Source organism: Petaurus breviceps, unplaced genomic scaffold (assembly GCF_028583685.1).
Source record: "Petaurus breviceps papuanus isolate PSGF00001 unplaced genomic scaffold, PetGlider_PUasm1.0 90919, whole genome shotgun sequence".
In the NCBI taxonomy this organism is placed as follows: Eukaryota; Metazoa; Chordata; class Mammalia; order Diprotodontia; family Petauridae; genus Petaurus; species Petaurus breviceps.
The window spans coordinates 25008011-25130249 of NW_027187378.1; the positions used below are offsets into that span (position 1 = coordinate 25008011).

The following is a 122239-nucleotide window of genomic DNA, read 5'->3' on the forward strand; positions in this document are numbered from 1 at the left end:
GGTGGTATAAAGTAAAAAATGGGCACAGTTTGCCTCGTAATTTGAGCGGGTCAGTCAAATTCTGAGACGTATGTACCATATACCTAGAATAGAGAGAGAGAGAGAGAGAGAGAGAGAGAGAGAGGAGAGATTTGTACAAAGATTTTCTTAACAGTATAGATAATTGCAAGAAACTAGAAACAACCTACGTATCCAACAGCAGGAAATTGTTAAATAAATTGTGGTACATTACTGTAATGGAATACTACAATATAATCAATTCTGACAGGTAGGAGGACTACAGAGAAACTATGAAAGTGTATATGAAATAAGGGAAAACGAAAAGGCAGAACTAGAATAATAGAGTGCACATTAACTATAACACTAACCTAGGAAAAGAGAATGAGAATAAATGGACAAACAATTCTCATGAGGACTGAGAAACAGTGATTTGAAACATCGTTAATTTAAACAAAGTTTAAATTTAAACAAAGTTGCAAAGCAAGTTTAGTTGGTTGTACTAATGTTCAAAGTCAATATTTTAAGAAAGAATTTTTAAAAGTCATGGATTTTATGAATAATATCAGTGATAGCTGCTTGATGGACATGTTTACCAAATATAAAAATAACCAGTGTTTGTATAATGCTTTGTGACACGCATCCTTCTCATTTGATCCTGGTAATAACTGTGAGGTATTATTTCCATTTAACAGATGAAGAAACTTCTGGGAGGGTTACAAAAGATCACATAGCTATTAAATGTTTGAAGCATTTGATATCTCCTGACTATAAACCCAGCCCTCTATCCACAGAGCAGGAGCAACCCCAAATGCCATTCTTGTGAATAGAGCTATGGTGGAAGATTTGGGGCATGTAGCAACAATGATAATAGATGGTGATTTTATAGCACTTTACAGTTTTCAAAACATTTTCAAATATCTCACTTTCTCTTCACAACAACCCTGGGGGCAGGGGGGAAGGTGCTATTATTATCATGTTTATTTCACAAATGAAGAAATTGAGGCAGAGATTGTGACTTGCCCATGGTTACATAGCTAATACATGTTTGAAGCCAGATTTGAACTCAGTCTTCCTGAATCCAAGTCTAGCATTCTACCTTAGCTGAAAGGAAAATAATGACTCAGAACATTAAATTAATCCTTATTTTCTCCTTTGTTACAATACAATGTATCAGTCAGTCAATAGTCATCCTCAAGTATATGAAGGTCTGTCATTTTCTAAAGGGACAGCTAGGTGGCGCAGTGGATAAAGAGCTGGGTCTAAAGGGAAGAAAACCCAAATTCAAATCCTGCCTCAGAAACTTGCTGGGCAAGTCACTTAACCCTGTTTGCCTCAGTTTCCTCATCTATAAAATGGGCTGGAGAAGGTAATGACAAACCACTCCAGTATCTCTGCCAAGTAAATTTCCAAAGAGGTCATGAAGAGTTGGACACGACTGAAAATGACTAAACAACAAAAATGTTCTCTAGAAGGATATAAATGTGAGTGGTTATTAAATTATTAGACTTGTTTTAAAGTCCAACTTCTAAGGCTACCCTTAGGAGCACTGGATGAAAGATGCAGGAATAGATCTCAGCTTAGTATAAAGAAATATTCTAATAATTAGAGTTATCAAAAAGCAGAAAAGGCTGCCTCAGGGTGTATTGAGTTTCACTGTGTTGGAGAGAGAATTCTTTTTTTTTCTTTTGGAGGGGGGAAGGCAGGGCAATTGGGATTAAGTGACTTGCCCAAGGTCAAACAGCTAGTAAGAGAGAAGTCTTGTTCAGGTAAAAATTAATTTAGACCTGATTATGAAATATTTAAGTACCTACCACATTTAAGACACTGTGTTGGGGTTACAAAGGCAAATTCCATGCTCTCAAGGAATTTACAGTTAGTTTAGGGGATTCGCCTGTATTTGAAAATATTTCCAACAATAACATAAGGAAGCATATGATTACCAAATAAGGGGTAAATGCTATAGGATCTCAGGTGAAGGGGAGGCTTGCTTTGGCCTGGGAAGGTTTTTGGAAGATGGGCCTTGAAATTGGCCTTAAAGAATGGGTGGGATTTAGACAGAAAGAAAGAGGAGAAGACAGCTGGTGAGGGAAGGAGGATGGGAAGAAGAGGGTGGTACATAAGTACTTTAGTCCAATTTGGCTGGAATGAGAGAATAAGACTGGGAAAATCGGAAAGGACCAGATGGTGCAAAGATTTGAATGTCAGGCTAAGGTGTTTAGATAGCGTGATATGGTGGAAAGAGCCCAGAGCTGTAGTCAGATGGCCCAGGTTTCATGTCAGCTATCGGTGCAACCACAGGTGAGTCACTTTTCACCTGTCTAGGTCTAAATTCCTCATCTATAAAATACATTTGGACTAGATGCTCTCAGAGACCCATTCCAGCTCAAAATCTGTGATCCTATGAGGTTAAAACAGGCTAAGTAACTTATTCCATGCTACATAGTTCTTAAGAAGGATAGCCAGATTCAAACCTAGCTGACTCTACAGCCACCGCCCAGGGAAGCAAACTTTGTGGAGAAGGGGCTCATCAACCCTCCCACTATCCCCTACCAACTACCAATACCAAGGCAGGAATAGCAGAAGAATCAGGGTACCCTGAAGGAGAGACAGGAGGTAATATGTTCCAAGTGAGTCAAACTGCCTTCACCACCATCTCTCCCCTCAGAGCTTGGCTGGAGACAGCCTAGGCCTTTGAGTGCAAGTCCCAGGAAAAGATATGACTACATCTTCCTCTGGTTCTGCTTCCAACCTATTCCTTGAAGCTATCATCATGGGGAATAGACCTTGTGGAGAAGGGGCCCGCCACCACCAATACCAATCACCAACCAACTGCCATCAATGGGCAGACAAACCCAAGAGCTGGGTCTCCCAGACCACCGGGACTGCTTCCAATCTGGCCTCCTCCAGCTGTAGTCCAGGTAAGAGTAACTACCTCGCAGAGTCACCACCTGGCAAATGTTTTTGCAGGTGCTGTGGACCCCACTTCCTCGGCAGCTGTGTCTGCTGAAGGCTGGGAAAAGAAACTTCTTACCACTCAAGTCCTTGGCACTGTCAAATCGTTCAATATCAGAGGTCATTATGATTTTATTAATGGAAATGATGTTAAAGAAGATGCATTACCACTTACTTTGCTATAGTCATTCCATGTGACTTTCAGAGCTGAAAGAATGAAACCTGTGTGTGTTCTCCTGCTACCAAAATGTGAACTTTGTGGGAGCCAGGTCTGTCTTGCTTTTCTCTTTGTATTCCCAGTGTTTTGCTTGCTTAATAAGTGCTTTTTTCATTCATACAAACATACTCATTCATTCATTCTGATGCCAAATTCAGTGTTCTTTACACTACCTAATATTGTTTCTCATAACAAAATTGACCAACCTGAGTAAGAGGCAGAGCCAGAATTCATCAGGATCAACAGGGCACCATAATCAGCACTTAAAAAATATTAATACCTCATTCAATTACATGCTATATCTACATATATTACCTATAGCCAGGCTAATCGTTCAGCAAAACCAGTGGACAACTGATGGACAGCACACACAGTCCGCCAGTATGCCCATAAAAGAGCTACAAGAAGGCTGTGAGCTCACAGGATAGACCCTCTTTGGTGGTTTTATGAGAAGACAAGAGGTAAAAACCACATAGGAAGTGCATCTTTGGTGACAGTACTCACATGAAGGAGATACCAGGTTCAATTACATCTTAGTAATAAATACCTAATTATCATATCAAACAGAACTGACACATTATCCATTTCATGGATTTAGAACCGGGACATTAGAAGTCATTTAGTCTAACCCCCTCATTTTACATGTGAGGAAACTGAGGCCCAGAGAAGACCCGTGAAATGACTGAGTCAGAATTTGAATACAAGTCCTTCAGCAAACAAATCCACCATTTGTGCCATTGTGGTGTGGGTGTGGGTGCAAGCTAAGTATCTTTTTAAAAAGCCAACCTTCACCTTCCCCTAAGACATCAACACTGTAATGTTGGGTAGGGCTTTTTTGTTTCTTTCTTATACACTTGCTTCAATCACTATACATGTAAAAAGCTATGTGCAGTCCTAGGCCTGATGACCCTTGGGATGAGATGTGAGAAATATACTCCTTAAGTAACTACTGCTACTTATCAAGTTTCCTATTCTTACCCAAACTCATGATTCAATCATTCAACAAAAATTTGTCAAATATTCAAATGTGTGCTTACCTCTTATGTTAAAAAGCCTCCCTAAATTCCCAAATGGCGATTACCATCCCTATTTTTTATGTAATCCAAGTCTGAAAGCCCATTGGTATAGGACTCTTCTCATTGGTGGAGATTAATGCTCCACACTTGCATGGCATGAAGAGCAAAGCAGGGCAGAACTGGTCAGACTGGGAGAGAGGAGAGCTCCAGTTCCTTCAAGTCTCTTCCCTCTGGCACTTCTGGCTTCCTTGGAGAGAGATATACCTGCTGAATCCCATTTCAGGTTGCTGAAGGAAAGGACTCTAGGAAGAAGTCTTTCCTTCAGCAACTTGAAGTGGGATTTGGCATCATCTGTTTCAGAATAGTACCAAGAATGCTTTTCAACCTATGATTCTGCTCTAGTCCCATCCCCTGGTCTCTACCGTTTTAAGAGATCATTTGATTCAGGGGTGGGAGACCTGCAGCCTTGAGGCCATGTGCCCCTCTAGGTCCTCAAGTGCAACCCCTTGACTGAATCCAAACTTTGTGAAGGACCTGAGGACCTAGAGGGCCATATGTGGCCTGGAGGCTGTAGGTCCTCCACCCCTGAATTCATGCCCCTGCCTCCAGTCAGGACTATGCCTAATCTTGCCTCCAAAAGATGTTAACTTTTTTTTTTTAATCACCAGATATGATTTCAAATCTTCCTTGTAATTTGTCTTAAATTTTCCAGTGCTCTGAACACCAACATGAATAAATTTTTGTTGAATTGCTTCAAACATTCCCCTATCTATCCTACCTCTAGTGGAAATGGAGATGAGTGTTATGATCATAGAATCACAGACTGTTTGAGCAGGTTGGGGCCTTTATTTTACAGATGAGGAAAACGAGTCCCAGGAAAGTTGCGATTTGCTCAGGGACACAGCTAGATAGTGGAAATCCAGTTCATTCTTCCTTTATAGACTGAAGGACTTCCATTCCATTCTCATCTTAGGCTTCTGTAAACAAGTACCTTAAGCAGTTGCTCAAAGATCTGGCAAACCCTTACATCATTTTCTGATGTTCTTTTCTATGCCTTAAATTCTCTACATACAATTACCTAAAGAGTACTACTGCAGTGATACTATTTTTAGGTAGATTAAAGTTTCAGTTCCTGAGGCAGAAAAAATTACAAATTTCGTGGAATAATGTACTGGGTGACATTAAATAGTATCAAACTTCATCAGACCCAACTGCCTTCTCAGGTATGACATGTAAGATGGGGCAATTGGAGTTCCTAAATAAATGAGGACCAATGCCTTGTCTTTGGTCTTAGAAAGACCACATACAAAGATCTGGGTTGGAATCCCTGTTCTGCTAATTACCAGCTATGTGACTGGGAAAGTCACTTCACAGCTCTAGGCTTCTTTTTAATCTCTGAAATGGGGCAATTAAACTTGATTTGCCCACCTCAATGGACTGTTATAAGGATCCGGTGGGATAAACTATTATCGTCATTGGCCTCATCAAACTCCATTGTTATATAAAGGCACAGGCTGGGGGACAATCCCCAGATCTTTATTTTCTGGACCCCTCCCCTTTAGATCTACAATTGCCTTTAGTACATCTCTTCCAGGATGTTCCACCCGAATCTCAACCACTTATTTCATTTCCCACTAACGCTCCTCCTAACTATATTATTTCTATACCATTAATATACCACCAGTCACCCAGACTCTCCTACCCACAAAATTGGGATTATTTTGGCTAGTCCTTCTCTCTTATCACCAGCATCCAATCAACTATGAAGAACTTGCAACATCTCCCATATTCATCTACATCTTTATTCCCACTGCCAGCTCCTCAGTGCAGGCCTTCACTGTGCTACTTGCCTAGACTTTTGTGAAGAGCCCACTCTCTTTTTTTTTTTAATTCAATTTTTAATTTATTAATTTGTTTGTTTCCTTTTAGTTTACAGGATTCAATTCCACAATTCGAGCCCACTCTCTCTTGCTTCCTTCTGGAATAATCTTTCTCATGTATATATCTGGTTATGTTACTCCTTTGCTCAAAAACGGTTTGTTCCCTTACCCTCACAAACTGCTATTTAACTGGGAAGGGGTTTGCATTTGCATGACAGCAGGTTAAAGAGGAAGTGGATGTGTGTCTGGACCTGCTGTGGTTGCAAAGAATGTTTGTGGCTGAAAGCTAAAGTGTGAGGCCTATTCCCTGGGGAGAAAGGGATGATGAATGACTTGGACTTCAAAAAACAAAAGTATTATCTGATACTACCAAGTTCCAAATGGTTCAGTTCATTTGTTTACTTTTGATGATAAGATTCCTATCTAACAGCTGTGGGATGATTGTAAGCATAGAAAAAAGAACCCTCTATTGTCTGAAGAATTTAACTTTCCAGAGGCCTCATCAGGTTCGGTCAAGATGTTAAACCAAATGAGATAAGGGCCAGTGGACTTGACTCCCCCAAGTTATTAGTGAGACCAGCTAGGTGGCATGGGGAAGGCTGGGTCTACAGCCAGAAAACCTGACTTTTAGCCCTGCCTCAGCAAGTCATTTAGCCATCTCTTAGCTTGTTTCCTCATCTGCAAAATGGATGTAATAACAGCACTTCCCTCCTAGGGCTGTAGTCAGGATCAAATGAGACAAATCATGTAAAGCGATTTGTAAACCTTAAAGTAAATGCATGCTCTTGCTATGCATGTAGGGTAACAGAATGGATAATTTAGAACTCAAAATGTTGGTGTGAGAAAATTGGCTTGAAAGATATGATTCTGGTGCCCAATTCCATATTAATTCTCTGCCAAAAGTTTTTCTTCCTAATTATAGGTATATATGCAATAAGCAGACATTCCTATGCTCTCCTTCCTCACTTACTGCCAAGTTTCCACACCTTAAACCCAAACCTAAAGCATATAAAGAAGTGGGACATTGAGGCCATAAAGTATATTAAATATCATATTTGTAATATTTCATTTCAGAAACTTATAAAATGCTCTAAACCTATTTCAAGAGTTCATAAATATACATGCATGTAGCCATGGTCCTGGAGACAGTCTGTGGGTAGCATTAGCTGAAAACATTATTATCCCCAACAGTTAGGTACCTTAAGAAAATTGGCCTGCATAGAACTGTATGCCACAAATCTCTGACCTCTCCGCTGTGGTGATATAGTAGGAAAAGAGTTAGAAGACCTGGGTTTGAATACTGACTCCGCCTATTACTGGTCTAATTTTGGCCAAGTCATAAACTCTCTAGGCCTTAGTTTCCTCATCTATAAAATGGGCAGTTTGTATATCTGGGGCTTATCCTGCTTTAAATCCAATGATTTTATGACTCCTCAGGAGAAAAACTGGCACTGGGTGGGACTGCTTCAACAATTCAGAATAGGCTTCTGGCCTAATGTCAAACAGCAAGTATTAGCACTCACGCTCAACTCTTTTCCAGCCAAGGACCACCATGCTAGGCCTGCTCGGTGAGATTACATTCATCTCTGATGTGCACTCAACCCCTCTGCCTCTCCTAGTGGGTGTCCCACCTTGTGATTTCAAAAGAAAATGAGACCCCTTCAACAAAGCACAAGAAAAACGTGCTTCTTTGTCCCATAAGCCTAAAGCTCATTTGTATCCAACTTCATATGGGGCTCTTTCAACTCCTATCAGTGACTTACAGATTCTTCAGAAGTGGGGAACAGACCAAATCTGGAAAACAAATCATGAGAATATGGGGGGTAGCTTTTTACATTCCTGTTTGTATGATTTTTTTTATTTTTCTTTAGAAAAAAAAAAACACCGGGGGAATTTACATGGCAAACCATCAGTATTCAGTATCAGAGTAAGAAGAATGGGAATGCATGGAAAATTAATAAAAAGTGGAACGCAGGGAAGAGTCCAAGAGGTTCATGCCCAGGGTCCTTAGGCATACTGATACTATCTATGCCAAGTTTCCCAGGCTGCCTTCTCTAAAATGGATGGTCACAGAAAGTTGGCCACACTCCAGAAATGTGCCAACAATAATGAAAGTACTTGACAGAAATACAACATTTAATACAGTTCCTCTGTTTTATGCACAGGCTATTTATATTTAACTTTTTCTTTCATAAAAAGAAAAAGTCCAATGGAGTGTGAGAGTCACCACTGCAATTACAATTGAACACTAGAGTAAGGAACTCTAGGCAGCTGGAAAATCTGGATGTCCGACATGATCTTCATCATCAAAAAAGTTCTGATTAGCCTGACCTCAGTTCATTCCAGGCTGAAGGGATGCCCAGTGCTGGAACAGGATGACATTCCTTTTTCAACCAAACACCCAGTAGAGCTAGATGCTCCCCAGAATCCTTTGCTTTGAATTACCCCAAGCCTTGGGCAATAAAGACGCAGGCAAGCAATCTGAATGTTTCCCTTCTAGGTCAGTATCTGGACACTGATTTCAAAGGTGCCCATATATTAAAGATAATAACTTGATAATCCACTCTGAAAGCTGCCTTCATAATCTTCCTGACAAGGTGGGCTGTAAGGAAGAAAATCTTGAGTTTTCCTTACTTCATGCTTTGGATTTCTGGATAAATTCAGCCAGAGCCAAAGACATGTGCATGACCACCAGTGGCCAAAGGTAAGGGGCAGGGCAAGAACAAACCAGTTGTACAATGCAAAACTAGTGGTACATTCAAGAAGGGGTGAAGAGTGGGCATGCAGAAAGCTGTAGTGCCTCCACCCCAAGTTGCAGTTCTGGTAACCATGTCTGACCCTGAAGGATTTAGCTATCAGCTCCTTCATTTACCTGGTTTCCAACAAGGCAGTTCTCAAACCTTGCTTTAAGGTCTCCCATTGGTTTCAGTTCCTATGTGTACAGTGGTGGTGGTGGGGTCTTGTGGCCTTCTGATGTCGCTGTTCCTGATGTGAGGCCAAGTTGAACCTCACTGAGTCACGAGGGGCACCATGATGGCCAGGTCCCTGCAGCAGCTCAGTCCTTGGCACCCCCACGAGGAAGGCAGAGTATCTTGTATCACCTAATGATGACTCAACCTCCTCAAAATAGGTGAAACAATAACAAAGAGGGGAGAAGGATGGGTTTTGATGTGAAAGATTATAGGAAGAAGGGGATCAGGCCTGAAACACTGTTGAGGCCAAAGGGACCAGAATAAAAATCTGAAAAATTACAACTTTCTTGTCCCTACTTAAAAAGACAGTTTCCCCACTCCCCCCTTAAAAATCACCACATTTTAAAAGGTGAAAGGTAGGAGAGACTTGATCCAACTGACTCTCATTCTCCTAAGAGGCAGGCTCCCATCTGTTCCTTCACTGATTCTGTTCTTATCTGCTCAGCTCCTGCCACCTCTGTACCAAGGGGTACAGAAAGAGAAAGACTCCTAGGTTTCCTACCAGTGTCTCACCTTCCCCACCAAATGCAGCCAAAAAGGAGGAAGAAACCCAAAGACTAAAGTGCAAAGATTTCCATCATAGTGTGCATCATAGATTGGGGCAGATAAAAAGAAGGGTTTGGGTGGGTTGACAGATACAGGTGATACCAAAGCTGTGAGGTGGGAAAAAAGTTATCTGTAATGAGCAAGTCTGTAGAATGCATTCACTTTTGCACAGGGGCTATTAAATGTGTTATCTCTTTTCACAGGCACTGCCAACTCTATCCAAGAAGGGCAAATGCTGTGAGCCACTTGAGGAATATCTCAGTCCTAAAAATGTGACCCAAAAGGAGAGAACACTGGCATGATCACCCTAGTGGTAGTGACTATGGCAAGTAGAGAAGACCTGGAGTTGGAGTGGGAGGGGAGAGAAAGAGGACAAGATTTTAAATCAATGAGTTTCCTTTTTCAAGAGAAGAGACAGATGCAAAAGTCTTAGATGTAGTATCTCTCATTTAGAGGAGTTGGTGAAGACTCTTGGGATATCAGAACTAAGTGCTATAAGAAGGGAGCTCCTCTGCTTATAGGGGGAGTAAAGATATGGGGTCAGGGGAATAGGGTGCTGGACAGAGAACCCCAGCCAGCCGCATTATGGCGTGTAGGCAGGGGGTGGCTGGAACTGATTGATGACTTCATACTCGGCCGGATATGGCTCATTCTCTTCCATCTCTGATAGCAGCTCCAGGGCCTGCTCCTCTTCTTCTGTGGGATAATGGCGCAGAAGGTTGGCAGCAGTGGCCAGGATGGAGGCCCCTCCGGCTCCTGCCACCAAGTAGAAGCTGACGGCAAAGGTGACGTAGACCTGGGAGCCATGGTACTTCTTGTGCTGCTGCTGCTGGGCCAGGATGAGCTCTGACGCCCAATAGCAAAAGCCAATCACTGTGGCACACTGAAGGACTAGACAGGAAGAGAGAAGAAAATATGACAGTGAATGCCCATCCTAGAGCTGTTAACACCTGAGATCTGAGCTGCTGACTAACAATAATACACTGTGAAGAGACAGTATAGTATGAGACTCAGGGGCCAGGACTGGCATTCACTCATTAAGATGAGAGATAGTAGGCAAGGAAAGCCCTTGATCTCAGCCAGTCACTCCAGGCACCATTCAGTGTGCAGGAACATTTCTTTGCTCAGCTTCTGTTAGCTCTCTGGTCCTCTGTACTGTTAGGCAAACAGGGTTACCTGTGAGGATGTGGGCAAAGGCATAGCGGCGGGTGATCTTCAGAGCTGGGTGCTTAGGCCCAAAGACATCAAGTAGAAAGGCAGAGAGGCTACACAGGATCCCCAAGAAGCAAAAGGCAGCAATAACACGGAGTAGTAGCACCGTTTGGGGATTCATGCAGAAATCTGTTTGGGAAGAAAAATGATTTAAGAATCAGACTCCTATCTCTAGGCTCCCCCCTCAGCCTCTCTGTGAAGACTTTCAAAACTGTTTTTCTTTATGACATGGCTCTTGTATTTTCTCTGGCTGTCCCCTATGCCTGGCATGCTTACCCTCCTTTTTTCCACCTCCTGGCTTTCTTCAAGTTCTAGCTAAAATCCCACCTTCTACAGGAATTCTTTTCCGATCCTTCTTAATTCTTCCCTTTGTTGATTATTTCCAATTTATCTGATACGTATACACACACACACACACACACACACACACACACACATATCTTGTCTGTACATCACTGTGTGCATGTTGTCTCCCCCATTAGATTGCAAACTTCTGGAGGGCAAGGTCTGTCTTCTGCCTCTCTTTGTATCCCCAGCACTTAGCACACACCATGCCTGGCACAGAGCAGTTGCTTGATACATGTTTACTGACTCACTGAATCTAAATCATTTTCCTGGTTCTGCTTACTTCATCTGTATCAATCCATATAAGTCTTCCCTGGTTTCTCTGGAACTATCCCTTTCGCTATTTCTTACGTTATGATAACCTGATAGGTGTGAGGTAGTTTAGATTTCTTACAGGATCTCCTGTTCATTCTTTGCCCATCAACTCCTCCTTTTACACATGAAGAAACTGAGGCCCAGAGCAGGGCAGTGATTTATCCAAAGTCATGCATATAGGTAGTAAGCAGCAGAGCTGACAGCCAAGTACAAGTATACAATTATGATGTATATGAAGTTAACTTCAAGAGGAAGAGAGTGAAAGCCAGCCAGGTCTTCAGTGCTTTCCAGGCTGTACCCCTGGCTCTCTAGGCTTTCTCTACAATGCCTCTGGACTTGTACCTTCATCTTCTCTTGGAGGGCAGGGGCTCTCCTCTCTGCCTATATTTGTATTCTCAGTGCTCAGTACAGTGCCTGGCACACAGTTAGTGCTTAATAAATCCTTGTTGTTTTAATACACCTGAGCTGGGCTTTGAGCCAGGCATTCCACAGGGAGGAGGTGAGAAGGGAATACACTTCAGACCCAACACGGGGGACACCCTGTGCAAAGATAGAGGTAGGAGATGGAATGGCATCAACAATGGATGATGGCTAGCTAGACAGTTTGGATGGGATGGAGAGAATCCAGAACAGAAAGCAAAGCAAGACCAGACAGAAAAGGTAGACAAAAACCTGGCTTCTAGTGGAGAGTTTTAAATGCCAGCCTGAAGGCTTTTTAATTTTATCCTTGACAACAGTGAGTCAGATTGGTTTGGGAATATCAATTTGAATTGTTCTAATTGTCTCTCATCTCTCCCATAAGATGGCCGTCAGAAGCTCGGAGCCATACTTTTATAGCTCCTAAATCTTCTTTTCTCCAGGCTAAACAGAGAGAACTCTGCTCCTGGCTCTGTTCCAAACAAGAGTCCCTTAGGCTCTGCCCAAGATATACTGAGGGCAAAGGTCAATCAACACCAACCAGAAACCAAAGTTTCTAACAACTACTTGCCTTTCTAATAAGCCTGGTCTAAATATTCCAGTGGAGAATCTTTAAAGTAATAAGCAGTTCAAGTCTGCACAACTGGAAATACATATGATCTTTTCAGGTGGATACCACCAGCAGACTCAGCAATCAGGTATCTAAATACCAAGGTCCTCCCCCAAATCAGCAAATCCTTTCACTCCAATTAAAGACCCAGGTGTGACTTTGCTTTTAGGTAACAGACATATTATTGAAAAGTTGTGTAAAGTTTAAAAAAATTCACATTTGTACACTGAATCCATCTTCTAACTAACTTACTTTATAACTATAAAAATGGACTTTTAAAAATGGCAACAATCCTTATTTGTCAGAAGCTCTTAATGCTTTAGTGAAGTTTTATTGTCCATTCTCTGTCAAATCAGATGGGGGTCACATCTAAGAGTAGTAGTAAAGCATGGGAATCTCTGGATAAAATTCTTATCCTTTTCAGAATGTGACTAGTTACTTCTGAATAAATCTAGTTTGTAAATTCAAATTTTGAATTAACTTTCCTTAAAGCAGGACACCTCCCATGGACCAAATGTGAGGCTGGCCAACTTCCTGTGAGCTAAAAATGTTTTGGGTTTTTTTTTTTTGCATTTTAAATAAAGTTCTACTGTATTTAAAAATGTAAAAAAAAAAAACAAAAGCCCCAAACCATTTTGTTTCAGCTGTACAAAACGGGTAACAGGCCAGACTTGGTCCTCAGGCTGAAGTTTGCTGACCCCCTTTTAGAGCATCATTTCCATATTATGGGCTAGTTCTGAGAGGCTGGTTTAATCTGAAATGGTTGCACTTGAATCCAGCTGGAAGCAGCTAGGTGGTATAATTGATAAGAGCCTGGAGTCAGAAAGACCTAAGTTCAAAACCAGCATCAGATACTTACTAGCTATGTGACCCTGAGCAAGTCATTTAACCTCTGCCTCAGTTTCCTTATCTATAAAATGAGGATAATAATAGCCCCTACCTCCCAGGGTTATTGTGATGATCAAATGAGATCATAATTGTAAAGCTCTTAGCACAGTGTCTGTCACATAGTAAGTGCTATATAAATGTTAGCTATTATTAAAATAATAATTACTATTATCATCCAGGATGGCTGCATGTAATTTATTCTGTTCAGGTTAACATGATGTTCTATCATGGAGACCACATTTCAAATTCAAAAAGGGGAATGACCTTGTTTACAGGGTGATAGGAACATTTTGTGTGGAGCTGACTTCCTTGCTTTATTGAAGCTTCCTCAATCAAGTAAGTTTCCCAACTGGGGAGCTGAAAAGAAAATCTTTAAGAATATATAATGAAGAAGACTTGTTTTCAGGAGGGTTTGGGGAGGCTTAGAAGGGCAAATATGTGTAATTTCTGTTGCTTCTGAAGAGAAAAAATTCATTTCCTAGACCAGATATTTTTAACAAGAGCTCAGAAGGTTTTGGTTTGTCAGTAAGTCAGCAATCTAGCAAGTATGAAATGCTTACTATGTGCTAAGTGCTGTGCTAAAGGCAGAATGCCCCCCCTCCAAAATCAACCCACACCCCCAGTCTCTGCAAGCAACTCTGTACCAATCAGCTCCAGACAGGATAAAACTATAAGTGACCTCAAAGGGAAGACACTAAAATCAAGGAAGACTGGAAAAGGCTTCTCAAAGGAGGAAAGTAAGGAAAGCTAAGGAGGTAGGAAAGGAGAAGGAGATATCCCAGGCATGAGACAGCCAGAGAAAATGCTCAGAATCAAGAGATGATAGAGACCTGTGTCACTGGAATGCAGAGTACATGGAGTAGCATACATGTAAGAAGAGTATAATGAAGTGTTTTAAAAAACCCATCAGAGGATTTTACTATTGATCCTGGAGCTGAAAGGGAGCCAGTGGAGTTGGGGGTGTGTGTGTGTGTGTGTGTGTGTGTGTGTGTGTGTGTGTGTGTGTGTGTGTGTGTGTGTGTGTGTGTGTGTGTGTCTGTGTGTGTGTGTGTGTCTGTGTGTGTGTGTGTGTGTGTCTGTGTCTCACAGAGAGAGAGACAGTGTCAGACCTGTACTTTGCCAGCTGAGTTGGGGGTGGAGTGAAGGGCCAAGACATCTGAGGCATGGGAGAAAAACCAGAAGGTTCTAAGTCCTACTGCAGGTGTGAGGTGATAAAGGCCTACACACCAGGGTTGTACCAGTATTATAGACAAGAAAAGTGTATATATGAGAGATGTTAAGAGATAGAAATGACAGTTGACAACAGACTGGATTGGGGAGGGGAGGCGGAATAGTGAGGGGCCGACGAAAACACTTAGATTTTAAGTCTGAGTAACTGAAAAGATAGTGGTTCCCTTGACAGTAATGGGAAAGCTCAGGAGAAGGGAAATAGCTGGGTGGGAAAGCTCCTGAGTTCTGTTTTGAACATGCTGGGTTTATGACTCCTATGGGACATCTATTTTGAAAAGACTAATGGGCAATTGATGATGCAGGACTGGAGCTCAGGAAAGAGGCTAGGGCTGGATAAACATTGAGCCCCCGGGAGCTGATGAAGTCATCAAATGTGAAGCTAGGGAGAAAAGAGGACCCAGAATACACCATGGGAGACACACAAGGTTACTGGGTGTAACATGAATGAAGACCCAGCATAAGAGAATGAGAATGGGCAGTAAGACTCGTGGGAGAAGAACAGAGACACCAGAGTCCCAACATCTAGAAGGAGAGAGCATTCAGAAGACACTGATGATAGTGCACAGTCCAATGATACAGAGGCCGAGATGAAGGCAGCCTGAACAGAGGGGGCTGGATTTGACATTAAAGATCTCTGGCAACCTTGAAAAGAGCAGTTTCAGTTGAACAATGAGGTTGGAGGCCAAACTTGCAAAGGGTTTTGAAAAAAATAACAAGAAAGGAAGTGGAGGCACCAATTACATAGTTTTCTCAAGTTTAGCCACAAATGGGAAGAGAAAGAGAATTACAGTTGGCAGGCATGGTAGGATCTAGCAAGAATTTTTCTAGGATGGCAGAGACTCGGGCATGTTTTTAGGTGGCAGTTTTTAGGGGAGAGAATGATGATTAGGGAGAAGAGTGGGGATAATGGGAGCTGGGAATACAGTAAGGGATGGAATCAAGGGTGCAGGTAGAGGGATTGGCTTTGGCTAGCAGAAGGGCCATCTCCTCATCAAAGACTAAAGTGAAAGAGAAGATAGTGGGGAACCATCTCAAAGGGATAAGAGGGAAGTGAGAAGAGGGTGATCTCAGTGAATTGCCCTGATTCTTTTGGTCAAGTATGAGGTGAGGACCTCAGCAGAAAGGAGAGAGAAGAGGGAGTGATGTGAGAAGTTTGAGGAGAGAAGAAAAAGTTTGGAATAACCATTGTGGTAAGTAGAACAGGGAAACATCTAAGGAAGAGGGGAAGACTGGCTTCTTGTAACCTGAGGGCCCAATTGAGATTACCAAGCATAAATTTGTAGTGGACCCAGATAGCACAGTTTTTTTTTAATTTCCTCTACCTCCACGCAGTAGTGGGTTTTGTTTTTTTTGGCATTCTTAGAATTTCTCCTCCTCTACATTATATCCCATCCATAAAAAAAGCAAAACACAATCCTTTTGTAAAATAAACATAGACAAATAAAATAAATATACAATTTGCCATATAAAAAATATGTTTACTTCTTCACCCTTAAATCTATCATACCTCTGTCAAGATAAAGTTAAATTTGTTCTGTTAAGGGGTCCAGATTGGGAAGGGAGGACCATGCAGCCAAAGCAGAAGTGACTTGGGATAGAGTGACTGAATGTCATCATAGGAAGCCTGAGGCATAGGAAGAGCTAGAAAAATAAAAGAGGATCAGATTAAGGAAATTTAGAGTTCCCTGACACAGAAGTAGAACTGTTGATGATCAAAGTCAAAGGGATGCTGCTGTGTATAGCTAAGGTGAAGTGGAATAGGAAATAGGACCTGAGTAGTCTCACAGATTGGGAAGTCAGGTTATCTGAGGAAACATTAGCAAGTATGTTGAAGTCCCCTAGAATGGGGGAAGGAGTTGGGGTAGACAGTGAGCCTGGCACTGAACTAATTGAGAAGGAAGGGAAAATGTCCTTGGGACTGGTAGGTAATAGTCACTTGAATCTGGTTTGAGTGATAAATCTGGATTGAATAATCCTCAAAGGAAGAAAAGTTCTGCTTCTTAAAAGCTGTGTGACCTTAGACAAATCACCTAATCTTTCTGAGTTACACTTTCCTCATTCGAATAATCCCTGTCCTACTGTTAGTGATACAACAAACAAAATCAATTTAGTTAAATTTTGAAAGAAAATAGTTAACTGGGAAGAAAATCTTTACTGCAAGTTTCTCTGATAAAGATCTGATATCAAACATCCATAAGCAACTAATTCAAATATATAAGAATGACAGCCATTCCCCCAAAAATACGTGATCAAAGCATATGAACAATCAGTTCTTAAAAGAAAAAATCCAATGTAAAAAATAAAAATATCCATATAAAAATGCTACAACTCCCTAATAGTTAAAGAAATGCAAATTACAACAACTTTGAGGTTCCAGCTCATATGTATCAGATCAGTACTGAAGATGAAAAAGAAAAATGACAATTGTTAGATGGTCTTGGGGGAAACTGATACACTAATGCACTGTTCATCTAACTGTGGACTGCTCCAACCATTCTACTAAGTTATTTAGAACTATGCCCCCAAATGTGTACTATGTACACTCTTTGGTCCAGCTATAACTCTCCTAAGTCTATATTCCAAAGAGATTATAGAGGAAAAAAACTCATATGTTTGAAAATATTTATAGCAGCTCTTTTTGTTATGGTAAAGAACTAGAAACAAAGTAGGTGCCCATCAACTGGAGAATAGTTTACCAAAATATAGTATGTGGATGTAATACAATATTATAGTTTTAGAGAATGCTGGGAAGATTTGTATGAATTGATACAAAATTATTTATACAATAACAACATAATAAAGAAAAACAATTTTGACCAACCAGGATTCTAAAGACTGGTAAAGAAGCATGCTACCCAACTCATGACAGAGGCTGACAGATTTGAGGGTGCAGGGGTGGGTAGGTGGCACAGTGAATAGAGCACCAGCCTTGGAGTCTGGAGGATCTGAGTTCAAATCAGGCTTCAGACACCTGACACATTTACTTACTAGCTGTGTGACCTTGGGCAGTCATTTACCCCCAAATGTCTTGCCTTTTCCCCTCAAAAAATAAAAAAGCTGTACATAATAGATATTTGCATTTTTGTACATAACTCTCTTTTTCTTTCTATTTTGTATATGGAAATATTCTTTCTTGGCATTTGTTAAATTCAGAACAAAAAAATTTTAAAGGGCTGTTGTTTGGGATTAAAGTAAGCTCATGAATATGAAAATATTATGAAAACTTAAAATGTCTATACAAATATAAGATGGTATATTATAAAATCTAGTCCTCTCAGGAAAGGACAAAATTAGAACAAAAGAGTTTGGGGTAGGAGGAAGAAGGGGGGAGAAGAGATAAAAATTTAATTTTTAAAAAGTAAAAGGCAAGAAGTAGGGATTGAAGGAAGCCTCTTTATTTTAATTTAAGCCAATTGTTCTATTCTACTCTACTCTGACATAGAGACAAGTCCCTAGTGGGTGTCTTCAGATTTTGTTCTTGAGTTCTTTAAGCTGGTGGGCATAACCAGACTGCCACCTCTGGCCACACAAAAAGGTCTGCTGTCATCTGTAACAGGATCCTGGGAAATTGACTTTGCCCAAGGTCACCGGTGAGTCACCAATCTGGCCTTGTTTTGAAAGCTCTAGCTCTTCCTGTCTGCCTGCTCATCACTCCAGCCACTGCCTTACTCAGACAGACGGCAAGCTAAATGTCTAACTTTGCTTCAGAGTAGCTTCCTTTTCTTCTTCCCTCTGTGTTATTGGTGCCCCTGTCAACTCCAGGTTACTCCCAGACAGATAGGAAAAATCTCCGACAGACCCAATCCCTCTTAGCACTAGGAAGAACCACCTAGTCTTTTTTTTTTTTCTCCACCTTGATTTGACTGAATCCAAGACAGGGAGCTGACACTTGATCCTAAATAGTCCTCTGAGGGAGTCTGTCACCATAGTAACCAAAAAGTCAAAGGGAAATGTATAAACTGGGTCCTGAATGAACTAAAGGCACCTGGAAGGATTTAGCTACACATATGCCAACCTCAGATGCACTGTCAAATCCCTGGAAGATACTTGAAATTCCAATGGTTGATCAACAATGATTCATCTCAAGTACCAAATCTTAACCTTCCACATTCCTAAAAGATGCTACTCCTGAAGCTGCTATCCAATATGCCACCCATCATATAGACCTGGAAATTTAAAAAAGCTTTTTACATTTGAGAGTTAGAATCACTTTAGTCTTTCTTTAAAGGATATCCTAACCCTTTTGGAGCACAAGAAAGCTGACGATATTCTTTGAACTAGTCCTAACCTTGATTTCTCTATACAAGGCAGGCTTTAGATTAGGGGATTTGAAGCAATTTAGGATGACCTGAATGAGATCAAACTAGCCTGTATTTGCTAAAATCTCCAAAGCTGCCTGAACCATTGCTTAAAGCTGAATATTTCTCCCTCTAAAACACTAAGCCTCAACATCAAAGTATTTAAGAAGATAAGGAATCATAGCCTTGACTGGTTTTGGAAGATATTAACTTGAAAAAGAAAAACCCTGGACAGCTCCAATTTAATGAAGAAGAATCCCCTTCTGACTCAATTCCAGGGCTAACTGTCCATCCTTCCCCAATCATCTACAAATATTTCCCAGGGTTTTTTCCTCCTTCAGGAATCAATTAAATGAAAACAAATTTTCAACCAGAGGCTTTCATAACCTTGCCTTTTGTTGGTATGTTCAGGGATAAGAGAAATCCTGGATCTCTATGATGTACTAGGACAACCTTTCAGAGTTCACAAAAGAACTGGAACCAAGGCTAAGTTATATGTTCATTAATATGGTTCTCCTATTGGCTACACAGCCTCAGAGTAAAAAAGAAAAGGAAAGAAAGTAATGGGTAGATACACTACCAGATATTTGTTCCTTCTGGCTCTCTCCTACTGCCTTTTTTTCTAATGTCTATGAGTGGATAGCTGGATATTATTTCCAACATCAGATTTATTCACCAACACAGGCCTTGCATGATTCTGCAGAAGTGGCCATATTAACCAAGTTATTATATAGAGAAACTATAATAAAGAAAAAGTTCACTTGCATTGGTCATTAATATTGCTATTCAATCTGAACCAATTTTTAAACTGATATGCAATACTGAATTTATCTTCAATATTTCAATAGATTTGTTATGTCAACACTGCAGGAAGCAATACAGTCATATCTTTTATCCTGTGTGACTGGCATTTATGACCTTGTATACATCATCCATAGAAGATCTATATAATGTACTAGAGGCCTTTCTCTTAAAATTCTGTAGGGATCAGTAAAGCCTTGGGGCTCTCCATTATGATTTCTCATTATCAGGACATGAGTGGACCACCTCCTTTTTATGAAATCATACTGTATTATATATTTCTTTTTTGAGGAGACAAAGATGCAAACAAGGGAAGTCATAGGCACCTAATTTATGTAGCAGACCTTCAAAATGCCTGTGACAGGGATCTATAACCATACTGAATTAACATAAAATTGCTGGTAACGGGAAAGCTTTGTTTTTGGCAGGGGACAGTCTTAAAGGGAAACAAGAAATGGATTAAGAAATGTAAAAAAGAGGGTGCAGGATACCATAATAGAATAAATATTGGAGTCAAAAGACCTAGGGGTTCTATTTTTGTCCTAATTAGGAGTGTGACCTTAGGCAAGTTACAATTTTCTCTTGGTCCAAGTTTCCTCATATGTAAAACGAGAAGTTAGGATTACAGTACTCATATCACTTCTACCCAATGCCACTTCCAATTCTAAAATTTTATTCCATAATTTTCCCATGAATGATATTATACAGGGCACAGAAATGAAATTTCCTAATGGACAACCAGATGCTAAACTCTCCCAATTGATGAAATACAAAACAATAAACTACAGGAAAACAGCACAAAGCTAGAAAAATGGCAGATGATTTTTTAATGTGGAACAATTATACAAAACATATATACTTATGTTACATATTAGTTTCTGATCTGAGCTATCAGATATGTACCAGGAAAGAGATATAAGTGCTGTCATAAAACTGTTCCCTGAACAGATCAACCCAATGGGCCAATGCAGTGCTGTGTATCACCAGGAAGAAAAACTGAACCTGTTATGCAGTATATGTAGAAAATCATAGTATGTCTACATTTTGACATAATCAAGTTGAGGAAAGATCTAAAGACAACTAAAGCAATCAAGAGAACTGAAAGGTGGTGAAAAAGGGAAGATTCCTCATTTTGATAAGAAAAAAAAAGGCAAAGGACAGGGCAACATACAGATATGCAAAGGCCAACAAAAACTCATTTAAATATTTCTCAAAATAGAGAAAACAACCTCGAGTTTGAAAGAGTCAGATTCCTAAAGTGTTGCAGGATAAATATAAATACAAGAAAGTTTAAGACAGGTTTAAAAATTCATGGACATTATGTCCATAATGTGTTAAAAGCTGGGGATACTGGGGATCATGAAAAACTTTTTAGATTAAAGTCAAAAGAAGGATGTCCATGCTTCAAAAACAAACAGTCCTTAATGCCACCGTCAGAGACAATGATAATCAAAACAGACCACTAGCATAATCCAATATAACATTTGTTATATTCATATAGTGTATATACTGATTGTCCTGAAAACTGTAGACTGTTACTGTCAATAAATCATTATTACAGATCTGGCTTCTAGCATTTGAGTGAAAAGCAGAATGCTCAAATTCCATTCATGACTCTGCCACAGGAGCACACAAATCACAGACACAAACATCCTCTTGTGGGCCTTGGTTTTTCTTCTATGAACAAAGAGAGGACAGATATCTCATTTCTTCTAACTATCTCACAAGAAAGGTAAAAAGGTGAAGTGAACCAATCAATTGAGCTTGTTAGGCACAATGTTAATATTTCCAACAGCAACGGCTGACTGAATTTATATAGAAAAGAGGAAAATGACATTTCATTCTGAGAAGCAAATAACTGAAGTACAAGGCACCTTAAGCACTACTGAATCTTTTTTTCATAAGATTAAAACTCCTACCTCACTATCAGATTACCATCAGGAAGCCTTCTTGTACCCTGGCAATTTCCTAATTATGCCTAAGAAGGAGCCCACTAATTGGCTCTCTTTTACTTATTATCTTGCTTTTGTGGTACATAAACACCCTTAAGAAGAATCCCAGTCATTCAGAATCTTGGAGCTGGAAGAGTCCTCAGAGGTCACCTAGTCCAAGTCCTATCTTAACGGGAATCCCTTCTACAGAAGCCAGGACAAGTGGTCACCCAGCTTTCTGTGGAGACCTCCAGGGATAGAGAACCCACCAAAGCAGCCCAATTCACTTTTGGACAGTTATAATGACAATTCTTAAATTGTAAGGGCTTCCTTAGACGGAGTCAAAATCCGCATCTTCCAACCTAGCGTGGAGTACGCCATAGAGGTTAGCTAAATAGAATTAAAATTAATGAATTGGGACGTCTCAGACAGAGCCACCTGGTGGGCATGAGCACTGGAAAAAGACAGCTAAATAGGCAGTCCATCCTCAGACCCCAGATGTTCTGGCTCTGTCCGTCTGCCGCTCCCCCCCTCCCCGCCCCCCCTAACCCCAGGCGCAGGGAGGGAGCACTCGGGACATCCCGGAGCATCCTTACCTTTGAGCAGGTCTGGGTCCACATAGCCCAGCACGTCGGCCACTCCCAGCTCCTGGCGAGAGCAAGTGCCCCCGTGAATGTGGAGCCAGGCCGGCTCGGCCAGCGCGGTGCACAGGGCAGTGATGGAGAGGGCCCCCGGCAGCGCCGAGGCCAGGCTCCGCTCCGGCTGTTTGGGCAGGGCGCTGCCCCCTGGGCCTCTCCGCCGGCGCCCACCGGGCAGCCCTGCGCCTCCCGGGGCGTACATGCCGGGGAGCCCGCCGGGCTGGGCCCGATCCTCAGGGACTGCTTGCTCGCTGCTCGCCCGCTGTCTACCCTCGGCTGACCGAAAGCCTGGGTGAGAAGAGAGGAGGGCGCTGAGAGGGGCTGCCCGGTTCTCGCCCCGGCACAGCGGGGGGGGCGGAGACCCGGCGCTCGGCGAAGAAGAAGCCGGACACTGTCACTCTAGCTGGGGGAGGGGGGTACAACCGGCAATCCCAGGGCAGCCTCCACCCCCCAGCCCCTCCATCCATCCCTTCCTCCCTCCGCTCACCTCTGACCGGGGTTCGTGCCACGCAGCTCCGGGCCCGTCACCTCCGCTCCCCGCCCCGGGCCCGCCCGCCAGGTTCCCCGGCCGAGCGATCCCGGAGCCCGAACCCGCAACGCCCGGACTCGGCCAGAGCCCGGTCCACTTCCGGCTTCCTCCCTCCGCTCCCCGCTCCCGCCCCCACCCCTCCTCTCCCTGGCCCATTCGTCACGACGCCGCGTGCGTGTTTCGTAAGCATGCTCCCCTCCCCCCGCCCCGCCTCTGCTGCTCCTGTATTGCATCCAGGGACTATGTCGGGGTCGACCTAATCTCCTTCTGGGAAGGGTCCGCTTAGCTGCGAACTGGGTGCGAGCCGGAGACGACTCCTTAGGCAGCCTGAGAGACGACCTTGCTTCCGAGGTCCCAGGCAACAACTACAACTCCCAGAAGGCAGTGCGGCTGCCGGACCCTGCGGGCACTACAGTTCCCAGGAGATTTCGGGGCCCGAGAGCGGAAGTGGCGAGGACCTGGGGGTCTCCGCGGGAGTCTGGAGCTGAGTTACTGCTAGAATTCTGACCGGACCTCGACTCGGCTTCTAGCGGGGTGGAGGGGCCCTGGAGTCCGGCAGAGCCCTAACGCCGCCATGAAGGACTCCCTGGTGCTCCTGGCCCGCGTGCCGGCCCACCCAGACTCCCGCTGCTGGTTCCTGGCCTGGAACCCTGCCGGGACCCTGCTGGCCTCGTGCGGCGGCGACCGCAGCATTCGCATCTGGGGCAAGGAGGGTAAGGGTCCGGACCCCTGCACCTCTCCCTTCGGGGCCCTTGGTCCTGGACTCTCTCCCCGTCCTCCCCCGCACCTCCTTAGGCGCCACCCCAAGGGAAAGCCGCCAAATCGGGTGCCTTGCAAAATTATAGCAACCAACAACGTTTCAAAGTTTGCGAAGCACTATGCATTCACTGTCTAGGTGAATGAGGGAAGATTACAGGTGTGATCTTCATCTCAGAGAAGTTGTGGTGACTTGCTCTTGATGCCTAGTATCGGCACAATTCGAACCCAGGTCTTCCGGGCCCCAAGTTTTTGCGGTGTCATGTTACCCTCCTCCATTCACCATCCTGGAATTGTTCCTCAGAGGCCACCCCTCCCCTACCGCATCCCACCAGCCTTATCGCTGGAGAGAAGCGTAATCTCCCCCTTCCACCTTCCCCCCCCCCCCAAAAAAAAAAGGAAGGGAGGTATCCCTGGTGCTAATTTAGCATCAGCTGATATTTTCTCTCGGATATCTGGCCTGCCTGCCTTCCGCCTCCTTCCTCCCCACATCAGGCTCCTAGGCGGATGCTGTGAACTGCCTCCTCTTTATCTCTAGGTGATGGCTGGGTGTGTAAGTCTGTTCTGACCGAGGGTCACCAGCGCACCGTGAGGAAGGTGGCCTGGTCCCCTTGTGGGAACTACCTGGCATCTGCAAGTTTTGATGCCACCACCTGCATCTGGAAGAAGAACCAGGATGACTTCGAGGTAACTAGGCTGGAGAGTAGGTGTGTAGGATTTCTTCTAGCTTTCTGGCTGAGGATGGTTAAATCCTGAGCCCACCTGTGCTTTGGTATTTTCGGATCGTTTCAATTAAGCATTTAATATTATCCAGCAAGTATTTATTATTATTACATTTATTCATTAACTGGGTCCTAGGCATTTTGCTGCATGCTGGGGCTGTAAGGCAAAAATGGGGCTCCCCATGAGTCTGGGATGTAAATACAGATAAACCCAAAATGTATACAAATAATTATCTAGAAGGGGAGAAGGTATAGGACAGTGATTGAGGGCATCAGGAGAGGCCTCCCTGGACCCTCTCCTTTTATTGACTTTCACCCACTATGCTTTGCACAGTGCGTAACCACCCTTGAAGGACATGAAAATGAAGTAAAGTCAGTAGCTTGGGCCCCATCTGGTAGCCTTTTGGCTACCTGCAGCCGGGACAAGAGTGTCTGGGTCTGGGAAGGTGAGTAGAATGGTTTGTGGGGAGAGGGTTAAGAAAGGTGGTTGATTTGTATCCTTTGTTAAATGTAGCCTTTATGGGTTTAGCTGTTGGGCTCATAGTGTCCTTACCTCCTACAGTTGATGAAGAGGATGAATATGAATGTGTCAGTGTTTTGAATTCACATACACAGGATGTTAAACATGTGATATGGCACCCTAACCAAGAGGTAAGAGTCTGGGGTAGGGGCATCTCTTGGGACAAAAAATACCTGGATATGGGACTTTGAAAATCTCTGTTAAACAGTCTTGATTCTGTCCCTCCTGAGCTTGGACTCTAAACTGTTGTGTGTTGTAAATTGAATTCTTGAAGCTCCTCTTAGAAACAGCAATAATAAAGCTCCTCCAGGCCATAAGAGCATGTGGGGATAGTGGGAAGAGAGTAAGGTTATTCTATAACTCCTTAACATAGGCTGCTAGGTGGTACAGTGGAGAGACTTGGAATCAGAAGACTTTAGTTCAAAGCTGTCTCACACCTTTACTAGCTATGAGATCTGCCTTAGTTTCCTCATCTGTAAAATAGGGCTGATGATGCTTGTCAAAATCAAGAGATATGTATAAATGTTGACACCTGTGATGCTTGCAAATGTGAAAGCAGTACACAAATGCTAGCTATCATTAACATCCCTAGCAGTGTTGTTATGTTCTGTGTATTACCCTTCTAGCTTTTAGCATCAGCCAGTTATGATGACACAGTAAAGCTATACCGGGAGGAAGAGGATGACTGGGTATGCTGTGCCACCCTGGAAGGCCATGAGTCCACAGTGTGGAGCTTGTCCTTTGACCCCAGTGGCCAGCGCCTGGCATCTTGCAGTGATGACCGAACTGTTCGAATTTGGCGCCAGTACCTACCAGGCAATGAGCAAGGTGAGCTGCCAGAAACTAAGGCAGAGAATGACTTCTCTGAGACTTGGATCAGAGTTCTTTCAAGAACATCTGCTACAAGAAGCGACTCGGATGTTTTTCAAACTAATGAGAGACTTTTTGTAACAGGAGTGGTCTGTACCGGCTCGGACCCTACCTGGAAGTGTATCTGCACTTTATCTGGCTACCATTCTCGAACCGTCTACGATGTTTCTTGGTAAGCCAATCTCATTCATAAAGCTGGGTACATACATATCCTGCACAGATTTCTGCTCATTGGAATTGAGTTGGATTGTTGATTTTGCTGGATCTGGCCAGTATTAGCCTCCTGATGTAACAAGTGCACAGTAGCCTCTGGTCAAGGAGTATTTAGAAAGATGGGTAGGCCTGGAGATCAGCTTGATTTGGGCTATGATGATATGAATGCTTTCTCAGTCATTATTTAGTATCTTACTATCAAGAAATATTTTGAGTGCCTCTATCTGGAGTATATGGAGTTAGTTTCCCCTTATGAAGTATGCATTAAGGAAAACCGGAAAGTAGTTTCAGCACTAATTCTGGCCAAGTACCAGGCCTCTGTATTTAAAATATCTTAGGGAACTTTTTCTTCAATCTCTATCAAGCTCAAGCTACCTCTAAAATTGAATATAAGCAGAGGTTTAGAAAAGTTAGCATTATATGGGTTAGTCTCTATTCTACTCAATGAAGATCTCCAGTAAAACTTGTGGCTGAATTCTAAAGGGAGACTGGACTTTGAGTCCAGGTTGGGAAAACTAGTACCTCCCCCAACATGAGGATTCAGTTCTGGGTGGAATTGACCTATTCATTGAAAAGCAATACCTTTCTTCCTAGGTGTCACCTGACAGGGGCCCTGGCCACAGCTTGTGGTGATGATGCCATCCGGGTCTTTGAAGAAGACCCTAGCTCAGACCCTCAGCAGCCATCTTTTTCCCTAACAGCTCACCTACCCCAGGCCCACTCCCAGGATGTGAACTGTGTAGCTTGGAACCCCAAGGAGCCAGGGCTACTGGCCTCTTGCAGTGATGATGGTGAGATGGCCTTCTGGAAATACCAACAACCAGAGGGTGTCTAAGGCATAATATTGATTTTCCCCAGGGGGGGAAAAATCAGGAGATTGTTTTTCTCAGTGTGAGTAACAAGCCTGAAAGAGCATAGTGCTCACTTCACGATCTTCCCGTCTGAACTTAATCCCCTACTCAGTTTGTCAGAAGCTGGTGGAAAGAACCCAGCTCCAGAATCACTAATAATTTTTCCATCCTTGGGGGACCCCCTAGTTCAACTGTGTAAAATAAATGTTTTAAAAATCTTATTTTCAGCTTTTATTTGCATTAAGGTGGGTATGAAGTGTTATTTAAATAGCTATACTATGTATATATCCAATTCTGTAGGTTTCATTTTGATCTTATCATTTCAGCTCTGTATCTCTGTTTCCCAAACCATTTTTTCAAGTCTTATGACCACTGTAACTATTCATGACCCATAGAAAAATTTCCAGGGACTACACAGAACCTGGGAGTGGACCACTTGGTAGAGGCTAGTCTTGCTCAGATTTAGAAATGAGTGGCTCATGTTCTTATTAGCACTTCCATGTCCATTTATCTCTATGTTCAAACAAGTTAAATAAAGGATAAATTTAGGAGATAATCTCATAGGGAAGGTACTAACATTGAAGACCAGGAAAGGCTTCTTGTACAAGGCAGGCACAGCCAGAACTAAAGTTTGCCTTGCATTCCACAACCTGTTTTAATTGGAACCCAGGAATAACTAACAAAAAACGTTCAAGTCTCCTTCAAATCAAATTTAGCATGTTTTATATAGCTCCACATGCTTTTGAAGTAGCAGAAGATAGCAATTCAAGAAAATCCATAGATTTAGCACAGGCGACTTTGGCTTCTCAAGCCTGCCTGGATCACCTACTTAAAATGATACTGTGAATATGATCTGTAAAGAAGTGAAGAGGGGCAGCCCTGGCGTCAGGAGACCCGGTATCGGTTCCGGCCTCAGATACTTGGCACCCACACAAAATAACTGGCCATGTAACTTTGAGCAAGTTACTTAACCCCAATTGCTTTAAAAAAAAAAGTGAAGAAAGCTGTGTGTAAAGCTCTCTGGAATAACAGCTGACTGACTGTACTGTAAGGCTCACTGGGCAATTTATGCTGCCCCCTGGTGCTTGGAAACTGCAGGACTTCATAATGCTGACCAGCCTGTAGGATGGCTGGTCCAAGGAAGTCTTGGCCAACATGTTACCCTGATTTGAATTAGCCACACCTGTCAATCCCTAAACCACAAACCCAGTTTCTGATGTGACCTCATTTCAATTAATGAAGGTAATAAGTGAGAACTGGAACCTTGACCAAAAATTCTGGAGTGATTACCTGGGAGTAGCAATTGGCCTCCTAAGGCACTTACTTGATGTGCTATGGAGTTTCATCTGGCCAATATGGCACAATGGAAGGTCTACCTTAGCCAAGGGGATGTTCATCAACCTTTACTACTAAATATAATCATTTCAAAAAGTAAAGATAGTCAAGTCAAGGAGTCTTCAAATAATTTTACTAGAATACTCAAAACTCAAAAAGCACCTACAAAGAACCACATTAAAAAATACTGTACAATTTCCATTCTTCAGCCAACAAAAACCAGCAGACATTCATATTACTAAGGGGACTTAGAGTTAAACAGAATAAAGAGTGTAAATGATGACAGCTAACCCAACACTAGTATGATTCCCTCACATAATGGATCCTTGAAAATCCAGGGTTTCAGACAACTACACATTTCAAATCCCAGTTTAGCATTTTTCTGTGAGAGTAAATGAATGCCCTGGGACTCAGTCAGAATCACTATCACTTTCTGCTTCCTTCACATCCACACTGAATTTGTATTCCTGGTCACAACCCATGTAGGCATCACTCATAAAGTAGAGAGTGTAGTTATGGGCACCAGTGGCTGGAGCCACAAAATCAAGCTTCACCTAGACAGAGAAAGGAAGCAAGAATGAAGACGAGTAGTTCTAGGATTTAGAAAGCCTATTCTTGTCCCACCCTGCCCTCCCCACCTCTCCCAAGTACTGCTCCTTCCCCACCAGGTAAGGCCTGAACAATTCACTCACCTTGGCCTTCTGTTGCAGTGTCAACCTTTTAATGGAGATGAGGCTATTGGATTTGGAGTCTCCAATCACCACCCACCAGCCCTCCTCACGTTTCTATAAAAATGAACAAAGTAAGGACTTTAATAAACGAAGAAAATTCAGTATTCACCATTTATTATAATGGAAAGAAATATGGAGTCTTAATTCCACCTCTTTATATCTACTAACTAGATGAGTCACTTAATATTGTTTAAGTCTCAGTTTGTCTATAAAAGGTAGACAATACTTGTACTACTCACCTCACAAGACTGTAAAAAGGAAAGCACTGACAGCTCTTTAAAGTGCCATATAAATGAAGGTTATTGAATGTCAGAGAAAAGGCAGGAAGTTGCCCGAACTCTCCCCAGTTTCCCTCAAAACAACTTTAATTCAAACCTCAAAACGAATTCTGGAGCCTTCTGGCTTAGTCCAACTGTGAGGCCTCTAGCACCAGCAGGTGAGCTGCTAGCCCCTTATTCCCCCCACACACAGTCCCAGAGGCTCCAGAGAAGCAAGCCAGAGACCAGCCACCGGGCCCACAGAACAAGAGGCTTGGGACAGTGCCTCCTGTATCCCAGAAGCAGAGCTCAACTTTAAAAGTCACAAAATAGGCTGGAAAATGAGCAAAAACCAAAAATACCTGACCACAGAAAGCTACTATGGTGACAGTTAAGATAAAAACACAAACAACTAAGAGGACAACAATGTCAAAAGGCCTATATGCAAGAGCTCATAAGAGAAATATGAACTGGTTTCAGTCAACAGCTTGATAAAGGAAGCATGAAAAAATGGAAAAAGATGTAGAAAAAGTCACTGAAAACATCTCTCCTTAAAAAATAGAATTTGCCAAATAGAAGAGGAGGCACAAAAGCTAACTGAAGAAAATAATTACTTAAAAGTTAGAATTGGGCAAATGGAAACTAATCAAGAGTCATCAAGAATCAAATCAAAATCAAAAGAATGAAAAAATAGAAGAAAATGTAAAATACCTCATTGGACAAACAACTGACCTGATCCAAGAGATCCAAAAGAGGTGATTTAAGAATTAGTGTACTACCTGAAAGCCATGATCAAAAAAAAAGTATAGACAGCATCTTTAAAGAAATTACCAAAGAAAACTGTCCTAGGGGCAGCTAGTTGGTGTAGTGCATAGAGTACTGGCCCTGAAGTCAGGAGGACCTGAGTTCAAACGCAACCTCAGACACTTAACACTTACTAGCTGTGTGACCTTGGACAAGTCACTTAACCCCAATTGCCCCACCTTTCTCCCTCCAAAAAACCCAAACAAAACTGTTCTGATATCCTAGACCCAGAGGGCAAAAGAATAATTCAAAGAATCCACTAATCAATCACCTTCTGAAAGGGATCCCAAAATGAAAACTCCCAGGAATATCAGAGCCAAATTCCAGCAGGTCAAAGAGAAAATACTGCAAGTAGTCAGAAAGAAACAATTCAAATATCTGAGAAGTCAGGATTTCAAAGGATTTAGCAGCTTCTACATTCAAGAATTGGAGGGCTTGGAATATGGAATTCCAGAAGGCAAAGGAGCTTGGATTACAACCAAGAATCAACTACCCAGAAAAACTGAGCATTATCTTTCAGGGGAAAAAAATGGAAATTCAATAAAATAGAGGTCTTTCAAACATTCCTGAATGAAAAGATCAAAGCTGAAAAGAAAATCTGATTTTCAAATACAAGACTCAAGAGAAGCATAAAAAGGAAAGAAACAATGTAAGTTATTCAATAAGGTTATCCCTATATGAGATGATACTTGTAACTCTTAAGAACTGTGTCTCTATTAGGGCAAGCAGAAGGAATATACATTATAAAAAATTAAGGGGTGAGAAAGAAGACTGTAGTAGCAGAAGAGGGAGTGGAGTGGGGCAGGCATTTTTTGAACCTTACTCTTTATCAGATTTGGTTCAAACAGGGAATAACATACACAGTTGGGTATAGAAATCAAAATGAGGGCTATCATGGTTTTCCACTCAAGTTACACTCCAGTGACTCGATGGGATAGAGATGACTGGTTTCTTAAAGGTGGCAACAATGGCACTAAAGCTGGAAATAGCTTTAGAGAGGTGTCGAACAATGGACTGGGTATATTGTCTTAAGGGCCAGCCTAAGTTCAGCGAGGTTCATCAAGAGTAACATGGCTGCCAGACAAAGAGTTGTTTTGGCCACAAAAGCTCATTAAGAATCTTAATCAGGTGTGAAGAGGTTGAGATCCAACATATCTTAATAACCCCTAAGTGTCCATGTATATTATAACAAAGTATAACATTTACAATTGACCCAAGTCATCAAGGCAGGAAAGTGTGCAAACCACCCCGCCCCTTTTTTAATCACTTTCAAACTTTTATCAAAAACCATTAAAAGAGTTTTTGATGCCTAAAATAGAGAACTCCAATATCTAACATAGTGCCTTGCAAAATTTAATGTGTGAACTGAATTTATTTAATTCAGCTATCTAGAAATTCATGAATCCTGAACATTTCAGTTTCTATCATTGTCAGGTAACTGAAGTATTAGTGAAGAAAAGAGGAATCGTCTATGTACTTAGAAAAAAGCTTCCTGATGAGGCAAACTATCATGTAGAGCCAGGGTATCAAATTCAAACACAAATGGATTCCTGTAGCTGCATAACAACTTAGAAAACCACACATTAACAGTATCTATGTTGTATTTTCATTTTGCTAAACATGTCCCAGTTAGTTTAATCTGGTTCCAGTGGCACTGTGCAATTGTACAGGCATGCATTCGTCACCTCTGATAGGTCCTTCCCAGAAGGTTAGAGGAAGAAAAAGAGGCATTACTCCTCTGTCTGAAAAATCCATTAAGCAGGAGGATGGCTTCAAGACCCCCAGAGCTCTAGGAAAAGGGGTAGTCTACTCATCTATTGCAATACCAGTCCCGCCATACTTTCCATAACTTCCCCCACTCAGAATTCGGTCCTGAAACCAACCCTAGAAATGTGGCTGGAAGAAAAGTGGAGGAAAATGGAACTGCTTTCTCATTCCTTCCCACACCAGCCCTAGCTGCAAGATACAGTTAGAATAATGCTATGGGGTGACTTGCAATGTCCCCAGGGGCCTTCTAGCACCATAAATCTGTATTTGCCCAGCAATCCTGGTAAGAAAATAACTCTGCCAACACAGATTGGTATCTATTCTCTAACTTAGTTTCAGATAAGCTAAGATTATGTGACTTACTCAAGGTCAACACAGTACATGTTAAAAGTGAGACCTGAACCTAAAATGACATCTTGCCTTAAAGGATGGCTCTCTAACCACTAGGCAGTTCTGCTTCTTAAAGCAATATTACTAAGTCTAAATATCTTCTTCCTCAATGATATGTTTGGACTCTAGCTAGTAAAATAGGATTCAAACCTGTATGTCAGCAAAACCTGAAAAGCTTACCTGTGGGAAAAGAGGAGCAATGACAGGGCCTGTGACTTCCTCTTCTCGCTCCAGCTGCACCAGGACAACAACTGGCCCACCACTGAAAGAAAGAAACGACATCACTACCTGTGCTGGGGACTCAGAACAAACACAAGAGCTGCCTCCCACCCACCGGGGACCGTGTATTCCTTCTTAGCATTTCTAGGGCCTCCCAACTCACCTGCGGATGCTCTCTTTTTCCACCACCTCATAAGACAATTCAATATTGGGATAGCGATTACAAAAACGGGCTACATCAGCAATCTGATTGTCTGACAGCTGAAGCAGCGTGTTGCGTTCTTCATCTTCCATCTCCATTATGTCAAAGACACTCTCCACTCCCTGTAAAGGAACGATGGAGGCTCAGAGATATCCGGGAGAAAAGATGGAAAAACACCAATAAGAAGGAAAACTTGGGGTAGGAACTCATTAATTTCACTAAGAGCCCTAGGTCTTACTTCTTAACCAGAGGAAACACTGCCCACAGCTAGGAGACAGATATGTTACCTTTGCTTATCTAAGATCTTGATGTGTGTGGCCCCTTCATTGCCAAATGAGGACCCAAGATTGTCTCAGATTATAGCTGGATTCCCTCTGCCCTTGGATAAAGCTTAAGTCCAGAGAACTTAGCTAAAATGTCAGGTGTTTCCCTCCTCAGTCATCTCCCAAATGCTCCCAGTCTGGTCTCAGATTACCTTGTCCGTGCACCGTTTGATGTGGTCAGAGGTGAAGTGTGGCAGCTGCTTCAGGTAGGAGTCTTTGGACCACATGGCTTGGGTAACCATCTGAGCCAATTCCATGGCTGCCAGAGCAGGGCTTAGCCAACCATTGCTAGAGAGGACATCAACACAGGCTTGGATGAGCCGGATTGCCTATGGATGGAGAAACAAAAGCAGATCAGGCACAGGAATTATTGCCTTACTTCTCTCCACTCCCCATCCCCTCCAATCACAAAGTACCTTACTAAGGATCTCCTCAGTGTCAGACTGCAATTCAGCACTTAGCTGCATACGGGACAAATGGGCCTGAAGCAACAGGTTGGTCTTAACATGGGGATCATTGAACTTGGGATTATTCAGCTTATGAGGCACCTTCTGAGCCAACTAGTAAGAGGAAAAAGAAATACTGTGAGGCGTAAGTGTCACTGCTCCTTACCCAAAGTAGCCACATACAAACTTTCAGCCCTATGATTAAATGTCTAAGCCCCAACTTTATAACTAAGTAATATCTAGAAATAGAATTTTTCTGCGATTGGTTATTATGACTTCAGGTGCTCAGTATGAACACCCTCAGAGATGTGACCAGTGTTCTCTATATTCTCACCTGCCTTAGCAGGTTGTCCTCATGATGTCGGATGGGAATATTCTCATACTCTGCTGCATTGGAAATGATCTCAATGAGCCCACGCACCTTGGTCTTAGCATTCAGGGACATACTGAAGAGCTCTGAGGAGAGAAGAGGTTGACAAAAAGTCAAGGAAAGCTGGAGAAAGAAACAGAAAAGAAAGGCCCAACACCCTGGAACTACAATGATATTTCGTGTAATTTATTACATCTAAAGGTCTTGGAAAAGGCACCTGTGGCCCTCCTTTTTCCTTAAGCAAAGTTCTTCCTGCACAATTTTCCCTCATATGACTCTAGGTTTCTCTTACCAATGGTGGTATAGTTGATGTAGTAGTAAGCAGCAATCATGCCCAAGTTCAAGGGTGCCACATCCATCTCATCCTCAATACTGATACATTTGGACTGCTCCAGGTCACTTAATGTCTGCTCTACAAGCTCTGACAAATGATCTGACAAGTGACGGTGGGAGATGCCTATAGATTTAAGAGATCAGTTGAAGTCAATGCTGGAGGGATTGTGTCGGTCAATGTTATACCAGCACATTGCTGGTTGATCTGTGAATAGGTAAAGCCATTCCGGAAAGCAACTGGAATTATCCAAATAAAGTGGCAAAAATGTTTACACCCTTTGAAAAGAAATTTCACTATTAGGTATATACCTCAAGGAAATTGCTGATTAATAAAAAGAAAAAAAAAGGGCACCACAAACACCAAAGTACTTATAGTAGCACTTTTTTTTTGGCAGTAGCAAAGAACTAGAAATAAACCAGATGCCCTTCAGTTGGAAAATGGATAAACAAATTGTACAACATGAATATTATTCTGCTGTAAGAAATGATGACTACAGAGAAGCATGGAAAGCCTTAAAATGAACAGATGCAAAATGAAGCAGAGACAAAAAAAGAATATACACCATGACGACAACAACATAAATGCAAAAGAATAATTGTAAAACAATGCAAACTGAATACTATAGGTTAGTTAAGTACTCAAAGGATTATGAATAAACAGTTCCCAAAAGAATTGAAAGTTACTAACAACCACATGAAAGAATGTACCAAATTGTTAATAAGAGAAAAATAAATCAAAACAATCTTGAGATTTTACCTCACACCTTGCAAATTGGCAAAGATGAAAATAATCAACATTTAAGGAGTTGTGGGAAGATAGGCATACTGGTGCTTTCTTGGTGGAGTTGTGAATCACTATAACCACTTTTTTGGAAAGTCATCTGGGATTATGTATATAAAGTGACTAAAATATCCACACCCCTTGACCCAGAGATTCCACTACCAGGCTTATACTCCAAGGAGGCCATATAAATAAAGCCCCCATATAAACCAAAATATGTACTACAGCCCTTTTTGTGAGAGCAAAGAATTAGAAACAAAGTATATGCCCACTGATTGGGGTATGGTTAAACAAATTGTGGTCCATGAATGTAATGCAATATTATTGTGCTACAAAAGAAATGAATTTTTCTCAGAAGTGATAAATACAGAGAAACATGGAAAAGATCAACATGAACTCATACAGAGTGAAATAAGCAGGACCAAGAAAACAGCACATATGCTTACAATGTTAACAGAAAGAACAATCACACCCACATACACAAATCAAAAGTAAAGAGGCAAATTTTTAAAAACAAGTGTGGCCTAAAGAAAAATAAAAGAGATACTCCACCATCTTTGAAGAGGTGGGAGATCCACAAGTGTTGATCATTTCACAAATTTTCAAACTTTTTTTGATATAGTGATCAGTTACACTGATTTTCCTCTTCTTTACCTCCCTCCCCCTTAAAAAAAAACACATTATTTGTGATCTGAGATGGAACTCTTGGGAGTGGGAACAGGAGGGATACAGGGGGAAATTATGGTAAAGAAAGAATAACACAATACATCAATAAAAACTTATTTAAAATGATAATTACAACACTGTAAAGAATAATGGCCCTAAAAAAAAAGGGGGTATAAGATACCCCTCCCTTCTTGGTAGAAATTGGGGGGGGGGGAGAAGAATGATATCACAGGTATGGAATGCTGCATAAGATGTCAGATTTTCTCAATGTACTGATCAGTTCTGTTGAATTTTTCTTTTTAAATTGTTATATGAGATTTTTTTGCAGGGGGGGGCATAGGACATGGACAGTTATCTGGGGAAACTGGGGTAATGTATAAACAAAAGATATATCAATTAAAAAAAAGATATGTAGAAAGGAGCTAAATGCCCAGAACTAAGGCTAGAAATGTAACAGTGAAGATGGCTTCAAAATACTCAACTCACCCTGTAGGTTGTAGTAATTGGGGTTCTGGGTCATGCGCCGGTATAGGAAGGTCCAGGTGAGGTAATCTACTGCATCCTGCTTATTCTCAATGGTCTTGGTGACGATCTCAGCATTGAAGTGGTCATGCATGCAGTGGTCCAGATGAGACTCCACTGGCAATGGCTCATACAGAAATTTCTTAAAGAAGTCCTATGAGGAAAGGCAACAGTAGAACGAAAAATAAGAACCCTACTGGGCTGATCAGTAAGGCATTGACTCTGCTTGTGAGACAGTGATAAGAGAGACCAGAAGAAGCTAAAGCTGCAAGTAGCAATCACTGACTCAACCATTTCCTTCTTAGGAAAGGAGATGGCAGTATTACTCAAGACAATGAGAAACAGATGATGATGGACACAATCAGCAGAACCAGCTAGAGGTAAAAGTCAAATATGAGGGAGCACTAAATAGCAGCAGAAAATATATGAGGTAAGAATGCCAACATCTTGCTCTGATTTCATGGACTGAACTCAAAGGAGCTTAGGCAGAGGACAACACCAGAGATATTCTCTAGAAGAGAACTAACAATGTGAATGGGCGCTCTCAGGCCGAGATCTCCAGAGCTCTTCATATCCCCAGGACTTACTTTTTTGGACCCCTGACACATGATGACACACCGTCCTTCATCATCCTGGAGAGGTCGATTGGCATGACCCACCATTTGTAGCACATCATAGATGGGATAATCCACATAACTAACAGGATAAAAGGCAAGAAGGGAAATAAGACAGTGTGTAAATACAGATAATGTGAAAAAGAATACATCCTGATCATCTTCCCTTGAATGCTAAGTTGAGTTTAAAATGTTCCCATAGTAGGGTGAGAGTTACAGGTAAAACTTATTATTTATGAGTTTTATGTTTACAGTTTCTTTTATCTGCATGTTTATGTTAGCAATTTTCAACTTCAGGAAAAAAGGTTAAGGGCAAATTTCACATTTTCATGGCTTAGGGCCCCCAGTGAATTCAACCAAAGCTGCAAAAATTACCGCAAACCAGAAGTTACCAAACTCCCTTTAAAGTATTCCACAATCAGTCCAGATCTTTTGGAAAGTCATTTGTAAGGACTCACTAGACATCATCCTAGCATCCTTTATCCCTTGACCCTTTTTCATTCCAAGAACCATAAAACCCTAGAGCAATTCCCATCATCCATTATCTCCATTTCTGCCTGGGATGCTAGAGATCTTTGGAACAAGTTACAAAACTGTAATATTTAATCCACTTTATATGCAAATGAAAATGCCCTTAATGTGGGTTTAGCAATCTCATTCCTCCTGGTAACTATTATATATCCTTTGCCCTTAGAGTCTTACCCCTCACTCCCAAAGCAAGTAACCAAGTCTCCCATTTAACTCAAAAGATCTCAGGATCTTTGAAGTTCTTCTCCCCTCGTCTAAAAAGATAAGGCATTCTTACTCCTAGCTGAAGCTAATCCTTCCTCTACCCATGCTCTTAAATCCTACCACATTCTTAACTCCTCTGGGATCTTGGTTAAGTTATCATCCCTTTTTCTGTCTTGCACCATTTTATCAGTTGAATTGAAAAGTGATCCATTTTTAATTTCTCTTTCCCTGGATCCCTATTTTCCCTGGGTCTACAAATGTGTTCAGGTTTTCCCAATACTAAAGAAAAAAAAGTTACTCCCTCACATTTTCTATTCTATTTTTTTCTCTTTAAAAAAAAAGGCTTATATTATTTCTATACCCTCAGTATTTCTTTATATCTTGATCCCTTGTAATCTTGTCCACAATTTCTAATAATGCAACAGAGAAGTGACTATTATCTCAAAAGCAACCTTTAGGGTAAATAGAGACAATTAATCACTCTTGACTAAAATGAGTACCAAATGTGCTGCTTTTTTCACTTTATTAATTACATTTCCTCCATCTTTATGTATCCATAGATTTTGTATTCTCCTTGCTTTGCAGGGAGGTAAGTCCATGTATATGGAGAAGTGCTGTACTCACGCATGAATCTTGCCATTATAATACTGTGTGTCCATGATAATCACCAGATGGGCAGCCACATTCATGCCCCAGCACAGGCTTCGAGAGGCCACAACCACTTGGATAGCACCTGAGCAGTATAGGGAAGTAGAGAGATGAATCCAATGATTCCCTTGAGTCAGGACTTGTGACTTCCATGCTAGGTTATGACTGAGAATCTAGAGATGCCAAGGCAGACTTGCCACATACTACTCTTTGACAAAGTGACCACTGCTTCAGGGCAATGCGCCCAGCACCACAGAAATTTAAATCAAAGGTACCCTTGCCCTGCTTTGGTGGAAGGGAAGAGGGAAGGAAAGGAGGAAATCTCATAACTTAATAAGGGAGACAACAAGCAACAGATTCTAAAGACAAGAAAAAAGAAAAGTTAACAGATTGCTTCCTAAAATGCTCACAAAGACTGTTGTGAAGAAAAAATAATAAGCACTATAGATGGAGAAATAAGAAAAGAAAATGTTAAACCAAAGCCAGCAATGAAGCGACAAGTGAACAAAGACAAGGTTAAGGGGAGGCTGATGAAATCCCCAGATGGTTCCTGTGGTGGTTTCTTCCTGTTCAGTACCTGAGCTGAAGAGCTGCTCCACCAGGCGCCGCTCTGCAGGGCTGAGTCCCTCATGAAGGTAGCCTACGCCATTCAGCAGTGTCTCCTTGAGGGTGCTATCACTCAGCTTCTCCAGATACGGTATTAGATCCTTCTCTGTGCAATGCAAAAATCTGCCCATAGGAGCAATAGGAATAAAGCAAAGGATGTCATATGAAGTTTCACATTCTCTGCCTCTGGTGTTGGGTCAGTATACTTGCTGTTTTGTCCAGCACCATGAAAGGAATGCAAGGAGTGCCTACACCTCTACAAGGACCTACCTAGGGACATAAAACTCTCCTGGGAATTTGGAGTTCTGTATAACTTGACATCACTGCACCAAGATGGGAATGCAGAGCTGGCCTCAAGCAAGGTGGAAGTAGCAGCCTCTGCCCAGAAGAGCTCTGATAATTAAGAAGCTTACCTCTGCCGCTGAATGTCTGCTGCACAAGTGGTGAGGATGTCAATGGCAGTCAGACGAGTCTGCTTGCGTGATGGAACAAAAACAATGACGGGCTTCTTGGGCGAATGCTTTGTAATGGCGTGGTACACTGGCTTAGCCATAGACAGTAGGCGAGTCTGTGTGTGGCTAATGTTGAAACCCTAAGAACCAAAAGGAAAAGGGAAAAGATGGATGTCATAAAGTCTGTTGCTCCTTGGATATGTAAGGGCAGGTGGGAAAGATGGAAGTAGTTCTCACCTGAATATGCAGTTCTAAGGGGACAGGACGTACATTGGGGTGAAAATTAAAGGTGGAAGTGGCATTACAGCCTAACCAATGGGCAACATCCTTAGCATTAGAAAGGGAGGAACTAAGTGCCACGATGCGTATGGGTCGCTCTATCTGGGAGGAGATGTAACGCATACGAGAGCAGATCACTTCAAGAACAGGCTGTAAGAGAAATAAGGGAATTCAGGAAAGGCTTATCAACTTACTATCCTAATCAATCCTCCAGAAACCCAACTTTTCATTTCCAACAGCTTCAAATCCATCCATAATAGAAAAAAAATAACGGGCTTGAGAGTCACAAAAACCTAGATTTCAATCATTTACTAGTTATACAATCTGGAGCAAATTATAACCCGAGCCCCAGTTTTCCATCTGCAAAAGAAGTCTACCAGTACCTAAATGATACTAATCATAGGTCTGAACGAGTATGTAAAGTGCTTATATATTCACAAAGCTTGTAAGTAAATAGATGCTACAATTACTAGTAATCCTTTCTTCAAAGCTAAGAGTCTCATTTCTTCCACGATTTATCCCCAAAAAGCCATCATTTTTCACTAGGAAAATGTTCCAGGTCATCTTCCATGACCTCTACAAAAAGCATTTAGGTCCTCTCCTCTCCACTGAATTTTGAAGAAAGCAAATGGCAATTAACACTCTCCTAAGTGAGACAATCAGATGAGGAGTGGGTATCCCAAAACCAAAATATCCCAGTGAGATGTACCAGCCCTCATTTTTGTTACTAGACCGTGTACATACCCCATTCTCACCCCCAATGAGGTGGACCTCATCCACCACAAAGAGGTTGACATTCTGGACATTCTTGCGCTGCTTCCAGCGGCGAGAGAGGATGTCCCACTTTTCAGGAGTGCTGATAATGATATTGCCTTTGCCCAAAAGCTTCAGGTCTGTGCTAGTCTCTCCTGTCAGCAGTACTACCTTTTTGTTGAGTCGTTCCTGGAACTTCTCATACCAATCCATATATACCTGGTGGCAAAGAGCAGAAGAAATAAGCCTCTTTAAACCATCTCTTCAATCATTCTGAGAGAAAGTTCAAAAGACAAACAGGTTACAAGACTACCTTTTTAGCTACAGGTGCCTAAGTACTTTACAAACCTTCACCAACTCACTGAAGAATCCCTTCTCCCACAATGCACAAATGAAGAAAATGAAGCATAAAAGGAGGAAACTATCAGCTGATGGTTTCAGAAGTAGGGGAACCTTCATGTTGATTAACAAGGAAAAAACCCCAGAGTAACAGAAAGATTGGTTCTGGAGTCTGAAGACACGGTTTCAAACACAGCCTTGATACCCCATGAGCCAGTCACATCTGAGCATCTATCCAAAATGAGGCTAGGGGGCTGATCTCCAACGTCCTTCTCTGATCCGATGAATAGCTTTCGGGGAGGGTATGACTAGAGAAAAGTTGGCAATACTTTTACCTGTTCTGCTAGCGCCTCCATGGGGGTGATATAGACACAGCGACCTTCTGAGTTCTGCAAGAGCATCCTTAAAATGGCAAATTCAGCACAGATGGTCTTTCCACTGCCCGTAGGGGCCCCCACAAATACGTTGTCATCACTATTGTACACGGTATTAAACACTACAAGCCAAAAGAATGGCAATGTCAGGGTCAAGAGAGAAGGGAGGACCAGGCAGACTAGACCACGCAAGCTGTACAAAAATATGCCCCCATGAGACAAACTGTAGCTATGTCGTCACTAGTATTATAGCAGTTGTTTCATTCATTCAACAAGAAGTTACTAAGTTCTCACCGAACACACAAAACTAGGGGGAGCAAACTGCCAACACTGATAAGCTAGAAATTTCAGTGTCAGGTGGTAATGGTGTACTAACTTAAAAATAAAAAACTAATTTTATTTCATTCCACTTTTTTTTCTCATCTTTTACCCTTCTCTAGGCAGGTAGGGGATAAAGTGCACAGTGTTAGACTCAGAAAGACCTGAATTTGAATTATGCCTTAGACACTTCAGGTATGTTACACTGGGTAGGTCATAAGCCCTCTTTTTGGTACCTCAGTTTCCTCATTTGTAAAATGAGTATAATACTATTAGCAACTATTTCATAGAGCTGTTGTGAGGATCAAATGAGAAAACATGTGAAGTGCTTTGCAAACCTTAAAGAGCCACATAAATGCTAATTATTCTTTTTGCCGCTGCTGCTTTAATGAAAAAGAAAAAAAACTAAGATAACTATAGACATAGTGGATAAGAATGAGAAATAGCTTAAGATCCAAATACAGTTTCTATCATTTTAACAATGAACTCTGAAAGTAAAAAAAACCCCACAAACTATTTTCTATCCTAAATTTGACAGTCTTTAGCCCAAATTGAAAAGGGGACCATTGCTTAAAGTTGCATCCCTAGCTCTGGTCATTAGAGATATTTCTAAGTCCTTGGTCATTTATAATGGTTCTGGGGACTACTGGATAGGGAGGTAAGGAACCCTCAGTCAAGATAAACCATTCAAGCACCCTAGGCACATGGTCAAGCATTAATCTGATGAATATCACATATCTTTGGCATTAGCTATGAGAACCAAAGAAATAACAAAGCATTTGAAGCTGGATTCACTGTAATAAATACCAGAAAGCAACAAAAGTTTGATAGTTCTACCAGTTACTGAGATGGAAAAGTTTTTGAAACTAAGTTTTGATGTTGGATTCAAGTGCTGACAATAGTTAGCTTTCCCGAATAACAAGTCTTAAGAGAAATGTGTCTGCTATCTTTGACAAGGAATAGGTTTATATCTGAATTAATCTCAAGACAGGGTTCAAATGGGGAATTATTGTCTGGTGATTTGATACTCACCTTGAGTCTGGATGGGATTGAAGAATGGGAATTTATCCTGGTAGAGACTCTCAAAGGCACTGTTCCTCAGGGCAGACACGGGCAATGGCTGTAAGTCTAAAAGTTCTGTGGGAGGTGGGTACTTCTCAGGTAAGATTAAGTGACGGAAGGAGACAGGCAACTGGGTCTCACAAGCTACCATGTAAGAAATCAGGAGTTAGAATTCCTATCAATCTCTAAAACATACCCCTTCAAGACCAGTAGTTAGCAAAGTAAACTTCAGTTCTGTAATTCAGTACTATCACAATATGCAACACCACATCCTCCCCAGAACAGTAAAAAAAAAAAAAAACCCCTGTGAGATCAGTAGCCATAAGGGGACATATTCTTGTTAAAGGAGCTGGCTTTCAGGAGAAGGCAGTACTCACATAGCCAGCGGTCTGACACCACACGAATAAAGTATTGTGGAGGAAGTGGCTCAAATACAGGAACAAAGAATGTAATGAGATGCTCATCCTGTGCATACTTGGCCTTGAGCAGGAAATACTCATGGTGTAGGATCACTTCACTGTCGACATCTTCTACCAGAATCCAGAATGCCTCAGATGAACCATGAACCTTCAAACATGGGGGCACAGTCAGCACAAGGTAATCCCCTATACTCACTGGCTGGCATCACACCCAATCACCACTCCAGCAAACTGTTTATCTCCCTTTAGATTGTAAGTTCCCTGAGAGCAGATACTGCCTTGACCTTCGTTTGTATCCCCAATTGCTTAACATAGCACCTAGCACATAGTAGGCACTTAATAAATGTTTGCTGACCTGACCTAAAACTCTGCCATATGCCCTGCTACTGCCTGTGTATACACACATATGCACACGCACGCACGCACACACACACACTTTTTTCTGGCCTCCTGCACCATATATACTAATCAAATCAATAGTAACACTACTTATAGAAAGAGCATGGCAACTGACTGCTCTATGACTCCATTCATAAACCCTTCGACTCTCCAGATCAAAACTTGGTTCCCTGGTCCACACCTCTCTTCTCCAATGTAATACAAGCTCCAACCACAAGAGCTGGGATTGACTCACACTTGTAGCTACACGAGGCATCCGAAAAGTCCTGGTGCAATTCTAAGCTAATAGTAGCTGTACTAGAACTTTGGGGACACCCTATATGTCTAGACCCTAGCAAAGTGACTGGCATACAGTATGTATTTAACAAATGTTCTTGTATTCATTCAATCTCCTCATAATCACTCCGAGAACAATCACTCATAATAAAGTAAAACCTCACCTTCTCATCCCACTGGAAATCAGGGGTTATGGTCAACTCTACTTTCAGGGTAGAACGAGTGATGGGCTGCAAATGCACCGAGAGTTCCAATTTGGGGAACAAGTGGACATATTTGTGGATGGTCTTCCCCATCTTAGGCATGCGGATAAGTTCACCTAAAAAAAAGAAGGGGGGTGGCTAGGTGGCACAGTGAATAGAGCACCAGCCCTGGAGGCAGGAGGACCTGAGTTCAAATCCGGCCTCAGACACTTAACACAAAAACTAGCCATGTGACCTTGGGCAAGTCACTTAACCCCAACTGCCTTCCAAAAAGCAAAAAAAAAAATATAAAAAGGAGGAAGTGGCTCAGTGGTGAAAGACCTAGCCAACCTGATGCACTACATTATTAACAGTTTATGTGTTGGCTGGCAGGGTTCTTTTGATCACAACGCAAATGTGCACTTCAATAACTTAAAAACTCAAAGACAAAACCCTAGCAGTCAGGTGAGAAGTAGGTACTAGGGACAGAGTTAGGTCAGAGTATAAGTAATGAGATCTGAGTTAGGACAGACTTAGATATAAGAATGTATTTTCTATTTCAACTCATACTTAATGCCAAAGTGGCAAAAAAGTCCAGGATTTCACAAACCTATCTCATTGTGATTCAGATCATACAGTCGCTCAAATGGGAAGTTTTTCTTCTCAATCTTCTTTACCACCTCCTCAGGGAGCTTCCGAAACTGGCGCAGGGGACACATGGACTGCCACCTATCCAGGAAGGAAATGAAAGCCACTGGGTTACATTCTCAAAAGACAAGGCCAGATTACAGAAGACATACACAGAAATTAACAAAAAGATCTAAGCTATGACAAAAATACTTGCTACCCAATAGTCAATCCTAATTCCACAAGCTCCAATAAGCCCAGAGAAGCCAAAAATGGTGTAAACTACATTGCTTCATATCCATTCCAACCAACAGATACCAGACTCAGATTGAAATCCCAGCTGGTTCCTTCAGACTCTTTACTGCAACCATAATGACTAACTTTCCAGCCCGCCAGCTCCTTACATGCGTTTGTCAATCATCTTGCACAGATTCAGAGTCTTGTCTGTCAGCTGTGCCCAGCCTCGATTTAAGACGATTTCAAAGATTGCACGCATTAACCGACCAGCCGACTAGGAAAAGAAAATTATGGTTAGTTCTTACTAGTGTCAGACCTATTTGGCTGGCTTATGTGGGGATGAGCTCATCCTCTGATCCAAGCATCCTTATCCACTCACAAGAAAATCTCACTGCTCTCCTCTACCAGTGCTAGAAGACAGTTCTTATTCCTTTTCCATGCTTACCAAGGTGCTTATTGAGGAAGGACAGATCTCAGTGACAGCTGATCTGTAAAAACCTTAAGTAGCTTAATCTAAAGTTCACTACTCAATATAGCAAAGATGTCTCTTGCCAGCAGCCTGAGGCTGCTGAGTGACTTTAACGGATGGGAACAATAAAACTGGAGAGGCTTTTTGTCATCCTTTGATCATTAATAAATGCTGTAACACTAGCAAGAAGGAACTGCCCTTAACCCAAGAGGCAAAGTTATATGACTACTTCCCTGCCTTTCCCCACCACTACCATCCCCCCTCCAGAAGCCTCACCTTTTCATGATGTTCAGGGTCAATAAAGCATAAAAAACTAAGCTATCACAGCAACAATGAGCCACAATTAGGAAGTTCTGACAACCGCAAACCCCACCCCACCCCCAGACATAGGAAATCAGGTAATTAGAAACTATCTGACTCTACCTGTTACTATGAAATCACAACTGTGAACTCACCTGTGTAACATATACCATGTCTGCCATCAGTGCAAAACCCTCAAGTTTTAGCTGTGAAATAAAGGCCTGGAGAAGCACATTGATCTGTAAAAGGGAAAAAAGAAGAGGAAAGCAGTATAACCTATGTGGTCTGATGTACAGTCCTACTCTGGGCATCCTTCCCAATACAACATAGTAACGACTGCACAAAAGAGACAGGTAGAAGGCATTAGGTTAGAGTTCAGCAGGCCACCCAAACAGTTATCCTCATCCCTTGGATGGTTCCCTAGTTTCAGTGTTAAGAAGCTTACCTTTGCACTGGGTTCCTCGATGCTCTCTTTCACAGGAATAGGAACCCTCTCTAGCAGTTTCTGAAGTTCTAGCTTCTCTTCCTGTTATAGGCCAGAAAATGAATCAGAAAGAAAACCAATGTTCACAGAAAGTAATTCCCTAGGTCCCAATGCACAGAGCACCAAGTCCCAATCATCTTCAGACTGACTCTGAGACTCACCTCTCTCACAGTGATGTTTTTGAATTCTGAAGAGAGTGAGAACACTCTAAAGAGCTCAATTTCACTCAGAGTTGGCTTCAACAGCTGGTTATAGGTCTGTACTGTATCATTGGTGATGTAATAGTGACTGGCAATACGGCCAAGCTCTGTCACCTATTCGAAGGAAAGTTCAATTTAATGTTGGCAAACAGTTCAATTTTGTGGCAGGTTCATTTTGAGAGAGGGTCACAGGCACAGTGAGTTCACCCAGTGTACCTGAGCTAGTTCAATTAGGTGAATACATTTCTAGTGACTATAGTAAAAAGACAGACAAGCTCTCCATATCAACTCAACTTACAAAAGGAAAGATTTTCAGAAGTCATTACAATGAGATCAAGAGATTCTGAGTTCAATGAATCAACCACACTACTGAAATGCTCTTCTGTACTTTATCATACTTTCTATATTTTTGTACAGGAATTGGGTACAACCCAAGTTAAATTCCATGTTGAGTATAAAATTTCCCTGGGTCTGCTACCTCTCTCCAAGCCATTAGGTCTAAGAACCATCCTACTCACTTGGAAGTTGCCAGTCTTTTTATCATATTTGACCAAATTGTTCTTATCCAGCATGAGAGCTGCAGTGTGCACCAAATCTAGCCGGCGTTGATCCAGCAGGGGATCCCCTTTAAGGTCATCATGTGAAATGCCATAGAGGGTTGGGGAGCGGAGCATTCGGATGTATAAGTAGGCATAACCCAGCCAATTTACTGCATCCTGCAAACAAAAGAGCACTGATCTTAGGAAGAGAAGTAGTTGCCAATCCCCAAGATCTAGGTAATGAAGAGAATTAGTAGCCTCAAAATCTTCTAAAAGAGTACTTACAAAAAAAAAAGGCGTTAAGGAGAAAGCATCACTGGATGCTAAGTGATCAGTAGGATCAAGATTAAAGGTGCCAGTTCATTCTTCTGACCATTTCATTCTGAGTTCAGGATAGATATGAGAAAGTCAAATCCAGCAGGCAGAGCAACTCCTACCTTTGCATTCTGGACATTTCCCAGGACGATCTCAGCATTGAGCATGTCAGGCAGCTTTGATACCATCTGGCTCTCAATAGGTAGCTGCTGGTTGAGTAGGGACAAATAGTACTGCAGCTCCCCATGAGATGTAATGAGAATACCTTCTCCTTTTGTATCATACTGTGGTCGTCCAGCACGACCCAGCATCTAGACCAATCAGAAAAAGAAACTAAGTTGAAGATGGAAGAAAATTTGTTTGGTTACTTAAGGGTTTCAAAACTCTGAGCTTTTTTTTGCCTTTTGGAGGGCAATTGGGGTTAAGTAACTTGCCCAAGGTTACATGGCTAGTTTTTTTTTTTTTTGCGTGTGTGTTAAGTGTCTGAGACCAGAACTGAACTCAGGTCTTCCCAATTCCAGGGCCAGCGCTTTACTCACTGCACCCCTTAGCCGCCCCCAAAACTCTGGGCTTTTACTATCCTGGCATCCTAACACCCTTGCACAAAATACTTTTTTTCTAGTAAGTACTCCTAAGTTAAAGGCTCAGTACCTGAAGAATGTCTAGTGCTCCTAATTCTGTCCAGCGCCCCTTCTCTGGGCTATACACTTGTGTGCCTTTAATGATTACTGTATGTGCAGGGAGGTTTACACCCCAAGCCAGAGTTGCTGTAGAGACAAGAACCTAGAGGGGGAAGAAAAGGTTGTAAAGATAATCAAAGGCTATTCTGTTAGTAACAAGCAGCAACACCAGATAGTAAGCAGCCCTGACTTCTCTAGATATATGATTTCATCAAGTTACATAGTAGGGTCATATTTACATAGTGCTTTTAAGGTTTACAAAGCACTTCTTCCACAACATTCCTATGAGATAATACAAGTATTATTACCATTTTACTAATGAGAAAATTGAGGCCCAAAGAAGTTAAGCAACTTGCCTATGATCACCCAGATATTAAGTGGTAGAATAGAGCTTTGTATTTGGATATGGCAGGCCAGGTTCTAAAATGTGCCTGGATGATAATGCCAGAGAAAAGTATGAAGAAGTATCTTTTCTGGTCTCTCACATACCCTATAATGTCTAGGTAAAGAATAGCTTCTGGAACCAGAGCAATCACACCTCTAGTTAAAATAAGACTGTGAGATACTTTAAAAAAGTGACTTTAACACCAACTTTCCCCACCTTAACAGGACAGGGCCTTACAAAGTAACTTGTTAGGTCACCACTAAGGTACATAAGTCAGTCGTATTTCCCTCACCTGAATGTGTTTGTCAGCAAAAAGATCTTCCACAAGTGTTCGGTCAACTCTGGTCATACCAGCATGATGAATGGCAAAGCCATAAGGCAAGAGGTCCTTCAATTCCAAATTCTGTGGCACAAAAAAGACACTTAGTAGATAAGCCCCATCTTCTCTTTTGGTTCGATTTAAAATCATAACTCTACCATGTCACCAAATTATCTTTGCAACCTCCAAACACACACTACAGAGATGAAGGCAAATTGACTACTGAGTTTTCACGATCCCATCTACACACTAACTCCACATTTGGAAAGAATACTACTCAGGTCAAGGTCCCAAGCACAAGTGAGGCAGGGTCACCACTTCAACAGTTTCTTAGGGCACAACATGGAATAGCTGCTGACATTGCTGTCATTCAGACATGCCTCTCTGAAGCCAGGCTCGCCTACAAGCTACGAGTGGAGCCTGTCTTCCCTTTCTCACCTTGCACTGCTCAGCTTCTGTCCGAAGAACCTCGGTGGAGGCAGAGCCCTCTCGAAGGAACAGGCCCAGTGTATCCTTCTCTAGACACATATCCCGAATGGCCCTGGCTGTCTTCCCTGTCTCCTTTCGAGAGTGGACAAATACCAGCACCTACAAAGAAATTACATAAATTCAACGTGAAGAAATGCAGGGCCAAGGGCCACCTTTACCACCTCCAGAAAACTTACTGAAAAACACAGTAAGCACAGAGCACCCAACACAAGGACAAGAAATCAAAACTTTCTGAGAGGGAAAATCTAAGGAAAAGCAATTAATCTTGGCTGTATGAGAACAACTAGTAAATGTCTGTTCCCTGATTTGAACTCAGGTCTTCCTGAGTCTAGACTTTGCATTCTATCTACTATATCTCAACTGCCTTTTACTATTCTGGCATCTCACCAGATGAATTCAATTGAAATTCAATTGCCCCTATAATGTGGCAGAGTCAGAAAAATAGAACTTAAGAAGATTTAATGCATCTTAGTCCTCTACAATTATTAACAGGTCTGCAGAAAACCCAAAAGGACTTGTGCCACAGGCTTAAGATACCTAAAATCAAACTAAGGAACATGAGGAAACTGACCTGGTTTTTCCCAGCATGCTCCATGATCTTCTCATAAACTATCTCATTCATGATCTGGAAACGCTTGATTGCCTTCTTCTCTGTGATCCCGACATACGTCTGTTCAAGAGGCACTGGACGGAAGCTTAAAAACAAGAGTATAGACAGTATTTCAAATAAAGGTCTTATATCTCAAATATATAGAAAACGCTGTCAAATTTGTAAGTCTATGAGTCATTCTCTAACTGATAAATGGTCTAAGAGTATCAACAGGTAATTTTTCTATGAAGAAATCAAAACTACAGAAAAGACACATGAAAAAATGCTCTAAATGGTTTTTTATTTTTTGCCTTTTTGGAGGGCAATTGGGGTTAAGTAACTTGCCCAAGGTTACACGGCTAGTTTTTTTGTGTGGGTGTTAAGTGTCTAAGGCCAGAACGGAACTCAGGTCCTCCTGACTCTGGGGCCGGCGCTTTACTCACGGCACCACCTAGCCACCCCCAATGCTCTAAATCATTAATGATTAGAGAAATACAAATTAAAACAACTTTGGGATATCTTCTCATACCTATCAGATTGGCTAAAAGATAGAATGGGAAAATAATATATGTTGGAAAGGATATGGAAAAATTTGATCACTAGTTGTGGTACATGTTTGTGATAGAATATTACTGTGCTTTGAAAAATTATGAACTGGTTGATTTTAGAAAGACAATGAAATGAACAGAACCAAGAGAATGTTGTATACAGTAATGGCAATATTGTTCATAGAATAATTGTGAATGACCAAGTTAATATGACTATCATAAATACTCAAATCAACTTCAAAGGACCCGTGGAGGAAAATGCTATCCACCTCCAGAAAAAGAACTGTAAACAGAAATATGCATAGTATGGCTTTATACATACACATACACACATCTGTGCCAGACGGTGGCATTCTCTAGTGTAGGGTGGGAAGGGAGGAACTTAAAATGTAACCCAAAAAAAGCAATAGTAATATAAGCAATTTTTTGTGTGTGGAATGGGTTGAAGGGAAATGAAGGCAATCTCACCAGAAACAAAAGGTTTACATGATCTAGAGGACAATGGGAGGGGAAAGCTAGGTCTGATGTTCAGAAGAACTCTCAACAATTTTCCTCTGGAGGAAGTGGCTTTCTTTACTCTGCAGCTCTCTAAGCAAAGGATGGAAGGCCACTTGTCAAGAGAAGATGAAGAAGAGATCCTGGTTCAGGGATGGCAAAGGATTCGCTTCCAATTCAGACACCCTCATTTTCTGGGTGGAATGGGGAGAAGGGAAAGTGAAGTTTTTTCCCTCATTCTCAGAAAACAAATGTAAAACTCCATTTCCCAAAATGCCTTTCATATGTACTCCACAACTCCCCTCCTCCTTGTTTCTTGTTTCCAAGTTTCTCCTTGACCCAATCGAAGAGATCTCCAGTTCACAACACTTGACTGCATGGGAAATAGGTAGAGGAAAAAATCTTGGCTAACAATTTCAAGGTCTTCTCCTATCCCATACCTGTTGTCAAAGTAAAAAAGGCCTTTGGCAGGGTCTACACGAAGGAAAGTAGCAACATCCTCATAGTTTGGGAGGGTAGCACTGAGCCCAATGAGTCGAACACGTTCTTGGGTCATCTCAATGTTTCGGATAGCCCTGGCTACCAAAGCTTCCAAGACAGGACCTCTGTCATCGTGGAGAAGATGAATTTCATCCTGGAGATGAGATGCAAACCAGTTAACTTCATTACAAGAGAAATAATCCCTTGGATTCAATTTTTTCTCTTTTAATAAACGTATTATACCTACCAACTAATTGTTTAAAATGTCTGTATTAAGGAGAAAAGAGGCATCTTACTCAATCTCTTACTAAAAGGCAAAGGCATCAATCATAATGGAGTATCAGAGAGAATCCTGCACTTTTATCATGAGGAAATGATAAAAGGGGCGGCTAGGTGGTGCAGTGAGTAAAGTGCCAGCCCTGGAGTCAGGAGGACCCGAGTTCGGTTCCGGCCTCAGACACTTAACACCCACATAAAAAAACTAGCCATGTACCCTTGGGCAAATGACTTAACCCCAATTGCACTCCAAAAGGAAAAAAAAAAAGTACACAGCATATGGCACAGTGTCTTGCACATAACCTGTATTCCACATATATTTGCTGAACCAAAGAGGGCAGCAGAAGTCGGAAGAGGCACAGATAAAGCTACCACTTATTTATAAGAAAGAAAACATCCCAACAGGAAAGATATCCTTGGCAACAGATTTCTTAATTTATTTAAAGAAGTAAATTTCTTAACTGGAGATATGGTTATCAAGTAATTTTATGCCAAATTATATTTTGTTTCTCTAAATGTTTCCACTCCTGGAGTTAGTATTTCCAAAGGTAAACATGCTGACTCACCAGAAACAAAAGGTTTACATGATCTAGAGGACAATGGGAGGGGAAGCTAGGCCTGATGTTCAGAAGAACTCTCAACAATTTTCCTCTGGAGGAAGTGGCTTTCTTTACTCTGCAGCTCTCTAAGCAAAGGATGGAAGGCCACTTGTCAAGAGAAGATGAAGACGAGGTTCTGGTTCAGGGATGGCAAAGGATTTGCTTCCAATTCAGACACCCTCATTTTGAGTCCTTTTCCTGATTCTCCCTGTCATTTTCTGAGTTATCCTGAACTTGAACATCTATAAAACTCTCCTTTTAGCTCAAGATTTTCTACCACCCTCAGTTTTATACTAATAGCACTAAGAGCATAAAGCTCGTATCTGCTACAATATTATATTAGACTCACCTTATTTTCTCTAACTAAAGATTGTTTCTTGTTTCTTCAAAACTAGTAAATGCACAGGAACAAATTAAAGATATCTATAATCATATGAAAAAATGCTCTAAATCACTACTGATTAGAGAAAGGCAAATCAAAAAAAACTCTAGGTACCACATCTCATCTATCAGATTGGCTAACATGACAAAACGGGAAAATGATAAATGCTAAGAGAAGATGTGGAAAAATCGGAACACTAATGCATTATTCCTGGAATTGTGAACCAATCCAAACATTCTGGAGAACAATTTAGAATGATGCACAAAGGGCTATAAAAATGTGCATACCCTTTGACCCAACAATTCCACTTCTAGGGCTGCATCCCAAAGAGATCATATAAGTGGGAAAAGAACCCATATGTACAAAAATGTTTATAGCAGCTCTTTTTGTGGTGGCCAAGAATTGATTATCAAGGGGTTACCCATCAATTGGGGAATAGCTAAATGGTTGTGGTATATGAATCTAATGGAATACTATTGTGCTATAAGAAATGAGGACTAGGGGCAGCCAGGTAGCACAGCGAGTAAGAGCACCAGCTCCAGTGTCGGGATGACCTGGCGATCGAATCTGGGCTCAGACACTTAGCACCCACCCAGAAACACCTGGCCGTGTAACCTTGAGCAAGTTACTTAACCCCAATTGCTTAGGGGTGGCCAGGTGGCTCAGCAAGTAAGAGCACCGGCTCCAGTGTTGGGATGACCTGGATCAAATCCAGGCTCAGATACAGCACCACTCCCAGAAATAACTGGCTGTGTAACCCTGAGCAAGTTACTTAACCCCAATTGCTTTAAAAAAAAAAAAAGAAATGAGGAGCAGACAGACTTCATAATAACCTGGAGCAACTTATATAAACTGATGCTGAGCGAGAGGAGCAGAATCAGAACATTGTATACAATTACAGACACATCATATCTGTGATGACTGATAGATTGGGCTCCTCTCGGCAATGCAAGGCTATAAGACAGCTCCAAAGAATTCATGATGGAAAGGGCTATCCATATCCAGAGAAAGATTTATGGAGTCTGAATGCAGATGGAAGAAAACTACTTGCTCTCTTTCTCTTCTTTGTTTAGTTTCTTCTTTCTCATTGTTCATTCCATCGGTTATAATCCTTCTTTATAACTTGACTAATGTTTAACATGAAAGTATTTGTGAGGGGTGGCCAGGTGGTGCAGTGAGTAAGAGCGCCGGCCCTGGAGGGCCCTGGAGTCGGGAGACCGGGGATTGGTTCCGGCCTCAGATACTTAATACCCACACAAAATAACTGGCTGTGTAAACTTGAGCAAGTTACTTAACCCCAATTGCTTAAAAAAAAAAAAAAGCAGCATTTGTAGAACCTTTATTGGATTGAATAACCATGGGGGTGAGGGGAAGAAAATTTGGAACTCAAAAACTTGTGGAACTCAATGTTGTAAACCAACAGCAAAAAAAACCAAACCAACCAACTAATAAGTGTAGGCCTAGGCAAACCCAGAAAGACCCTGCTACTCACCAAGATGATGAGGCGTACTAGCTGGGTATAGGTACGTTCTCCACCCTTTCGGGTAATGATGTCCCACTTCTCCGGAGTGCAGACAATAATCTGAGTGGCATTAATTTCTTCTTTGCATAGTTGGTGATCACCTGTCAGCTCAGCCACATTAATACCATATGTTGCAAGGCGCTGAAGAAATAAGAATCAAGAAGAATTTCAGAGAAAGTTTAGAAGTGATCTGTATGTATTATATACTTCATGACCTAGAGCAAATCTTGTTTTGGGATATAAGTAGCTCACTTAATTAATCCATTGACTAAGCAATCAGCTAAAGCAGATTACCTCTAAATTTCTGGCCCACACCAGTATAGGTACTCCTGGCATGGAAATTCCCTCCACCAATACAGATTAGCAATTCAAGGTTAAGTGAGTTGTCCATGGTCACACAAATAGGGCATGAACTCAGTCTTCCTGACCCTATTTATACCCTTTCATTATTAAATCTAAGCCTATATATGGCAAATTTAAAGCTAAGGTAAGACCTCTGGAAGTGCTATACAGTTCAATCAAAAGGAGAGAAAAACTGAGGACTTATAAACAGTTTAGATAACATTTATTCCGTTGTTATGTGAGATGAGCATTTAATAAATACTGTGGTGATGAAAATCACCTAGTAAAGAAAAAAAGGACTGAGAATGAGGCGGGAAAAACCATGGCAAAAAAAGTCACAAAGCAATTTTCACTGTTGACGTCCAAAAATTTCCAAGAGAGGATCCATATCACAGAACACCAAGCTTGTGATGCAGTTGTAAAACCACAAACAAGAATCTAAATGCTTAAAACTAATTTCTATCAGACTTGATTCATGATCTACCCCATCCACTCCAATGACTCTGAAATAGGGTTAACAATACCAAGTCACATCTCACTATTACTAATAAATAAAAGAAATAGAACGTGACTCTGAAGGTTTAAAATTTGTAGTTGAGTCTTAACAATGATGGTCTTGGGAGAGTCTAGAGCAGAATTAACTTTTTATAAGGCTCTATACTATTACCTTTCCAAAGCTGCCCACCATCTCCTGTACCAGTGAACGCATGGGAGCAATGTATATGATCTTGAAGTTATCCACATTGATGGTGCCATCCACATTAATGTGCTTCCCAATCTCCCGGAGCATACACATCAATGCCACATTCGTTTTACCAGCACCCTAGGACAAATGGCAAGAAATATGAGGTGAGGTAAGAGGGCAAAGTAAGCTACATTCATTCCTTGTCTTCCTCTCAGGTGACAATATAACAGTATTCTATTTCATTGTTGTTCAGTTGTTTTAGTCTTGTCTGACCCTTCATGATGCCATGTGAGTTTTCTTGGAAAAGAAACTGGAGTTGTCATTTCTTTCTTCTGATCATTTTATAAGTGAGGAAACTGAGGCAAACAGGGTTAAGTGACTTGCCCAGGGTAACATAGCTAATAAGTGTCTGAGGCTGGATTTGAATTCAGGTCTTCCTGCCTCCAGGCCCATTGTATTATCCACTGCACTTAGATGCCCTTATTTTTTTGGTTCAAAATCCCTCCACTAATAAAATGCAGATACACCTTGACAAAATTGTAGAGCTGATCTCAAAAGAAAGAATCAATCTGTGTGGTTCATACCGTGGGAGCACATAGCAACAGATTCTCATCAGTATCCAAAGCAGCACGGTAGAGTTTGCTCTGTATCCGATTGAGTGTTTTAAATCCCTCAAATCCAGCCTGGGCATATTTTTGTAGCTTCTCCACCGGTAGCAATTGCTAAAAGACAAGATGGCATATATATCATGGTGAAAAGGTCTAAAACACTTGGTAGTCTAGCTTGCTAAAGAGAATCTGACTGCAGAATGCCAGAATCTCCTTGAACCGCTGGATTCCAGAAAGATGACATTAATTTGTCAAAATGGGCAAATATGCTAGATATAGCATTTAATGTCTGAATTTCAAATGACTTCATTACTGTCAAAGCATAAACAAAATGCAGTGTCACTATGGATAGATAAGTCCTAACAATGTCCTCAGGTCAGAGTCTGCTGATCTGAACCCAAGTGAGAGAGGGTCAGTGTTTTCAACTCCAGTACAAAACTAAGAGAAAACCCCTAGATCCCAGAAAGGACCCAAACACTCAAATTGAAAAATAAATGGGAGGTTGGCCGAAGGTAACAGCTTTTTAGTAAAGGAACTCACCTCTTCAGGGCCAAAGGGTTTGGGCTTCAGAGCAGGTACATGTACCTCTTCATAGCCCTTGCGCTGGCGGCGGAAGGATCCATCAGGAAGTTGACAGCGTTTATTAGCCATGAAATGGCTTCCCTGGGTGAAGACCAGATCCTCCAGGTCTAGAACCTGCCTTGGGGCTAGTGCCTGGGAGGGTCAAAGAAAGCACAACTCACCAGAAAGCTCCTTTCCTCCTCTTAAATTTCAACACTTGCATTGCATCAGCTGTTTGAAACTACCTTACTGACCTACCTCCCCACTCTGATCTAGATCCATGGTTTCCAGATCTGTGTCCATTCGGGACTGACGTACACGTTCCCTCCGGGACCGCTCCTCCTAGAGTGAATAAAAGACAAACAGCACCTGCAACCTTAGGCTCTTTATAATGCACCTATTTAAGCCAAACTTAGCTTGGAAAAGGTCAACCCTAACAATTCAAAATTGAAAGATTCTCATTTTAGGCACCTGACAAAGAGTGCCCACAAAGTGGCACCAGAGCATGTGGACAGCCTCTGGTCAGTAAAGCATTTATGGTCTTTTCACTATGGCTTATTCAAACTTACCAGCTCTAATGTGAACCCATTAACATGTACTCAAGTGGCCAGAATAACATTCTACTCCACATTTCAGCTGTTTAGGAACCATTTCATCATCTAATTCCTTCAAAGACAATCACCGAAATCAGAAAACAGATGAAAAATTACAGTCCAAACCTTACCCGGATCAGATCCTCCTTCTCAGTTTCATGGAGTTGGTAGAGGAACTTGGAGAGCTCGGGATCAGACTCCATCTTTCCCATGATCCTCTCCTTTTCAGCTTCACTCTGTGCACTTGCCAGCAAAGTACAATATAAAACTGCCGAACAGAAAAGAAAAAAAGATGAAACATAAATAAATGGATAAGAGAAGGAATAAGAGGATAATGGGGAATCCAAGTTACTATGTTATGGGAACCATAGAGATGAAAATAATAGTCTCAAATATACATACAAAATAAAGAGATAGAACCCCATGTATACTTACTCATCATCCTATGTTGTCTCAGCACTTTAATAAAATCGAATGTGTTGAAACCCAGAAGCAGAACCAGCTGATTCTCACACTCTCGATCATCACTGGCTGTCTACATAGACACAAGGGATGATTAGAACTGACACAGCAGTTTGCTTCATACCATGTTACTTTCCCTGTTTTGTTGTGCTGGCCTTTGTCTTTTTGAAGAGGACCAATGACATCATGGGTGATGTCTTGACTTACACGTGAACTGGATTTAAGTGAAGCAGAATCACATCAAGTTGTCAGCCTCACATTTTCTTCCAGAGTCATCCAAGTCCAGTAGTTATATGACTGTCAATGGCCTGGGATGCAGTGTCTTCAATGTCTGACCAAGCTTTAAGTGCTCCACAGCACCTGCTTCAGTCACCTTCATGGCCACTGGAACAAACTGTTCTCATCCACCTGCTGTTCCAATGGGTGAAGTCTTCACATGCTTGAGATAGATACTCCCCTAACTCACCTATGGGTTCAAGGTCTGTCACTTACCCCCAATCTGGCTTAGTCCATCTGCCAAGACTGTTTCACTTGGGTGTGGCCGCTGATTATATTACAGCTTCTTGGAGCCACAGATGAAAGATGGGCAAATCAGGTAGATAAGCACCCCTGAAAAGGGCTTGGCAAGCCCTCACACCAGAAGTGCTAGTCTGCCCTGAACATTCCACACACTTTCACTATGTAGTTATGACACCAAATAAAAAGCACAATTGACTAGGTAGCCATTTGTCTATAGGAATAGCACTATCCTTAAACTACCGCCAACATACCTTCAAGATCTCTAGTACTTCGTCTGCCTTCTTCTGAGATACGATGGCATCATCGTAGAAACGGCTAAGCTGTCGCTGTAGCCAAAAGGCATCAATGTCCCGAGGATGCAAATCCTTTTTCTTGGAGCTCATCAGCTCACCTGAGGCTACAAGCTATAAAAATAGCTTTCATCATTAACTCAACACTTCTTAGTATGTCCCAACTACTTTCTCCAATGTCTGAAATCAAGCCATATTCCCAATCACAAAGCCAACTTTGCCTTTGACATCTTTTCAAAAAAGTTACATAATTTTCCCCATTGCCCAACTGAAGCAGGAGTTCATCAATCCCGACTCTAGGAAATCTTTTTTTCCCTTTCCCAAAAAATTATAAGAATCAAGAGATTAGCTGCTCACCTTTGGGTTCACTCTCAAAGAGATATCATTAAAAGTTTACCTCTATAACTTAGGGGTAAAAACAGCATGCTACACCAAGAAATAAACTGGTTGAGAGCCCTTTCAGTTATCTATTCCATAGATGGTGAAAAGGGTAGAGAGGCTGTACTCACATTAGCTGAGAGGGTGCAACGCACAACGGCCTCATCCCCCTCCATATCATCATCAGATGCTTCTTCTCGCACTTCCCCATACACATCCTCATCACCTTCCTGTAGATTTATTTAATGAGTCAGAGCAGACCTTTGTGGTTCTATAAAAGTATACCAGTCCTAAATCACTCAAAATTAGCTTCTTGTAGCAAAATCCTTAGGATGAGAATACTAAATGAACCAATAACACTATGTTAAGCGCAGAAGACAAGGTCATATGAATTCACTAATCTGATTTTTCATCTCTTTCTTATTCCCCACGAAGTAGTTAATCCATAGGGTATCATACCTCAAAAGGGTAATATAAAAAGAGACAAAGTCTCTCAAAGTCTAGGCTTCCAATATTAAAATTTTAGACTATGAAGATTTTTAGAATAAGCAGGTAAAATGAGATAAAAGTCACACAATACACTTGGGAGAGCAAAACAATCAATGACTACTGAGTCTACATCCCAAAGACATTCAAAAAAGGGGAAAAGGACTTGGAAATTGAAGGGATGCCCATCAACTGAGGAATGATTAAACAAAAGCAAGGCTGGGTGATGGGGAGAGGAGAAGATAATTAGTTTTAGACATGTTTAGTTTAAGTTAAGAAATCTATGGGACATTCAGTTCATAATGTCTTGTTACTTAGAAATGTGAGTCTAGAAATTATTAAGTGGATCTGAGAATCATTAGCATAGAGATAACTGAATCCATGGGAGCAAATAAGACCATCAAGCAAAATGGAACAGAGAGAGAGAGAAAAAGAAAAGGGCCCAGGACCAAGCCTTGGAGGACAACCAGGTTAGGCAGGCATGAATTGGATGAAGACCTAGCCAAGGAGACTGAGGAGGGGTCTGACAGCTAGAAGAACTAAGATAATATTACAGAAACCTGGACAAGAAAATATTGAAGAGATGAGGGTGACAGACAAGGTCCAAGCCTGCAGAGAACACAAGAAAGATGAGAACTGAGAAAAGGACAGAGAACTTGGCAATTAAGAGACCACTGGTAACTTTGGAGAGAGAAATTTCATTTGAATAATGAGGCTGGAAGTCAAACTATGGAGTTAAGAAGGTGAGAGGAGAAAAAGTAGAGGCACCTAAGATAGATGCCTTCTTAAGGAGTTTATACACAAAAAGTAGGAGAGATAAGGGATGCTACCTAGAAGTGATGGAGAGATCAAGTGAGGGTTTTTTTGAGGATGGGTGAAGAGAATAGGCATGTCTGTAGGCTATAAGAAAAGGGCTTGAGGGGCAGCTAGGTGGCGCAGTGAATAGAGCACCGGCCCTGGAGTCAGGAGGACCTGAGTTCAAATCCAGTCTCAGACACTTAACACACACAAAAAAAACTAGCCTTGTGTCCTTGGGCAAGTCACTTAACCCCTATTGCCTTCCAAAAAGCAAAGAAAAAAAAAAAGAAAAGGGCTTCAGACTCCATTAAAAATGGAAGCTAATAATACTAATAAGAGCAGCAGTAATAACAATAGTTAGGATTTATTATACCATACTTTAAGCTTTGCAAAGTAATTTACAAATACGGTCTCACTTTACCCTCACAACAACTCTGAGAGGCAAGTGCTAATATTATCTCCATTTTGCAGATGAGAAAACTGAGACAGAGGTTGAATCTGAGTTCAGGCCTTCTTGCCTAGCTACTGGGCCACTTAGCTACTTCCTTAGGCCAACAGCATCAAAGACAGAAAAGTGCAGAGTTATTATTAGTCAGTTTCCAACTTATCACTTACCTCTTCATCTGACTCAAACTGCACATTCACACCATAGGTCTCATCAATGTTATCATCTAAAAAGGAAAATGAAGGAATTAAGAGTGAGTGTAAGGAAAGACAGGGAGTTAAGGCAATAAGTCTGCCTTCCCCAGGACTCCCAATTATCTTCAGTAATGCTAGAATAATGGGTAGGAATTCACCACTATGTATCACTTAAGGTAAACACTTCAACTCTATAGATACCAGAAAGAAAAAAAATCACCAAGCTTCATCAAAGAGCAGAATCATAAAATGTCAGAAATGTTCTTAATAACAATTTTACATACCAGCTTAAAGTTTCTAAAACACCTTACATTTATTACCTCATTTAACCTTCACAAGTACTCTGGGGCAAAAACTACAGGTACACCGTCTCCATTTTGCAGATAAGGAAACAAGCTTCAAGGGGCGCTTTTACTGAGCGCTGAAAGCGGGGCTGAACTCCAGCCTCATCCACTTCCCTTCCTGTGCTCCTTCCACTGCTCCAGGGTGGGAACCTTCAGCCTCAAGGCCACAAGCCCTCTGGGTCTCTGGATGCAGCCTTCTGACTGAGTCCAAGTTTTACAGAACAAATCCTTTTATTAAAGATTACATTTGTTCGGTACTGTTTAGATTCCATCAAAGCACCATACTTAAAGGGTCACATGTGGCCTTGAGGTTGCAGGTTCCCCACCCCCCTGAACTACACCACGATGTCTTTTTAAGAGTTCAAAGCAGAGATTCTTAACCTGCAATCCAGTAACTTGCCTTTAAAAATATTTTAATAACTGTATTTTAATATAATTGGTTTCCTTCATAATGCCATGAATGTTATTTTATACCTTCAAAATATTATTCTGAGAAAGTTTCACCTGTCTGCCAAAGAGTCCAGGACACAAGAAAGGATAAGAAATGCTGGTTTAAAGAGACTTAAAAGGTCAGCTAGTCTCACCCAGACCTGAGTAAGGACACTCTCTACAACAGACTCAACAAGACGTTATGCTACCTTTGCCTGAAGATGTCTAATGAAGAATTCACGACCTTTCAGACGGCCATTCTACTTTTGGGTAGCACAAATTCTTAATCAAGAAATCTTTTTGACATCCAGGTGAAATTTGCCTTTCTGCAGTTTCCACCTAGTGTTCCTAGAGGCTCCCAAACTGGGTAAGACCACTCCCTGGGGAGCTTGGTGGATCCAGGAAGGTGGTAGTAACCTCAGGTGCAATTGGGGGGGGGGGGGAGGGCACTGAATAAAAACAAGGTGGCAGTGGAAGCATAAGGAAAGAGAAGAATGTTCTGAAAAACCAAACATGATTTATCTGATGTGTAAGAGTTAAAGTTGTAGTAATAACATTATTTTCCAAATAAACACACAAAATGCAAGTTATAACCCATGAGTGATCAAATCCACTAACAGGTCTTAAATAAGTACTGGCAGGCGAGTGTGCTAAGCATTGTCAGAAAATCCATACCCAAGGAATATATGTGTGTTAACGACTTGTTTACAATGCAATACTGTCATGAAAATTTCAATGGCAGGAAAAAAACAAAAAACGTATAATAAATTATTAAATTTAAGGTGTGTCACTTTAAAAAATTGTATTTTTTTGAAATGACATAAATCTCAAGAAAGCCATTAAAGATTTCAAGAAAGTATATTTCCAGAGATGTACTGAGTAATTTTTTTTTTCCGAAAAGGAGGTAGTAGGTCAAATAAGTTTGGGAATCTCTGTTCTAGAACCAAGCAAAACAAGTCTTTCATATAACAATGCTCCAAATACTTGAAGATAGCTATTGCATTTCACTTAAGCAAGACTTCTTTTATGCCCAAATACTTCTATTCCAACCAGACAATAGCTATCTAGTGGAACTGCTTTTAAAACTCTGTTTTTCTAACCACCTGGACCACACTTCAAGTCTTAATCATATTAAAACTTCAGGGATAATAAACAAGTCAATGATTTTGTAATGCAGATGAATCACAAGAACAAACAGATGAAAGAATCATTACCAGATCCTAGGAAAATATGTGACCTCAGGAATGTAGCTACCAGTGGTTAGCAAGCAACTCAACCAACAAGACTGGAATTTAGGTTTTAAAGAGCTATGTTACCCATATTCTGGATTTCCTTGTCTCCACCATAATCTGTGATCTTTTTGCCCAAATTCACCAACACATGGTATCGGGTATCATCTGTCTGGCCCAGGAGCAGGTCAATCTCTTTTCTTCTTTCCTTATCACGGAGTTTCTCATTTTTCAAGACAGCTAAGACCTCATCTGCTGCACCACAAAGGATATCGCGTGGCTGATGGGAAAAAAAAAAGAAACATGTTGTTTTGGAGTCATGATATTTAAGCTAGCCATCAAGCCGCAATAAACTTTAACAATTAACCTATACCCCATCAACACCTTTTAATTTCTCTTTTAAACTACATTTTTTAGGATATAAGGAAGCTGTGGTTCTTTTGGTTAAAGATACACACACAGTTCCAAAACGAATACCACTCTTTTAAAGAAAAGCACAAACTGCTTTTAGAGGGGAAAAGATAAGTGTCTTGGCAAAGTGGACAGAAGCTTTCCCTAACCAATTTATCCCATGTCTTCAGTGAATTAAGTATACTTAGTCCCCAGAAAATGCCAAAGCATTTATTAGCCATTACTTTACAATTTGCTTCAATTCACTGTCTTAAAGATATATGAGTGTCCCCAATTTAAACAGTTAATCTGGGACAGTTTGATGTAGAAGACAATCATATCAGAAAACAGAAAATCTCAGGTGCCTTGTCTCTATCCTCAAAAACATGGCATCTTTAGTGAATAGAGCACCAGCCTTGGAGTCAGGAGGATCTGAGTTCAAATCTGGACTCAGACATTTAACACTTACTAGCCGTGTGACCTTGGGCAAGTCACTTAACCCTAACTGTCCTGCCCTCCCCGCTCCAAAAAGCAAAAAACAAAACAAAACAAAACAAAAAATATGGCATCTTCCTTCAGTTGCTTTAAAAAACTAAAAACCTACCTGATCCCCCAGTGCTGCCTGGATAAAGCTGAGTAGCACCTCATAGGTTTCACGAGTCTCCTTGGTTTTGGGTTTATAGATGATACCCACCATCTCATCAATGCCTTCTGACAGCAGTGTATAGCCTTTCATCTTATTGATGTCATGCCTGTCCTCATCACGCTTTCTTCGTCTGAGTGGGGTGAACCAAGAAGGTAAGTTGATCAAGACCTATCCCTGTCACTTTTTATCCACATGATAAGACTAATTAAAAAACACACCCTTCTCCCTTTCAGCTTCTTTTTGTAGAAACACCACAACAGAATTTGTCTTCCCAAAGTGAATCAAACTGGACTCATTTAACTTCAGTAATCATCCTATTATGGTAATGACAGCCAGAAAATTCCCAAGCCAGCTTTTCACCAAATGCTTTAAAATTTTAAGGATTCAAAACTTGACTATGACTCATATTTTCTAGTCCTTTTTCTTGGTGTCATGAAGCAAATTTTATTTTGACCACTTTTTTCTGTATGCGAGATCTGTGTGAGACCTGCTTTGTACAATCAAAGAACTCAAGAGCAAAAGAAAATTAAGTAAATGATGTAGTAAGTCTCCTTGGGAAGGGAAAAAGCCTGAAGACACTGCACTGGGTAAAAAAGAACCAGTTCTGCAAAAGAAACATATAATCATTTCACTGCCAAATGTGAAGCAGCAAAGCAACAGGGATAAAGACACAGGATCTTATGTCAGTTCTGTCATTAAGTACTTCCCTCTCTATGAGCAAGTCACTATTATCTGTTACATCTTCTGAGAGGAAAATAAGCCAAGAAGAATAGAAGCTTGGGAAATTACATAATACAAGCAGAGTATAAATTCGTATTATCAAATTCCAACTGGGCCCTCATTACAACAAGGCAAGCCTTCTAATCTTCCCTAATTGGCTCCCTATATCACTCACCATTAGTAATTATTCCAAATATTCTCTTCTCATAAACCTCCTATCTTGACTCCTTCCCTGCTACAAGATAAAGACCCTCCCATCATTTTACTAAGAAAACGGAGGTCATTTGATATAAGTTCCTATTTCTCTCCTATTCAAAGACTTTGATATCATCCCCAATTCTCTACTCCTTTCCCCCAGGTGTGAGAGTAAGATGGTTGCTCTCCATGGCAAGGCCAATCCCTCTAGATTTGCTCTTTATCCAATTCCTTCCCACCTTCTCCAACAGACTGTAATCATATCCCCACTCTCTCAAATCTTCAATTTCTTTTTATCTACTGGTCCCTTCCCTACTGCTTTCAAATAGTCTCAAGTCTCTACCATCCTTAAAAAAACCTTTGCTAGACCCTACCATCCCCTCAACCTATCATTCTCAGTACTACCTCCCTTCTTAGACAAGCTTTTCAATCTCCCTCTTTCCTCCAGTAAATAAAAAAGCTCTATACACTCCCTATTATTCTACTTCTTCTCAATCACTGCAATTTGGCTTCTGATCTAATCACTCAACTGAAACTGCTCCCTCCAAAGTTACCATCAATCTCTTAACTGCCAAATTTAATACTCTTTTTCCAGTCTCGATCCTTCTGAACCTTTCTGCTGTGTCTGACCCTATTGCCCACTCTCTGTTCCTGGATACTCTCTCCTCTGGGTTTTTGTGACACGACTCTTTTCTTACTGTCTAATCACTTGTTCTAAGTCTATTTCACTGGCTCATTATTCATATCATGGTCCCTAACTGTGGGCATCAAGGCTCTGTCCTGGGCCTTCTTTTCTTTTTATATGTTCAGATGCAGTCTTTCCTCTGAGCTTTAGAGTCTTGCAGTACCTAGTGGATGTTACAAAGTGTATATCCTTGAGATATGTCATATTCAGTATGTCCAAACCTGAATCTATATTTTCCCCAAATTCTCCCCCTCTTACAAACTTTCCTATTACTGTTGAAAAAAAAATAAGGCAACACCACCATTCTTCCAGTCCCCCAGGTTTATAAATAGATATAATCCTGGACTACTCATTCTCTATCACTCCCCATATCCACTCAGCTGTCAAATCTTGACATTTCCAACTCCATAAAATCTTTAGCATTTGAGCCCTTCTCCTCAGCTATCAGAATTTGCCCTCATCATCTCACCTACCTTATTGCAACTCTCCTCAAATCTCTCCCAACAGCAATCCACCCTCTACACTGCTGGGAGAATGATTTTCCTTCAGCACAAATCTGACCATCTAACTTGTCTACTCAAACAGTAGTTCCCCACTGCCTGTAGCTTCAAATATAAAAACTTTTGTTTAGCATTTAAAGCCCTTCAAAGTGGCATGAACTTATCTTTCCAATCTCACTGGACTTTACTCCCTCTTCTGAATTCTGAGATCCAGCCAAACTCATCTTTTCTCTATTCTTGACCTCACAGACTTTCTCTTTCTTCAAGATGTAGCTCCAGTCCCACTTTCTACATGAAGCCTTTCCTGAGCTCCCAACCACTAATGTCTTCCCTTCAGAATTACCCTGTATTTTAACTACCATATTTATTATCTTTATATTTATTCTGTATATACTTTTTTATTATCTTTATATTTATTATCATTTATTTATTATTTATTATCTTTATATTTATTCTGTATATACTCATATAAATACTTGTGTCATCCTTCAGATTATAAACTTAAGTAGGAACGGTTTCATTTTTAAAAATTTACATCCCCAGTGAATGAATAAATTTTAAGAAGTATCTATTAAGGGCTTACTATGTGCAAAGTTATATATAAAGTGCTGGGGATACAAAAAGAAGACAGCCCCTGCTCTTAAAGAACTTATTTTGATAAAAGAAACAAGACATATAGAAAATTTCAGCTTCAAGTCAAGTAGAAAGGCCTCATGGTCTTTCGAGAACTCCTCTTTAATGTCATTTCTACCAATAAAATTATAACAGTTTCGGCTGTTAAGTCATTTGACAATGCCAAGAACTTTGGTGGCAAGAATTTTCTTTTATGAGTCTTCATTAATTGTATTATAGCACCTGCAGAACAGTGCCTGTCATAGAATAGGTAATAAGAGTTTATTGACTGATTCTGTATAAAGAATGGGATAGACATGATCTCTAATACACCTTTCAGTGCCAGCACTCTATATTTCATTCATTTGTAAAACAACATATATGAAGTACCTATGTGCAACATAAAGTTTAGAAGGATCCCTAAAATCCTTTAGGGATTTCCAGTCAAGTAGTTCTATCTATGCTCAAGCTTCAAGCATTTCAACAGAAGCTACATGAAAAACAGACGTTAGATGAACTTCGATATTTTCAGTTGTAGGAAGGGGATAGAATTCTCCATATACTCACTTGGCTCTTCTCTCCTCCTGCATCTGGGGTTTGGTCCTTTGTGCCTTATCACCCATTCGAGTGCCCTCCAGTTTCCCCACCAGGGAAAGTACCTCCCCTGTTGGCTCATCACGACGTGTTCGGTCAATAAGAGATCGGTCAGCTTGGAGGACAAGGTTGGAGTTCTGGAATAATCACATTATTAACAGAGCTAGAAGAACGGGATCTGGCACAGGCAGACCCAATTCCTATAAATTATTCCCAGAGAATAATTATGCACTTATGCATGGGCGCTTCATAATACACGTAGATATGGCACTTAACTGGCTTAAACCAGCAAATTACAAATTGTTGTAATTTGCCGAATACGAGGATTCCCCATTCCCTGGAATACCTCCTGAAAATAGCACCTACAGTAAGTACACAACTTGGAATCTAAGAACACAGCTCTGTCTGACGGCTGGAGAGAGTCCCAGCCTTAGGTCTCCTATTCCTTCGGGATTTACGGGTGTTCCCTGTAATCTCCATGCTCGGACTCTCTTTCAGGGGCTCACCTTCCTGACTCCTTGGAATGTGGTCGTCTCTAAATGCCTCTCTCCTCCTCTTAGTCCTCCCTCCTTCGGTTCCCCAAGCGCGGAGAGATTTCTTCCCGCCCCCTCTCCCCGACCCCCCGCCGCAGGCCGAGCCCGGATCCGACACTCACAGCCTTGTACTCATACTGCAGGCTCCGGGCAGTCACATCCGCCATGGCCGCGCAGGCTCAAGTGCCCCAGCCGAGGCCCCGAGGCTTGAATCTGTCTTCTCAAAGCCCCGCTTTCCCTCTATTACACTCTTTCAGTACTACGCACACACCAGAGAAACGCTAGAAAGAAGCAGGGAAGGAAGGAAGCAAGGAGCTGAAAACCGCTCACTTCCGCTTCCAGGTTACTCGACCTCCTCAGTTGGGGGGAAGGGAAAGAAAATGCGCATGTGCACAAATCCCCAAGTCCCAACAACCGGGGAAGGGGAAAATCAGGGTTCTCTTATTTCGCGCGAGAGTCACGTGTCCGACGTGACGTCACTGTCGGTCGTTAAGCCAGCGTGATCGCTGTTTAGACAACTCTTGCGCCGTGACGAATAGTGTGCCAATGCGCATGTGCAATAGTAACTTCGAACGATTCCGTGTGTTGTAAAGTTGAGCGCTGCCTCCTTGGAGGCAAATTTAAAATAAACGTACGGATAAAAACAGATCATTCCTTATATAAGATCGATATCGTAAATTTTTCCATGGCTGGGACAACTAAGGGCTATATAGTGGTTAGAGGGAGCTGCTCTTAGAATCAGTAAGACCTCAGTTCGAATTCTTAATATTCTTAAAATTCGAATTCTTAATGTTCTCAAAATTAAAACTCGAAATCTTAAAACGCAATAGCAGCGGAACCAGGGCAAGTGACAGCCTCTCTGCGACGCAGTTTCTTCTCTAAAGTGGAGAGTTGGCTTCTTTTTTAATTATTGAAAAGGGCTTCTAAGGTGTGTGCGCCCCCAAGCAGTCTGTTGAAGTGCCTGCCCTTCTGTGTCGTGGGGCTGATTACACAGCAGCGATTTTGCAGGGTGAGACTCCCTTTTTATATCCGCGTCTGCCTCCAGCGTCCTCTAAACACCTGTGAGGATGCTACGTAGAGCTTCCCCTCGAGTGTGGGAGTTTTTCCTGCGGCTCTCTCTGAGGGCATCTTAGGTGTTGATTTGTCAGTTATTTGTAGAGTGCTTACTGTCTATGTGTGAGGCCCGCACTAAGCCCGGGGAATATAAATACAAGCCGAAAGAAAGCGCCTTTCTCTTGGAGTTTGTAGTCTAATGGAGAAAGACAACACAAAGGAGGAGGGGAAAGGGGAATGGAGACACTAGTGGTGTTGCTCTGGTAGAGAAAGTTCTGGGCAATTAGGAGTATATCCTGGAGAGGAATAAAGATTGATGGGTCTGGACCTCTTCCTTAAAAGGTAAGTTATGGGAGACTCGCGAGGGCAAGAGGGTACTTCCAATGTGAGAAATATTGCAGAGGTGGTGTGAGTTTCCAGGTAACCTCCAATAAATAAATGCAGGGCATAGGAGGAACCTAGTCAGTCACATTGGAAGGCTGACATAGGAACTGGTCAATAGAAAGCTAAAAAGAGGAAAAAGTCCAGGTTTAGGGACATAGGATTTAAATGTGGAAAGGATTCTGGGCTAAAGAGCTTCTAAGAACCCTTCCAGTTTTCAATCTATGACCTCATCATCTTAAAGAACATGTGTCACTATGGAGGAAAATTAATATGATGCTGTATCATATTATCTGAAATCCATCCCTTTCCTTCATTGGTCAGACCCCACTTTTTTCCATCTAAGCTCATCAGTCAGTTTCTAAAGGACTATGACTCCCAAGTCAATAAGGCATCTGCTCATTAACCAGCTTGGGCTAGACCTCTCCCGAGTGGGACAAGTCTCTTGTACTTGCTTTTTTCTTTCATCAAAGGGGGAGACCAAATAGGGGAAGACTGATTAAAATAGCTTTTTTTCCCCTAGTCAATCCAGCTGTATGGGGTGTTCCAGAAAGAATAGCACCATGAATTTAAGGCCTTACTCTGCCCTTTTCAGGGCTGTTCATCCACCTTTGGTGTCTACCTTTGCCAGTCTTTAACCTGTGTGTCCAAGAAGCCATATAGCATGCACAGCAGCAGCACAGCAGCAAAATCGTTTCAGCAGATGGGCTAAACCAGGTTGACAGACCTCAAATCCACTGGTGCATTAGAGAGATATTTACACCAAGCATGTGAAGACTTCTCCCAAGGGAATGGGCAGATGATAACAATTTGTTCCAATGGCCGCGAAGGCCGCTGAAGCAGGCACTGAGGAGTGCTTAAAAATTGGTCAGGCATCAAAGATGCCAAGTCATCCACTCCATCCAGGTGTTCACCAGTCTTCTTGACTTTTGTCTTGCTACTAGACTTCCATGACTTTGGAAGAGAACGAGGTTGATGATTTTATGCAACTCCGCCTCTGCTGTTATTGGTCCTCTGAAAAAATGAAGGACAAACAACAACTCTGCCGGGCATGATTCTGCTTCTGCAAAGGCTATGAAACTTTATAACATGGCTATTGAAAAAATGAGATCTCCTCATGTATTACTAACATCCCTTTAACAACGTTTGTGAGATGACTTGTGACTATGAAACTTATTACACCTGGAGTGGTATATTTTGAAATTACATCTTGAATCAACCTAGTCTTAACAAACTACAGTCTTAGGGACTTAATTAAGAGGTCAATCTATAGTACTTATTCCCAGTAACGTGAGAGTAATAATAACTAATCCAGCTCTAAGCAATGATTAATGAAACTTGCTTATTAAGGTTGAATCTTATGGGATTGTAATTGGCATTCTGAATTTGATTCCAGGTATAATAATCAGGAAATGCCATTGAGTCAATGATCCATAATTTCAGCTGTCTTATGGAAGTGACATCTGGGACTTACTACCGGTGGAATTCTATCTTAGGGAAAAATCAGAAGTGACTTTTGACATGAGTTGAGGTAGGACTCTCCTGAATGTGTGACATTTCCTCTTGAATAGAAAAATTTCCCACCTGCCTAATTCTGAGCCTGGTTGTGACATATGACTCTTGCCTGGAATTTACATCAAGCCAGGGTAGAATTTACCCATTACCATAGCTGTATCCCTCTTTTTCTCTTTATGAGAAATTTCTATAATCATGGCAGATGGTCAATAGAAGATATGAACACAATATTAAATCTTTATCTAAGTTACTACAAGAAGATGCAAGTATATAAAATCTAAGCTATATGGGGCGGCTAGGTGGCGCAGTGAATAGAGCACCGGCCCTAGAGTCAGGAGGACCTGAGTTCAAATCCGGCCTCAGACACTTAACACAAAAACTAGCCGTGTGATCTTGGGTAAGTCACTCAACCCCAATTGCCCTCCAAAAAGCAAAAAAATAAAATAAAATCTAAGCTAATAAGACTGAAGTTATAGTCCTTTACATATCCTAAAGAACTAAGAAGATAAGCACTTGGGCTTGTCATCTGCCAGCTAGTAGTTATATATTTTTGTATAGGTAGGTCCTTGAAATAAACTTGGATATAGAACATGCTCTGAAATGCAAGCAAGTTATATGAGTTGCCTTAAATTTGTCCTCATCTTTAGAGAGTGTTTAAGAGCAGTAAGTAGTCTTAATTATTTAGTCTATTTATATACCCTGTTCTGTATCTTTCATTATAAATGAAGTATAATAAGCATCTCTTAAGTATATTCATTTGTTTGGCCATTAAACTTAGGCATAGAAATCATCTACCTACAAAGGATGTTGTTACCTATGTATTCTTAATAGGATCAGATCCTTAGCATCTCATCCCTCTGAGGAAGAGAGAGTAGGCAGCTAGAGTGAATAACTAGAGTACATACTGAGAATGAAAAAATTTTTTTGAGAAAACAAGATCAGATATTGTACATATCAAATATAAATGATTCTAATGGGGAGGAGAAATGGTAAGACATAACAATTGACTAAATATGTGAAGTGAGGGAGAGTGAGGAGTCAAGTATAACATCAAAATTATGAACCTGGGAGACTAGAAGAATGGCAGTCTTTTAATAGAAATAGGGAGGGTTAGAAAATGGAAGAATTTGAGTGGGAAGATAAATAAGTTCTGTTTTGGACATAGAAAGTTTGAGGTATCTCTGGAATTTCCAGTTTTAATGTCCATAATGCAATTGGTGCTGCAAGACTGGAGCTTAAACCTAAAGCTAGGTATTTAGTCATTGGTTACAGCAAATGGAGAAATTTTGAATGCTGCAGATAAGTTTGCTTACCGAGGTAGTTTTTCCAGGGATGTACATATAGATGACAAGGTTGATGCACACATTGCCAGAGCTAGCTAGCTCTTTGTTTGGGAGTCTCTAAGGGAAAATGTGGGAGAGAAGACTCTATCAGGTTGAAGGTCTGCAAAGCTGTTGTGCTGACCTCATTGTATGCCTGTAAAATCTGAACAGTCTTTTAGTGCCATGCCAACAAACTGAATTGCTTCTATTTTAATTGTTTTAGGAAGATTCTGAAGATTGCCTGGCAAGATAAGGTGTCAGACATTGAGGTTCTTTCTCAAGCTAAACTGATAGGCATTCAAACTCTACATCAGGGAGCCTAACTCAGATAGGCTGGCCAAATGTATGTTTGCCATAAGACTATCTTACAGACAACTCATGCAAGTCAAGAGCTCACATGAAGGTCAGAAGAAGCTATCCAAGGACACTCTCAAGGTCTCTCTGAAGAACTTTGAAATTGATTGCATGACATAGGAGACACTGGCAAAGGACCATCCAGCATGACATGCCCACATCAAAGAAGGTACTGTGCTCTGTGAGCGAAGCAGAATTGCAGTAGCTCAAAAGAAACATGAGATACATGAATTTAGAGACATCTCCATTACAGATGTTCATGTAGACTATTTGTGTCTTCTGTGCTTGTATTGGCTGATCAGCTACAGTTGGATATACTATACCTTGACTCCAGCAGTGGTGATGTCAACTTGGTCCTCTTCAAGAACAAAGGATAACAACCAACCAACCAACCTAGAGATGACATTTAAACCCATGGAAGCTAATGAGGTTACCAAATGAGAAAGTGTAGAGAATATAAAAAAGAGGGCTTAGGAAAGACTCTTGGAGAATACCTACAGATGAGGATCATGGTGTGGAAGATGGATCCGCAAAGAATTAGGAGTGCTAAGAGGAGAAGCAGGAGAGAGTAATGCCATGAAAACCCAGAGAGAAGAGACTATCCAGGAAGAGAGAGTGATTGACAGTGTCAAATGAAGCAAATAGCTTGAGTAGGATTCAGACTGAGAAATGTCTATCAAATTTGGCAACTCAGAGCTTTGGTCACTTTTGAGACCATAATTTTAGTTGATTGTTGGAGTCAAAAGCCAGATAGCAAAGGATTGAGGGCTAAGAGAAGTAGAAGCAGCAAGTATAGACAGATCTTTCAAGGACCTGGACCAAGAAAGGGAGGAGAGAGAGATGAAAATATCTGGGGAAAATTGTAGTGTCTTGTGAAGGTTTTTAGGATGGGGGAAGACTTGGGCATGTTTGAGTTCAGTAAGTAAAGAGCCAGTAACTAGGGACAGGTTAAAGATTTGAGAGAGAATATATCTAACCACAAGGTGGGGCTTGTGAGTAGAGATAGGTATCCTCCTGTCCAGAAATTAACCCCCAGGTAGAGTTGACACATATACAACTCCTATTGAGGGTATGGGTTGGATATATGCAACTTCCCCTCCCCCCCCCCCCAACGAACTAGAAATTTTGGCTTTACCTGGGGGTGGGGGAGGGGGCATTGAGGTGTAAGAAGGGAGCTAGCCACTCAAAGCCTCTCAGAATAAAAGCAGCTATTCTTTTCCAGTCCATAGACTCTCTGAGTTAATGATTTCTGGTACCTTTATTAGTCTGTGGAACTCTAGTATGATACATTCTCTGTCTCTCTGTCTCTCTCTACTTCTCTCTACTCTCCTTCCCTTCCCTTTCTATCCTCTGTCCCCACCCAATTTCACTTAACAAAAAAAGCATTTCCCATGTTTAAGAAATGGAATTCTTCCTTTCTTTTGTAATTTATTCAGTAACTACAGCACATAGCTTGAGTTTGCTGGGCAAACATTTATCATTACTAAAATGGCTTATAAATCAAAGTAAACATTTAGGAGGAAATGCATACACACACACACACACACACACACTACTGAAAAAGAGCCTAGAAAGGAACAATGGAAACAGGAAGTGAATGGTCAGGAAGTAAATGGGAAATAGGTTCCCCCTCCCCCTATATATATCCTTTGTGGGTGAAAACCGGAAGGAAAGCATTGTGGCTCAGATTTTATGCATCTCACCAGCCTGGCCCTAACATTTTTACATGCTTGTACTCATGCTGTCCTCTGTTCATACATGACTTCCATCAGACTATCTTGGTTTCTCAACCCTGATCCTCCACAAAGCATTTGAGATAACTATATATTCTTTGTAGCTTGGCAAGATGGTTTCAATGGTTTCCCCTTACATTGCCACCTACTATGAATTCTCTAAAAAGTTCATTAAGATTCAAAGTCAGGGGCTTGACTCCAGGAACTTGAGGAAGCTGGGTAAATACCAACTCCCTGCTAGCAGGAAAGTTCCTCACTCTTCAAGTCTTCTATGTTAATGCCTCTGTAGGTCTAAAAGGTAGATTACATTCTTCCTTGGGGCCAAAAATTTAGTAGTTCCTTACAAAATTAGCTGAAGTATGTTGAAATTTACACACATATGTATACATACTCATATAGATCTCACAAGTATGAAAGAAATTAGTTTTTCAGTTGGTCAGTCATGTCCAACTCTTTGTTTCCCCATGGACCAGTAGAACCTTTCTATCCTCTACCATCTCCCAAAGTCTGTCCAAGCTCATGTTCATTGCTTCCATGATACTAGCTATCCATTTCCTCCTCTGCCTTCCCTTCTCCTTTTTCCCTTAATCTTTCCCAACATCAGGGTCTTTCCCAATGAGTCCTATCTTCTCATTACGTAGCCAAAGTATTTTGGCTTCAGCTTCAGTATCTGTTCTTCCAATGAACAGTCTGAGTTAGTTTCTTTAGGTATTGGCTGATTTGATCTACTTGCTATCTAAGGGACTCTCAAAAGTCTTTTCCATCACCACAATTTGAAACCATCCATTCTGTGGCACTTAGCTTTTCTTAGTTCAACTCTTACAGCCATACATTAGTCCAGGAAAAACTGTAGTGTTGACTATATGAACCTTTGTCGAAAAGGTGGTGTCTCTGCTTTTCAGTATGTTGTCCAGATTTGGCTTAGCTTTCCTTCTAAGGAACAAGTGTCTTTTCATTTCATGTCTGAAGTTGCTGTCTGCAGTGATCTTTGAGCCCAAGAATATAAAATCTGACGTTGCTTCCATTTCTTCTCCCTCTGTTTGTTAGAAAGTGATGGAGGGGGGGCTCACTTTGAGAAGTGTTCTGTGATTTGATCTGTATTCTGGGAAGCCGTTGTCCAGGCCCCCCCCCCCCTTTTGAAAAACCCAGATGTTGAAAGCCAGATGTTGATTTGGTATGGATGTAATGGTTGGACAGTTTGAAATCTGTCTACTAGATCTGTTTCTGTCTTGATAATTCTGCCTGTGTACTTTGAAGTTCTGGGTGCTGACCTTTTCCCCTGAACAAGTTGTGGTAGCTGTGATTCTGTGGAGCCGTGGAGCAGGAGAGGAGAATGGCCTGCATGCAGACTTCGCTGAGCTGAGAGCAGGAATGGTGAGGTGCCTGCATCGGGACCTGGGCAGAAGCCAGGAGCGGCTGCCGCCTGCAAGAGGAGAAGGAGCCCAGGAGTTCGGAATTCAGCCACAGGAAAAGATAAGAACTGAGCAGCAAAGCAGGGGCACTGAGTGTGTTTCCTGGCTGCATCCCACAGTTTGGGACCCAGGGGGAGGATGGACTGGTGACTATGGTGGGTGGGATGAAGTGCCTTGGATCCCCAGGGACCCCACCTTGTTGGTTTTGTTGCCCAGCCCCTTCTCTGTACTTGGAAGCAGGGGCTGGAGCTGTGTGAGGGGAAGGACACCGCCCCCACCCCAGAACTTTATTTGAACTCTTGTTTTGAACTGAAGTGATAATGCTATGTACTTTGTGTTTGTTTAAGGCCCAGTGGCCACTTTGGTAACTTTAGTTCTGTACCTTGAAAATGTGACCTAAGAGATGTTTAGTGCTAATTCAAAAGTAAATTGTCTATGCTATGGGCATGAAAGATCTTGGGGCCGAATGTAATGGGAATGCAGATTTGGAAGATCTTCCCTGCCCCTAGGCTAAAGTGCACCTGAAGCCTGGGGTGGGAGGCTTGTTTTTCAGTAGATACTTTTTGATTGGCCAGTGGGTCCAAAAGGTTGTTACATTCTCTGAGCCAGGAGAAGGCTATATAAGCCCTGATGTGAGGCTTTGTTTTGGGGGCTCACTTTGAGAAGTGTTCTGTGATTTGATCTGTATTCTGGGAAGCCGTTGTCCAGGCCCCCCCCCGGCTTTGAAAAACCCAGATGTTGAAAGCCAGATGTTGATTTGATATGGATGTAATGGTTGGACAGTTTGAAATCTGTCTACTAGATCTGTTTCTGTCTTGATAATTCTGCCTGTGTACTTTGAAGTTCGGGGTGCTGACCTTTTTCCCCTGAACAAGGTAAATGATATATGTCTGACTGATTAAAGTAAGCTTGTTAACCAAAAAAAAAAAAAAAAAGAAAGTAATAGAGGGGCGGCCAAGTAGCACAGCGAGTAAGAGCACCGGCTCCAGTGTTGAGAAGACCTGGAGATTGAATCCCAGGCTCAGACACTTAGCACCCATTCAGAAACACCTGGCTGTGTAACCTTGAGCAAGTTACTTAACTCCAATTGCTTAGGGGTGGCCAGGTGGCTCAGCGAGTAAGAGCACCGGCTCCAGTGTCGGGATGACCTGGATCAAATCCAGGCTCAGATACTCAGCACCACACCCAGAAATAACTGGCTGTGTAACCTTGAGCAAGTTACTTAACCCCGATTGCTTTAAAAAAAAAAAAGAGAAAATAATGGGACCAGTTGCCATGATCTTAGCTTTTTTTTTATGTTAAGTTTCAAGATAACTTTTACACTCTCTTCTTTCACCTTCACCAAGAGTCTTCTGAATTCTTCACTTTCTGCAATCAGATTGGTATCATCTGCATATTTGAGATGGTTATTTTTCTGGACAACCTTAAATCTGACTTTTGACTCATCCAGCCTGGCATTTCACATGAAGTACTCTACATATAAGTTAAATAAGGTGACAATATACAGCCTTGTGGTACTCCTTTTCCAATCTTAAAACAATGAGTTCTTCCATGTTCAGTTCTGTTGTTTTTTGACCCATATAAAGGTTCCATATAATGACAAGTAAGATGATCTGGTATTCCCATATCTTTGAGGACTTGCCACATTTTTTTGTTATCAAAAGAAATACCAATACTTCAAATAACAAAAATTATTATCCCACAGATAGGCCTACCACAGGAAAGTCTTTGGAATAGGCACAGTGAATCTGGTCTCTTACTTTATTCTATACTTTTAGCTCTTTCTGATCCCAGGCTTCCAGACTCTGCCCAACAATATTTATATCCTCAAGGTCTGGTCAGCCTGACTAGTCTCTGACCAACTTTTTGCCCTCAGTAAACAACTTGAGTCTGTCTTGCCTGCCTCATTCTGATCTGTTGTCTTGATCTGACCTTAGATAGTTGGGCATGTCCCCGTTTAAGATGGCTTATTTGGACCTGACTGCCTTTACCATGATATTCTGGATCCAGTCTCAGTGTCAGCCCATTTCTGTATCTGTACCATCCTTTGTTTTCAGTAACACTACTTGTTTCTAATTCTCAATCTTTATAGATATGTATCTTGATGTTCCTTGTCATTATGACTGCTGACAGAGTTGATTTAAAAAAGAAAAAAGAGAGCAAGACAAAAGGGAGAACAAGATTGAAACAGAGGGAGGCCAAAATCTAAAAGAAATATAGAATGAGAGATGGAAGAGAGAAGAGTAGGAGGGCCAGGAAGAGGAAAGCTCAACAGATTCTGAAGTAAATGTGAAATGTCATAGTCTGAATTAAGTAATTCTTGTCACACTTAAGTGGGGACTTTGGGTGTGGGCACAATAAGCTATTGCTACCATTGGCAATGTTAATCAGTTCTCCAGATGTTTATAAACAATGCTTCTCCACTGGAAAACAGCTTGCCTCCTTTCCCCTTCAAACATTAAAGTTGTTTTAACAATAACCCTGGAATTCTGTGTGGAGTAGCTTTACTTTGGAACTTGAGAGGTGTAAGTCAATTCAATTCAACAGGCATTTACTAAGTCCATTCTTTGGGCCAAGCATTGTGCTAGGTACCTGGTACAAAGACAAAATGAAATGGCTCCTGGCCTCAAGAAGCTTATATTTAATTGAGGGAAACAGCATGTGCATATATAAAAATCACATTGTAGCCTAGTGAATGTCCCCCTCCCACAAAGGGCTCCTTTTCTGGATTCACGTGGACAGGTTTCACTTGTAATACGCCAAAGAAGATTGGCCACTGAGACCCATTTGGTAGTCTTTAAAAGGAGACTACAAAGTATTCACCTCTCTGTCTATAATCCTCTGGCCACCACTCCCTGTTTCCTTATCCCCATATGTCAACCATATCCCTCTGATGTCCCATTCAATTCCTCCCTCCCTACATTGTGCCTTTTGGAACACCTATTCTATTGTTAACACACTGCCTTCATGTTAAACCAGTTTCCTACTCCCAGACATTACTTTATTAATTCCTTACTTGGCATTTATTTATTTAATGGAAGATTGGATTGGAGCACTTCTTATGAAACATGGAGGGGGTTAGGTCCTCTGGCCTGGTCCCTCCCAGTGGACATATTGCTGTGACTTCTTGCTGAAGGGGTCATGCTGATTGGCTCTTATGACTGGGGGCTATGTCCAAGAGGATCCTACATTTATAAACATTGCCTTCCCTAATCCTTACCAGACTTTCCCACTTTAGTGCCAATATGAAGTAGTTGTTCCTATGACGAGGAGAATTCTTATTTCTACAAGTCTTTACAATAACAACGACAACAATAAATAACAAGAACAATAATAATAGCAAGCAAATATGTAGTCCTTTAGAGTTTGCAAAGCACTTTACATAAATTATGTCATTGGATCCTCACAACAACCTTATGGGGTAAGTGTTATTATTATCCCTATTTTATAGACAGAAATACTTTGCAAGTCTTAAAACTCTTTTTATTATTACAGAGGTTACCTAGTCCAATTTTTTCATTTTACACATGAAGAAACTGAGTCCTAATGAAATTAACCAAGTTTCCTGAAGTCACCAGGGTAGTATGTAGCAGAGCCATGATTTACATGTTAGTCGTTATGTATACTCTTTTCTTGGTTCAGCTTGCTTTACATGGTTCAGTTCATGCAAGTTTTTCCACGCTCTGTATTCACCATATTGTTTGTTTCTTATAACACAGTAATATTCCATTGCATTCATGAACCACAATTTCTTTAGCCATTCCCCAACTGAAGGACTCCTACTTTGTTCCCAATTCTTTGTTATCACAAAAAGTGCTGTTATAAGTTTTGGTGTATATGGGCACTTTCTTATTTTGTGCTGTCCTCATCCATGTTTTTCCCTAGAGTCCCCACAGACAACTCACCAAGGCCACATGGCCAGTTTTTGTGTTAAGTGTCTGATGCTGGATTTGAACTCAGGTCCTCTTGACACCAGGGCTGGTGCTCTATTCACTGCACCACCTAGCCGCCCCTTTGACATCTTTTTCAAACTCAAAGTTATCACCAGAGATCTCAGGCTATTCATTTGCTCTCTGTTGCTTGCACCACATGACTAGCCGATATTTTTCACATCCTATGTATTTCCTCAGGGATATCCTTTATGCTACCTCTTGAACATAGTTCATAGTTCATAAACATGCTGCAGATTACTTGAACTCTCCATGTATCACTCCAGAGCTATACCTGGGGAGAAGATTGAATTTGGAGGATACTCAAGACTTGAAGCCTTTAGCAGTATGTAAAAAACAGAGCTTAGTACCCAGTTTGTAAAAATAATTAGTTAAAATAGGAAGCTCAGTTCCTATAGGCTAATTCTTTCCCTGTGGGTTAATTCTTTCCCCCATTCCCAACCCACACCCTCACAACCTCAGAATTAGCTTCACACCAATGTCCCAGAATCTGTCTTCATCCAATAGAAGCAGTGTCCCATATTTACCTCCCAAATGAGGGTGTGATTCATGTTGCATTCTTAGCATGGCTCTGTCTTCATTGTTCTTTAGCTTATTCATAACTTTAATTCCTTTGAAATTGTAGTGTTCCAAGATATACAACCACAGAGCGTTGCAAGGATTTGTGTGTAGAACAAATGGGTCTTTGTGCTGGGGGATACCTTGGGATCATTAAAACCATTGCTAAATTTCTCAAATGTAATCCAATCTGCTCACTTCCTTTAATTCATGGGACAAATTTATGGTTCACCTGCAGTGCCTAGTCCCAAATATATTTATTTTTTTAATGCTTTATTAACTTCTGATTTACATCATTCATTTCTGCCAGATTTTGAGTTGCAAATTTTCTCCCTGTTTTTCCCCCACCCATCCCCCCAAAACAGCAGTCCCACAGGATATCCCCACCTCCAATCTGCTCTCTCCCATATTTTCTCCCATACCCGTTTTGACTTCCAGTGGATCTCTATGCCTCAGTGCCTGTATATCTTATTTCTTAGTTACATGTAAGATGGTATTAATAATAGTATATATATATATATATATATATATATATATATATACATACGCACACACACATATATATATATTTGAATATTTGATTTTAAAACTTTAATTCCAGATTCATTCCCTTCCCCCCCTGCCACCCACCCCCACTGGGGAGACAAGCAGTTCAGTATAGGTTGTACGTGTGCGGCTAATGCAAAACAATAACATATTAGATATATTGTAAAAGACTGACTATATTTCCCTCCCTCCTATCCCACCTCCCACTTGTTCTATTCTCTACTTTCATCCTGCCCCTTTTCAAAAGTGGGTGCTTCCAACTTCCCTCCCCCCCAGCCTGCCCTCCCTTCCATCATCCCCCCTCTCATCCCCTTCCCCCCCTATTCTCCTGGAGGGTGAGATCCCCTATTTAGTGTGTATTTCCCTCCCTCCTCAAGCCAGATTCAATAGGAATAAGGTTGACCCATTCCCTTTTGCCTTCCTATTCTTCCCCTCCATTGTAGCCATTTTCCCTTGCCTCTTCTGTATGAGATAGTTTGCCCCAATCTGTCTCTCCCCATCTCCTCTCATTATATTCCTCTCACCTCTTAATTTCACCTTTTAAGTATCATCCCTTCCTGTTAAATTGGTCCTGTGCCCTCTATCTATGTATAACTGTAAACGTATATATACACATTCACATATGTATTCATATGCCCGCATACCCTCATATAAAGACATATATATATATACATATATATATATATATATAATCCCTTCAACTATTGAGAAAAGTTTCATAAGTTACAATTATTGTTTTTCCATGTAGGAATGTTAATAGTTCAACTTTGATAAGTTCCTTATGATTTCTTTTCGCTGTTTACCTTCTCATGCTTCTCTTGCTTCTTGTATCTGAATGTCAAATTTTCTATTCAACTCTGTTTTTTTCAGCAAGAATGCTTGAAAGTCCTGTATTCCACTGAATGACCATATTTTCCCCTGAAACATGATACTCAGTTTTGCTGGGTAGGTGACTCTTGGTTTTAATCCCAGCACCCTTGACCTCCGGAATATCATATTCCAAGCCCTTCGATCCCTCAGTGTAGAAGCTGCCAGATCCTGGGTTATCCTGATTATGTTTCCACAATATTCAAATTGTTTCTTCCTGGCTGCTTGTAATATTCTCTCCTTAATCTGGGAATTCCAGAACCTGGCTATAATATTCCTAGGAGTTTTCTTTTGGGGATCTTTTTCAGGAGGTGATCGGTGGATTCTTTCAACCTCTATTTTGCCCTCTCGTTCTAAAACATCAGGGCAGTTTTCTTTGAGAACTTCCTGGAGGATGCTTTCTAGGTTCTTACTTTGATCATGGCTTTCAGGTAGTCCAGTAATTTTTAAATTATCTCTCCTGGATCGATTTTCCAGGTCAGTGGTTTTTCCCATGAGATATTTCACATTGCCTTCTATTATTTCATTTGTTTGGATCTGTTTAACAGCATCTTGATTTCTCATAAAGTCATTTAGCTTCCATTTGCTCCAATCTAATTCTGAAGCAATGATTCTCCTCAGTGAGCTTTTGAGATTCTTTTTCCATCTGGAAAATTCGACTTTTTAAGGCATTCTTCTCCTCATTGCCTTTTTGAGCCTCCTTTGCCATTTGAGTCAGTCTGTTTTTTAAGGTATTATTTTCTTCAGTCAGGCTGTTGACTCTCATTTCATAATTTTCTTGCATTGTTCTCATTTCTCTTCCCAGTTTTTCCTCCACTTCTCTTATCTGCTTCTTAAGGTCCTCTATGGCCTGTAACCAGCTTGTATTTTCCTTTGAAGCTTTTGGTGCAGGAGTTCTGACTTCACTGTTTTCCTCCTGTTCCATGCCTTGCTCCTTCTTATCCCCAAAATAGGAGTGTAATGTTGGAATCTTCTGTCTGCTTTGTTTCCTTTGCCTGCTCATTTTGCCACTCAATTATTTGACTTTTGGGCTATATGCCACAGTAGGACTCTGCCACCAGACAGGGGAGTTTTCATCCCAAACGCTGGGGTTTTCTCAGCTGCCGGAGGTATTAGATGGGTGCTCCCTCTGAGGTCTCCACACACTCTGGCAAGCTGGACACACACCCCAGGACCTCCACCCTAGACTGCAATCCAGATCCAAGCAGGTTAAAGCAAGAGCGATTACCCCTCAGACTCGTGCTTGGTCCCCCTATACTCTGCATGCCAGGAGCTGAAGCCGCCACGTGGTGCTGGTAGGCTGTGCTGGCGTCTCAGCGGTTTCTTGCCCCGGGGGTAAAAGCCACACACTCCCACTTACTGGGTCCCAAAGTCCAGACTGCACTGGCCTCTCACCTTGTCCTTCGCATCTATGTGTTGATAAATCTGGAAATGGCCACAGCTGCTGCTGATCTGGAGTCCCTCTATCTGGCGGCTGGTCAGGCCCGCCCTGGGGCTAAAGCCTCAGCGTGGTGCTGGGCTCGGCTCCCAGAGTGCTGCGCTGGCCGATTCTTGCCGGCCTGCCGGGCTGTCCTCAGCGGGAAGTTAGCTTCTCTGTGACATTTTGTGGGTTCTGCAGCTCCAAAGTTTGTTTAGAGACCCCTTTTTACATGGATTGGGGAGGGTGGAAGCCGGAGCCGCGGGAAGGTCGTGCTTCTACTCCGCCATCTTGGCTCCGCCCCACCACTCTCCCCAAATATATTTATTGATATAGTAATTCAACGAACTGGTCATCAAAATGTATGTTTTGGTCTAGACAAGTCCTAATTTTCATCTGTTTGTTATTTACTCTATGGATTAGGCCAGTCTCTTCTGAATATTCATATGATATTCATTCATTCTTCTCTTCATACTGGGGAGGTTCTGCAGTTTTCTGGGACTTGGTACAATTAGCATAATATCATTGTCAAATAGGATCATCTACAGTCCTCACCATCTATGGGAAATACTCTTCCATCTCAGCACAAGACAGGACAGTGGCAAAGAACCTTAAAATAGATACATCTTCATTTTTTATTTATACCTTTTGACAACATTCACTTCTTCCATCTTCATTGATCCTTTGCCTGAAGCTGCTCATCCACTTGCAGTACAAAGTCCTTCATGCAGGTAGATGTTGAGCTGAATCTAGAGTTGCTGTTCTACCAAATTACCTTTCTAACCTTTGGAGTGTTTCATCATTGTGACCTCATACAGAGGTGTGGTGACTTTATTTGGGCCTCTAACGTTTTCCCCACGTTTCTCCATGTCCATTCCTGACCATTGCTGTGATATGGTAGTAGTATATAGTACTTCAGACTCTAATGCCCTCCACAATGGGGCATGTGTGTGACCCAAGAAGTTTTTTAGCTTGGGGTAGTGAGGTACATGCACTGGTAGGAATACAGTATGAATTCCAACTTTAGGTGCTTTCAGCACAAATGTCAACCTCTCCCCCTTCCCCATAAGCAGTTTATCTATAAGGAATAATCTCTCTTTGCCCTTGAAGGTTTCAAATCCTTTTAGACCTACCCATATTCAGTGAATGGGTATTTCTTCTTCCCTGGGGTATGTGATCATTTTCTAGATATCATCTTCCATTTCTGTTTCTCTAGGGATGCTGGGATGTGTCAGTGGTTCAACTAATTTACAGAAGACAGACAGGGCTTTACCTACTTCTTGTATACTTGAGTAAACTCTTCACATCTCCCCTAAATTGTCCATAGTACCACTATGCCATTCTCAATATCTTTGTCCTCAGCAGTGGATATCCCTAAAACTGAGTCTATTGTGAGACTCCAAGCCTGCTGCTAGTTGCCATTATCTACTGATATAACACCCATTTTGATAATTTCTTCTTTGTTTAAATTGAATTTAGGAATACAAAAAATGTGAATATTGATCACATAATCATATAATAGTTGTGACAGAACAGCTAGTCTGACTTGTAAAAGTTGCATCAGAAAATCTTGTGGTCCAATCATAACCTATGAAAGGAAAAAATATAAAAGAAAAGAAAAATCTTGAATGAATTAATGAAAGGGCATGTATTAAGTGCTTACTGTGTGCCAGGTGGGCAGCTAAATGTTGCAGTGGATAGAGCACCAGGCTTGTAGTTGAGAAAATCTGAGTTCAAATACAGCCTCAGACACTTACTAATTGTGTGACCCTTAGCAAATCAACCCCTATTTTCCTCAGTTCCTCATCTATAAAATGGGGGCACACTGGAGAATGAAATGGCAAACTAGTTCAGTATCTTTGCCAAGAAAACCCCATAGACAAAAGTCCATGGGGTCATGTACAGTTGGACACTACTGAGCAACAACAATGTGCCAGCCATTGTGCTAAGTAAGCAATGAAGATAAAAAGGCAAGCAAGCAAGTCAGTTCTTGCCTTAAAAAGTTTATATTCTGGGGTGGCTAGGTGGCACAGTGAATAGAGCACTGGTCCTGGAGTCAGGAGGACCCAAGTTCAAATCCAGCCTCAGACACAACACAAAAACTAACCGTGTGACCTTGGGCAAGTCACTTAACCCCAACTGCCCTCCAAAGAGAAAAAAAAAGTTTATATTCTAATAAGGGATGACAGCACACACACACACACACACACACACACACACGAGTGCTGACCAGGGAGGATTGTTTTGGAAAGGGAAGTCACAGGGATGGTGATTGGTGTTCTAGGGGAAATGATTGATTTATCCTTCTAGGGATGGTAGTGTTGATCTGGTTATAGTTCTCAGAGCCAAAGTTGGAAAGACAGGGCATATATGGGGGTGGGATGGCATGAAGACAGCAAGGAAATCTTCAGTGGATCCTTGTAGAATGAGGGCATCTAAATATAGAGATCTTGATTGAGCCCCAAAAGATAGCATGTAAGGTTCCACTCACATGTAGACCCCCAGAAATTCCATCCTAGGTTTAAGACACTCTGTGGGTCAGTATTTTCTCAAAACCATAGCTCCCAAGTATTCATTGACGTGTTTATTTTTACAAGCTGCCAGTGTACACATTTGTTCACAGCTAGACATTTAATCAGATGGCATAGCAAACAAAGTGATAAGAAAGGATCTCCCTCTCACACATGCTCCGAACACAGGAAGAATACTTTCTCACAGATTTTTATACAACCTATGGGTAGACATGAGTGCACATGACCAATGTGAAAGAAAAACAATCTACTTTTAAGTTTTAGTCAATTCACTAGAGACACATTTTTATTAATAACACTCTTCAATTAGCTGACAGTCACTGATAAACTGAGAGATATATCCTTTCTCAGCTTAGTTAACAAAAAGATGTTCTTTCCTAGTATGGTGGTATACTCCTATTAACAGGATATGGATTGGAGAAGAGGCAGACTATGCAGGAAGGCCAATTAGGAGGTTATTACAATAGTCTAGGCTAGAGACACATTGGGGCCTGTACTAGGGTGGTGGCTATGTGAATGGAGACAAGGGGACAGGAATTAGAGAAGATGTGGAATTAGAATCAATAGAACTTGGCAGCTGATTTTTTAACATAGAGGTTGAGGGAGAGGGAAGAATCAAGGTTAACTTCCAGGTTGAAAATCTGGATGACATACATAACCTATATCAAAATGCTTACCATTTTAGGGAAGGGGGAGGCAAAGGAGGGAGAGAGAAAATTTGGAACTCAATTTAAAAAATTAATGTTAAAAATTGCCTTTACATGTAATTGAAAAAAATAAAATACTATTTTAAAAAAAGAAAATCTGAATGACTAGGATAGTAGTGTCATTGACAGAAATGGGAAAAATTGGAGGAGGGATGGATTGAGGGTAGAGGAAGAAATATAATGAGCTCCATTTTGGACATGTTGACTTTGAAATGCATCTCTCATGTCCAACAGGCAGTTAGTAATACAGGACTAGAGCTCAGGAGATGAGTACAGTTTAGATATAGATTTTGGAATTATCTACATAAAGATAATTGAATCCTTGGGATTAGATAGTATAAAACCTTTTACTCTTTCTTTTCCCTAAGAAAAAAGGCTCCCAACCTTTGTTCTAGAACAACCTCATTCCAGATTATCATGGAACAATATTAAATGTTCACCATGGATTTAGCACTGCTTCAGGCACCTTTGAGAGGACTACTAAAGAAACAGAAGACACAGTCCTTACTTATGGAGCTTATAGTTTAATTTGAATGCATAAGATATAAATACCCAGAAAATCCATTGAATCTGGATTCAAGATTCACATTCAAATATCAGGTCAGGTGTGATTAATTGTTTGTGAAATGTGGCACTGAACAATAGCTCTGTTAGGCCTAGGGTGGAATTACTGCTTCCTTCCAGTTAATGTCCCACCTTCCTCCCACATTCCCACTTGACATTCTATTGCTAGGTTGCTTTTTGAGGTGTTGGAAGGCAGGGTGTTGAAGTGAGTTATTATTACTCAGCATCAGGAAGCAGATGGAGAAAATATATTATTGTTGGTATTGTATAGCAATGTAACTTATTAAAATTGACTAATAAAAGGGGTAGAAAAATAAGCAAAAGGTGTAACCCATATGATTTACTCCTGTTACAGACAATGGAAAGAATGAAGGACTATATTCAAATTACTGGTATTTTAAAATATCTTAGTACTTTAGAGGGAAATGTCCAAGAGATTTGAGATGAAGAATACAGAGGGGAAGAATTTCCCCAAGTTTCCTTTTGTCTTCTTTGCCATTTAGATTTCTTCTTTACCAATCACCTTTATGATTTTTTCCTCTTCAGTGCCAATAAACATTCGCTAGTCAATTTATCTAAAATTGTCTGATTATTCTACTACAACCTCAAAAGGAATTTGAGACAGATAGGACTCTTATCACCCTCCTAAATCACTCCTCCCCCTGCCCCCCCACCAGCCAGGCCAACCTCTCTGTTACTCAAAGTGATCTAACAATGTACTCATCCTTCTTTCTAATTTTCCTATTTCTTTTGAAGGTACCACCATCTTTCTGGTTCTCTCTCTCTGTCTCTGTCCTGTCTCTCCCTATATCCTTCAGTTAGTTGTAATATCTCTGGCATCTGTCTTCCCTCCACTCACACAGCCACTATTCTTGTTCACATTCTTCTCACCTCTCTCTTTGACTATTACCATACCTTCCTAATTGGTTTACCTGCCCTAATACATCTCTAATATATTCTCCTCACAAATGCCAAACTGATTTTCCTAAAGCACAGGCCTGCCCATGTGCCATGTAATTTTCCAGCTCAAGAAACTCTAGAGGCCCCTCACGGTTTGTAGATAGAATACAAACTCATCTGTCATTAAAGTCCCTTAGAATACGGTCCTATCTGACTTTTGCAGGATTATTGCACATCATTCCTCTTCAGGTTCTTTATAATCCAGTCAAATCAGTCTACTTGGTGTTCTCATATAAGGCATTCCTTCTCCTTTTGCTGTTCATTTGCCAGGGGTGGGGAACCTATGACCTCAAGGCCACATGTGGCCGTCTAAATCCTTAAGCGTGACTCTTTGACTGAATCTGAACTTCACAGAACAAATCCTCTTAATAAAAGTATTTATTCTGTAAAACTTAGACTCAGTCAAAAAGCCTCACCCAAGGACCTAGAAGGCCATATGTGGCCTGGAGGCCTTAGGTTCCCTACCCCTGACCCCGAGGCTATTTCCCATTCAAGGAATGTACTCCCTCTTCTTTGCCTTAGAGACCCTAACTTTTTTCCAGGCTCAGGGGTTTAAGTATCATCCAATCACTTTGCATATATTTTGTATGTGCTTATCTGTGTACACATTATCTCATAGCACTCTTCCCTGCCCCCCTATCTCTACCCCAATCCTGCCAAATTTAAGCTCCTTTAAGGTATGGACTGTTTCCAATGTTTTGTGTTTTTGTTCAGTAGTGCCTAGCCAATGTCAGTGGTTCTCAATCTTTTTGGTCTCAGGACTCCTTTACACCCCCTTTTTTTTTTTTTGCTTTTTTTGGAGGGGGGAAGGCAGGGCAATTGGGGTTAAGTGACTCACCCAATGTTATACAGCTAGTACGTGTTCAGACCGGTTTGAACTCAGGTCCTCCTGACTTCAGGGCCAGTACTCTATTCACTGTGCCACCTAGCTGCCCCTCCTTTAAGTTCTTAAAATTTGAGAACCCCAAAGAGTTTTTTAGTTCAGGGGAAAAAGTCAGCACCCTGAACTTCAGAGAATACAAACAGAAGTTATCAGAGAAAATAACACAATTCAGCAGACATAGCTTCTAGCTGTCTGACCATTACATCCATACCTAGTCAGTTACCAGAGATGGAAGCACCAAGGCGGGGAGGGAGCTCCATGGTTACCCAGAGTCACATCTGGCCAAATCACACAACTCTTCCCAAATCACACAACTCTTCCCACAAATGAGCCCCAAAGCAAAACCTCACATCAGCCTTCTCCTGGCTCAGAGAATGTCACAACCCTCTTGACCGGCACTGCCCAATCACAAAAAAAAATGTGGGCATTCCTGAAAAACAACTCTCCTGCCACAGGTTCCATGTGACCACATTCAGCCTATTAGGGGCAGAGTATATTTTCAAATCAGGGAAGGTTCTCAGATTCACTTAAGCCTATCAAGGGGCAGGGAAGATCTTCAGATTTCCATTATCATTACAGATATTTACTATATTATTTTTTTAAATTGATAAAATTTTAAAATATGTGTTAATTCATTTAAAACAACCATAATAAACCCATCAAATGTTAACATAAATAGTATTTTTTTTAAATTACAATATTTTCTAAAACAAAATCAAGTGAGAAGTCACATAGTTTTGCATATTTTTCAAATCTCTTTAATGTCTGATTTAATAGAAAATAACTTGATTTTCATATTTGCTTCTACATACAATTTCTTGTGATAAGTTACTTTGATTGAAGTATATCAATCAATAAATAGTTAATCAATAAACAATTATTAAGTTCCTACTATGTGCCAGACATGTTATGAAGTCCCAGGGTTACAAAAAGAAGCAAAAGAAAGTCTCTGCCCTCACAATCTAATTGGGGAGATACAAGCAAACAAATATGTACAAATAAGCTAAACATAGGACAGATAGGAATTAAGAGAGGAAAGCCACTAGGAGAGGTTGGGAAAAGCTTCCTATAAAAGATGGGATTTTAGTTGGTATTCAAAGGAAGCCAGGAAAAGACAGTAGGCAGAGATGGGGAGGAAGAACGTTTCTGAGCATGAGGTACAGCCAGAAAAAACACCTAGAACTTCAAGATGCAGTGTCTTGTTCATGGAACAGCCAGGAGCCCAGTGTCACTGGATTAAAGCGTATGTGGTGGGGAGTGAGGTGCTGAAAAGGTAGGAGGGGGAGGTTATGAAGGGCTTTGAATGCCAAACACAGGTTTTTATATTTGATCCTTGAGGCAAAAGGGAGCTAATGGAGTTTATGGAGTAGGAAGGTGACATCACTTTTCCTGACCTTGATTAAAATCATTTTGGTGGCTGAATGGAGAGGATGGATTGGAGTGGGGGAGAGACTTGAAGCAGGCTGTTGCAATAGTCCAGCTATGTGGTGATGAGGCCCTGCACCAAAGTGGTGGCTGTGTCAGAGGAGAGAAGGGGGTATATTCAGGAGATGTGGCAAAGGATATAGTTGGAAAAGTGATGAGTATTTTAATAGGTATAGTCCTTGAATGCACAAATAACATTCTAGTATTATAAAAATAGTTTTGACTTTGCAAAATCAAAGTTACTTTCCTGAAAGAGAATCAGGGACCCCCAGCAATCTCCAGACCATACCTTGAGAACCTTTTGTAGGGAATCTATATAAAACATGCTTGTCTGAGCATGCCTAGTTTGCCTAAAATGGAGACTCCCTGAGGGGCCTTTGGAGGCCATCCAGATTGTCTAACATGGAGGCCATCACATCCCACTCAAATGGGAAAGTGCAGCTGCCTTTGATTGGCTACTTTTGTCTTTAAAACCCACAAGGTTAAAAACTAGTGCTTTTCAGCCACTCTTTCTGCTCTTTTTTCTGGCTCAAAGGGTGAAGATCACAGTTCACCCATAGTAGGGGCACTGTGAATTGAACTGGTGAGAAGTCCTTCCTTCTCCTGCTCTTGCTCTCTCTCTCTCTTTGCCTCTCTCTCTCTCTGCCTCTCTCTCTCCCTCTCCCTTCCTCCCTCTCTCTCCTTCCCTCTCTCCATCTTTCTCCATCTCTCCCTCTTTCTCCATCTCTCCCTCTTTTTCTTTCTCTCTGTCTCTCTGTCTTTCTCTCTCTCTTTGCCTCTCTCTCTCTTTGCCTCTCTCTCTCCCCCTCCCTCTCCCTTCCTCCCTCTCTCTCCTTCCCTTTCTCTCTCCATCTTTCTCCATCTCTCCCTCTTTTTCTTTCTCTCTGTCTCTGTGTCTCTCTCTCCATCTCTCTCTCCCCCTCTTTGTCTTTCTCTCTCTGTCTCTGTCTGTCTGTCTCTCTCACCTAGGCTTGAGAAATGTGTTTGTTTTGGTTCTGTTTTATTTTCTCTTCTCACTTTTAGGTGCCTGTGGTAATCCCTGCTGGATGAGAAATTGGAGCCAGGGTGATCTTTGAGCCAAGATTCTAGGTAGGATGGTGCAGCTAGCCAGCCAGGCTGCCTGGGATTCGAGCCAGAGAGAAATTTTGGACTTGGCACTTGGACTGTGCTCTATAGGAACTTAACTAAGCTACAAACCAGATTCCCTTCCCCTTCCCAGAGCCTGAAGTGATGCAAGGCGGAGGGGATTGTGTTTACCAAATGTTGGGGGAATAAATTTGTAGATTTGTGATTATATACCTTTGATTTCCTCATAAAAGCTAATCCAGACTGTGAGTGGCTAAATAGAATAGTACTCAGGCAACCACCCTCTACAATTAAGGCAACAATATTGATGGGGGCTGGAGTCATTTGCAGAGAGCTTAGACAATCCCCAATTCCCTTAAGGGTACTGGAGAACACTGACTGAGAAGGGAAATATAATATACCTGTCCTCAATGGAGGCCAGTGTGGTTTGTGTTATATTTGTTAAGTGAATGAATGATTACCTGTAGTATTCTGGGAATTGAACATAGCACACCTGGCAAAAGCTGATAAGGAACTTAGAAAAACACAATGGAAAAGAGTGCCTGATCTCAAGGAGTTGACATGCTAATGGTGGGAGACAATATATGTACAGGAATGGTGGCCAAGAAAGGATATTTTAGTTCGGGAAGTTAAAGAGATGGTGACTAGAGCTATAGCAGAGTAGAATGAAGTACTAGCCTAGAAGGCTGGACCTAGAAGGAGGGCCCTGAGCCGTCTAATCATCTGCCTTCCTTAACTGAACTCTCTTTAGCCACTGGTACTCTCCCTGGACTCATTCATCAATGATTGTTGTTCAGTCATTTCAGTCCTGTCCCCCTCTTAGTGACCACATTTGGGTTTTCTTGGCATACTAGAGTGGTTTGCCATTTCCTTCCTCATCTCATTTTATAGCTGAGGAAACTGAACAAACAGGGTTAAGTGACTTGCCCAGGGTCCCACAGCTTCTTAAGTCAAATTTGAACTCAGGTCTTCCTGACTTCATGTCTGGTGCTCTATCCACTGTACCACCTAGCTGTTTCCTCAATGGTTAGCATACTCCTATCCTGTTATACTTTCCCCATCCTCATAATATGGAACTTCCAGCTATATAAGCCCCACATTCCACCTCTCATTGTCTGCTCCCTTACTTCTTTCCCCCTCAAGCCTATTCCCCAAATGTCCCACTCCAGTTCTACTCACCCCTTACAATGTGTTCTCTGGAATGTCCACTCTGTAGTTAATAAACTAGCTTTCATTTTAAACCTTTTTCTTTTCCACTGTCTCCATCTTCTGGCTCTTGCTGAGACCTAATTCTCATCTGAAGACTCTGAAGCCCTGGCCACCCTTTCCAGTACTGGTTGTACTTTCACTAATACCCCGCAATTCACTGGTTGTGTTGGAGGAGACAGAGTTCTCTTTGTTGCCCACTGACACTCAACCACCATCACTGAGTAAGGGGCATGTTTTGTAAATGTTTAACAATCAGCTCTCAATGCACACACACACACATCACACAACACTTTTAAGTTTAATCTGGATTATTAACATTTTCTCCATCACCTTCTTAAGTCTAGACAATCCAAACAGTAACCTAAACCCTGAGCAACTGTCATTTTCAGAGGTAGAAATGCTGAAAATTTAGCAATCTCAAACTAATCCTAGGAGCTGGCTTCTGCTCAACCCCTGTGACCTCTCCTTCTTTGAGGTTCATTCAATTCCAAATTTATTAGCCAGTCAAGATTCTAGCATCTTTTATGTACTAACCCCCCAGGACTTTCTCTTTGCTTCCTCAGTGAGTTTGTTGCCTGGTTAACAATCTTTCCACCTAACTCTTGCCCTTACACTGGGGAATTCAGATATACATAAACTTGTAAAAACCCTAGCTTCCTAGTTCGTTCTCATGACCTAGTCCTTGACTTCATTTCAGCTGCAGTCAGATACTCTTGCCCTTGATATTGCCATCACTCACAAGTGTTCTACATTCATGGTCACAAACTGAAATTCCCTTTTCTGATCATAACCTTTTAAAATACCATCTTTCCCTCTGTCTTATACCCTCTCACCCTGTTCTTTTTTCCTCACTGTGACCTACTATCCTTCCACCTCACAGTTCTTTCCCAGGCCATCCTGTACTGTCCACACTCTCCTTCCTTCCCTTTCTTGACTCATTGGTTAATCAATGCGACTTGACATTATCCTTTATAAATAAAATTCCCTTGGTCCCTTATCCTATTAAAGATCATGCCTTGCCAAGCTCCAACCTTGGATTACTCCCATTATCTTCTGTCTTTGTTCCTTTTCCTGTGCTTCTAAACAGAGCTGGAGAAAATCAGGAAACTGTCTTGCTTTGGTCTACTACAACCTTATGTTAATATGATCTTAATTTAGGCCTCACTGAAGCAAGTCAGTTTCTTTTCATCTGCCTAATCTGATTCACTATCTCACTCACCATAGTAACTATTTCCAAATCTTGTCATTCCTGTTCAAGCTTCCTGTGGCACTACCTCTTCCCACTTTGTCAGCTGAAGACTTCATCTAGAAGCAGCTAGGGGCTGCTGTACCTAGAGTGCTGGGCCTAGAGTGAGAAAACCTAACTATAATCTGGCCTTGGACACTTACTAATTGTGTGGCCCTGAGCAAGTCACTTAACCTCTCTCTGCCTCAACTATAAAATGGGAATATCAATATCACCATGGGTTGTTGTGAGGATTGAATTAAATGATATTATGAAGTATTTAGGGGCAGCTAGATGCCTGGCCTGAAGTTAGGAAGACTCATCTTTCTGAGTTCAAATCTGGGCTCAGGTACTTCCTAGCTGTGTGACCCTAGACAAGTCACTTAACCTTGTTTGCCTCAGTTTCTTCATCTGTAAAATGAGCTGGAGAAGGAAATGACAAACCACTCCCAGTATCTTTGCCAAGAAAACCCCAAATGGGGTCATGAAGAGGTAGACACAACTGAAAATGACTGAACATGAAGCATTTATCAAGTTTCTGGGACGTAGTGGATGCTTAATGTTAGTTCCTTCCTTCCTTCCCTCCCTCCCTCATACTCATTCCTCTCCAGGCTACGTTGCTGACTCCTGATCTTTTTCTACAACCTCCAGGAAGCTCTTCTCCTGGAAGCTTACTCCATCCTGTGGACTCCACACGTAGGAAGTACTTTCTATTCCTGTGTCCTCTACTTGTAATTAAACCACCTTTAAGGAGGAGGCCCAGGCCAGCCAGGTAGTCATTCCTCTCCAGACTGCTCTCCTGACCCTCCTAGACTTTCTTCACAATGTTCTTGTACACCAGGTTCCTTCATCTCCCCCTTCTTCCCTCTTCCGCTCCCTTAGAATGTAAGGTCCCTGAAGTTAGGGACTGTCTTTTGGTTTAGTTTTCCTTTTGCATGCCCTGTGCCTAGCACATGTTGGTTGTTCGGTCTTTTCATCAATGTCCCACTTTTTGTGATCCTCTCCGGGGTTTTATTGGCAAAGACACTAGCTACTGGAGAACATAAAAACCCCAGCCAGCTTTGACTCAAGGAATGGGACTATGTTAAAATGAGAGTTCTTAACCAGTTTTGTGGCATGGATAACTTTGGCAGAGTCTGGTAAAGTTTATGGCTTCTTCTTAGAATAATTTTTAAAATGCATGAAATAAAATACATAGAATAACAAAGAAAACCAATTATACTGAAATATAACACATATCAGTGTACCCTGAACTGGATTAAAAAGTAATTCAGAACAAAATAAGCAAAAATACAATAGAACAAAGATAATATTAATATGTGGTTTTCTAAGTCAATATGCAGCTGGTAGGAATCCTTATGTATGGTCTAGTGGTCTTTGTTTCTATTTGAGTTTGACACAACTGCACCAAACCTTGTTGCTTCTGACATTCTCTCCTGAACAGTTATGGGAGGGCAGGGCAAGTTTCATTTTTGTTGTTTTATTTCTAGTGTCTAACGGTGCCTTTAATACAACAAATGCTTAAGAAAAGCGTGCTAATTAATTGATTAATGTTTTTGCTCATAGGCTCCTGTTAGTTCTTAATGTCTTATGCATTTTCTGTGGGGTGAAATAAAGGCTGTTCTATACTCCAAACCCATATTGTACATTGAATGACTCTTTGATATTTGGGAACCATGTTACCCATGTTCAAGGAAATGAAACCTAAGCTTTATTTTTGAGATGATTCTGGATTAATTCCAAGAGAGGGCAAAGAGGCAAAAAGAGAAAGCAACTCTTTTGAGGGTCAGTCCCTAGGATAAGACTAGATGTCTATGTGAACCAAGAGACCTTTGGGGGTTGGGAGGGAGCAAGGATGGGGCACCATTACTCCACTATAGGTATTTCTATGCCTTGTTGACCAGATAGAACAACTTGCCCTTCTTACCTTACTTCAGCCATAATTCCTCTTTTCAGAAAGAACCCTATCACACAAGACTAATCTTCTGGTACAAAGCTACCTAAGAAAAGGCACCTCTGCATTCTTCTCATCTTCATATTTATTTCTGTACATTTCTTATATTCCCTACTGCTAGATTGTAAGTTCCCTGAGGGCATGGCTGGTCATTATTTTTATATTTCCTTTAGCACCTAGCGCACAGCAGGTGTGCCATAAAGGTTTGAAGAATAGCCCTTTCTCTTCCTCCCTTAGCCCCTTTTCCTGTTCTGCCCATTCAGACCTCCTGTGTTCTCTTACAGCATTTGTCCTTTGTGCCTCTCCCTGGTCTAGAGCTGCTCTTGATATTTAAATTACCTGTCCCCCTTTCATGGAACTTTCTTTGTCTCAGTGGGAGAGAGGTAATGTTTTCTCTTTCTCTTGCTTGGAGAAGCAGCCATGATGCTCAGACTTGTGGTGGCACCACAGATGTGTTCCACAGAGCTTCTGTCACAACAGCAAATACAGGACTCATGAGACAAGTTTCTTGAGATTCCTGTAATTGGTTTGGTTAAAATTCTGCCTCGATGAGAAAGTGTGTGTGTGTGTGTGTGTGTGTGTGTGTGTGTATGTAGAGAGAGAGAGACACACGCACACACAAAGACAGAGACAGAGAGAGGGAGAGAGAGATTTGCTGTTTAAAATTATTTTTAAAAATGTGTTGTGCATTCTTGTGTTTGGTATATTGCTGTCACGTATTTTTCTACTACCTTACTAATACCCTGGCATAAAAACCAGGAATACCACAAACATGTTTGTTTATCTAATTCTTGGGCTTAGATCTCAATTCTGTTATCTGCTCAGGCTGCTATGAAACCTATGATTGTTCCATAAAAGCAAACAGTCCACTACCAAACCAATCTCTCATACAAACATAAACATCTGTTGCAGCCCATTTCATCAACTAATTCTCTTAACTTCTCTGGGAAACATCTATGAAATGAGGGAAGTGTATTAGATGACCCCTAAGGTCCCTTCCAATTCTAAATCTATGATCCTATGACCTCTACCACTGTCATGGGAGGTGTTAAAAAAAATCACAACAAACCAAATGTGTGCTTTTAGAGAAGTTAAGGGGTCAGAAATAAGAGTTATGCAGACACCTTCTTCCACATTGCCTGAATTTTTTTCATTTTATTTTGGCATACTTCCTGACATTTTACAACACCAAAGTTTGAGTTAACAAGAATCCTCTTTTAAAAATGCAAGGAACTTCTTATTTTTCCCAGAGATCTCAAGCGTTCACACCTTAGTGTGTATTATTTCAAGCAAGACTGTTTTCCTTCTAACTTCTAGAAAAATGGAAGTTTTTGTTTGGTGGGAGGAGAATTGGGTATTTTTGGAATGGGTGGGAGGGTAGAATGGCCTGGTAAGTGCTATACTTCTAATGAGTGTTGAAACTGGGACTCAACTCAGTGTAGTGCCTGGGGTTCTCCTTTCTCTTTCCTAGGCTCAGGACTAGACGTGAATCCAGATGTTCTGACTTCATGGCAAGGACTTTTTTCCCCACACCACACTGTTTTTTTGTTTTCTGGAAACCTATTATAAAATTGTTTCAGTAGAGGGGAATGTCTTTAAGAGTTCCAAATAACCAACTTAAATAGGAGCTTTTAGAACACAATCTATTCCTAAATGGAGACTGTTTGTACTTGTTGGTATTTGACTGTTATCAGCGCTGAATGTCTTATAGCTCCTGGAGGGCACTTGTTTAGTCTTGCTAAGCACGCATGGGTTCTCTAATAAAAATTATTTGATGATGAAGGTACCAATGGGCACCTAACTTCCTTCCAGAGGTAAAAAGGGAATGAATAGGGAAAGAAGGAAATACTTTTTTCCTCAAGCATTTGCCCCTTTCTAAATTCTTCATATCCAATGGAAAGATCTTAAAAGGCAGAGAGAATGTGGCAAACTCTACAGAGCAGAAACAAGATGTGAATCTATTGGGTGGAGTGGTATTATCTTGTGAGCAAGGCTGATCTGAAGCCTAGGTATGCTTATGGGATATGTGCCAAGGAAGGCCCCTGACCAAAGGATTATGATCCTCAAAGCTTGATGTATGTACTTGAATTTCTGCTATTGGAGATTCATTCTTTTGGTTGAAAACTTCTTTAACAGTAAAGTAGCTTGGTATAGTGTATAGAGAGCTTGATTGGGAAACCAGAAAAACCTGGTTTCAAGTATTGCCTCTGATGCATGCTGACAGTTGTGGCATAGGTAAACCCATGAGACTAGAAGTTGCAGAAGAGAACACAATTTGAATTGGCAGAGAGAGCTTCCTCTGCCACACACAGGTCTCTACACACAAACTTGGATGGAAAAAAAATTTTACCTTCTATTTACTTATGCATAGCTTCAAAGGGATGTATGGGTGTTTAGGAGGACTACCTCCATTGTAAAGGTTTGCCACTGCCTTTTCAGGGCTGCTTATCCACCTTAAGTGGCCAACCTCACCCGACTCTTACCTGTGGCTCTAAGAAGCTGTAGCATGCACAGCAGCCACATCCCATAAACTTCTCAGCAGATGGACTAAACCAGGTTGAAGTTAACTGACAAGCCTCAAACTCGATGGTGAGTTAGGGGGACATCTACCCCAAGCATGTGAAGACTTCCTTCTGTTGGAATGGATGAATGCTAATAGTTTGTTCCAATGGCCATGAAGGGGGCTGAGGTGCTATAGAGTGCTTAGAGCTTGGTCAGGCATTGAAGACACCAAGGTCATCCATTGCATCCCAGATCATTGCTGTCATCTTGACTTTTGCTCTGCCACTCTTGGATGACACTGATGACTTTGTGCAAATGTGTGTCACTTAAATCTAATTCACATGCAAGTCAAGACATCACCCTGTAAGGTCACTGATCCTCTCTGAAAACTAAGGATGAACCAGTGAACAAAAAAATGAGCTTCAGAAGGTGGTCATCAACTGTCTACCACCAGGGTGAATGAAATATTCAGACCTATTCAATTCAACTGACATTTATTAAGTGTCTAATAGGTACAAAGCACTATTTGAGGCCTAGTAGGTACCCAAAGACAAAACAATGAGATAATCCCTAATCAAGCTAGGTAAGTACAAAAAGCACTTTACAAATCTTAAAAATCTACATAAATATTGCCATTATTAAAATCTACATAATATTAAAATTAAAACAAAATATTAAAAATCTACATAAACTATCGTCATTATTCCACTGGCAAGATATAATATGTAGGTAGATAAGCAGTGAGAAAGTATCCTGGATTTGGATTCACAGGCTCTGGATTTAAATCCCAGCTCTATAAATTATTACCTGTGTGACCTTGGGTAAGTCATGTCTTTTTTCCTGTATTATTTGTAAAATGAGGGATACTAGTCACACAACCCAAAATATTTCAAAGCCAGAGGAAAAGAATGCATGTGCAAAAATTATTTATAGCAGTAGTTCTGCTATAGCATAATGGCAGAACAAATATAGCATATGAACTAATGAGATATTATATCATAAGAAATAATAAATATAAATATGAAAAATTTAGAGAATCTTAGGAAGACTTGTATGAACAGATACAAAATGAAATAAGCAGAATCAAGAGAACAATTTACACAGTGTTTATAAAAATGTAAAGAAATATAACTTTAAATGATTTTAGAACTCTGATCAATGGAGTGATCAAATATAATTTAAGGAGACTAATAATGATGAATGTCTTCTGTCTCTTGGTCAACAGATGGAGGATTAGAAGTGCTGAATGAAACCTGTTCTAAGATATTGCCAACATTTTAATCTATTTTGCCTGGTTTGACTTATTTGTTGGGCAGCTAGGTGGCACAGTGGATAGAGGACCAGACCTGAAGTCAGGAAGACTTATCTTCCTCATCTGGCCTCAAATATTAGCTTCTCACTCTCTCTTTACCCCATAGGTCCTGTCAGTTACCAAATTTTTCTACCTTCATAGCATCCCTCTCATCTGACACTTTCTTTCCACTCCAGGCCCTCTTTTATCTCCTCTCACCTAGATAATTGCAGTGACCTCCTAAATTGGTCTCCTTATCTCAAATCTCTCCCCACTACTGCCTGTACTCCACACTCTTGCCAAAGTAATGTACTTGACATAAATTTGACCATGTGATTCCTCCTACTCAGTCAAGTCCAGTGGCTACTTGTTGCTTCCCAAATGAATCTGAACACCTCTGTTTAGCTTTGTCTCAATTTTAAAGCTCTTCACAACTGGCTCCCATCTGTCTTTTCAGCCTCACTGCCTACCACTCTGCTCCTCTCTAGTCCCTTAAACTGACCTTCTTTCTGTATGCACCTGTATCCCCAGTTCTTTGTAGAATGTTTGACATAGAGTTAATAATAAATAAATACTTGTTGACTGATTGGTAGAAATGCAAAAAGCATCATTCAACATTTAAAAAATGCCCAGAAGAAAATAAAAATGAATTTAGAAAAGATACAAACAAAACGACTTTGTTATTACTTTATTAAAATTTAAGATACAATTTAAAAAGCAATTTAACAGGATTGAAGGGTTTCATATTTAATAACCCTATTTTCTTCTTTGTATGTATCAAACATATGTTTAATTGTGTTCATAATAAAACATTTTAGGAGAAAACAAAAACATTGAAAAAGTATGCCAAAAAAAAAAAAACAAAAAGAAGTGCAGAAGGGGACACAAAAAAGGGCCATTTTATTAATTCTTTGTTAAATTTAACATATGTTAAAATACTCTATGTCATAGAAATTCATCTTTTCAGATATCTCTTCCATTCTTTGTAAATGGAAATGTTCATGTTTGTTAATAACTATTAAGTTCAGAATAAAAAGGAAAAATTTTAATAATAAAATGAGATGCTAGAACTACATGACCTCTAAGGTCACTTTCTGTTCTAAATCTATGATCCTCAATATAGGCAAGGTATGAATAATTTATTTATTTATGAATAAAATAAATAAATCAATTTATAATATTAAAGCCACATTAATTTGGTAGCAAAATCTCTCATCTTCTGGAGGTTTGGAGTATAACCATCATGTGAACTTTAAAAATTGCCCTGCAGCATCAGTACTTGGCTATACTGACTTTAGCAAGCCTTTCCTTTTAAAACCAGAGGGGAAAGTGACTTCAAGCATTTTGACCCAGCCTGTTAGTCCCTTCAGGCATCCTGGGACTTACGACTTTGCCAGGAATGTATGGAGTGGTTAGGGGGGACTAGAACCTCTAGTGTGAGGGCTTGCCAGCCCCTTTTCAGGGCTGTTCATCCACCTGTCCCCCAACTCTCACCTGTGGCTCTAAGAACTGTAGCATGTGAGGGCCAGGTGGCTCAGCGAGTAAGAGCACCGGCTCCAGTGTCGGGATGACCTGGATCAAATCCAGGCTCAGATACTCAGCACCACACCCAGAAATATCTGGCCGTGTAACCTTGAGCAAGTTACTTAACCCCAATTGCTTAAATAACAACAACAAAAAAAGGTTTGGGGCGGCCAGGTAGCACAGTAAGAGCACCAGCTCCAGTGTCAGAACAACCTGGAGATCGAATCCGGGCTCAGACACTTAGCACCCACCCAGAAACACCTGGCCGTGTAACCTTGAGCAAGTTACTTAACCCCAGTTGCTTAGGGGCGGCCAGGTGGCTCAGCGAGTAAGAGCACCGGCTCCAGTGTTGGGATGACCTGGATCAAATCTGGCCTCAGATACTCAGCACCACACCCAGAAGTAACTGGCCGTGTAACCTTGAGCAAGTTACTTAACCCCAGGTTGAGGATAACTGATAGGATAACTCACATCTATCTGTAAGTTAGCCTATAATGGTAATGGTAATTTGAAGCTCTTCCCTGTCCCTTAATAAGCCTAGGGGAATTTGAAGACCTTCCCTGCTTGGAATCTTTCATGCTCCCTAATAGGCTGAATATAATTACATGGAGCCTATGGTGGGAGGAGTTTGCTGAAGGGTAGAGTAGAGTTCACAGGAAGCTGGGAGTCAGAACAGTTAGAAACTGAGAGAGGAGAGGATGCACCCAGGGAGACATTTAGACTTGTGAGTTTTGTTTGTGGGAAGGCTAAAGGATGGTGTGTCTCTCTGTGGTGTTATGGTATATTAACTTCTTTGCTACTATGATGGATTCAGCTTTCTAGTTTTAGGATTTGGTTTTCTGGTATCTGAATAAATGCTTTGCTTCTGTCTTCTATATGGAGAGTCTGTTATATTTTGGGATTGAGCACTATTCCAGCATATTCACATTTGCTGTCAGTGTTGTGAATATTGCATTGGTGCTACACTACCCCAAGCTTGTGAAGAGTTCTTCCAGTGGAATGGGCAGAGGAAAGCATCTTTTCCCAACAGCCATGAAGGAGGCTGAAGCAGGCACTGTGGAGCACTCAGAGCTTGGTCAGATATCAAAGATGCCAACATCATCCACTGCATTCCAGGTCATCACCAGTCATCTTAACTTTTATCTTGCCACTGGACTTAGATGACTCTGGAAGAGAGAGTAAAGCTGATGACTTTGTGTAACTTTGCCTCACTTCAATCTGCCTCAAGTCAAGATGTCACCCATGATGAACAGCAAAGGGTGAAAACCTAACAACTCAGGGAATGGGGGAGACTTCATGTATGTAAAATCATGTGTTTACTTTATGGTGCACAATTTATCTTGCCAATAATATATTTATGGATTAAAATGTATTTAAATAGAATTCAAATATACAGGGTATCCCCAAAGTCTTAGTTCAGTTTTAGCCTTTCGTAGCTTAACCTTTACTCGCTAAAGTAAAACTAAATTTTAATAGCTTAAAAATAGAACTAAGACTTTTGGGATATCTTGTAGCATACAATGCCATTCAAAGAAAAAATATTTTAAACTATACACAAACCTAAAAATACACAAAGCTTTGGGCAACAGGTAGCTTTGAAAAATGTCATTTTAGCCAAATAGATAATCATTTTCTAGGAATTCATTTGTACTATTTTAAGACAAGGGAAATTCAAAGGATACAAAAACTATTCACCATCTGCCTCATATTTTGCCTCCAAAAGTCTTCTATATTTCATATGGCATCATGAATATGTAAGTGAAGATGCACTGAATGTTCATCAAAATGTTTGTCTACAAATGTGTAATACGCTACAAACCCAATCTCAAACTTTTACAAATTAAGTAATTCTTTAAAAGTTCATAACTCTGCTCATTTCAAATGTCTATGAATGACAGGAACAGTAGCAAAGAGAGCTTGGAGATTTTGTCTAAGGGAATGGGCCTAATGAGTTAGGTACCAAGCTGTACCTTTGGTATTTTGAAACTTGATTCCTATCTGAATACTTTCCTATCAGTAGGGACGAGTCTGAATTGTTTTGAAACCTCTTAACCATTCAAAACTTTAAAGTTCTATCATTTCTTAGGTAATGTTTTAATAGTAAATTTCCTTATTTCCCACAATTTTATAAGAGATGTGAGAAATTCAAAGTGGCAAAAATGAATCTAAATTGAAAATGGATTGAGGATTCAAAGTCTAGGAGTCGACTCTTAAAAACTAATCTTAGCACATTGCCCCTGATGGAAGTGGTATGATTTGCATAAAAATTCTTGAAACATTTCTGTTCTCTTTTTCATGGTCTTCCCTGAGAAGAGGTTTTTATTAAGAGGAAGAGAAAGGGAGAGAATGAGAGTTGGCTACTCAAAGTGGAGGGGAAAGGACAATGGTTGTCCGATTGGTCTTTCTGAATTTTTGAGAGCTTTAATTTCCTTCTAAATGTCTCTGGAGATTCTAACAGTTGTTCTGCTCAAATGTCTGGGGTTCTTGTAGTTGGAGAATTATCCTTTTCTCCTGGGGATTTCACTTCACTTTCCTTTACCTATAATACATATTTATTGTACTGGGATCTCTTTTTCACTTTTTTTTTTTCAGTCACTGCTGGTTTTTCTGTAAGATTTTCTCAGAAATTATTTCCTTTTAAAATTTTTCCTTACTAGTCTTTTACTCATTTCCTACTGTGCTGTTTTGTAGTGATGAAGGGGAACTTGTGCTTAGATGTGCCACCTCACTTGGTGATATTGATATAAGTGATGGTGGGGACTGTGGGTGTGACATGTTGAATACCTTGTGCTTTGCAGCCACTGCCTAACTCTTTTTGTTGCAAGAGAGTGTTCTCTGGTCATCTTGGAAGTTTATCTGAAAATAATGGTGATGTAAAAATAAAAGGCTTAAATTTAAAAAAAATTTAAAAAGGGTGAATAGAATAGCAATGAAGACACATTTAAGGTCATAGAATTAGAATTAGAAAGGATTATCTGGTCCGACCTCTTCATATTACAGATGAGGACATTTTATAATTTAGTATTTTTTCTTCTGAATGAATGAGAGCATTTGCTATCTCTCAATTTTTTTTTCTTTTGCTGATTATCTTCTGGTTTTATAACACAAGGATGTTTTGATGCCCATTGCTTAGGAGGCCATAGGAAGTGTAGATTGTTTAATGAATTCTCATCCCTCTACTGGCCCCTACTGGCACAACGAGATATTAGAACAATTGGAAGATAAAATATATTCCTTGGGCAATTAAGTTTGACAACTCACTCTTAGATCTCTGAGCCTTCTTTTCACAAACTCTGACAATGATCCTGCATTGTGAACAGAAGAGTAGAAAGTGTGATGGTAATTACTGCAGCACTAATTATCTTTTCATTTCACTTTTATCCTGGACAAATTCTTTCCCATTGTCATTTGGTGATCTGGATTTGTACATGGGAGGAGCTTGTGTATGACTGGGCAGCTGGCCAGATGTGTAAAAGAAAGAGCCCAGAAAGCAAGATCATGTGTCCGTGAGAAAGGGAGGGTGAGGCACTGGGCTAGGCGGAGCCTAGCTTCTGTCTGATATCAGAGGAATAAGATTTCCATTGAAGCAGCCAGCTCCTGGGAGGTGCCTTTAAAAAAAAAACAAACCAGGTACAATGCCTCTCTTGTAAGCAAAATACACATGTATACACCATGGTGTAGTATCTGGAAATGACCAAAAAAGACTCTCCATCTGGCAGATTCAGCCACCGAAAAAGAGAAAAGTATCGACAGATAAGGCAAAAGATATTGGGAGTCATGAAGGTTGAAGCTACTCTGTCTCTTTAAGAAGTATGCTTGTGATTTCACAGACTGTAAGTAAATCTTGGTCTTTTTAAGAGTAACTCTGTGGTGGGATCATTGCCTCAGGAAAGTGGGATGGGGTGTGTACCTTACAGTGAATTATGGAAAGGGTAGTAGGATGGCTAAGGACGGGCATCATTCTGCTCTGAGTATAAGATCGTTATGCTTTTTGTGAATTTTAATGGGATCCTTAGAGACAGAGATGAGAAATGGCAACTCGAGTTTCCCAATGGGAAAAAAGTTATCAGAGGATCTGGGAATAACACATATACAAAGAAATCTATCATCCATAGCCTTTCTTTAGCCATTCCATACATGATATAGTATTCCCTGAAATCCTGGTTAATTGATGGTTCTTTCCTTCTGCTCCTCCAGACAGGAAAGTGAACTTTTGTTCTCATTTGTTAACCCAACTGTTAGAAAAAGGCCTAGGTAGCAAGGTTCCTCAAATAACTTCTTAAACTCAGTGCCAGAACCTGTGGGCATGGATGGAGTCCAAAAAACCCAAGAGGGCACAACGTAGCAGCAAGCCAGAGAGGTAGCTGTGAATCCTGTCTTTAGAGGCTACCAGCTGTATATAGGGCATACAAATGATACTTCAAGGGTGAATTGGAGATGGATAGGCAGGGCAATTGTGATGTCACAGGTTAGGCAGAGAAGAGGTTATGAAGTCAGAAAGGAAATGCCATTGGACAATCAGAGGTTAAGTTGCCTAGAGGTGGGAAAGGCAGTTACCTGGGCAGATTCAATGCCTTTTGCCAGGGGGAAGAAAGTCACTAGGATTAGCAGGGCATATCTGGTTTCTGTGGTGGACTTCTATGGTTGAGTGAGACCACACCACTGTGAGGATACCCTCCCAGCTTATAAAGGAATGGGAAAATTACCTACCTCCCCATGTTGGGAGGTCTAAATATTCTCCGAACCATGTAGAAGAAAGCTATATATATATGTAAAAAAACCATATTCCTTTGCCCCTATTCTTTTTAATACAAAGAGAACTAACGCATCACAAGAAGATAGCCCCTATCTGTCTAGTCCAAGCTATAGAATATTCCTCTCCCCTGAGCATGTAGTCATCGTCCATGATTTTAGGGTACAGGTATCTAGGGAATATGCAAGTAGAGAGAACACAAGCTCAGAAGATCACTACTTACTCCCCCATCCTCCTACCTCTCCAGATGCAGTGGCCTCCATGGCTATGATAAGTTTCCTGTTTGTGGCGGTGATGTATGTTGTCCAGCACATGATACTTGTCAGTGACCGGATGGACCTGGACACACTAGCCCGAAGCCGACAACAGGAGAAGGTAATGATCGAAGAGATGCGGCAGCTAGAACTAGAGTTTGAAGAGAGAACCCGAGAGGAGGAGATGCAGCAGGCAATTTGGAAACCACTAGAAACTGAAGAAGAAAAACATGAAGAAATCAATCAGGAAAAAATCATCAAGGAAAACAATGTACCAGCAGAAGATTCAGAGAAGACCCCGGCATTTCAGTCTGAAGGCCCAAAGGGACCAGTAGGCTGGATGCTAGGGAACCTGTGGAATGCAGGACTCTTTGTTCTCTTTCTTCTCTTTGAGCTTTTCCGGCAGAATATGCAACATGAACCAGCTTTTGACTCCAGCAGTGATGAGGAAGAGGAGGAAACCATTGGAGAAACTGTTACTACATGTAGTTGGTTATCTGACTTTCCCAAGCGGGAAGACTTGGATTCCTTTTTTGAGCAGAACCTCCAAAACACTGCCCGTGACCTGCCTAGTACTTGTGAATTTGTGGAGAGCTTTGTGGATGACCTGATAGAGGCCTGTCAGGTGCTGGGCCGGAGGGAGATACACCCCCAGTTGGAGGATTGCTTGGGTGTAGGCCCTGCTTTTGAGAAGTGGGGCATTGGCCAAGACGCTCACAGGTTTGAAGTGCTGGTGCCATTATCAGCCCCACAAAACAACTCATTCAGCCTAGAGATGAGAGCCCCAGAATCTGGTGGTCTACGTTGTGGCCAAGTGGTGGTGGAATCAGAATGTGTATGCAAACGAGAAAAGCTTTTGGGTGATGTTCTATGTCTTGTACACCACTGGGACCATTCCCCAAGTACTGGCAAGCCTGCCAACTCCCTGAAGTCCACCTTTTGTACTGGCTCAAACCTGGATGTATACAAGAGCCTGTATTGGTTCCGAAGCATGGTGGTGAATGCCTGGGCCCTGGTGGCACATAAGTATGACTTTAAGCTTAGCTTCCCACCTTCAGTCACTTCATGTAAACTGAGACTGGACTACCGCTCAGGTCGATTTTTCTTGATCAACTTGATCCTAGGAGTGCAACGGGATGACTCTCTGGTTTATTGTGTGAGTCAGTCACCTGAACATGAGAAGCTGACTAGTGTGGACTGGCCTGAGTCTTTTGCAGCCTGTGAGCACCTGTTTCTGAAGCTGGTTGGGCGATTTGCGCCAGAGAAGACTTGTCATCTCAAGTGCCTCCAGATCATTTCATACCTCCAGAGCCTCAAGGCCCCACCCCATGGGTTACATCAACCCATTCTCACCCCTTACCACTTCAAAACAGCCCTCATGCACCTCTTGCTACGGCTGCCTGTCTCTGACTGGAAGCCTGAACTATTTCCCCAACGGCTCCAGGACATTCTCTGGTACCTTGGCCGTGGCCTACAGGAGAGATGTCTTTACCACTTCTTGATTGGAAACACCTTTCTACCCCTTACCATCCCAGTCCCTAAGAACTTTCGGAGTGCCAAACCTGTCAATCTCTTTCAGCACCTTGAACTGGACTCTGCGGCACACTCAAAGGCAGTGACAGAGTTCCATGACCTTGTGACCCAGGTGAAATCTTTGCCTGGCTTACCAATATCTGGTAGGGTCATGTAGAGGCCATTAAAAATGGGATTTCTGATTTTCTGGGCTCCTGTAGAGTCTGTTTTTCAGATGTCTTGCAATCAGTATCTGCGCCCTTTGACTTGTCATGAAGATATGTAGTTCAAGATCCTGGGCATAGGCAGCACGAAGAGATGCTTCATGAAAAAAGGGTATAGGCTACTGAGCACTAACTAACCTAGGCTGTGGCTTCTAAAGTTTTTCTACCGACGTGATTTGCAGCATAACCAAAAGGAGATCAGAATGCACAGGCACATGTGACCACATGTTCTTGTGATTGAGATCTAGAAGGAAAACAGGTTCTAAGAAGCTGCAAACATTTATACTGAAAAATGGGAGAGAACTTGAGAGAATACCCATTTTAGCCTGTTCCTATTTATGAACCTTCTAGTTTTCCCTTTGAACTGATTTCCTTATGTGAACAGATATATTTAATTTGTGTCAAAGCTGATCACATTCTGTAAAGTGTTTTTTAGCCCTAAAGCACTATATATAAATGGGACTTATTTGTTATTGGAATAATTCCTTGGCATCATTTCATTGCAAGCAAATGCCAGGCTTTTTTATTTCAAATTCACAGATTTTAGGATCCAACTCTTCCTATTTAAGCATTTGCTACCTTCAACATTTCTAATATGCAACCAAGAAATAAGACATTTTTTTCTTTGTTGCATTTTTTTTCAGTTGACTCCAAATTTTCTAGTTTATCATATCACTGACATCACCAGTCCTAATCAAATAATGTATTAGCATTGATTCTTTAACACTGTTATTAAAAGAATCAGAGGAAGGCCTCTAACCCATTGGGCTAATCACTTATGATTATGGATGAATTTATGGAGATGTAGGCAAAATTTGTTCAAGATAAGAACACATGAACAGGTTGTGATTTACGTGGTTGGAAGAAGTACCCACACTGATGTTTAAGTATAAGATTCTGAAATTAGTAATCCATCTTACAGTGAAAGTAATTTACCTATTCTAATTGATACCATAGCCAGTATCAGACAATGTTTCCAGCACCTAGAAGCAAGAGGGAGTACTTAAGGAGGATCTTTTAAAGACAGGGTCACTAAGATTAATAATTTCTATATAGTGTTATATTATTATTATATATTTTTTAAAGCAATTGGGGTTAAGTAACTTGCCCAAGGTTACAAGGCCAGTTATTTTGTGTGGGTGTTAAGTATCTGAGGCCAGAACCGATCCCAGATTCTCCTGATTCCGGGGCCTGCACTCTTACTCACTGCATCACCTAGCTGCCCCTATAGTGTTATATTATTGAAGGATAACATCTCTCAATTTCAAGAGATAACCAACAATTTCTATAGAGTTATTGAGGAAGAGCTTTTTATATAGAAAGAAATTTTAGTCATTAACCTAATACATTCTGCTTTTCCTCAGATTGGTAATTCTTTCCGTTTCTTTTAAATTCAGACTGAAGAATTATCTGAACATTGTGTTTTTTCAAAAGTGAAGTTATAAGAACCCAGGTTTACTTATAACAAAGTGTTGGTTCTAAAGATATTATGGGTTTGCTTTTGCCTTTTTGAAGCTCAGGTATTAATTTATATAGGTTTGTGAGGGGAAAGAATGAGGGCAGGGATCATAGTCAGAGATTTGTACATGTTGTTTCTTCCCCACTGTTATCATAAAATACTATCTGTGGAAATGTGGCTGACATGACATGAACACTATCACAGAGTGTCAGATGTTAGCTAGCTTCTCTGGGACTATAGTCACAATAACACAAAATGACTCAAAATGTTTGTCAAAGTCCAATGCTAACTCAAATTGGTCTCCAGAGTCCAAGGGTAGCTCTTTTTTTGTATGATACCCTCTGGGATATGCCATGGATTTCTTTGAATTTGTGATAATTTTATGATGGTAGAAGATTTTTTTTTAATATATACACACATTTACACTTGTTTTGTGGAGTTGAAAATAACTTGTATTTTATTTTTGAACCAATAAAGTAAACTTATTTTCTATACAAATCTGCATTCTTTTTGTACTAAACATGTCAGGCCAAGGTTACACATGCCTAACTCTAAATACCCCCAGTACCTCCTCGCATACATACCTTAGCACATGCTGGCATTTCGCAATACCCTTTATACCAATCTACCATGTGGATATTTCCTAATGGGTGTGTGGCCAGTGGCTAGGAAAGAACAAATATAAAAGTTAAACAGCATATTGTTACTGTGCCATGAATAATTTCTGTCGTGCCACAAACACATAATCTCTACAAAATTAAAAGGCCTAAGTAACCACAAACAGTATTTATAAGAACTATTAAGCATTGGTCCATAGAGAAAGAATAAAACTGGTACAGTATTCTAGGTGGTTATTTCCAGTGCAATAAGAGTCATGAAAGAGATTATAAAGTTGTGAGTGGGTTAAGGAAACAAAAGAAACAATCATCAAAGCTTGGGTGGAACAGAGGGTGCAGAAAGGGGTACAGAAAAATAAAAAGATGCATAGAAGGACATAGTTACTAATAGTTTTAATGATAAAGAGCATAGAGCTTTCCATCAAAAACAAAAACTAAAAGAAAAGCCCCAAACCATTAAGGCTCAAAGGATTTATCTGTAGGATACAGTTATTTTTTTATGGGCCATTGGTTATAATTCCATCTGGAAAAGTCACAAGGTGAAACTAGATAAAGAACCTGGTGAGATTTTCCTTCTAATCAATGTTCTCAGCCATTAACTAGGCTGTGTGATTAGGCAAGCCACTTAGCTCTTCTTTGTCTGAGTTTAGTCATGTAAAGTGGAGATGATGCCCATTCTAATTTAAATTAAAAGTACTATTGTGGTTCACATACACCATAAGGGAGGGCCGTTATTATCTGGCAGTCATGGGAGATGTGAATTGTTGGTTCTTAACCCATCACTTAACAGTGCAGGAATTCCTCAACACAAAGCCAAAAAATATTTGCTTGTAAGCCAAGATGAATGCAAAGGCATTTCCAAAGTCTTCTCATACAGACTCAGTGTTTTATGTCATGAAATATATCATCAAGTTAGACAAGGTTTAGAAGCCAAAAATGACACTGCATGTTATCTAAGAGCGTAACATCAGAGTTCTCCACCCAGGTTAAGGTCATTTCAAGACTGAATTATCCCATTAGAAAGAAAATCTCCATTTATGACTAAGGTAGGATTTGCCAGAGACTTTTATGCTATTTTTCTGGCAGTCTAAAAAAGTCATATTTGTAGAGTTGGCCCCTCTGCTACTTCTTCTTTATACAGAGGTACTGTGCTTCAGACATTAATGATAAATTATTGTAACCTTTCTGTACATACTTTAGCCCCAACCAGCCAGAAACATATGGCATTCTAAAGAGACAAAAACAGAGAAACAACATGTAATGAGAATACCATACAATTGCATATTGAACCATTCTTAGTCAGCTGCAAAAATGACCAGATAGGACAGGGCAAAAGTATGGCCTTAGAATCTTGTATTGTTTCACTTAACCCCATCATAGACACTCACCCAGCCTCTTCAATAGCTTCTCTAATGCTACCCCAATTCTCATCACCACATAGCCTTTGCATTTGGTTCATTAGAGGACAATGGAGTGGGGTAGAAGGTAGGAAAGCATTTATATGTTCTAAGGTGAGAAAAAAATAATAATCCTTTCTTTTCCTAAAATGGTCAAGTATCAGAACAAATTAGCCAAATATCACACTCTCTAAACATGAATTACATTTTGGAATAATTAGTCCAAAAGGTGGTTAAAGCATAAAGTCAAAATAGGTTTAGAAAGGTTTAGCTAAGTGAATATAGATGAGCAGGAAGGGACCTTAGAAATAATCTAGTCTAAATCCCTCCTTTTATAGATGAAGAAACTAAAGCCTAGGCCCTAGAGAGATGAATTTAATTACCCAAGGAAAGGAACAATGGACTTTCAATCCTAGGCCTCTTGATTCCAAAGCTAACTAGTGAGGAGGGTTCCTCTATGGGGTTAAGGATGTTCAGGACCCCACTTTGACCTTCTGACATCAAAGCCATGGCGGACAACTTAGAATTGGTTTCATTCAACCAACATTTATTTAGCATGTACTGTGTGCAGACTAGTCAGTAAGTCAATAAGAGGCTATCAAGTACCATGTGCCAGGCACTGTGCAAAGTTGTGGTGGTGCAAAGAGCTCACATTCTTATGGAGAAGAGAACATGCAAATAATTATGTACATACAGTATACAAACATTGTAAATGGAAGGTCATCTAAGAGGGAAGGCATTAGCAGTGGGAAAAACTTAGAACTGGCTTTTGGAGAAAGATTGGATTTGAGCAGAGACCTGAAGAAGGCCAGGCACTAGATAACATGAGATCTCTGCCTTTAAGGAATCTACAGACTTAACAGTGGGAATGCTAGGTGAAGTGGGAGGGGAAAGTTGTCAGGGACCTTCACAGAAACATACTGCAGGGGTTCTTAACTTGGGATCTGTGGGGAGATTTCAGGGGCCCAGTGAAATTAGATGGCAAAAATTTAAATCTTTATTTTACTTAACCTTAACTGAAGTTCAGCATTTTCTTCAGTTATTTTAAAACATTAGCACTTACCACTGTGTCTAGCAATATAAGTGCTTAATAAATGCTCATTGATTGAATTACATTATTCTGAGTTCAATGACTTCATCAGACTGCCCAAGGAATCAATGACACAAAATCTAGTATCTAAGACCTCTTTCTCTGTCCCATAGTTATTACACATTTCACCCCTTCCCGGCTAATAAATTCCTTTTGCCCTTCCTGATCTCCCTTAATTCTAGTGTCTTACCTTTATTTTCAGATACATGTATGTATAATATATATGTGTTATTTATGTACATATACATGTCTATATATAGTATATTATAGATAACATATATAATTGTATATGATTGTCTATTATGTATACATTGTATATATGATATATACACATTTATATATGTATATACATGCATACACATATGATAAATTGGCAATAATCAGATATATAAAAATTGAAAATAGGATTATATACACACATCTTGCTTGTATATGATTATTTGCATGTTGCCTTTCCCTTTATTAGATATATACATATATGAAGATATGATTTGTATTTGTTTGCATGTTATCTCCCCTATATATGTATACATATATGCCTATGTATACATCTTGTTTGTAATTGTTTGCATGTCTCCCCATATGTGTGTACTTGTATATCAGTATATAATTATTTGTATGTTGTCTCCCCTACATGTGTATATCTAGCATACACATAATATCATTTGTCCATAATTGTTCATTGTCTCCCCTATATATTAATATATGTGTGCATAGATACAATCTTGTTTGTACATAATTGTTTGCATGTTGTCTCCCCTATAAATACACTACATACCCGTGTTTGTATATGAATACATACATATTCACACATATCTATATCTATCTTGTTGGTATGTAGGTCTTCCCCATTAAACTGCCAGGTTATTGAGAGGAGGGACTGGTTTGGGTTTTTTACTTTTCTTGCATCCTGGGACATCGACAATTGTCTAAACTTTGGACTTCGATTACTCTGGAGGTGAGAGTGAAGCTGAGGACTTTAGGCAATTCTGCCCCACTTAAATCCAATTCAAGACATCTTCCATTATGTCACTGGTCCTCTTCAAAAGAAGAACTACAACATCCCCAGAGTTTAGCACAGAGCCTGGCACATCAGTAAGCGCTTAATAAACATTTGTTGACTGACTGTCGGTGGGTCTTGGGGTTGTCCGCGGGTCCTGGGATGGCATTGACTTCTTGTTCCCTGCGGGAGCCCGGCTCCAGGTGACGGAGCAGCCCTCAAGTCCAGGCAGGTCCTTAGACTTAGCACCGTGGACCTGATCACTGAGGCGACACTCGGGCTGGTAAAGAGCAGTAACGGTAACAGAAGCTGGGTTGTCACCACTGAGGTCGCAGTCGCAGGTAACTCCGCCTCAAAAGCAGCCTTGCCCCGCCCCTCCCCCAGATCAACCAATCCCGAACAGCAAGGCGATGAGGTCACGCCCCCGGATGTACGTCACCCCCGCAGTCGTTACACTGAGTCAGCGGTACTTCGGCGCGCGATATTTCAAATCCGTCTTTGTGAAGGAGCAGCTTCGGACTCGTTGGGACAAGTCGATCTGGGTAAATGAGAGCGTCAGGGAATCAGGCTGGGCCGGAGTGCTCGGTGCAGAACAGAGGAGCGGGGGAAGCGGGTTCACCCGCGAGCCGGTGTTGCGTTAGGGCTCGCGGGAGCTTGGGCTGGGTTGGCAGGGCCGGGCTGGGTCTGGCTGAGAGGAAGGCGGGCAACTGTAGCCCGGGCGCTCTGGATTGACCGGTGGTGGGCGGGGCGCGGTCAACCAATCGGAGAGAGAACGTCTTCTTGACGTCATCGGGAAGTCCTCTAAACCTGGAATGGGCCTTGGGAGGCCGCGCACCCTTTGTTTGCGCGGGGAGGTATTGACCTCTCGAGGTGGGTCGTTCAGACTTTGGAAAGCCCGATCTTTAAAAAAAAAGTTTTTTATTTTAACGGAAGGAACACTACGTAAAGGAAAACTATGTTTTTTGAATGTGTACAAAGTCGAAAGGGGAAAAAGAGGGAGAAAGTTGGTAAAACGAGAAGGCAGTGTAAATGGGGGGGGGGAGCGTAGAAATAGGTATTTGAAAGAGTCTATTGCAGGAGGTCCTGACAGTATGGGAAGAAGTCAGTATTGGGAAGTCACACAGTCTTTCTTTGCTTTAGGTGAAACCCCCTTGCTTGTCTGTTGCCTTTGCCCACCTAAAAGGCAATTTAGGCTAACGAGGTATCAGGCATAGAGTAGGTTATATTGTAAAGGAAAGAAGCAGTGTCTGTAACATTTTACCTGCCCTCCCCCTGGACTGAATTGCGGCCAGACTGACTTCACCAAACTATTGCCTTCTCCATGCCTTTGCACAGGTGGTCTCTCACGCTGGCAATTTATTGCTTTCTCCTCCCCTTCACTTTAGGCTCAGCCTCCATGACTCAAAAAGCCTTTCCTGGTTTCTCCCTCCTCAACGGTTCTAATTACTTATTGAGGTAGTGCTGTGCCTGGAGTTGGGAAAACCTGAGTTCAAATTCTCAGACACTTCCTAGCTGTGTGACACTGACCAAGTCACTTAACTTTTCTGTCTGACTCAGTTTCCTCATCTGTAAAATGAGGATATAATAGTACCTACCCCACAGTTGTTTGTGAGGATCATATGAGAATAGCTTTCTTCGAGTCTTAACTAAATCCATCTACAAGAGGCCTTCTTCTTTATCCTGTATATAAACTTGTTTGCACTTGATTGCTTGTTGCCTTCTTTCATTAGATTGTAAACTCGTTGAGGTCAGGGACTTTCTTTTGCCTCTCTTGTATCCTCATTGCTTAAGCACACTGTGCTTAGCATGTAGGTTCTCAATAAATATTTCTTGGTTGACTCAGCACAGTGTGCTTAATGACTGACTGACTCAGTACAGTGATTGACTCATAGGTGCTTAATAAATGCCTTTTCTCTCTCCCTCTCCCCTTCCTTTAGGTGGCTTTAGCTGTTTTCTCAATGTCTAGCATAGTACTGTGCACATATTAAGTGCTTATTGAATTTACCCTTCTGGTGGGCCCCCTCCACTCTTCTCTGAAGGGGATAATCAGCTCCTGCTTTTGCACAGTATTGCTTCTGCTTTGACTATCACTTCTCTACGGTTTCTTTGCTTGTTTCCCTCCAGATCAGCCCAGCTCCTATCATTTCTAGTGTTTGCAGTTGGGGGCAAATGTTGAACCCCCATTGGTGCATGTGTGCTCATAACAAAGGATAAAGAAACGGTGGAAGTACAAAGAGGAAAAATGGGACTTTGCCCATAGTTATACATGGGAGTTTTTTTGACTCAAAGTGTCCTTTCAACAGTACGGTAAGATTCGGGTTGACAAGGAAATATTGTCAAACTAAAGAATCCATCTATATGAATAAAAGAACTAAAATAGTAGAAGGGATGGGGTTTTCAGGGCTGTTAAATGAGAAAGAACTGAAAAGATTAGGGCTTTTCAGTTTAGCAAGAGGGTATGTCGATGATTTGCATTTATACGCTACTGTTTACAGTGTTTTTCTTACAGGAAACTTGTAGTTGGAAATGTAAATATTAATCCCTGTTTTGAAGATAAGAAAACAGAAGTTAAGTGACTTGCCCAAGGTTGAATGATGATCTAAACTATAGAAGCTGGGACTAAAACCTAGGTCCTTCTGACTCCCAAGTCCAGAGCCACTTGTCAATTTGTTGTTCAGTCATTTGAATCACTTTGTGACCCCATATGGGGTTTTCTTGGCAAAGATACTGGAGTTGCCATTTCCTTCTCCAGCTCATTTTACAGATGAGGAAACTGAGGCAAACAGGGTTAAGTGACTTGTCCAGGAGTCACACAGCTGGTAAGTGTCCAAGACTAGATTTGAACTCAAGAAGATGAGTCTTCCTGACTTCAGACTTGGTACTCTATCCACACTGTGCTACCTAGCTCCCCTCTCTCATCACTGCATTATACTAAATTCAATAAAATAGTAAAGTCTGTGGATAGAGAGGTGAACCTGGGATTTGTAATAAAAGTAACAACTCATATTTGTATAATGTGTTATAGATTACAAAATACTTCCCTCACAACAATCTTGTAAGGTGGTTAGTACAAGTAGTGTTATCCCCATTTTACAGGTAAGGAAACTGAGACTTATAGAGGTGTGAAGTGACCTGCCCAACTACTAAGTGGTAAAACCAGAATCTTATTTCAAGTCCAGTGCTTTTTACATTATCCATGTGCTTTGGAAAAGGGACAAATGATTGCAGGTAAGTTTGGGTCCAATAAAAGTATGTGTTACTTTTAAAAGAAAAAAAGGTTTTTAATGCCTTTTGTTTTTTATCAGTCATTTTTTGTATATACTTCTCACCATCTTGGTAAGCCTTATGATAAATCTGTTAAGCAAAACCAACTAACACAATAATTATAAGTAACAACTTATGCAACATTCCATATCCATGGTCTCCCACCTCTCCAAGGAAAGTAGGGGTGGGGGGGGGAGCACATTTCCTCATCCCTTCTGGATTAAGAGTGCTAATTACTGTTATATAAATTGTATATATGTTTAAGCCCCATGAGACACAACTAAACCAAGCAAATAGACTCCCTTTAGGCAGCCTAGTTTCTCAGAACAAAAATAAAGCAAAGTGACAATTGAAAAAATTATTTATTTTTAATTTTCAGCATTCACTTCCGTAAGATTTTGAGTTTTAAATTTTCTCCTCCTTCCTCTCCCCCCTCCCCAAGGCAATGTGCAATCTTATATAGGCTCTACACATACATTTATATTAAACATTTTCTCATTAGTCATGTTGTAAAGAAGCAAAATGACAATTTTTGAATGTTACTAGGGCTCATCCTTCTCTATAGGTTTTAAAATAAATTCCTAAAAGTCTAAGATCATTGCTTCATGCACAATGAAAAATGTTCAGAATTTCCTGGGGAAAATAAACTTTTATGTCAAAAAATTCTTTGAAGTTTGAATTTTAAGTCTGTGAAGAAGAGGACATAGCATGTGCTAGGATTTGAGGTCTTTGAGACTTTCAGGGAAAGCCACCTGGCAGTGCTCCATGTTTTTTAAGAGTCCCCCCCCATACAGTCAGTATTGGACAACCATAAACTGTAGTTTGTATTTTAATGTAGAACTCTTCCCTACTCCTATGTAGTCTTGCTTCCAAAGGTAGGATGAAGACTCCGTGTTGCATCTCTTTGAACCTTCTCTTTGTAAGGCCTTACTAGGGCTTTTTCTTCTGTCCACAGCTCCAAGCCCCCCTTCCTGAGAAGTTTTAATAGCTCACTTGTTGGGGGACAGTATCTTATGTTTCCCCTATGTTTTTTTCCGGTTTTTCTCTCTCACTTCCCCCACATAGTGAATGATACAGCTGGGAGGTTTTATCTTTGTATTTAGCATCAACATCAAATAGTATTGTTATGCTGGGGAGAAGAGACCTGTTGATACCAACATTGCATGTATGTCTAATACATACAATAGAGAACTGTTAGGCTGAAGCTTGTTATTCTCTAATTTCAAATGAATCATAGGTTAAATCATATCCCCTAAAATCCTGTAGATAAAACCTGTTATATATAACACAATTTCTATAGACTCTGGATTTTATTCCTCCTCTTCCCTGACATCAGTAGTATAAAATAGACTTTTTAATGTTAGCAGTAATAGTATCTTTATACAATACTGTCTTCACACAAACCCACAGTGAGGATTATTCACCAGACTTCCCTGGAGGGGAAGGGTGGTACAGAGAAGGGAGCAAACATTTACTAAGAACTTACTGTGTACTAGGCATCACGCCAAGTGCTTTGCAAAAATTATCTCATTTGATCTTTACAACAACCCTGTGAGGTAGGTGCTATTATTACCCCATTTTACAGTTGAGGGAACTGAGGGAAGATGGATAAGTGCCTTGGCCAAAACCATGAAGCTAGTATCTAAGGCTGTATTTGAGCTTAGGTCTTTCTGACTCTAGGCCCAGCATCTTATCCACTGTGATGTCTAGCTACTTAGGTGGGCTATCTTGACTTGTGCTTGTGGGGAAGGTAGTTGCTAATATTTAGTATTTGATGCCAAGTGTCACTAGATTTTAAACTCTTTGAGGGTAGGGACTGTCTTTTGCCTCTTTTTTATATCCCTAACACTTAGTACAGTTCCTGGTACATGCTAGGTGCTTAAAAGATGTTTATTTAGTTAATAACAGCTTGCTTGCTACCGGTGGAATTGCTGTCTGTAGTAAAGGTGGTCTAACTCTGGCATGTAGAAAGTATTGAGAGTCACTGCCTTTGCTGACATTAAAATGTTGTGTATAATATATCCTGAGTACATCATGTTTTCCTTCATTTAGTTACAATGAACAGCGCAGGGCTTGAGACTTCTGGCCATCCCAATAGCATTTCATCACCTGATAGTGTGTTCCTGACTCCCACATCCAAACAGCCATCATTAAATATTTCTGGTACTCCTGCCCTTGAAAACTTCCCTCAGAATGATGATGAACGGGAGAGAAGGCAAAGACGGCGCTCCAGAGTTGTTGACTTACAGCTCAGCAACACAGATTCACCACATTCAGTGGCATCTCCTTCTGTTAGGTGAGAGTCATTTTAGGCTCCTCACCTTAAAATGTGTTTTGGGTGGATTTTTATTCTGTGAGATTCTTACGTACCGTGTTTCCCCGATAATAAGACACTTTCTTATTATTTTATTTGGACAGGAAAATACCAGAGGGCTTATTTTCAGGGGAGGGCTTATTTTAATGAACATTGACAGCAATTTTAATAAACAGGTAAATGTGAACAAAAAAATGTACCTTTTTTCAATAAGCAAATCACTGGGGAAGAACAGGATGACGCACTCACTGCTGCAGCTCTGATTGGATGCAGCTGGCGTGCGTTTCACGGGGGAGGGGGGACGGTGCATACAGAGGGTACCATAATGTAGCGTGTAGCGCAGGGGATCACCTTCACTACAGTAGCAATCTCAATAGGGCTTATTATCGGGGAAACACGGTATATTTGTATATGTCCAAGATATTTCTGTGTGTGTGTGTGCATGTGCACACTTAATAGTGTTATCTATCTATCTGCTTAATAGTGTTATCTTTTTAGGAAACCTGATACTCCATCATTACTGGTCCCTAAATTTACGAATACACAGATAGCAGATCATTATTCCACCTGCATCAAGTTGTCAACCGAAAATGTGAGTATCTACTTTCTCACTGGCAAGTAGAGAAATACCCATATTTCTTGCCTGGGAATCTAGGGTCTTTGTTCTTTCTTTTGTAATAGTGATAGGTGGTTACAATAATAACCAACACTTGAAAAATATCGCATCTCCATTAGTTCATTTGATCCTTAAAACTACTTTGTGGACACTATCATTATACCTATTTTATATACAAGGAGACTAAGACTCAGGCAGATTGAGTGACTTTTCTTAGTGGCAGAAGCAGGACTCCCCTCTCAGACTTCTTATTCTACCACGTCTTACTTTTTCCTCTGCACCAGAATCCTTCTCTCTGTGATTAAACTCTTCTGACACTTTGATTTTCCTCAGAGACATTGATCAAGTTAGTCAAATGGTCTTTGCTTTAGTTTCTTCTTTATAAAATGGAGTGACTGATAACTACTTAGAGTCAAGTTTGTAATACTAGCTTTAACATTTCACTGTAAAAGCATATGATTAGTAGTAATTTTGTAACTTTATCCCGTAAGATATTTTTCTTAGTGTGTAGGTATTGCTACATGACCCTTTTAGCTACCTCCTGATGAGTTGTCTGTTTTTCCTGTCAGTAACCTATGATGTCTGCTCAGTTATATGTGGGGAGGTTCAAGCACTTCAGGGTACAGTCAGGTCTAGGTTCTAGGACTGTGTTCTTAGAGTCTTCATCTGAAATGGCATCATCTGTATGGGGCCTTACTTAGGAGTCAGAACAAACTTTTCTGTAATTTTCTGGGTTTTTTTTTCTTCTTCAGAAAATCACCACCAAGAATGCTTTTGGTCTGCACTTGATTGATTTTATGACTGAAATTCTCCAAGAAAAAGGCTCTGAACTGACCAACTTTAAGGTGAGGATAACCTGTCAACCTTGATGTGTCTAGGAATGCTAAGAATACTTCTCCTGAAGTGGGACAGTCCTTTAAGTAGGTTGGAATATCTTATATTTTGTAGCTCTGCTTCTCTGTCATCATGCCTAAATACCTTTTTTTTTTTAAAAGCAATCGGGGTTAAGTAACTTGCTCAAGGTTACATGGCCAGTTATTTCTGGGTGTGGTGCTAAGTATCTGAGCCTGGATTTGATCCCCAGGTCATCCTGACACTGGAGCCGGTGCTCTTACTTGCTGAGCCACCTGGCCGCCCCTAAGCAATTGGGGTTAAGTAACTTGCTCAAGGTTACATGGCCAGGTTTTCTGGGTGGGTGCTAAGTGTCTGAGTCTGGATTCGATCCCCAGGTTGTCCCGACACTGGAGCTGGTGCTCTTATTCACTGTGCTACCTGGCCGCCCAATACCCTTTTTTTTAAAGTCACTGGAGTCAGTAACTTGTAGCCTGCAGCTTTTCCTTCCTGCTATCACATGCAACTCTTGCTTGTTTCCTCAGGTAGCTGCTGGTACCCTGGATGCCAGCACTAAAATCTATGCTGTACGTGTAGATGCTGTCCATGCTGATGTGTACAGAGTGCTTGGTGGATTAGGCAAAAATGCTCCTTCTCTAGAAGGAGCAGACACTCAGGAGGCAGGTGGGTTGGGGTTTGGGATCTTGAAATGTGGGAGCAGAAGTTTATTCCGTGTACTTTTTATCAAGTCAGTTGTGCTGTCACGTCAATTGATTTTAGTAGCAGAATAAAGTTAAACCTATCTCTTTGAAGAAATGTAGCTTTTTTAAAAAATGTATTTATTTTTAGTTTTCAACATTTATTTTCATAAGTTTCAATTTTTTTCTACCTCCCTACCCCCTTGCTCTGCAAGACAGGTTGCAATCTGATATAGGCTTTACATATACATTCCTCTTAAATATATTTTCACATTAGTCGTGTTGTACAGGAGAATTATAATGAATGGGAGAAAGACAAAACAAAACAAAAAAAGAAAATAGTCTGCTTCACTCTGCATTCAGACTCCCTAGTTCTTTCTCTGGACCTGGAGGGCATTTTCCATCATGAGCCTTTGGAAATGTTTTAGGTCCTTGAATTGCTGAGAAGGGCTAAAGTCTAGCAAAATCAGTCATTGCAGACTGTGGCTATTACTGTGTACAATGTTCTCCTCGTTCTACTTACTTCACTCAGCATCAGTTCATATAAGTCTTTCCAGGTTTTTCTGAAGTCTGCTTGTTCATCATTTCTTATAGCACAATAGTATTCCATGACATTCATATATTACAACTTGTTAAGCCATTCCCCAATTTACAGTTCTTGGCCACCACAAAAGAGAGCTGCTATAAATATTTTTGTGTATTAAGGTCCTTTTCACATTTTTATGATCTCTCTGGGATACAGCCCTATAAGTGGTATTGTTGGGTTTTATAGCCCTTTGGGCATAGTTCCAAATTGTTCTCCAGAATGGTTGGATCAGCTGGTAGCTCCTCCAACAATGAATTAGTGTTCCAGCTTTCCCACCTCCTCCAACATTTATCACTTTTCTGTTTTTCATGTTAGCCAATCTGATAGATGTGATATGGTACCGCAGAGTTGTTTTGATTTGCATTTAGAGTGTTTTTCATATGACCATAGGTAGCTTTAATTTCTTCCTCTGAAAACTGCCAATTCATATCTTTTGACCATTTATCAATTGGGGGATGACTTGTATTCTTGTAAACTTCACTCAGTTCTCTACATATTTCAGAAATGAGGCCTTAATCAGAGACACTATTTGTAGAAATTCTTTTCCAGTTTTCTGCTTCCCTCCTAATCTTGGTTGCATTGGCTTTGTACAAAACCTTTTCAATTTAATGTAATCAAAATGATCCATTTTGCATTTCATAATGGTCTCTGTCTCTGGTCAAAAATTCCTCCATTATCCATAAATCTGAAAGATAAACTATTCCTTGCTCCCCTAATTTGTTTATAATATCAGCCTTTATATCTAAATCGTGTACCCATTTGAACTTTATTTTGGTATACAGTGTTAGATGTTGGTCTATGCCCAGTTTCTGCCATACTATTTTCCAGTTTTCCCAGCAGTTTTTGTCAAATAGTGAGTTCTTATCCAAGAAGCTGGGGTCTTTGGGGAAATGTGACAGATTTTAAAATGTAAAAGAGATAGAGGTCTTCTATCAGAGAGATTAAGGGGACTTGAACAGGAAGAAGGTGCTCAGATGCTAAAATTATTTAGCATGGAAAAAGCATGAGAAGCCATTAAACCTTGACCAATTATGAAAGTCCCAGCCCAAAAGCCTTTTAAAAAATGGGAAGCCTGGGGTGGCTAGGTGGTGCAGTGAATAGATCACTGGCCCTGGACTTGGGAGGACCTGAGTTCAAATCCAGCCTCATGCATTTAAGACTTATTAGCTGTGTGATCTTGGGCAAGTCACTTAACCCCAATTGCCCAGCCTTCCCCCCTCGAAAAAAATCAAAAGAAAAAAAATGGAAAGCATAAAGATGCCAAAGGACATCTAAACTCTTGGATATATTTGTTAGAAAGAAGTACTTAAGCAGGGCATTTTTGAAAACTACAGGTTGAACCTATTTTATACTTAAATACATACAAGCTGCTAGTAATAGAAATCTGTAGTTTCATGTAATCCTCTTACTCTGGTTTACTATGTATATGGAAATACCCATTTTATTTGGTGTTTGTTCAGTTTAGAATAAAAGTAAAATAAAAAAACCAAACCATCTAGTTAGTTACTAGAGGGACTTGCTGATACATGAATTGGTTTTGAAAGGGATTTAGTAATTGTTGAACATTTGATACCTGTTCAGATCATCTCAGCCCTAGGGCACAGACTAAAAGCTTTCAGGAAACAGGAATTCCCCTTCTAACAATGAATATCTTATTACCTACTAATGAGTGAGCATCTTAGTCCCTGAGTCAGGAGATAGGTCTGCGACTAAAAACTTATTTTCAGTATGTTGAAAAACAAATACTAAACTGATGTAGTATCTAAGTTTTCATGTTAGTATACTGTGGATTATGCAGGTCTGGTACCTGGAGCTACCTCACATGCTCAAACTATGACCATAATTTATACTGAGGTGCCTTTATTTTTCCCTACCTCATTTATCTGCTTTGTGGTGAATCTGCTTCCTGACTGTACGGTCTTCTCTTATTCTTTTAGATGGAGGCCCAGCTGTACCAGGAACCATCAAAAAAGTCCAGAAACCTAAGAAGAAGCACCAGGGTAAAACTATTGAACAGAATCTAAACAACATCAATGTCTCAGAGGCAGATCGAAAATATGAGGTGAGGGAATAGAGGCATAAAATTGGCCCTTTGATCACCACTCAGATCTTTGATTACTTCATTCCTTTCTCTATGCCCCTGCCTCCACCCCC

The 122239-nt window shown here is 40.9% G+C and overlaps 5 protein-coding genes and 1 long non-coding RNA gene across 11 annotated transcripts in view; 4 read left to right on the forward strand and 2 right to left on the reverse strand.

Annotated features, from left to right (window-relative positions):
• Positions 1-7893: 7893 nt before the first annotated feature.
• On the reverse strand, positions 7894-22916 carry TMEM127 (transmembrane protein 127). Its single transcript, XM_069075610.1, has 4 exons — positions 22756-22916; positions 22227-22556; positions 10760-10924; positions 7894-10474 (listed from the first exon to the last, which is right to left on the reverse strand). The coding sequence occupies exons 2-4, from the start codon at positions 22468-22470 to the stop codon at positions 10167-10169; spliced, it is 717 nt and encodes a 238-aa protein (XP_068931711.1). The 5' UTR covers positions 22471-22556; positions 22756-22916; the 3' UTR covers positions 7894-10166.
• A 102-nt stretch (positions 22917-23018) lies between these two features.
• CIAO1 (cytosolic iron-sulfur assembly component 1) lies at positions 23019-26950 on the forward strand. The gene is made up of 7 exons (XM_069075612.1): positions 23019-23510; positions 24092-24240; positions 24610-24721; positions 24838-24926; positions 25422-25623; positions 25750-25837; positions 26473-26950. Exons 1-7 carry the CDS (start codon positions 23372-23374, stop codon positions 26711-26713), a joined length of 1020 nt encoding a protein of 339 aa, XP_068931713.1. The 5' UTR covers positions 23019-23371; the 3' UTR covers positions 26714-26950.
• Positions 26951-28180: 1230 nt separating this feature from the next.
• Positions 28181-66882, reverse strand: SNRNP200 (small nuclear ribonucleoprotein U5 subunit 200). The gene is made up of 45 exons (XM_069075611.1): positions 66624-66882; positions 65942-66105; positions 62621-62792; positions 61714-61906; positions 59601-59656; positions 57833-57931; positions 57285-57437; positions 56488-56587; positions 56184-56320; positions 55718-55801; positions 55439-55612; positions 54875-55012; positions 54273-54428; positions 53234-53404; positions 50445-50638; positions 48944-49067; positions 48322-48471; positions 47857-47967; positions 47151-47282; positions 46622-46810; positions 46164-46361; positions 45607-45759; positions 45407-45487; positions 45117-45200; positions 44360-44466; positions 43939-44057; positions 43311-43465; positions 42430-42619; positions 42023-42196; positions 40634-40794; positions 39951-40178; positions 39165-39356; positions 38889-39067; positions 38447-38598; positions 37846-37954; positions 36463-36571; positions 35840-36029; positions 33866-34030; positions 33538-33659; positions 33174-33317; positions 32910-33086; positions 32396-32556; positions 32194-32275; positions 28757-28849; positions 28181-28618 (listed from the first exon to the last, which is right to left on the reverse strand). The coding sequence occupies exons 1-45, from the start codon at positions 66666-66668 to the stop codon at positions 28475-28477; spliced, it is 6411 nt and encodes a 2136-aa protein (XP_068931712.1). The 5' UTR covers positions 66669-66882; the 3' UTR covers positions 28181-28474.
• A 190-nt stretch (positions 66883-67072) lies between these two features.
• LOC138151995 (uncharacterized) lies at positions 67073-75210 on the forward strand. Its single transcript, XR_011165986.1, has 3 exons — positions 67073-67896; positions 69332-69466; positions 70996-75210. It is a non-coding gene; the product is annotated as an uncharacterized lncRNA (long non-coding RNA).
• A 29274-nt stretch (positions 75211-104484) lies between these two features.
• ITPRIPL1 (ITPRIP like 1) lies at positions 104485-106172 on the forward strand. Its single transcript, XM_069075620.1, has one exon. The coding sequence runs from the start codon at positions 104485-104487 to the stop codon at positions 106165-106167; it is 1683 nt and encodes a 560-aa protein (XP_068931721.1). The 3' UTR covers positions 106168-106172.
• A 6003-nt stretch (positions 106173-112175) lies between these two features.
• Positions 112176-122239, forward strand: part of NCAPH (non-SMC condensin I complex subunit H) — a 45022-nt gene continuing 34958 nt past the window's right edge. For 2 of the 6 annotated variants that reach the window (XM_069075614.1, XM_069075619.1), the window contains exons 1-8: positions 112176-112318; positions 113901-114083; positions 114873-115004; positions 117093-117336; positions 117853-117946; positions 118723-118815; positions 119347-119485; positions 122023-122147. In XM_069075614.1, coding sequence (XP_068931715.1) covers positions 114995-115004; positions 117093-117336; positions 117853-117946; positions 118723-118815; positions 119347-119485; positions 122023-122147 — 705 coding nt within the window. In that variant the 5' untranslated portion in view covers positions 112176-112318; positions 113901-114083; positions 114873-114994. Of the gene's footprint in view, positions 112319-112424; positions 112647-113900; positions 114084-114872; positions 115005-117092; positions 117337-117852; positions 117947-118722; positions 118816-119346; positions 119486-122022; positions 122148-122239 lie in introns of those variants that run through there. The other 4 variants (XM_069075616.1, XM_069075615.1, XM_069075617.1 and 1 more) reach the window with 4 other exon arrangements.

Coding starts and splice junctions, on each gene's coding strand:
- TMEM127 (XM_069075610.1), bottom strand. CDS start 22,470: ATGTACGCCCCGGGAGGCGCAGGGCTGCCCGGTGGGCGCCGGCGGAGA. Junction 10,925..22,226: donor GGACCCAGACCTGCTCAAAG/GTAAGGATGCTC, acceptor CTTCCCAAACAG/ATTTCTGCATGAATCCCCAA. Junction 10,475..10,759: donor CTTTGCCCACATCCTCACAG/GTAACCCTGTTT, acceptor CTTCCTGTCTAG/TCCTTCAGTGTGCCACAGTG.
- CIAO1 (XM_069075612.1), top strand. CDS start 23,372: ATGAAGGACTCCCTGGTGCTCCTGGCCCGCGTGCCGGCCCACCCAGAC. Junction 23,511..24,091: donor TCGCATCTGGGGCAAGGAGG/GTAAGGGTCCGG, acceptor CTTTATCTCTAG/GTGATGGCTGGGTGTGTAAG. Junction 25,838..26,472: donor ACCGTCTACGATGTTTCTTG/GTAAGCCAATCT, acceptor CTTTCTTCCTAG/GTGTCACCTGACAGGGGCCC.
- SNRNP200 (XM_069075611.1), bottom strand. CDS start 66,668: ATGGCGGATGTGACTGCCCGGAGCCTGCAGTATGAGTACAAGGCT. Junction 44,058..44,359: donor AAGATGATTGACAAACGCAT/GTAAGGAGCTGG, acceptor CTTCCTGGATAG/GTGGCAGTCCATGTGTCCCC. Junction 42,620..43,310: donor ATTTCCAGTGGGATGAGAAG/GTGAGGTTTTAC, acceptor CCATGTTTGAAG/GTTCATGGTTCATCTGAGGC.
- ITPRIPL1 (XM_069075620.1), top strand. CDS start 104,485: ATGGCTATGATAAGTTTCCTGTTTGTGGCGGTGATGTATGTTGTCCAG.